The sequence below is a fragment of the Hyperolius riggenbachi genome, chromosome 2, assembly GCF_040937935.1.
Source record: "Hyperolius riggenbachi isolate aHypRig1 chromosome 2, aHypRig1.pri, whole genome shotgun sequence".
In the NCBI taxonomy this organism is placed as follows: domain Eukaryota; kingdom Metazoa; phylum Chordata; class Amphibia; order Anura; family Hyperoliidae; genus Hyperolius; species Hyperolius riggenbachi.
This window is the reverse complement of record NC_090647.1, coordinates 487,538,038-487,682,216: the sequence shown is the minus strand read 5'-3', so window position 1 is coordinate 487,682,216 and position 144,179 is coordinate 487,538,038. Positions and strand designations below refer to the sequence as shown.

The 144,179-nt window shown below is 44.1% G+C and overlaps 1 protein-coding gene across 2 annotated transcripts; it reads left to right on the top strand.

The window, feature by feature from the left end:
• Positions 1 to 29,917: 29,917 nt before the first annotated feature.
• Positions 29,918 to 126,997, top strand: B3GALT5 (beta-1,3-galactosyltransferase 5). Of its 2 annotated transcripts, none has more exons than XM_068270367.1 (3): positions 29,918 to 30,214; positions 117,189 to 117,336; positions 123,554 to 126,997. In XM_068270367.1, the coding sequence occupies exons 2-3, from the start codon at positions 117,262 to 117,264 to the stop codon at positions 124,514 to 124,516; spliced, it is 1,038 nt and encodes a 345-aa protein (XP_068126468.1). In that variant the 5' UTR covers positions 29,918 to 30,214; positions 117,189 to 117,261; the 3' UTR covers positions 124,517 to 126,997. The 2 variants fall into 2 exon arrangements, with proteins under 2 accessions (XP_068126468.1, XP_068126469.1); XM_068270368.1 differs by lacking the exon at positions 29,918 to 30,214 and adding an exon at positions 30,258 to 30,690.
• Positions 126,998 to 144,179: the final 17,182 nt, after the last annotated feature.

Genomic DNA, 144,179 nt, shown 5'->3' with positions numbered 1-144,179 from the left:
GGGTTGTTGTGTCTCAAAGCGTGGCCTTCTCCTCCTGCGCCGCCCTCCTCCTGTTCCATCACGTGTGCTGCTGCTGGGTTAGCGTTACCGGTCCCTTTTCCTGGAACCTCTTATCTGTATTACATTTAAAAGACAGTTTTCCCTTTGAAACTTTAAAATCGATTTTCTCAAAAACTATAAGCTCTTTTTGCTAAAAATTTTTTCCTCTTGTACCCACTCCCAAGGTGCACATACCCTGTAAATTTGGGGTATGTAGCATGTAAGGAGGCTTTACAAAGCACGAAAGTTCGGGTCCCCATTGACTACCATTATGTTTGGAGTTCGGCTCGAACACACGAACATCGCGACCATGTTCGGCCCGAACCCGAACATCTAGATGTTCGCCCAACACTACACGTGACCCGTTCGGCCAATCACAGCGCTAGCCGAACGTTCGGGGAACGTTCGGCCATGCGCTCTTAGTTCGGCCATATGGCCGAACAGTTTGGCCGAACACCATCAGGTGTTCGGCCGAACTCGAACATCACCCGAACAGGGTGATGTTCTGCAGAACCCGAACAGTGGCGAACACTGTTCGCCCAACACTATGTAAGATGTTTTGAGGTGGGAACTAAGGAAGTGGCGGTGCCTAAAGAAATGTTGCACCGATTCCATTTGTTCACCCAAACATCTCGAAGCTTCCATGCAAAAGATCCTTCTCCAGGAACATCGATATACCTCCCCTTGTCCAATCTCCATTGTACAGGATCTTTTAGCCTCTCCCTGACAAAATATGTCCCCAACTGTCCTGATTGGACCTCTTCCCCCCTTATGTCCTGAGGCACAATATGTACCTGAGGTCGGGAAGACTGTACTCTCTGCAATCTTTCAATTAAGAGTACCTCTTCACTTATCCAACTAGCATGAGGATAAATGGCTGCATATGGGCTGTGTAATATCGTCCCCTGTTGTGACCCGTGTAGTGTGAATGGGGTTTCCTGTGTTGGCTCTCCCTCCCCCGGGATTGCTCTCCCCACCCTCTTTGTCACGTGGAAATGTGGCTTGATCTCGATTTTTACTTCTTGTTTCGAGAACCACCACCCCTCGGCTTTCCAGCCTTTACGTGTCTATAGTTGTTTCAGAGACACCCTCTGTTGGCAACCCCAGAGTGTGATGTTGTCCCCTGCGTCTCTCCGGCAGGAGAATTGACGCCTCCTGCTCGTTCCTCTCCAATCTGGAACCATCTCACTCTGGATAACCAAGACAAGGTACCCCCGAATCACACACTCCACCTTTTGCATGTACCCATTGTACTGCAATGTACCTTTTAACAAAACTTTTGATCGGTGCATCGATTCTGGGAGTGTGGCATTCAATAGCAGATTTACACTGCCATTCAATTCATACTGCCCGCACACCTGACCCTTCAGACCTTCCACCCACATTGTGCCATGAAATTTGTTTGCACCTGGCACTTGTGTTCTCATTAACCCCTTATTATACATGAGAATGTCCTCTCTTCGTTCTCCTAGGACGAAATGGCAGCCTAGGATCACCATCAGCACGGTACTCTTCATTATAAAAGCACCTCCTTGGGAAAGAAAAACATTAGCAATTTGCATTATGCTTTGCTCAGTCAGTTTTTTTAGTCGTTTTCCGATCTCAGGAACCTCGTTTTTTAGTCTCTTTCCAATTTCAGGAATCTCGCTGTTCTCCAAACTCAGATTGGCATCTGGAACCTTTCGCTTATCCGACTGACATCTCCATCTTTGCTGCCAGCACTGCAGCTGTCTTGAGTCCATATTGCCAAACTCCTGAAATCGAAATACAAACAAATCAATTCTTATTAATGATTTGGGATTCGCCCTGCGGCTTGTACTCTGTACACTTTAAATTGATCAATATATACCGTAATTGATCTCGTTGCTTTATGGTTCTCATGAACTCTGTTTACTCTTTTTGGTAGATTGGAGTTAAACTTCTCTCCCCTACCTAAGTACTATCCTAAATACTTACCCGTGTAAAATATGCTCCCGCGGACTTCACCTTTGGAAGCTCTCACCTCATTGCAGGCTCCCTCCACATCCCCCCCTTTCTGTACATACGCGGCCGTCGCATGCACAGATTACGGATGCCACACACCTGTTGTTGCTTTGCAGGTGAGCCTGCAATGCTCTTACTCATTTTCACATTTACTTATCTAGAACCTCATTGCGATACCAGCTCTGCTAGAAGTTCTGTGTGTTGTACCCTCTGCCCAATGTTTGCCGTGCTACTACCCCCATACTACCAAAAAAATGGCTGCCTCCCTGTAGGAAGGAGCACTTTGCACTTAAACTACACAGGGTGCAGGGCTAAGCATTCCAGCGTCAAATGCCTGTATGCAGATCCCTGAATGCCCACTTGGTAGGTAGTCATATGGCAAACCTGTACTGATACACTGTCACTCTGTAAATGGCAATTCTTTCATCTTTATAATTGCCCCATGAACTGCTGCCAGTTCTTGTTCTTTGTGCTACACTTGATAGGAGCTGGAAAAAACATATTTGACCAATCAGTGGACGAGAAAAACGCACAAACAGTTCCAGCCCAGCATTGACCTCTTAGTCAAGTTCTGGCCCAGTCCACGACAAAAAACGGAAAAAATGTTACCGCTCTGCAGCCGCGGCGACGGTTACCTGGATTGGTCAACTCCCTTTTCTCCAACTCCGGCACCCCCTGATGCACTGTCCCCCCTTTACTCTATTGGGAACTCATGCTGCACCACCCGTTAAGATGCCTCACTTAAAGGAATAATCCCATAAGCCACTCACTACAGATACTTTCCTGATCTGCACTGCGCTTGCAAATCCCACCCTGGGAAATATCTGACTTGTACGTGTCTCCCTGCCCCTAACTGGGAAACACTTCCTATCCGTGACCATGCTAGTCTCGCAGCAACTGCTTGGTGCACGTATTCTGGCATTCCTTTCCCTGGACCCAGGCTCTGGGGAAATACTCCGGGATCCGAGATACTCAGTAGAATGTCTCATTATCTCTACCCTCCCTTCCTTTTAGCTGCTCTGCCCGGAGCCGCGAGCACAGCCTGACGTGACGTGGATCCCCCAGCCCCTCCCCCCCCTGCCATGACGTGTGGGGGCCATGACTCTTGGGGGCGGGCCCTTCCCAATGCTGCCATTTTGAGTCCTGGACTGCCAGCTAAGATGGCTGCTATCAATCTCCCACAGCAACCTCTTAATCCTATACACATTAGGAGAAAAAACAAAATCAAACAGAACAAACATTTTATGCCTAGTAACATATTGCATTAATACACATTGCAGAGAAGCAGCATTCCGCTACAAACACTCTTGGATACCTGCGTGAAAAACTTAGAAAGAACCGGTCCTAGCTGTAATCCTAAATGCTATCAGACATAAGAATCCCCAGTGATGTACGACTTTCTCCAGCCTGCAGAACATCTCACAAACACCCCTACAGACAGAAAAAAACATGCTGACCGAGAAAAACGCCAGAGTACAGTAGCACTTCACCCACCATCTCAGCTGTGGCTATAAACTGTTTCATACCTTCAAAGCGACCCAGAGACGTGGGCTGTTCATTCCTGTCTATCCAGCTCACCTGAAAAGAAAAAAACACATGCTGCCAACAATTAACACGTGCTTTAAACCCTACACACTTCTAAAACTCACAGCTTACAACCTGGACTGTCTCTCACTCGCTTTCCTCTCTACCAGTCTCCTCTCTCCCCCCTCCACTACTCGTAGAATGCCCCCCCCCTTATCTCTCCTGCGGGGGGGGGGGGGGGGGGGGACAGTTCACACACAGCTAGCATCACTCCCAGACTATCCGTACACTGGTCAGACCGTAACATATTATTGCTAACAAACCAAAGGGAAGAGAGAGAGAGAGAATGAAAAAAAAAAAAACAGTTAACATCTGTCCAGCTATAAAAAAAAAATCCTGCCTGTGAACAGACAAACATATATATATACATTAAAGCCAGTACTATGTACGCTTTACACCGAAGCTGCACATTAAAGCACAAAACTCTGAAAACAGCACTATAAAAAAGAAGAAGTACGCAGCCTCCAGCAGCTGCACCTAACACAGAACACATTATCACTTCCTTGTACATTAAAGATAGTGCAATATAACAACGTAAACTATACTTGCCTGATCCTGGACTTTGTACGCCTGTCAATTCATCAGCTTTGGCAACTTCTCCACGAAACACAATTGGACCTCTGGAACTCCTGAGCGGGGCCACCCCCCTCCGCTCAGTGGATCGGATTTCTCCCGCGGCAGCTGCCAGCCGGCCTCGGAGCGTTCCAGCAACCTGCAATCCTGTTTTAGGCTTTTAATTGCTGTGCACCTGCAGCTAAAGTTTAACGTCCAAGAGTTTCGCCGCTGATTTCCTCGAATTGCAGCCCGTGTGCTGGCTCACGCACACCACTTATCAGCTTGATAAGCGTTCCAGTCCGCGTCTACTCCGCTTGTTTCGCTGTGGAATACCTTGAAAACTTCGGCCCCTGGCCCCTGTCTGCCTGTTTTGCTAGACAGTGAAGGGTTTATCGGCACCATTGTTATAAACTGTTATAAATCACCTTTAGATCCGGCACCAGCAACTTCTTACAGTTGCGTCTCACAGACTGTGAGATAACTTGACTCTCAACACAGCAAGCAGGAGATAGACTTTTCTCAGGCTTCTTCAGTATTTAAGGAGTTTATTCACTACACAAATATACAGATATAGTTCATCATATCCTAGCAAAGCAGATCCGCATGTTTAAGGTCTTGGCGTTACAGCTCTTGACTAACCTTCCTCCTGAATATTAGTCAGTTATCTTCTTTCTAGACTACGTTACTCTAGACTACCTATTTACAACATACATTAGATCAGATTACATATAGAATGGAAATACTTAGAGGTCCCAGTCAGCATCTAGGTAGCATGAAGTAGGAAGCAGAGCAGGAATCAGAGAGTCCTCTGTCCGCCCGTCCCGGGTCTTTAATACTGAATAGGAAAGAGTTAAATGTGACCTCATCTTCGCCATCCCCCAGACCCGACTATTGGCTGAGCCCCCTCGTGGTGTCATAATACCCACCTACTCGATTACTATTTAATGAGGCTTTTACCTTACTTACAAGAATTTGGTATTTAGAAAACATGGCCTATGTTTACTGTTCTTGTGGTGTACATGTTGAGGTCAGTGTAGGCCTGTGGCCTTCTTTCAGGAACATGTTCTCGGTATCTGTGTGCATCATCTGCTATACGCAGACACCGAGATGCTTCTGCCTGCATCACAAGAAACTCTATTTATTTTAAAGGCATACTCTGCGGACAAGCCTTTTACATAAAACTCAGGCCAAATAACTGAGGCCTACTTAAAATATAACAGTTCTTAGGTGGGTGTTGGACTTCCCACGGCTCGTGGCACAGGTTACAAATGGCTTTGTAACCTAGCTAAAAACTGGAGTCACTACATGTGCATAAAATTCCAAATGTATTCAAGACTTACACATAACAGTATACTGTGTCATACTGACCATGTCACCATTAAAAACAATAAACCGGCACAAGGAGCAACACAGTTGATTTCTACACTGTCACAGTGTTGGTTATAGCCCGCTCAGATTGCCTGGCTCTTACCTGTGCAAATCTGCCTGACCATCCAACCACTATCTGACATTTGTGGGCCCTCCACTGACGCACACCTGGGGCCTCAATCACACTTAAAATCAGGGCAGCCATCAGGGGGGTACAAAAGGGACAGTAGTATGGGGCCCATGAAGGTTCTGGGGCCCAAACAGTGGCAGTGCCACTCTAACCTCTGCTGGCAATTCTACCGTGGCATAACAGGAGTTGTGTGGTCATCTCCCTCTTCCCTGCTGCGTGATTGGTGAACACGCATCAATGCAGGGGGGAGGGCGTTATGGGCGACCGGCAAGTTGCTTTGACTCTACCCCACATACAGTGGCTCAGCCCCCACACAATCTACCTATCAGATTGTTATTTGGCGTGAGGGGGGCCCTGTAGCTTTGCCAAGTATGAGCCCCAGAAAGTTCTGATGGCAGCCCTGTTTAAAACACACTATGAGCTAGCTCTGAGGTAACTTGGAATCATGCAGTCCTGCATAGCTATGATTAGCCTGCAATTTAAAACTATTCAAGTTTGGATCTTTGCATGTAGTTCCATATACTCACAACCTTTTTTTTCTGGCAATTCAGAGGGAACAGCTACAGTAGCAATGGTTTCTCCCTTGCATCACCTCATCTGTCGGCTGTGCTACTTGATTTTTCGTTTTAGGACAGGCTAGAGACAATTACCCGGTGTCTGTGTGAGCTCACTTGTGCTGGTGCTGTCCCCGCCCGCTGACGCGTTTTGCCTCGCCCACAGGGCTTTCTCAAAGCGTGATGCGGTATTACTGGGCTTCCCATTTCACATCTCTTATAAGCAATTATACAGCAGGAACCGCTGCTACTGAAGCTGCTCCCTCTGAATTGCATAAAAGGTCGTGAGTATATGGATATATGCTGGTTAAACCCATGAGCCATGTTGTTTAAAGTGAACCTCCAGACTAAAAATCTACTCAGCAGCACTGAAAAGGCTTGGTGTTTCTTCTTTTTTTTTTAGATAAAGAAGAGGAAAAGAGAAACGGACCAAAGAAGAAGAAAAGTACCGTATCCTCCAGCGTACAAGATGCACCCCCCCAACCCGCGTAATCCTGAATTTCCGATAAAATTCCGTAATTGCCATCGCCCTCGCAGCAAAAATGGCTTGGTGTTTCTTTAACAGTTTCACAGCATCAGAACTTTGTTTTTCTTATCTAAGCTCCTCCCCATCAAATAAAACTATAGGGGCATTTTTCCCCTGATGCTGTGCAAAGCATGATAGGATTTTTGATGTTGTTGTTGTTCTTGTTGCCTAGCAACTGGGTGGGGTGATCAGCACACAGGACAGTTGGAACTGTGTCTCATGCTCCCTGTCACCTCCTTTTAACCAAAAAGATGTCTGCCCTCATTAAATCACAAACATTTGCCTGTTCTTACAGGGTGGGTAAGAGATTATATTACCTATCTGTCATAGAAGAGCCATGAGAAAAGAGAACGCAATCACAATCGGTTTGCTGCACTGATTGTCGTTGACGTGCCAGATCAGAATCTTATGTGTAGGTCCTTGCAGTCAGCTAGTGGGGTCTCTTTTTTCTTCATAGATGTTAGCAGAGTTCTTTTCACGAGAGCCAAGTATGCTCTCTGATAAGACCTGTTTATTTAAATTAACTTGATTAAAAGAAGTTCCTTCCTGGGCCAGTGACACCTAGGTGTGAAAGCATCTCAGCAGTAAGCCCCAAATGGCAAAGTGTTGCTGCCCTTTTGAAGAGACAGGATAAAACTAGCAGGAGATCAGACTTCTTGATTCCGTTAGAGACAGAGGAAACATAAATGTAGTATATGATTTTAGTCTATTTAAGGAATACCGTGCCTAGGACGGTTATGGGAGTTATATCATTGGATTCGTGGTGTTTTGATGGACATTTTGATACCAGCCTTGGGGGACCAGGGATAAGCCACAACAAAGTATTAAACCTCTCAGGAACTAAACATAATATGGTAGCCAAGACTGAGGTCATAGCAATTGTCATGTTCTGAAGAATATGGCATTTCTCGTTTTTGAATTACAGCATTTTACAGGTAAATCTAAAATCTTTCTCTGAGGGAATGAACTGTGATTGGTTTGTGAACTGGAGGGGGCTGGCTTTGTTCCACCCCCAAAACTAGCTTCTATAAAACCAGGGTGCATACAGGGAGGGGCAGTCCTCCAAATTCCATCTTCACAAAGACTCTGAGGACGAGCAGCGGCTATTTCCTGAACGGAAACAAAGGACATTTTCCATGTGCTCAGATTTCCCAAAAAGGACATACTTTCACCTGAGCTTAAGTATACGTATTTTTATTTTCATACTGCACTATTATTGTCTCTATAATAGTTGATTTTAATGATTTTCTGTATATATTCATTATTTATAATAAAAGACTAAAAGTCGTTTATTTGTTCAGCTACCCCTGCTATTCAGCCGCACAAACCGAATCTTAGCTTCTGAAGATCGCTACTGAGAATTGCTGTTATTAGCCAGAATAGAGTTTGGTTTTAACCGTTTTATTTGCAGGTATGAGTGTCAGTGCGGTTAGGTCTCCTACCCTTCCCTGGTGGCAGTTATACCCTGAACATAGTATACTGTTATGTGTAGGTCTTGAATACATTTGGAATTTTATGCACATGTCGCGACAGTTTTTGGCTAGGTTACATGTGAGTAGGTGACTGGTGTCGCTCCTCATATTTGGATAGTGCAATTCATAACCAGTTGGCCACCCACAATACATTGGTTGGTGACTATCACAAATTGCTTTGTTGTTGTCAGAGGCAGACACACAAAAGAATATCCACACTGGTGAGCTTTGTGATTTTGGCATTCTGGTGGTGGTGGTGGTGGTAGTTACAGCAGAAATTGGTGGGCGTGTTGGCTGGCTGACCCCAGGTGCTGATATATGCTGTGCGGCAGTGTCACTAGCTCCTTGCGACGATCTCCCCTTGCTTACAGCAACTTGTCTCCTCCTCCTTTCTGTCTCCCCATCAGAACTCTCCCCCTCTTCTTCATCTCTGCTTGAAGGCACCCACATCACGTCCATGGATAAATCACATCGTCGTCATCTTCAGCTGCTACATTTGTTTCTGACACCTCTAAAAAGGCACCACCAGCACTGGGTACTACATCATCATCATCATCATGACACCTTATGTCATGTGTGTACTGCGGCATGACTGAGACATATCAGGTGGTGTAACATTTGTATCTCCTGCATGTTCTGGCAATAATGCTTGCGCATCATTTATTTCCTCAAATGGATGAAGCGGCTTTGGTGCTAGTGGTGGTGGTGGTAGTGGGGCGAGTAGTAACTGCTGGGGTGCCCGAACCAAAGCAAGAGGAGGATGGTGCGTCCAGGTCCCGAGAGGAAGTGGCAGGAGATGAGGTTTGCTATGTAAGCCAGTCAACTACTTCCTCAGCATTTTGGGAGTTCGGCGTACGTGGACCCTGAACACTGGGCATCATTCTAGGACCACAGAAAATGGTACATGGCCCCTGATCACTGGGCATCATTCTAGGACTAGCACCACTGGAAATCTCACTGGCACGACCCCTACGACGACCACTGCGGTGTGGCCTGCCTCTGCCATATATATTTTTTTTCACAATATTAAACAATACAACGAAAAGACCTCTGCCAGTGAGGAGGAACTGAATCACTTCACAGAGGTCTAAAATATATGACACAATCAAAATGCAAAAACCAGAATAGCACTTATGATGTTGGGGTGTATTCTGTACATGGACTCAATAGGAGTGTGCACCCATCTGACTGTCACATGCACCTCAATATACACTACACAGTGGCTGGATGCAAAGGTCTGCAATATATGACACAATCAAAATGCAAAAATCAAAATAGCATTTATGATCTTGGGGTGTATTCTGTACTCAGCTTCAGTCACTAGGAGTGTGTGCCCATGTGTGACATGCAGCTCAATAGACACTGAACACTGGATGCACTGGGTGCTCAGTCAGCGAACACAGTGCATGCAGTGCAGGAGACTTGGGTGCAGCTGGCACCACCATAGGCCATAATAGGAATTACGGCTATAGAAGCGCACAGGGAGTAACTTCGGCGCCATCAGAAGACAGAGCTGAAGTTACTTTTAAAACACAATAATTGCTGGAAGCCGAATTATTTCATTCCCCACCATCCATGGCGGTCTTCAGGGGGAATAGTATTTAACATGGCCGGGCCTTGTGCAGCAGCAGGATCAGCCACATAACGGCTGTATCCTGCGCCCAAGTCTCCCGCGCCGATTCCTCTCGTACGCTCAGTCGGGAGGACACTGTACAAACACAACATAGGCCCTTTGATGCTCCGAATTCAGAAGTCTGTATAAATACAACTTATAGCAGCCCTGAGAAGGGCCTTTAATTCTCACTCAGGACTCAGGAGGAGTCAGGAGGACACTATACAAACACAACCTATACCAATAACAGTCCCCTGCACAGGACACTGTATAAACAGCTAGCAAGACAGTGGTGACCGAGAATAGATTCCTAGCTAATGCTTTCCCTATGTGCAGCACTGCAGCTCAGTCTCTCCCTGCTCTCACTATCATTGCAGCCAGAGAATGAATCCAATATGGCCACCGCAACTGCGTTTTTAAAGGGGCGTGGGGGTTCAGGGAGGGGGTGTTAGCTGATTGGCTGCCATGTGTCTGCTGACTGCGATGTAAGGGGTCAAAGTTTAGCCCAAGATGATGTATTGGGGACGGACCGAATCCACTATGTATTCGCCTGAGCAGGTGAATGTGAATACCCCATCTTGGCTGTAAAGTATTCGCCTGGCGAATACTTCGGCCCATCTCTATAGACTATGTGAACATTGTGAGCAGAAGACCCTCAAGGGCGAGAATCACTTCCTGCTGCGCTGCCCCAAAAATACTGCAACCAGGGACACTTACTTTAAGAAATTGATGGAACTATCTCCAGATTTTCACACATTAGAGAATGAGAGAAAACTTTACATGATTCTACTAGGATAAGAGGAATTCACAGTGACAATCGCTGCACACTATGTCACAAATCACAGCATGCCACAGACTAAGAGGAGCATAAATGAACTGTAAACCTGAAAATGTCCACAGACTGTTTACCCATTGAACCCCTACCCTACCCCTTCTGTGTCCCCATTTCCCCTTGCTTTGGCAATTCCTGTATGAAATTTGGTAATGCTAATAAAGCTATTTTTGATTTCATTGATTAGACTGTGTCACAGGAGCCCTGGTGGTCAGACCGCAAAATGGCCTTCCAAACGGTGCCAGCGCACGGATCGTGCGAACTCTGGTCGCAGTCAATGCGCAGGAACTGTTGGGAATTAGCCGCAGACAAACCAGAAGGGAGCCTGTGAGATACGGGTAATTACAACTCACACACGATTCAGGGTATAACTGCCACCACCACGGGTAGGGGCCCGTGGACCCGACTGCCTGACTGATCCTGCGAATAAAAAAAGGTTAAAACACGCTGTATTCTGTCTAGCCAAAAACAAACAATAGTAACGTCTCTTCAGAGGTCTGGTTCAGTTGTGTGCGTACTGAATTGTAGGGTAGCTAGAACAACAACTGACGATAGCGTCGGTTTATTGAAAGCAATATAAATAATTAATATATACAGACAATTATTAAAATCAACAATGATTAAAACAGTAATAGCCAGTATGAAAAATAAAAGGGAGAAAATACTTAGGGTTTGTGGAAATATGTCCTTTTGTGGGAAAATCATCAAGTCCAAGCAAAATGGTTTCAAGTTCACAAAGTTCTTTGTTCCAGAGATGAACTCAAAGTTCAGCAAGATTTAAAATCCACACAACATGGAGGATGCCCTTTGTTCAGTTCCGGCAAGATGGCCACCACTCGTTCCTCACAGTGGCCGTGTGTTCAGGAAGATGGGAAATGGAGGAATAATTTGCCCGGGCGGCTCATTCACTTTTAATGGAGCTGAGTTCAGAGGCGGGCTTCCAGAGTCGGCCCCCAGGCCGGACTATGGTAATCACATCTGGGGCAGGGGCCTCCACAAGCCCTCATAACCCTGACACTTCTCTAGACAGTGCAAAAGGTGGATCAGCGCAACACCAGGCCGCCTCCGAATGGCCTCCAATTAGAGGTGCGCTGAGCCCCCCCAGAAACTACAAACGCACCTTGAACCCAAACAGAAGCTCTGCATATACACCAAAAGCATGGCTGTTAAGTGGGAGCAGCTGACCAAAAACAAAATAAATTAGTACATAGCAAGGAAATGAACAGCGCTACTTAAAAACAGGCAAGTGCCTACCTGCAAAAGAGTGCAAGCCCCACTTGTGGGATATAATACACACCGAGCATACACATGACCTGTCTACCACTGGAGGAGGATGTTAGTTTCCTGTAACAGCTTGCATGCAACCTATTAAGTCCTCGTCCCTCCCACTGCGAAGAAGTTGATCCTCCATGGGAGGGGCCTAACACTAACTAAATCCTAACCTATGTATATGCATAGCCTGGGTGCGGCTAATCAAATAAAATCGAAAATTGAAAATTGTGCAAAAGGTGGATCAGCGCAACACCAGGCCGCCTCCGAATGGCCTCCAATTAGAGGTGCGCTGAGCCCCCCCAGAAACTACAAACGCACCTTGAACCCAAACAGAAGCTCTGCATATACACCAAAAGCATGGCTGTTAAGTGGGAGCAGCTGACCAAAAACAAAATAAATTAGTACATAGCAAGGAAATGAACAGCGCTACTTAAAAACAGGCAAGTGCCTACCTGCAAAAGAGTGCAAGCCCCACTTGTGGGATATAATACACACCGAGCATACACATGACCTGTCTACCACTGGAGGAGGATGTTAGTTTCCTGTAACAGCTTGCATGCAACCTATTAAGTACTCGTCCCTCCCACTGCGAAGAAGTCGATCCTCCATGGGAGGGGCCTAACACTAACTAAATCCTAACCTATGTATATGCATAGCCTGGGTGCGGCTAATCAAATAAAATCGAAAATTGAAAATTGTGCAAAAGGTGGATCAGCGCAACACCAGGCCGCCTCCGAATGGCCTCCAATTAGAGGTGCGCTGAGCCCCCCCAGAAACTACAAACGCACCTTGAACCCAAACAGAAGCTCTGCATATACACCAAAAGCATGGCTGTTAAGTGGGAGCAGCTGACCAAAAACAAAATAAATTAGTACATAGCAAGGAAATGAACAGCGCTACTTAAAAACAGGCAAGTGCCTACCTGCAAAAGAGTGCAAGCCCCACTTGTGGGATATAATACACACCAAGCATACACATGACCTGTCTACCACTGGAGGAGGATGTTAGTTTCCTGTAACAGCTTGCATGCAACCTATTAAGTACTCGTCCCTCCCACTGCGAAGAAGTCGATCCTCCATGCAAGCAAGCTGTTACAGGAAACTAACATCCTCCTCCAGTGGTAGACAGGTCATGTGTATGCTCGGTGTGTATTATATCCCACAAGTGGGGCTTGCACTCTTTTGCAGGTAGGCACTTGCCTGTTTTTAAGTAGCGCTGTTCATTTCCTTGCTATGTACTAATTTATTTTGTTTTTGGTCAGCTGCTCCCACTTAACAGCCATGCTTTTGGTGTATATGCAGAGCTTCTGTTTGGGTTCAAGGTGCGTTTGTAGTTTCTGGGGGGGCTCAGCGCACCTCTAATTGGAGGCCATTCGGAGGCGGCCTGGTGTTGCGCTGATCCACCTTTTGCACAATTTTCAATTTTCGATTTTATTTGATTAGCCGCACCCAGGCTATGCATATACATAGGTTAGGATTTAGTTAGTGTTAGGCCCCTCCCATGGAGGATCAACTTCTTCGCAGTGGGAGGGACGAGGACTTAATAGGTTGCATGCAAGCTGTTACAGGAAACTAACATCCTCCTCCAGTGGTAGACAGGTCATGTGTATGCTCGGTGTGTATTATATCCCACAAGTGGGGCTTGCACTCTTTTGCAGGTAGGCACTTGCCTGTTTTTAAGTAGTGCTGTTCATTTCCTTGCTATGTACTAATTTATTTTGTTTTTGGTCAGCTGCTCCCACTTAACAGCCATGCTTTTGGTGTATATGCAGAGCTTCTGTTTGGGTTCAAGGTGCGTTTGTAGTTTCTGGGGGGGCTCAGCGCACCTCTAATTGGAGGCCATTCGGAGGCGGCCTGGTGTTGCGCTGATCGACCTTTTGCACAATACTCACAAGATCCGGACCAGCAGAATGATATAACTTTCACATTTCTCACCTGAACGGTAGTGCTTAGAGGGACACTTAAGTCAAACAAAAAAAATGAGTTTTACTCACCTAGGGCTTCCAATAGCCCCTTGCAGCTGTCCGGTGCCCACGTTGTCTCCCTCCGATCCTCCTGGCCCCGCCGGCAGCCACTTCCTGTTTCGGTGACAGGAGCTGACAGGCTGGGGACGCGAGTGATACTTCGCGTTCCCAGACACATTAGCACCCTCTATGCTGCTATATGGTATATGATATATGCTATAGCAGCATAGATGGCGCTATTGTAGCCAGGAACACGAAGAATCACTCGCGTCCCCAGCCTGTCAGCTCCTGTCACCGAAACAGGAAGTGGCTGCCGGCGGGGCCAGGAGGATCGGAGGGAGACGGCGAGGGCACCGGACAGCTGCAGGGGGCTATTGGAAGCCCTGGGTGAGTAAAACTCATTTTTTTTTTGTTTGACTTAAGTGTCCCTTTAAACATGCTCAAAATCCTAAACTCCATGCTTTCTTATTCTGCCTATATGGCTCCGGCCAGTCTAGGGCAAAGCAGGTTTTTTGAATAGCCCCCTGCTGTGAGCTCATCCTGTCTTTTCCCAAAAGGCAGAGTGGGCTCTTTGCTGGCTAATTAACATCTAGGTGTCACCTGGTTCCCAGAACAGAAAGGGGAGTTAATGCCTCCAGGTTATTCTGCCTTCCACAGGGAATATGTCCAAGCTAATTAACACCTCCCCCCAGGCTTTCACTCAGCCAAGACAAATCCCCCAGCTGTTCCTAGGCAGAGGGATACTACACATCAAATCTTGGTTTAACGATCTGCGTCGCTAACCGACCGCAATCGCGTTTTTTGCCGACTGGGCGTCGCCCGGCGTCACAGACTGTCAACCTTCTTTTTAGGATCTAAAGTTAGATTGTGATGACAAGCTTCATAATGTCCCAGTATGTTCAGCTATATGTCTTACACAACCTCTGCACCCTCTTTAATCTACTGACTGCTCCACTTGGCAGATTTAGTTTTTTTTAATTAATTCCTATTGTGCTCCATGACTTGTATACCTCGTACAGGGGAAATGTTATGTGTATAGAAAGGAAATGACTTCTGTGTTCAGTGCCCATTAAACAGGTTTACTTTTTGCTTGACTGCTTGGATTTAATATTAACCAATAATTAGCTTGTGTTTCACAAAACGTTTCTCATACAAACCAAGGGCACAAGCGTGACCACAAAAAAACCTTTCACTCTTCATGTGCTTATACCAAAAATTATTTATTTAGCTGCATACAAAAAATCCCAGCAAGTGTGATGCTGAACCCTCCCCTTAAACCACTAAAAACAACTGATCGGTACATAGACATATGTGGTAACTCATATATATTTCTCCCCACTGTCGCCGTGACGGTTACTGCCCAATAATGATCGCCCAGCGTAGCCTATGCAATCACATTGGTCCACCGATCACAGTTTGACATTTGTGGGCCCACCACCGACGCACACCATGAGGCCTCCTCTCACACTCTCCTAGATGGCCATCCACCCTGTAACCCGCCGCCCCGCTGATATCGGTAGTTCCTCAGCAACCACAACTGTTTTCTTATGGCTTGTATGCTATCAAAACAAAGTCCCAGCTATCCACAATGGGTGATATTTCAAGTAAATCTTCACCGGTTATAACAACCTTCATGCTGGATACTCAATTCAGACCTGCACAATCAATGGGGGCTAAGTCCCACCGCTAACAGCAAAGCGGCAATCCAGTTATGCAGCCTATGGAGTGTGCGGCTGTATGGGGAACAGTCTCTCACTTACGCTACCGCTACCGGGATTTACCACTCATCTTCGCGGGGGAGCACCGCTCAGGGCACATCCTTTCAATCACCCGACGTCTCCGTCACCCCGCAGCTTGAAGCCGGTGCACCGCGTATTGTTTCCCCAGGAGGTCCACGGACATGCGGCGGAGGTTCGAATTCGTTAGTACTCACATGGTCTAGACCAGGGCCCGCCCGCTGATGCGTTTTGCCCCGCCCACGGGGCTTTTTCAAAGCGTGATGGGTAAAGCAGTCAGGTAGGCTCTTCCCTTTATTTGGTATACGGCTCCTCCTTTGATTTAACCCCATCGCAGCTGGCTTGCTGTGATCAAATAATACAGCATATTGCATGGATGACTCTTTCTCATTTCCACACTTTCCTTTACTATTTCAGCCACGAATAGTCCCTTCATACACTGGCATCTGCCTTTTCCAGAGCAAATAATACTCTTAATCCAAGAAATAAATCATATTAATATCTGTATTTAATCCCTGAGGAATCTTCGTTCCTAACCATTTACCGCCATCCTAACGTATTAAAACGTCATGCTTACCGCTATTAACAGCAACATGACGTTTTAATACGTCACGCATTCCCGCCGCTGCTACCGCCGTGTGTCCGCCGCTACCGCCGCCATTACCGTCGGGATCCCGTGCTGGGCGATTGGGGAAGAGGACTGAACAGTCCTCTACCCAATCGCAGTGCCTGGAGTGAATGGACGTGACCGCGAACAGCGGCTACGTCCATTCACATAAACAGGAAATGTAACAGTTTAATAAAGTGTGTAAAAAAAAAAAAAAAAGTGAACACGTCCTATGAGTGTTCACTAGCGCCATCTTGTGGCCAAAAAGTATATTACATCTACAAAATACATACATTTTCAAGTATATACACATCATTAATAAAATTACACTTCCAACCCTCCCCCCCCCCCCCCCCCCCAAAAAAAAAACACTTGTAAAAAAAAAAATCAGCTTAAAAAAAAAAATAGTTGCCTTAGGGACTCAGCTTTTTTTATTCTATATTTTATGGGGGAAAATTAATTTTAATTTATTACATAGGGGCTTGTAATTATGGCCAGAACAAACAGAAAAATAACCACTTATATTTCAAAATAATATACTGTCGCCATACATTGTGGTAGGGACATAATCTAAACGGTTTAATTATCGGGACCACTGGGCAAATAAAACGTGTTTGTTTTATCCACAGGAGAATGTTTAATTTTAAAACTATAAAGGCTGAACACTGAGAAATAATGATTTTTTTTATTTTTTTTCTGTTTTTCTCATTAAAATGCATTTAGAATAAAAAAATTCTTAGCAAAATGTACTATCCACAGAAAGCCTAATTGGTGGCGAAAAAAACGAGGTATAGATCATTTTCTTGTGATAAGTAGTAATAAAGTTATTAGAGAATAAAAGGGAGGAGCGCTGACAACTGAAAATTGCTCTGGTCCGTTAAGATAAAAACCCTTGGGGGTGAACTGGCTAATCGATAAATCCAGCTGGTTTCAATTTTGTATAGTTCTTTCTCGATATCACCCCCTCTCTTTGGTACTTTCTGCTTTACGATCCCCTTAAAACGAAGACCCGAAGGGTCCTTATTTTGATATTTTTCAAAATGTAGACCTAGGGGGCTGCCCTAGGTTTTTTTGTGGTCACTTGAGTACGGTTTTCACCTTGATCTCTCCTCAGTCTTGAGTGGTGCTTCAAACAATCGTTGGCCACCCGATTCCTATGTGTGTATATGGGCATTTATACTTACCTGGGTTTTCCTCCAGCCGCATCAGGTGCATGGGCTCCGTCGTCATCCTCTGTGGCCCCTCCGTTACACGTAATATACCTCCAGGTAATCTGGCCAGTTTTTCGCTTCTGTGCAGATTACTGGGGGCCATAGCAAGCGAATGGAGCGGCCGGAGAGGACGGCGAGGGAGCCCACGCACCTCATGGGGCTGGAGGAAGCCCCAGGTAAGTATAAATGCCCCCAGTAGTTGCATCGCAGGTTTCCTTTAATAATTGAGTACTGAATTATTGCTCAAACCATTTTATGGTTTTTATGCACCGAATGTTGTGTGTGAGATTCCTAAGGGACAGTTCTTCTCATGCCAGGAGAATTGCTTTTACAGATTAATCTTAAGGCCCATACCCACAATGCAAGTTTTCAGGTGACGGTCTCTTGACATATTAACTACGTTCATATTGAATGGCTGTCGTGACAGACCATTGAATCCTGCGCATGTTACCATTACATGTTACTGTTTGGAAGATTGTTTATGGTGCTCGTCATTTACGTGATTGGTAAAGATGCATCAGGGGATGGTCATTTATCGCCACTGTATTCCCAATGCATCTTCATGTGGGTACTTAGCAGAGGATCTGACTGGCATATATGTAGAGAAAAGTTATCTGAGTAATGAAATGATCCGTATTAGCAATGAGGTATACAGGTTGAGTCAGACCCTCTGTGAACCCTAAAGGTGCCCATACATCGCTCGACTCGGCAGCCAATCGAGAATCCCATCTGATAATTACTATTGAATTGGATGCATATCAGTGCTGCCACAAGCATGCCTGATCAATGATTTGACCAATTTCAGCCCAAAAGTGGTCGAACGTATCGACTGGTTATGCTGCAAGATAACAGGAAAACGTGGTCGATCAGGTGTGCAGCGGAAACGTCGCGTGATTTCGGGATGAGTGATGAACATGACAGAACCCCCGTCTCTGTTTCCCCTAATGTGCATTTAATACTTTGGGCTTCAGTAAAGCAGGTGACATCACACAGATGCTAATAATTTCAGTTTGCATGCATTCGGAATTGTCCAGCACTGCGCAATATGTTGGCGCTTTATAAATACAATAAATAAATAAATTGGCATTACTCCAAACTGCACACAATTTGCATTAAATTTGTATGCAAAATAAATGATTAGCATCCCCTTGATCAACATTATTGATGTTTTTTGGACTTTATTGGTGTTGATTTTTCCAAATGTTTCATCAATTTTTGCTTGAATGTGGACAAAACTCAAAGACGTGAATAAACACTACAGCTTGTTAACAGCCAGGTTTAGAGAAAATGATTTCGTACATCCAGCTTACTTATTATTATTATTACTAGCTTATTGCCCGAAGCTGCCCGGGTACGTATTTGGCTGGTGTTGGCTCTGCCCACTTTTCTAACCCTAACACACAATGACTCAATGACCTAGTTTGTGAGCTTTGCATTGTTTGGCATCAATAATTTGCATTGAAATGAAACAAATCTGATTGGCTGTGGCTCCACTCTCTTTTCTGAATTTGAACCCCAGTCACCCAATGACCAACTGTACCAAGTTTTAAAGAGACTCCGTAACAAAAATGGCATCCTGTTTTTTATCATCCTACAAGTTCCAAAAGCTATTCTAAGGTGTTCTGGCTTACTGCAGCACGTTCTACTATCACCATCTCTGTAATAAATCAACTTATCTCTCTCTTGTCAGACTTGTCAGCCTGTGTCTGGAAGGCTGCCAAGTTCTTCAGTGTTGTGGTTCTGTGATGCATCTCCCCCCTCCAGGCCCCTCTCTGCACACTGCCTGTGTATTATTTAGATTAGAGCAGCTTCTCTCTTCTATCTTATCTTTTACAAGCTGGATAAATCCTCCTCTGAGCTGGCTGGGCTTTCACATACTGAGGAATTACATACAGGCAGAGCTGTCTGCACTCTGCAGGAAGAAACAGCCTGACACTTCAGTGGAAGATAGCTGCAGGGGGAAAGAAACACACAAATGATCTCTTGAGATTCAAAAGGAAGGCTGTATACAGCCTGCTTGTATATGAATGTATTTTCTATGTGTGGACATACTGTACATCAACCTACTTCCTGTTTTGGTGGCCATTTTGTTTGTTTATAAACAAACTTTTTAAAACTGTTTTTAACCACTTTTAATGCGACGAGGAGCGGCAAAATTGTGACAGAGGGTAATAGGAGATGTCCCCTAACGCACTGGTATGTTTACTTTTGTGCAATTTTAACAATACAGATTCTCTTTAAAGAGTAACTGTCAGGCTGCAGAAGCTAATTTAAACCTCTATTCTCCTGTGTTAAACAGTTTAGAAGGAAGCCCAAAAGCAATTAGTGAAGATAAAAATCTCAGTTACCTTTGATGTGTGCTTATCAGCAAGGCTGTTATTCTTAAGAAGACGCAAGCCACATACCATACTGCAAAGCATTCTGGGGCTCTCCCCTCGGCTGCTAATGAGACGTTACAGCAGCTTGTAATCGCGTAGCACTGATAAATCTCGGGCAGAGTACACTGCAGGAGTCAGCTATTGTTCCTAGCCACATGGCTCATTAATATTCACTGCACACTGTGTTGTTCAAGTACAAGCTTATCTGTGATCAGGAAGCAGGCAGGACATGACGACACATTTGACAGAAAAACATGGAGCCTGCCATGAGCTGTCAGGAGCATCTATCTCTGCATATACTATATACAAATTCTGTGAAATCCAAACGTGGACAGTGAAATGCATATGTAATGTAAGTACAGCCAATCTTTAGCTACTGATATATGTGTTTATTTTCTCTGAGACCTTATACCTAACAGCTCCTCTTTAAGCTTGTGTCCTTAACAGTGCAAGAATGGCAGCAATTGAATATTCCCCTTGAAAAGCAATACATGCATTTGGATTGGCTTTTGTAGGCTCCACCCTCTTTTATGAATATTAACCCCAGTAACCAAGTGACCAACTGTGCAAAGTTTGAGAACCATACCGTTAACAGTGTAAGAATGGCTGCAGTTTACATTCTCCCAGTGAAATTTGTATTTGTCTCCGCCCACTGATGACCCAGAATTGCCTGGGTATGTATTTGGCTGGTGTTGGCTATGCCCACTTTTTGTAACAGTAACAGACAATTACTTAATTACTCAGTGACCAAATTTGTGAGCTTTGCAGTCTTTGGCATCAATAATTTGCATTGAAATGAAACAAATCTGATGGGCTGTTTGTGTCTCCACCCCTTTTCTGAATTTGAACCCCAGTCACCCAATAAATAACTGTACCCAGTTTGGGGCTTGTGCCATTAACAGTGCAAGAATGGCAGTAATGAAATACTTCCCTTGAAAATCAATAGATGAATTTTGATTGGCTTTTGTAAGCTCCATCCACTTATGAGTAATAGCTGATGAATCGACGTTGCCCGGGTATGTATTTGGCTGGTGTTAGCTCCGGCCACTTTTTCTAACCCTAACACACAAATACTCAATGACCAAGTTTGTGAGATTTGGGGTCTTTGTCATCAATAATTTGTATATTCCCATAGAAATTAAACAAATCAGATTGTCTGTTTGTGGCTCTGCCCCTCTCTGGCATTTGAACCCCAGTCACCCAATGACAGGTTTGAGGCATCTGCTATTAACAGAGAAAAAATGGAAGCAATTTCAATATTCCCCTTGAAAATCAACAGGTGAATTTTGATTGGCTATTATAGGCTCCACCCACTTCCCATAATATTAATCTCAGTCACCCAGTGACCATCTGGGCAAAGTTTGAGAACCCTTGAAATTAACAGTGTGCTGCAGTTTATATTTTCCTAATGAAATTTGTTTTTGGCTCCGCCCACTTTTTATAACCTTGACCAGTTTGTGAGCTCTGGGGTCCTTGGCATCAATAATTTGTAATTTACCAGTGAGATGAAACAAATCTGATTGGCTGTTTGTACCTCCACCCCCTTTTCTGAATTTGAACCCCAGTGACCCAATGACCAACCGTACCAGGTTTGAGACTTGTGCCATTAACAGTGTAAGAATGGCAGCAATTTAAATATTCCCCTTGAAAATCAACAGGTGAATTTTGATGTTCTTTTTAGCCTCCACCCACTTTTCTGAATATTAATCCCAGTCACCCAGTGACCAAGTTTTAAGCTTTTGGGTTTCTGCCATCAAACTTGTGTGACTGGAAGCAGTTTATCCAGTAAAGTAATCTGATTGGCTGTTTGTGGCTCCACCTTTTTAGTGGATTTGAACCCCAGCCACTTCTTGACCGACTGTAGCTGGTTTGAGGCTTCTGCCATTATTAGTGTAAGAGTGGCAGCAGTTTCAATATTTCCCTTAAAAATCAATAGGTGAAGTTTGATTGGCTGTTGTAGGTTCCACCCACTTTCCTGAATATTAATCCCAGTCATCCATTGACCAACTGTGTCACGTTTGTGAACCCTGCCCATAACAGAATGGCTGAAATCAATCTAACAAATCTGATTAGCTGTTTGTGGCTCCGCCCCCTTTAGTGAATTTAGACCCTAGTCACCTATCAGGTAAGAGGCCTCTGCCATTAACAGTGTAAGAATGGTAGCAATGTAAATATTCCCCTTGAAAATCAATAGGTGAAATTTGATTGGCTGTTGTTGGCTCCACCCACATTTCTGAATATTAATCCCAGTCACCCAGTGGCCCACTGTGTCAAGTTTGGGAACCCTGCCATTAACAGTGTAAGAATGGCTGCAGTTTATATTTTCCCCTGGAATAAAATGTAGTTGTTGGCTCCGCCTACTTTTTCTAACCTTAACATACAGTCACTCAATGACCAAGTTTATGAGCTTTGAGCTTTTGGTATCAATAATTTGTATATTCCCATTGAAATTAAAGGATACCCGAACTGACATCTGACATAATGAGATAGACATGTGTATGTGCAGTGCCTAGCACACAAATAACTACGCTGTGTAACTTTTTTTTCTTTCTCTGCCTGAAAGAGGTAAATATCAGGTATGTAAGTGGCTGACTCAGTCCTGACTCAGACAGGAAGTGACAACAGTGTGACCCTCACTGATAACAAATTCCCCTTTTTTACCTCTTTCTTGCTTTTAGAAGCCATTTTCTGCTAGGAAAGTGTTTTATAGTTGGAATTTCTTATTAGTGAGGGTCACGCTGTAGTCACTTCCTGTCTGAGTCAGGACTGAGTCAGCCACTTGCATACCTGATTTTTAACGCCTTCAGACAGAGAAAGAAAAAAAGGAACACAGCATAGTTATTTGTGTGCTAGGGACTGTACATACACATGTCTATCTCATCATGTCACATGTCAGTTTAAGTATTCTTTAAACAAATCTGATTGGCTGTCTGTGGCTCTGTCCCCTTTCTGAATTTGGACCCCAGTCTCCCAGTGACTGACTGTACCAGGTTTGAAGCATCTGCTATTAACAGTGTAAGAATGGCAGCAATGTAAATATTCCCTTTGAAAATCAACAGGTGAATTTTAATTCTCTGTTGTAGGCTCCACCCACTCTCTTGAATATTCATTCCATTCACCCAGTGACCAGCTGTGCAAAGTTTGAGAACCCTGCCAGTAACAGTGTAAGAATGGCTGCAGTTTATATTTTCCTAGTGAACTTTATTTTTGGCTCCACCTACTTTTTGTAACCTTGACCCACAGTTACTCAATGAACAAGTTTGTGAGCTTTCCAGTTCCTGGCATCAAAAATGTGTGAATGGAAGCAGTTTATCCACCAAGAAAGTCTGATTAGCTGTTTGTGGCTCCACCCCTTTAGTGAATTTGGACCCCAGTCACCCAATGACCGACTGTAGCAAGTTTGAAGCCTCTGCCATTAACAGTGTAAGAATGGCATGAAGAAGTGGAGATCGGCACCATCTAATGTATTCAGCTCAAGTAGTTTATTATAAAGACATCTTGACAATAAAACGACGTTTCGGAGGTGAACCTCCTTTATCAAGTTCATGTCAGTGTCTAGTTAACATTGAATCAAACTCTCTCTTTATATACACCACCATGGAAAATGAACCAATCACGCTAGTGGGGTCGCCTCTGGCGACCAATCCCCTACTGTCACGCTCGGCGGACCTGATGGGGAACTATATGTGCGCATACAGCGTGCGCACAGTCTAGGAAGAACTCTCCAGGCGGCGGGGCGGAAGCGGCGCAGCCCGAGCCCACAGAGCGCACCGCCGACCAATAGGGAGACACTCAGCGTTGACATCACCATCAGGTCACGCCCCCAACTGAGGCGGACCTGATGGGGAACTGAGCGCTCCCTCGGCAGTCAAAGAACCGCCCATTGCTCGGTGACACCATCATGGAGAGCGTGAATCGCTCCCCATGCGCGTCAAGGTACGCCTGCGTGGGTGAAGGTACGCCTTCCGCCCCGCCGTCTGGCCAAAGAACCAATGGCATGCCTGAGCCAGCGGCACAGTAAACAAAAAGAAAAACATGACATCTAGTGTTACAAAGATGAACTACATATAACATCTAATGTTAAGGGAAATAGGCTATGTTATTCAATATTCTCTCCTTTGGCTAAGTATCTGGATTATATCCTGAGACCATTTGTCGTGGCAGGAAAGTCATACTTAAGAGATACTTCAATGTTCTTAGAGGAACTTAGGAAGTTACCAGATATCCCTGAGGGGGCGCTTTTGGTTACGCTAGATGTTGAAAGCCTCTACACCTCCATCCCACATGATGGGGGTGTAGAGGCTGTAGAGAACATGTTGTTCTGCGCATCTGATTTTTCACAGGTACAGATTACCTTTCTATGTTTGTTATTGAAAATGCTTCTGACTAACAACTATTTTTTGGTTGAGGATCAGTTCTATCTGCAGCTGAGGGGCACTGCGATGGGTTCGAACGTGGCCCCGTCCTACGCAAACATCTTCATGAATGCATATGAGGAATCTTTTGTCTATACTAATCATATTTTTACCAAATTTGCATTTTGTTGGATGCGCTATATAGATGATGTGTTTTGCGTGTGGGCGGGGCCGCGTTCGGACCTGGATGAGCTGGTTAGCCAGCTACAGTCGCAGTGTCCAGCGATCAGACTTACTATTAATTGTGATCAAGGGGAGGTTCGTTTTCTAGACACGATGGTGAACTTTCTAATGGTAGACTATATACGGATCTTTATATTAAACCCACTGATACTTATTCTACTTTACTGTATGATAGTTTCCATCCCCCCAATACTATATTATCCATCCCTGGTAGCCAGTTCGAGAGAGTTAAACGTATAATCGACGATGACTACCTTAGAGACATGAGGCTGGACGAGATGACTGATAGATTTCAACGTAGACATTATCCCAAATCATTATTAGAGAGGGCAAGACAGAGTTTAAGTGAAGATAGATCAGACAGAACAAATAGAAGACGTGAACACAACAAAAGAATTCCTTTTGTTTCCCAATATAATGTATAAAGTGACCGTATAGCTAAAATCATACGCACCAATTGGCCTTTACTTAAAGAGAATTTTCCTGATATACCAGAATTTCAGGCCCCACCCTTATTGTCCTATAAACGAGCACCTACACTCCGTGACAAATTAGTACATGCCGACTTAGGATCCCAGATAAGATCTATCCCCTCTAGCAGACCTTGTGGCACATACCCATGTTTGGGATGTGTGCACTGTAATAGTGTTATTAAAGGTAATAACTTTATACATCCCCATAATGGTACAAAATTCAGTGTTAAAGGTCAATTTGACTGCAATTCTAGATTTGTGATTTATCTATTAAAATGCCCGTGCGGCCTTCTATATATAGGTCAGACCACCCAGAGAATTAAGGATAGACTAACTGCACATAAAAGTACTATCAGAACAAAAAAAGTAGAGTTACCAGTACCATCACACTTTGTCAGTGCTGGACATACCACTAGCCAGCTGAGATTTCAAGTTATTGAACAGGTCAAATGTGGAAGAAGGGGTGGTAATAGAGTTAAAAAATTGCTTTATCGTGAGGCATATTGGATACGTAGACTAGATACAATTGAACCCAGGGGTATGAATAGAGAATATGATATGGTCCCTCTTTTGTGATATTGAAGATTGTTGCCCCCACCTTTTTTCTGGTGTTTTTCTCTGATTTTTTCTGATATTTACTTATAATATCTAGTTTCCTCCTTATGAAGGGTCTTAATAAGAATATAGTATGTTGCTTATTTTTCGCTATTTCTTATGCATTACAAAATATGTGAAATATGATAGGTTTCCTTGATGTAGACACATATTTGTAGCCTATTTCCCTTAACATTAGATGTTATATGTAGTTCATCTTTGTAACACTAGATGTCATGTTTTTCTTTTTGTTTACTGTGCCGCTGGCTCACGCATGCCATTGGTTCTTTGGCCAGACGGCGGGGCGGAAGGCGTACCTTCACCCACGCAGGCGTACCTTGACGCGCATGGGGAGCGATTCACGCTCTCCGTGATGGTGTCACCGAGCAATGGGCAGTTCTTTGACTGCCGAGGGAGCGCTCAGTTCCCCATCAGGTCCGCCTCAGTTGGGGGCGTGACCTGATGGTGATGTCAACGCTAAGTGTCTCCCTATTGGTCGGCGGTGCGCTCTGTGGGCTCGGGCTGCGCCGCTTCCACCCCGCCGCCTGGAGAGTTCTTCCTAGACTGTGCGCACGCTGTATGCGCACATATAGTTCCCCATCAGGTCCGCCGAGCGTGACAGTAGGGGATTGGTCGCCAGAGGCGACCCCACTAGCGTGATTGGTTGATTTTCCATGGTGGTGTATATAAAGAGAGAGTTTGATTCAATGTTAACTAGACACTGACAGGAGCTTGATAAAGGAGGTTCATCTCCAAAACGTCGTTTTATTGTCAAGATGTCTTTATAATAAACTACTTGAGCTGAATACATTAGATGGTGCCGATCTCCACTTCTTCATGACAAGTTGATCCTGAGTGCTGCAGGACCTTAGATCTGGCACATCGATTGATACCATTGGGGAGTGCTGTCTACTACAAAGTTCCAGTGTAAGAATGGCAGCAGTTTTAAATTCCCCTTGAAAATTAATAGGTGACTTTTGATTGGCTGTTGTAGGCTCCACCCACTTTCCTGAATATTAATCTCATTCACCCAGTGACCAAGTTTGCTAAGTTTGAAAACCTTGCGCGTAACAGTGTAAGAATGGCTGCAGTTTACATTTTTCCATTTAAAATGAATGTCTGAAAGTTCATTGGCTGTTTTATGCTCCGCCCACTTTTCCTGGATTTGTAACCTCGGTCACCAAGTGACCAACTGTGCCAACAGTATGTGAATTGTGATACCAAGTACGTTATTTATGTTATTTCCTGCACTATGTGCCACCTACAATATGTGGGGTGCACCACCCGCAACTTGAGAGCCCGCATTGCCGAACATTATTGCGGTACAAATTGGAACACCTTCAAAAAGTTAGTGGTTTCAAAACATTTTCAAAACGTACATAAAGGTGATCTTTCCTCTTTTGTTTTTCAGGGGGTTGAACGGGTGGTGAGTCCCAAGAGAGGTGGTGATATCTATAAGTTGCTTTTAAGGCGAGAGGCATATTGGATCTATAAGATGGACACTCGCATCCCAAAGGGTCTTAACACACGTTGGGATCTGAGTTTAGTCTATGATCACTAATCTTTTCCCTCCTTTTCACCCTCTCTTGGGACTCAGGTGCTCTCTCCCCTCCTTTATTTAGAAACCTTTTTTGTGGGCAATTTGAGGCACATTGTCTTTTCCAGAGATTATTTTTTTATACAGATAACCTTTTAATCCGCTTTATAATCTTAGATATTTTGAATATTTTCTTATGTATCTATGTACAATGTATATTTGTATATGTCTCCTTTAAGGTGAAGGCTAGTTGAGGTATAGGGTGGAGCTTGTTCTTCTCCCACCTACATAAAGCCTTCCCCTTGCAGGTTCACTTTTAACTATGACTAAGGGCAGATTGTAATCCCGACACGCGTCAGTTGAACCTTGTGGTTTTATTGCCATGTCATGTGGAATCTTTTGAATAAAAAACAACAGCATTTTTCTACCAGCACTTGGTCTGCGGATCCTTCTATGCATATGTGGGGACTCTGGCTCAATTACTGTGAGAATGGCAGCCTTTACCGTTTTTTCCATTCACTTGAATGGGTGGAATCTGATTGGCTGTTTGTAGCTCCGCCCAGGTGTGCAGGGGGGACACGAGACCCCCAGAATACATCATCCCAGGTAGAAAGGGATCTGTATACCAAATTTCGCTCAAATCGGTCAAGGCGTTTTCGAGTGATCGCGGCACATACATACACACACACATACATACGATTTTATATATATAGATTTAGTACAAGCTGAAGACTTGGCGTTGCCTGGGTATGTATTTGATTGTCATAGGGTTTAACTTCTTTTTCTAACCGTGAGTTTGTGAGCTTTGCAGTCCTTGGTATCAATAATATGAGAATGGAAGCAGTTTAAATGTTCCCATTAAAATCAAGCAAACAAATTGATTGGCTGCTTGTGGCTTCACCCCTTTGTCTGAATTTGAATTGCAGTCACCCAATGAACAATTGTAGCAGGTGTGAGGCCTCTGCCATGAACAGTGTAATAATGTAGCCATGTAAGCAATGTAAGCAGTGTAAGAATGGCATCAATTTAAATATTCCCCTTGAAAATCAATAGGTGAATTTTGATTGGCTTTTGTAGGCTCCACCCATTTTACAGAAAATTAATCCCAGACACCCAGTGAGCAACTATGCGAAGTTTGAGGACTCTACGATTAACAGTTTAAGAATGACTGCAGTTGCTATTTGCTCTGCCAACTTTTCGTAATCTTGACACACAGTCACTCAATGACCAAGTTTGTGAGCTGTGGGGTCCTTGGCATCAATAACCTGAGAATGGAAGCAGTTTGTCACTCAAATGATTGGCTGTTTGTGGCTCCACCCTTTTTTGAAGTTGAACCCCCAGTCACCCAATGACCGACTATACTCAAGGTTCCTTGAGTTTTTAACCTCAGTCACCAAGTGACCAGCAGTGCCAAGTTTGAGGACTTTGGCTTTATTACTGTAAGAATTGCGACCTTTTCCATTTTTCCCATTGATGTAAATGGGTGAAATCTGATTGGCTGTTTGTGGTTCCACTCAGGTGTGCAGGGGGGACGCGAGGTAGTATCCCAGAAAGTAAAGGATCCGTATACCAAGTTTCATTGAAATTGGTCAAGGCATTTTCGAGTGATTGAGGCACACACACACATATTATATATTTATATATATGTATATATATATATATATATATATATATAGAGAGAGAGAGAGAGAGAGAGAGAGAGAGAGAGAGAGAGAGAGAGAGAGAGAGAGAGAGAGAGAGAGAGAGAGAGAGAGAGAGAGAGAGAGACGACCTCTTCTGCAGTGCTGTACACATTGTACAGGCTTGACTCTAAGGGCTCATTTACGCTTGTTAGTGAGATAAAATGCATCAACGCGGTATAAAACTCTGACATAATACTCAATAAAAGCATGTTTTCCTACTTTTTATATGCCATACGGTTATCATATTTGCATACAGTAAGTATTATTATTCATTTAGAAATTACAAGTTTCCAAAGTACACTTATTTGCTCTGAGAGCTGACTTTGCATTTTATTCATAACTGTTTTTTTTTTCATCTTGAAATACAGTATAAGCAGAAAAGCTTTCTGACTGTCTGCCTGTGTTCAGGAGAGTCTGCAGTGTCATAAAAGTGTTTGTTTACATTCATCACTTGATACAATTAAACACAAGATAACATTACCTCCAGTTTGGATGCGTCCTGCTTTCCCGGCATTGAACTTTTCTGTCCTGTGTTTAACCCTTTGAATGCTGTTCTAGTAAAAAAATGCAGGTAGTATATAATGTGCTGTAAATAATGTTTTAGAGCAACGAAGAATTGCTGGGTTTCATTACGCTTTAAAATGCATGGGTTTGTGAGTTTTTGTGCATTTCCATGAGTTTTAACTCCCGTCGAGTTGAAATGCACTGCACTGCAATTCACTGTTGTAGTGTGAATGATAATATGAAAGTCTATGGACTTTCCTGTTCCCATGCAAAATGCACACTATGTGCAGTGATTGAAAAACTCACTGAAACTCACATAGTGTGAATGAGCCCCAACTGTCCCTCAGAGGACTATAGTCATATGTCCATTGTAGTCTAGGGCCAATTTTAAGGAGACGCCAGTTAATTTATCTGTATGTTTTTTGGTGTGTGGGAGGAAACTGGAGTGCCCAGAGGAAACCCACACTGACACAGGGAGAGCATACAAACTCTGTGCAGATAGAGCATCCTGGCTGGGATATGATCCAGGGACCCAGCGCTGCTAGGTGAAAGTGCTATCTACTACGCCACTGTGCTGCTCACATGGTAAAATTTAAATACAGGCTGCTTCGTCATAAACAAAAATATTTATTACAGCTCAGTTGCAGCAGCTTAGCCTCAGATTTCCTGTAACTTACTTACAAATGGTTCAGTATTACAGAACGTGTTTCAGAGGTGTCTGGGTAACCACAATTATACGACAGGAACTTCATCTATTGTGTTCATGACACAAGCAGCCTCTCACTCCCTCCCTTACAAGAACCTTTCTACTGCCTGTACTTTACACACACTCCCTTAACTGGCTTCCCCAGATAGCAGAGCAGCTGCACAAGGACCATCCCCAGCCTCTGGAGGGACAGAGCGTCTGCACAATTCAACTGCTTGTTTCCAATCCTAATTTTCTTCTGATGGCAGACACAGGAGGATGAGCTGGACTGCAAATAAACCTGCTGGAGGGCTGGGAGGTAGGTGATGCTGTATCATTCACTTCTGTGCTGGTTTTTGCTGTATTCAACAGGAGCTCACAATAGCACACATTTGCCATCTGTATAGTGCTATTCAAGAGACTGAACATCTAAAACTGTTTCAAGCATGTGCCAGACACACATTAAGCTTGTGTTACGAGCTAACCTATCCCACTGGGTGACAATTAAGTTGTATCTGGTGCCTGTTTCAAAGGAGCTTACAATCCTACGACTATGCCCCAGTCCTACAGGTGCGTGTTCTTGTACCAATGTTGAAGGAAAGCCAAGCAGCTTCCAGGTGAGTTTGTGAGGTGAGGCTTCTTAGAAAGTGGAGTACACAGAAGACACTGGCAGACAAGCAGAATGGGCGCAAACTCCTTCCAGATGGGATCGCCGCTAACAACTGCGCAACTACATCCATAGAAGTCACAGAGCTTCTAAAGTTCAGAGAACTCAAAGGATAGACTTGGAGACTGGTTAGTGTTATTTCTGTTTAAAGAATTAGACTTAGAGCTTGCTAGGACTATTTTGCAATATTGCTTTATTTTTTTTTACATTTAGAGGTATTGGATATTTGCTCCTTTCATGCCATAGCAAATATTCTGCTTTTTGCAAAAATTGCCTTATCCAGATATACCTGAGGTGAAGGTCGTATTGGAGGCTGACATATTTATTTCCCTCTAAACAATGCACATTGCCTGGCTGTTCTGCTGGTCCTCTGCCTCTAATACTTTTAGGTACAGACTAACCAGCAAGCTCATGGTGACCCAGAACTCATTGGAGTGTGTAAGGGACTACAATGGTCCTAAAAGCCCCCTTACTAAGATGTTAAGAAAAACAAAAGTTTGCTTTCCTAAAACAGAAAGAATTTGCGATAATTCAGGTTGGAGTGAGCTTGAGATGTCTCCCAGTGCATCACTGCTGAATATATGCAAATTAACCATTGTACCCTTACAAGCTAAACACACCTCCAGAACCGCTGGAAAGCAGTGTTGCTCTGGAAGACATCTCAAGCTCACTCCAACCTGAATTATCACAAATTCTTTCTGTTTTAGGAAAGCAAACTTTTGTTTTTCTAATACTTTTAGCCCTAGACCCTGAACAAGCATGCAGATCAGATGTTTCTAACAAAAATCTGACAAGATTAGTGAATGCTTGTCTAATGTGTGTGACTTAGACACTACTGACAAGAAAGATCAGCAGGACTGTAAGGCAACTTGTATTGTTTGAAAGGAAATAAATATGGCAGCCTTCATATGTCACTCACCTCAAATTCCTTTTAAGCTCCAATTTTGCTTTTGAACAGGCATTTACAGTGGCATCTGTCAATCAGGGACCTTTCCTTAAAGGAAATCTGAAGTGAAAATAAACTTATGATATAATGATTTGTATGTATAGTACTGCAAAGAAATAAAACAATATCAGCACAGATATGAGTCTCATATTGTTTCCAGTAAAGGAAAGATTTAAGAAACTTCAGGTGTTATCTAAGCAAAAGAGCTTCTCTGAGCTCTGCGACTTTATAAAGTAGTGGACAGCACTGTCTTTTGCAGCATTTATCTCAACTGTCTCTCATTGGACTCAATTCACTAAGCTTTATCAAACACTTTATCAAACCTTTGATAATTTACCTCATGGGTAAAATCTAATTTTGAATTCACTAAGGTGGTATATATTTATTGAATGTTTTATTGATAAAACGTTCAATAAATCTATAACACCTTAGTGCATTCAAAATTAGATTTTACCCATGAGGTAAATTATCAAACGTTTGATAAAGTGTTTGATAAAGCTTAGTGAATTGAGGCCATTGTCTCTTCTTTGTTTATGTTTTTTTCTACAGAGAAAAGATCAAGGGTCATTAGCCTGCTCTGTGAAATCATTTAAAATGCTGCGTATATTGTGGAAACTGCAATTATTAGAGAATGATGCAATGTTATAAAAAAAGCTATATACCTGAAAATAAAAATATGACACTATTTTCTTTGCTACTAATGTTCTATTGATTATCCGTATTACACAATCAATTCATTATATCATCAGTTTTTTTTTCCGCTTCAGTGTCACTTTAAAAAATGGGAGAATGGCAACTGGGGTTGGACTGGTTAAAGAGCCATATCAAGAGTAAATAGGGGTTAAATGAGGCGCATTACAATTTCATTTTAAATATGCCTGGAAAGGGAGATATGAACCTGTTGTTTGGATTAGTGTTATCACGGCTTATGATGAAGGACTAGGGTCCTCCTGCTGTGGTATAACTTTTACAATTTTCTTGGTTTTCTCATATCCTTACTTTTTTGAATTCCCTGTGGCAATATGTTCTGCAACCAGTCAACTTACTTGTCAAGAATGAATTGCTATTATTATTGTTATCACTGATACACTGGAAACTGTCTTTCTATTGTTTCTCTATCAAAGAATACATTGTAACATTATTTGCTCTCAATAAAAAGTATTGTTCAAAAAATAAATAAATCAGCCAGTGTTTCGTATTTGGATGGTAAAGGTTTGAAGTTAGGGTTATTAGCAAGGGTGTAACTAGAAATCATGGGCCCCCCTGTGAAACTTTGGATTCCGCCAGGGACAGTCTACAAATCTTTGTCTACAAAACTTTGTATGATTCCTTATCACTGGCTGAGCAGATGCAGTCATTAAAACAATTGTGCAGAGAGCAGAACGTTTTTTCTCTCCTTGCCCTTAGTTGTCAGTCTCTCAGGATGGGGCCCCATGTGGCTTCTGGGCCCCCCTGTGACTGCATCCCTTGCAGGGTCTATTGCTACGCCCCTGGCCCCAAATGTTCACATTCTTTTCCTTTGCTTAACCCTGGTGGCCCTCACAGCCTGGGGGCCCATCTTGTGGGGGTAATGAAATAAATGCAGATATTGTAATCTTCACACCCATAGCAAGTGTAGCCACAAAAACACCTGATCTGAGGTATGGATTCCTTTATTGGAGGGAGTAATGTAGGAATTGGGGCCCCCTTACTGCTCTGGGCCCCCCTGCGGTCGCAGGGGTGGCTCTCCTGCAGTTATGCCCCTGGTTATTAGGGAGAGGCAGGTCTATTGGGTGACTGTGGTGCTTTGGTAAAATGGGCGCTGGATAGGCCGCAATGTCAATTGTGGCTATAGCAGCAGTTGGGATAATTTGGGTTCCTGCAGTGCCGGTGGAGAGTGTCTTTAGTGACGAAGGTGGCGCAGGTATAGGCGGAGACTGCGGTGGGGTACGGAACCATTGGGGTTAGTCATCGATAAAGGGAGGATTCATGTAAAAATAGGTCTTGGTTTCGCAATAGTAAAATATGGGTAAAAATTACAAATAGTCTACTATCACAGTACCTATTACCCAGTAGTAGAATATCTATAATTTTACATATATTCTACTAGCAGCTTTCCCCCGGCGCCTAAATTACAGCTGCGCCCTTTTTCATGTATGCTATTAGGGATAGTAGTTAGAAAGAGTAGTGTTCTCCCCTAGAATTTTTTTCCAGCCAGGTGGCATGAAAAAGTAGCCGGGTGGGGTGAGAGGGGAATGCAGGGCTGGTGCAACTCTGCCTACAGTATAGGAGAAGGATGAGGAGGTGAGCTGATGACAGCCGGGTGCTCACCAAAATTAGCTGTTGCGCATATTTTAGAGCAGAGAGGTAGTTCTGACTGAGTTCATTTCCGCTTTAAAGTCTGAATCAACAGCCCTGCAGGCAATGAGGAGTTGTCTGAAAGGCATTGTTGAGCGATTTTTTTTTTTTTTTAATATTCCACTGCTGTTTCCTTCTTCACTACAGGGCTAGCAGAATGTACAAATGTTAGCTCTAGTGGTTCTTCTTTTAGGGTGTGTGTACAGGTTATTAGCTTTTCATTGCCTGAAGTCTTCTTGCTGATGCTGGCAGCACACAAACACCTTGTGATGCTCTGCAGTACATGTGTGCAGGTGGTGGTGGTAGCACTCGGCGGGTAATTTTCCTTCACCTCTCTGTAATCAAACTGTAAATTGTACTGCAGTGTGTTGTTTCAGCTTCACCACAGAACATTTGTAGGTGGAGTCTTATCGCATCACATGTGCTGCCTGGAACACTAAGATATAATCTTGCCTTCCTAAAACAGAAGTTATTTGTAATTATTCACCTCGATTTGTGGAAGACGGATCACCCATGATGCATCACTTCTAAATATGCCAATCATCTCTTTATTTCCCTAAAAGCCAGACACACATCCTGATCTGCTGGTGCACAGTGAATTTTAGAGAGCTTTACTAATCCAACATGCATTCAGTGGTTTCAGAACAGTTGCTCCTCATCTGTACGAAGCATGGCTTATAGAAACAGAAGGCAAGATTATATTTAGCAGATCTTTTAAAGTGAACCCGAGGTGAAAATAAACCGATGAGATAAACAATTGTTTCTATACTCCTACTCCTAAAAATGGCTTTTTTTAGGCATCTCACGGTTTTATTTTATGTTTAAAAACTGGAAATGCAGATTAAGGGCCGGTGCACACCAAAAACCTCTAGCAGATCAGCAAAACGGTAGAGATTTTTGAAACAGATTTCAGAGCGATTCTAGGCATGTTCTCTAAACATGCCTAGCGTTTTTTGGAGCGTTTTTGTGTAGCAGATTGCAAATATTGTTACAGTGAAGCTGTTACTTAACAGCTTCTGTAACAAAAACGCTTGGAAAAAGTCTCTGATCTAGCGTTTTTCAGAGCAGTTTTCCACTTTCCTATACTTTAACACTAAGGCAGAAATGCCTCAGAAATAAAAAAAAAATGCTACAGCCCCTGAGTTTGTGTTTGTGGAAAAAACGACCTGCTCTGGTGTGCACCATCCCATTCACTTTCATTAGCCAAGCGGTTTTCCCCCTGCAAGGCTTTTAAAAAACGCTCCAGAACCGCTCCGGTGTGCACCAGCCCTTAGTGTTTTATTGCCTCTGCTCGTTGAAACAGTCTTTCAAGTGTCCCAGAGATAAAATTTATGAACTACCCTGTTTTCCTGTAATTAAGACATCCTCTGAAAGTAAGCCCAAGCAGGAATTTCAAATATGCTCGAAATATAAGCCCTACCCCGAAGTTAAGCCCTAGCCAGACGTGTATCTGGAAGGGTGCAGGCATGGCACGTGCCCTAGGCGACTTCCCTCTTCAAACAACAGGGAAGGGGGGGGCACAGTGCTGCTGACAGCATTCCTGAGTCTAAGGGAGTAACAATCATCCAGCAGCCTGGCCGTCTCAGCCTTTGCCATATATCTGCATTAGAAGCTAATGAGAGGTGAGCTCCAAACTTTTCCCTCACTCCCTACCACAGATCATGTCTCAGTCCCTCTGAGATAGCAGCAGATGCTTCTGGTCTGGAGGTTACAAGGTCTCCTATTCATTCCTGTCTCTGGCATTCACACATTCCTCAGTCTTATCTCAATGTGCTGTTTACTTACTTTTATTTAAGCAAGGCCTGGAATAAGCGAGGGAAGGATAAGGAAGGCCAACATGATAGTGCTGGACATAGTCTGGCAGGGTGAGGGTTAAGGCAGTTGAGGAAAGGCAGGCGGCAGCAGGAAGAGGAGGAGCAGGCTGAGCTGGGGAGAAGGCACAGGAAGGAAGGGAGGAGTCAGAGGCAGAAGCGTGGGGACTCAGGAGGAAAATTCGGTCGCTGCTGCCTTGCCTGTAATGGAGGACGTGGAGAACTTGCTGAAGATGGTCCGGTTGGAGGCTGCTGCCCGCGGACCAGCATGGGTGGCGGCACAGATATCCAGGATGGCGGGTGAAGCGGACGGTGAGACGGGAGGCCGCACTAGTACGCGGATCTCGCGGCCGCCGGAGCGGCTGAGCCCCAGCCCATCACCCAAAGGGACGAGGTGGAGCGGAAGTCCGACCCAGGAATCGCCTGCTCCCCCCAGGAAGAAAGGTAAAGCGGCGGGCGGGAGCGCGGCAGACCAGCAGGAGACATGCGGGGAGGAAGAACATCCCGGCCCCAGCAATGGCGGAGATAGGAGGTCGGGCCAGGGAGACGCTGGGCCTATGGAGGAGCAGCAGCTTGAAAAACATGGGGCACAGCACACGCCAGCACCCCCGGCTGGGCGGGCACAAAAAGGGGGAAAGCAGAAGAAGGGAGGCTGCAGCATCAGGGCGCAGCAGGCGAGCAGAGGTACGGGCAAGGCGAAGCAGGCGGGGAAGACCGCCATGCAGGAGACAGCCTCAAGGTCACAGAGGAAGGGGTCCAGAGGCCAGGCACGTGGACATGGGGGCGTTGTGGCCACCCGAAGCAGACATAGTTTGCCATCCCCACCACGCAGGGCAGGAAGGGGTGAGACGTCCAGAGGCCGTGAATCGGAGGCTCATAGGAGAAGGGACAACAGCGTCTCAGACAGGGGCCACAGGAGAAGTGACAGTCGGCACAGGAATGTCAGTGGACCGGCCCACCCGGGCGGTGCCGCTTCTGAAGGGTCCGGGGAGGACGATGGACCGGGCATGGAAAGTCCGAGGGTCCCAGCTGATCGTGGGGACCATCCGGGGCAGCGAGGTGAGCCGATGCATAGTTCCAATGTTTCCTTAAATGCTGGTGTGAACAGGGTTGGGGATAGTAGAAGCGAAGGGTTTAGCTCGGCAGAAGGGGGCACTTCTGCAAATTTAAGCGAAGGTTCAGGTGCGGCGTTGTCAATTATGACGTCGTTACTGTTGAGTATTCGGGATTACAGGGCCAGGCGGCTACGAAGTCCACACCTGTAGCAGCCTGGTCAGGGCCTGCAGAACAAAGGGCGATAATCACAACGTCGTCGGAGGTGACGCAAGGTAGGCAGGCTAGTGTCCAGACGACTACGGGGTCGACTCAGACGCAGGAGACGACTGGGGACAAGGACACTGAGATGATTCGCTTGTCAGATAAGGCACAAGGTGATGTTTATTTGTGTATGAGGGGGCCGATGGGAAAGCATCTGAAGCCAGAAGTGCGTGAGAAAATCTGGAAAGGGGAGTACATCGAGATTTTTTCATTGCTCCCATTGGGTAAGTTCAATCTGGACAGGGGTAGAGTTGACGAGTCCAAGAAGGAGGAAGAAGAGCGCCGGAGGTATCGTTTGATACCAAGGACGTTCCAAAATTGGTATCAGGCTTTTGCGATATATGCAAGTGTGTTGGGGGTGAAGCAACCGGAGTGCTGTCCGGCACTCTTTTGCTACTTTGATATGATTGGGGAGGCTCACAGGATGTATAGGGGAAACGCCTGGCTGAGGTATGATAAACAATTCAGGCAAGAGAAGGCATTTCATCCAGGGATTAGATGGAATCACAAGGACATTGATTTTTGGATGAGCCTGATGATTCCAGGTACAAAAGCAAATCAGCCCTTTCAGGGGACGGCCAGCAGCCCTGGAGCAGCGGGTCAGCTGGTCAATAGAAAGCCGGGTGTCTGCTGGAAGTTCAATGAAGGGGCATGCAAATTCGGGAGCGCATGTCGTTCTAAGCACGAATGCTCATCCTGCAGCAGAAGTCACATGGTCACAAAATGCTTCAGGAAAGGAAAGAGACAATACACGGATTCCTCTGGAAAAAGGGAGGAGCCCGGTGAAGGTAGCAAGGATGGAACCTTACCTAAATAGATTCCCGAATCCAGAGGTAGCTGAATTTCTGTGAAAAGGGTTCAATGAGGGTTTTATAATCCCCAGTTTTGGGGTGCCGAATCACAACCCCCATTTCGCAATCCTAAATCAGTTAATGCGCATCCGGAGGTGGTGTCTAAGAAATTGGAGAAGGAGGTAAGTTTAGGTAGAATGTCCGGTAAAGGACGAGTCGGGACTCCGGACGGTTATTTACTACCTGGATGATTTCGTATTCGTGGGCTCGGCCACGTCGGAGGAGTGTGCATATCTATTGCACACAATGAGGTGGGTATGCGACAAATAGAGTATACCATTAGCAGAGGAAAAAACGGAGGGCCCCCAGACCATCATTAAGTTTCTTGGGATTACTATAGATTCCATTGCTTTGGAATGCAGGTTGCCTGAGGATAAAGTGACCGACTTACAGGGTACCATAAAAAGAGTTCTTGGCTGTAAGAAGATCACCCTCCAAGAACTACAGTCTCTCTTAGGGAAGCTAAATTTTGCTTGCAGGATTATGCCCATGGGGCGGATCTTTTGCAGGCGATTGGCAAGGGCTACTGCGGGCGTGCAGCTTCCTCATCACAGGGTTCGTCTGGTAACAGCACATAAGCAAGATTTGCTCATGTGGCTGGCTTTTCTGGAAGAATTCAATGGGCGGTCCCTTTGGATGGATGAGAGTACAGGCAATCATGATTTGGAATTGTTCACAGACGCAGCAGGTTTGTGTGGTTTCGGGGTCTTTTTCGCAGGTAAGTGGTGCGCGGAAGCCTGGCCAGTTTGCTGGGAGCAGTTAGGTTTTACAAAAAACCTGCTGCTCCTGGAATTGTTTCCCATTTTGGTAGCTGTAGAATTGTGGGGTACATTGCTTCGGAACAAGAGGATTCGGTTTAACTGCGATAACCTAGGTGTGGTGACAGCAGTCAACAGCTTGTCAGCATCATCACCTCCGGTCGTGAAGGTTTTGAGACAGTTGGTTCTCAGTTGTTTGAGATATAACCTGTTCATTTTTGCCGTTCACTTGCCGGGGGTTGAAAATGATGTGGCTGATGCTCTTTCTCGGTTCCAATAGCAGAGATTCCGGGACGTCGCACCGGGAGCGGATCGGCAAGGGGTGGCTTGTCCCTCGGCCTTTGTGGGAGATACCCCTGGGTCCGTAGGAGAGTGAATTTCAAACTCATTGTCAAATGCCACCTGGTCAGCATACACGGCAGTGTGGGGACAATGGAGTGCATTACGACGTCAGTTGGAGGAGGTGAAACGGAACAAGATCAAGTTTATCTGCTGTTGCAATTCATGGCAATGAAAGGGGCAGAGGGGATATCAGCATCTGCGCTATCAAAAAATTTGTCAGCGCTTTCATTTGCCTTCAAGCTACAGGGTTTACCGGGCGTGACCAAGAATTTCAGGGTGCATATGGCATTAAGGGGTTTCAGGGCGCAGCAACAGGTACCGAAAGATTCCAGGCGCCCAGTTACGTTCCAGCTGCTGGAGTCGCTGGTGAACAGTTTGGGATTACTGTGTACTTCACGGTATAAGGAATTGCTGTTCGGGGTGGCGTTTTCGCTAGCATTCTTTGGGGCATTTAGGATTAGCGAGCTGGTGAGTAAAGGAAGACATTGCCCCGAAGGTCTGCGATGAGAGGAGTTAAAGCTTTTTACGGGGTCCGTGAAGATTTTCCTCCGCAGATCAAAGACGGATCGATTAGGTACAGGCAGGACAGTTCATTTATTTAAGATTAATGGGTCCGTAGTGTGCCCGGTCTACAGGGTGGATGAGTTTTTAAGGGTACGGAGCAGAAACGGTCTGTCATTTCTGTGTCACCAAGATGGATCCTCCCTCTCTAATGTACCAGTTTATTGCGGTCTTTAGGAGAGCCTTAGCCAGCTTGGGCCTCACTGAAAAGGAATATGCATCTCATTCGTTCAGAATAGGTGCAGCAACAGAAGCGGCCAGGTGGGGTCTTGCGGATGAGCACATAAAGCGTATAGGAAGGTGGGAGTAATCACGGTTCTTGCTCTACGTTCGGCTCAATTTGATTTAACTTTGTAGCATGTTTCAGTTGTTATAGTTGGTCAGTGGTTGGTTCTCCCTCTTTTTTCTTTTTTCTTTCTTTCAGTGATTGGCATTTCCCCTCGGCTGGTCTGGATTGTGGGTCACTCCTATGTGTCAAGGGGTGTCCAGCGAGCTGTTGTAAGACCGGACGGTCGGCAGCTGGGTATTCCAAGAGCAACGGCGAGGCTGAGATGGATAGGTTTCCCAGGTTTGATGTGGGAGAAGGTGCTGCCGCAAATACGGCACTTGGTGGCACGGGACAGAGCACCGGACATCCTAGTTATACACGCGGGTGGCAATGACTTGGCTACAAGGACAACGCGTATAATAACTAGGGACATTAAAAATGATTTGTTGGATCTACGCGCTTCGTTACCCGACACTGTGGTCGTGTGGTCGGAGATGGTGAGTAGGAGCAAATGGAGGTTTGCGCGATCCGTTGAAAAGGTTAATCGAGCTCGGAAGAAGCTGAACAGAGACGTGTCATGTTTCATGATACAACACGGGGGTGTGGCAGTTAGACATCTAGAGCTAGAGGAGGATACGGAGTTGTTTCTGGCAGCCGACGGGGTTCATCTTAACCCCATCGGGATAGATTTTTGTGGGCGCTAGCTTTAGAGGAGGGAATTCAAAGGGCCCTAGCGGTGCAGGTGGCGCAAGGGTGAGGTTTCCCCCTTGCTTGCTGTGGCGGGGCAAGGTGTCTGGAGTATGGTGAAGGAATGAGGACATGGAGGATTTCATTTATGTGACTTCCTCCCTTAACAAGCTCATGGAGCGACATGAAGAAACAATTGATAAGGGGCATGCCGCTGTTCCCGAGTCTGTTGGTGCGGCTGGGGGCCGGATTTAGCCGCATGCCCAGAAAGAGAATGTGTTGTTGTGTATCTGCGTTTGTTTAACTGCAAATAAGTCAATGTTCTTGTTTTACAAGTTACCGTTTTATATTAAAATGTTATTAAGGTTAAATAAATGGGCTGCATTGGCCTTAAAATTCCAAAGTCAAAATACAGTCCGAGTATTCTTTAATAAGTATAGTGTTTATGATATCATGGGTGGGTGAGAGTGAAATAAGGATTGCGTTGTCCTTAGGACGACAATTGGTCATGCACATATCATGACACTCTGCACTTTAACCATTATCCTGCTGGCATCTCTGTGGCCAGTTTTAACAACTTCTCTATTGTACAGTGTACCTCAATAGTTAAAATGCTTTATATTTCTAGCTCAGTACTATCTACTGATATTTAATAGGTTGTCAGGCTTTTATTATGTTATAATCATTGCTGCAAATGTTTCATTGCTTTCATTCATATGATAGTGGTGGCTACCATATTTATTTCCTTTTAAACAATACCAGTTGCCCGGAAGTCCTGCTGATCTTTCTGATCACTAGTGTCTTATGCTGGGCATACATGGAGCGTTTGTCCCTTATCAATCGAGCCGCTGATGGCTCGATTGATAGTATCCGACAGGTCCGATGACCCGCCGGATAAATACCCCGCTCGATCCCCACGAGCGGGGATCGATCTGGCCGCCCGCAGGGACGAGTGGGGACACGGCGGGAGTCGATCCGGCGGCTAATCGAGCCGCCGGGTCGACTCATCTATGCCCAGCATAAATCACACACCTGAAACAAGCATGCAGCTAATCTTGTCAAATGTGTCATAGACATTTGATCTGCATACTTGTTCAGGGTCTATGGCTTAGGCAGGGATCACACTTGTCTTTCAGTTTTCAGCTTGTGTTTTTCTGTGTACGTTTTCTGCACACCTAGTTTCTATGCAGAAAAACACGTGCGTTTTTTACAGCAGCTAATTTAATTGATACAAAAAACTGACAAAATGAGCAGAATTATCATGCAGAATGACAGTTTTTTTCTGTGCAAGAAAAACACATTAAGTGTGAACTAGTCCGCCCACAAAGCAGGAGATGCGCGCGCACCCTGCGCGCGATCTCCTGCAAATGCAAGCCCAATTCTGTGCAAAAAACACGTCTGAAAACAGTCAAGTATGTTCCTTGCCTTAAAGTATTAGAGGCAGAGGATCAGAAGGATAGCCTCATTTATTTCACAGTGACTGTTACATTCTGGTATTTATGTGTTCTGAATGCATGAAGGGGTTACCCTGTCCAAAAAGATTTGACAGCATGCTGTTGATTGTAGGTGTGTGTGTATGTGTCTATGTGTGTGTCTATGTGTGTGTGTGTGTGTGTGCGTGGGGGGGGGCACAATTTTAGTATTTGCCATGGGCGCTGTCTTACCTAGATACGCCACTGGCCCTAGCGGCTGTAAGAGGAAAATGTATGACAACTTGTGTAATTAATGGAGCCATTTGTCTCACTGGCGGGACCATGGCTCCGTCACTAAGCCAATCACTGCATTCTCTGCTACTCAGTGAGTGTAGTGGTTGGCCCAATAACAAAGCCATAGTCCTGCATGCGAGACCATCAGCTCCAGTAGAAACACAAGTTGCTGTACTTCTTCCCCATAAAGCTCGGGAACATTGCGACATGGAGCTGAGGGAAAGAAGTGGATGCAGGGGGGCATCGGGGGACACAGAGGACAGCATAGAATGGAGCTGGGGTAAGAGAATGCAGGGGGACATTGGAGGAAATGGGGGACAGCAGAAGACACAATAAAGGACATGGGGCGAAACTGGACACAGGAGGACATGAGGAGAGAGGGGGAAACCAGGGGGACTCTAAAGGTACAAGAGGGACACAGGGGCACACAAGAGGTAGATCAGGCAGAGAAAGAGGCAGCACAGTGGGGAAGACAGGAGGACACACAGCACAGGAACTTGTGTATTCATAAAAATATAAGACCTCCCCTGAAAATAAGTCCTAGCATATCTTTTGGAGAAAAAATTAATACAAGACACTGTTATTTTAGGGATAACACAATATTGACCTTTTTTATTTTTTATCTATCTCCTTCACTTAGTAGCTGTTCTCTGCCATGAGTTTTATGGTTGTAATTCCTTATCAGACAGGGTTACGCTATAGTCCGACTAGGTCCCAACTGGAGAGAAACTGTTACTTGTATAACAGAATATTAACTCTTTAAGGCAGAAAAAAAATAACACAACTGTAATGCCTGGCAGATCTCCTGTGCCGTAGCTCTTTGCTCGGCCCACGTTTTCACCTATAGCCAAGCCCCCGCTTGAACAGGACACTGAATATGTCTCCTGACTTCGGTTACCCCCAGGTCTTAACGTGCAAGGTATAGCGGCTGAGGCCGAGAAAGCCAGAGTTCCACCAGAGCAAACAAGACTATGCAACTGGGTGATATTAGGTAGTAGAGCAGAATTCTTTTGTGGAGGAGGTTACACAGATCACACTAGGAGCTATGAACAAGGGAGCAAGATTGCTCAGAGCAACCACAGCTCTGAGCTTCCGATAACCGCCACAAATTAACAAGACACAATGGTTGCTCAGTGCGACCGCAGCACTGAGCATCTGATGTTCACAACACTGAGTAACAAAGACAGACAACAGACAGACAGATGAATGTTTGCCAGCTCCCGATAATCATCACAATAGAAAAGACACAATGGTTGCTCAGTACGACAGCAGCACTGAGCCTCTGATGTCCAGCACACTGAGTAACAAAGACAGACAACAGACAGACAGACGGAATGCTTGCCAACTAACAAGACACAATGGTTGCTCAGTGCAACTGCAGCACTGAGCCTCTGATGTCCACCACACTGAGTAACAAGACAGACAACAGACAGACAGACAAAATGCTTGCCAATCTAATCGCTGCCCCAGCGATAGCAAACATCAACACTGACACGGACAAGACAAACAAGTAGGAGCCTAACCAATAGCAACCACTGCTATAGTTACATCCACATCCACAGTGAAGGCAGTTTCAAAACTGTCAGGATAGGAAAAGGCTTCACTGTACCCCCCGCGGGTGCAGTGAACGTCCAGGCAGGCAAGGCTGCAATACAATAATACAACTTTTACACAAGGAACCCAGCAATCAACTCTGGCTAAGCTGAACGCTATGTCGGGCAAGGTATGAGAGGGGAAGCAGGCTTTTCTATGGACATCAGCCAATGAGAGCAGACATGCAAATTCCCACGCAGCTGAATGCTAATCACGCAATCCTGTGTTAGGCTGATCGAAGGCTGCAAGCTGCCTGTGAATGGAAAGAACTCTCATTACAAATGCATGCCAAATTATGCAACAACTTGCATGTAAGAAATCCACAGCTGTATGGCTGCAGTTCAACTGCAGCAAGCCTTAGGTGGATTCATGACAACATCCTGAGCTACTCTGAACTGCAGAGTGATTGCAGATAGCAATGAGAATCATTGCGAATGCAATCAAAACTAAGCACCCAAATACAGGCAGAGAAATCAGAACTGCTCGGTTGCAGCTCCACTGCAACTGACAGGAGGCCTCCTTATACAGAGGAGGCGTAGGGAGGTGGGGGCAGGGGGTACATCTGCCCCCCTGCACAGCATCTGGAGGGGCGCCAGGGGGGACGCATAAGATAAACATAATCCTTGTTCTCCTTCCCTTCTTACTTCCCTTCTTACTTCTCCTTCTTACGTCCGGCACCTCCCTCCAACCAATAGAATGAGAGAGGCAGCCGAGCTCGCCCCCACAAGAAGCTGCAGCCCCAACTCTCCACAGCACACGCGGCAGGCAGGGGCACTCTGACAGCACAGGAGGACACAACAGTGTCAGCTAAGCCAGGACTCAGACATCAGTCACTCCAGCCTGCCCCGTGCTGCAGAGGCTGTGAGTGTGTAACTTTGGACCTGGGAGGAAATGCCTGCCTGTAGTGTAATGTAGGGCAGAAGAGGTTTACTTTATGTACATGAATAATGAAACAAGTTTGTCCCCATGATCTTTCTTATACCAATATAGTATTATTTCTGTTAAATAAATAGTATGCAATTTATAAATAAGGAACACGCGCTAGTGATAATGATTTAATCTATAAAATTCTCATGTACATAGATAAAATGCTAAAAAAACCACACCTATAACAAAACACTCATGCCTTTCATACTATTCACAATCATACCATAAATTCATCCGGTGTATCAAAAACTTCTTCCTAACAACCTGAGCTAATTAAGATCTACACCTAGACTCTAGATTGCTTGTTGGCAGTCCTTAATAGCATATGATTCCTGGAGCATAGAAAAAAGGCTTTTTTCTTTTCTTTCTTTCTTTCCAGCAACTATTCCAAAAATAGATTGTATATTAAGATCCTATTCATGAGAAGAGTTGATCAATTTTGTGCAATAAACAGGTGTCAGTTCCAACAGTGCATCACTCAGCCTCAGTGGATTCAGCCCGTTTGATATGTGCTGTCAGTTTTTCACACAGGCATCTTTTAAGACTTTATAAGTCACACTGCATAGATCAGCCTCAGTGGATTCAGCCCGTTTCATATGTGCTAACAGTCTCGTTTACAAGCGCTTTTTCAAGCGTGACTTTACAGCAAACTATGTTCAATCAGAGTACCTCTATGTCTTAGAAGCTCCTCTCCCCGATCTTCAAGCTATAGACTCAGCCGGGTACTTCAGAGCTCCCTTTTCCGTTCAGCTCTCGGCGATGCTTGGTCGCATACGTCACTTCCTGCTGACAAGTTCAGTGTGACGCCCGCTGTCTGTTCCAGCAAGCCGTAAGCTGCTCTTTCTGGTGACGTCACCTTAAAGCAATAGGATCCTTTGATGTGCAAATGGTCGCTAAGCGCTATTGCGGCCAGTTTAGTTCCTAAATGCTCCAGAAACGGTTTATTCAGTTACGAGAGAACCTCTACGCGTTTCAGCTATAATACGTTAGCCTTCTTCAGGAGGATTGATTTTACTCGACATAGTTCATCCACTTAAATAGGTTTTTGCCTGCTCCACCACCCATGTGCAGGTTTATCTCCGCCCACCTCATCATTATGCAAAGTGTGGGTTTATGCAAGTACTTAGCTCATTTTGGCACCTCACAGCTTTTCTTATGCAGATTTATCAACACCCACCTCATCATTATGCACATGTGGATTTATGCAAATCCTTATACTACCTCTATGACATCTCACAGCTTATCATGTGCATATTTATCTTCACCCTTCTCATCAATATGCAAATGTGGGTTTATGCAGATATTTTACTCATAACTTATCATACCACCATCACAGCAATCCATGCATAATTCTACTCCTTTCATCAATCATGCCTATTGTTTGAATGTATAGTCATTCATTAAAAAAAGCGAATGTTTCCATCTCGCTATTTAATCCTTTTGGCATCAATGTGTCCAGCTGAAAGATCCATCTGGATTCATTCCTAGACATTTTCCTAATAAAATCACCCCCCCTCGGACTCCTCTTTATCACTTCTAAACCAAAAAAGATTGTACCTTTCAAACTTCCATTATGTCTCTCTTTATAATGGTTAGAAAGTGGGTGTTTCTCATTTTTCTTAAGTATATTTTTAAAATGTTCCCCTATACGTGTATGCAATACTCTCTTTGTTCTTCCAACATATCTTTTATGACAGGGACATTGGATACAATATATGACCACCTTCGTATTGCATGTTATGGAGTCTTTAATTTTAAAGGACACCCCAGCCGGTGTGATGACTTCAGTGACTTTTCCAGGATTATGTGTCATTCTGCAGTTATTGCAGAATCCACATCTTTTAAAACCCTGTTGTCCTTTTAATATCATTGACATATCTCCTTTATTAATTTCATTAGCAGCTGTGGCAATAGAAAGGCCCACATTAGGGGCTCTTTTAAAAATTAGTTTTGGGTTCTCTGGTAATATTTCCCCCAGAATTTTATCCTCCTTCAATACGTTCCAGTGTTTCCGGACAATTCCAGATATCACCCTGGATTGTGATGTGTATTGAAGGACCATGGAAAAGTCACTCCCGTCCCACTCTGTTTTAGTTTTTGGGGCTAATAAGTCTTCTCTTTTCTTACATGCAATCACCCTTCTAGATTCCTCTATCTGTCTTTTGGGGTAACCTTTTTCAAGGAGGCAGTTCTCGAGATTCTCCGCTTCTTCATTATATTCAGCAATTTCTGTACAATTGCGTCGCAATCTCGTGAACTGCCCCCTGGGAACACCATTCAACCAGCGTGGTAAATGACAGCTGGTATGAAGGATGTAGCTGTTCACATCCACTGCCTTCTGGAAAGTTTTTGTCTTTAAAACTCCAGAATCGATGTATATTTCTAGGTCTAGAAAGCTTACCCTGGTATCACTTATATTCGCAGTAAACTTAATATTCCAGTCATTGTTGTTAGCACTAACAATGAACTGTTCCAATGAATGTCGGTCACCCCTCCAGACCAATAGTACATCATCTATAAAACGGCGCCATAGGACCCGGCTCGCGCCGGAGCCACCATCTCCATAAATGTGGTGGTCTTCCCAATGGGACATAAATAAATTTGCATAAGCCGGTGCGAACCGGGTCCCCATCGCCGTTCCACTGGCCTGTAGGTACCAATCTTCCCCAAATTGGAAATAATTGTGTTCCAGTATGAATTGGATCGCTTCTAATATGAATTCCGCCTGCAATGGGTCCATTGTGATGTCTTTATTCAAATACAACTTTACTGCTTCCAGCCCCCTCTGGTGGTCAATAATTGTATATAATGAAGTCCATCTGACTCATCACTAATTTCTTCATCACTGATGTCCAGATACTCTTGTAAAAGTGAATACTTACCGGTCGATTTTTCCATCTCCTCTCCAGTCTCATCTATTGTCTCGAGGGTTCCTATTTCACTTTTTGTATTATCTCCCATATTTTCCTCCACTGTTAGTATTCGTTGCTCGTCTCTAACGGGTACGGAATCCCTTATAAATTTCTTGATCTTTTTACTAATAATTTCTTTTTCTAATGATTCCAATCTGGCCTGTATACTTACCTCCAGACTACGATATTCCTTCTGGGCTTTGAATGGAACCAGAGTCCTCTGAATATCTTTAATATCACCTCCCAATCTTTTTGATTGGGCTTTCCTAGCATCTAAAACAAATTGTACCGTTTCCATTGAGAACACGTGAAACATATATTCCCATTTTTCCAAGGTTTCAACATCTGCCAAGTCCTCCGATAGAATCTTAGTTACCGCTAGACCCACCGGGGCTATTTCCCACTGCAAATATTTTTCCAGAGAGGCAACCTCCCATATGTTCTTTGTCTCCCTCATCATCAATCGTTCCAACTCCTTCATTTGATAAACCATATCAATATGTTCATTTTCCACCACTAATCCACTATCATTATTAAAAAATTCTCTGACTCTACTCCCCTGATTATTTCTAAATTCCCATAAGTTTCCTCCTGCTGCCATACTTCAAGGGATTTACCCAAAGAGGAGGGAGAGTCTACAAACTTTGTTAGCAGAAGTTGGCGCTAAGAAGACTAGAACACCTAAGCTGCAAGTTCCAAAGAGGGAATCCCAAGACCCTCAAAAATCAAATATAAACAATTTATAAATAAGGAACACGCGCTAGTGATAATGATTTAATCTATAAAATTCTCATGTACATAGATAAAATGCTAAAAAAACCACACCTATAACAAAACACTCATGCCTTTCATACTATTCACAATCATACCATAAATTCATCAGGTGTATCAAAAACCTCTTCCTAACAACCTGAGCTAATTAAGATCTACACCTAGACTCTAGATTGCTTGTTGGCAGTCCTTAATAGCATATGATTCCTGGAGCATAGAAAAAAGGCTTTTTTCTTTTCTTTCTTTCTTTCCAGCAACTATTCCAAAAATAGATCGTATATTAAGATCCTATTCATGAGAAGAGTTGATCAATTTTGTGCAATAAACAGGTGTCAGTTCCAACAGTGCATCACTCAGCCTCAGTGGATTCAGCCCGTTTGATATGTGCTGTCAGTTTTTCACACAGGCATCTTTTAAGACTTTATAAGTCACACTGCATAGATCAGCCTCAGTGGATTCAGCCCGTTTCATATGTGCTAACAGTCTCGTTTACAAGCGCTTTTTCAAGCGTGACTTTACAGCAAACTATGTTCAATCAGAGTACCTCTATGTCTTAGAAGCTCCTCTCCCCGATCTTCAAGCTATAGACTCAGCCGGGTACTTCAGAGCTCCCTTTTCCGTTCAGCTCTCGGCGATGCTTGGTCGCATACGTCACGCCATTGTTTTACCATCTGCCGAAAGTCCATAAATGTATCAATACCCCCCCAGGTAGGCCAATTGTGTCAGGGGTGGGGTCTCTAACCTCTAATCTCTCTAGATATGTCGACTCCTTCCTACAGAAGTATACTAGGGAGACATTGGCATATCTGGAGGACACCAAACATATTTTAAACATATTGGAGGATTTGAAATGGGAGGAAGGATGGCTGTTATGCACTTTGGATGTGACTTCATTATATACAATTATTGACCACCAGAGGGGGCTGGAAGCAGTAAAGTTTTATTTGAATAAAGACATCACAATGGACCCATTGCAGGCGGAATTCATATTAGAAGCGATCCAATTCATACTGGAACACAATTATTTCCAATTTGGGGAAGATTGGTACCTACAGGCCAGTGGAACGGCGATGGGGACCCGGTTCGCACCGGCTTATGCAAATTTATTTATGTCCCATTGGGAAGACCACCACATTTATGGAGATGGTGGCCCCGGCGCGAGCCGGGTCCTATGGCGCCATTTTATAGATGATGTACTATTGGTCTGGAGGGGTGACCGACATTCATTGGAACAGTTCATTGTTAGTGCTAACAACAATGACTGGAATATTAAGTTTACTGCGAATATAAGTGATACCAGGGTAAGCTTTCTAGACCTAGAAATATACATCGATTCTGGAGTTTTAAAGACAAAAACTTTCCAGAAGGCAGTGGATGTGAACAGCTACATCCTTCATACCAGCTGTCATTTACCACGCTGGTTGAATGGTGTTCCCAGGGGGCAGTTCACGAGATTGCGACGCAATTGTACAGAAATTGCTGAATATAATGAAGAAGCGGAGAATCTCGAGAACTGCCTCCTTGAAAAAGGTTACCCCAAAAGACAGATAGAGGAATCTAGAAGGGTGATTGCATGTAAGAAAAGAGAAGACTTATTAGCCCCAAAAACTAAAACAGAGTGGGACGGGAGTGACTTTTCCATGGTCCTTCAATACACATCACAATCCAGGGTGATATCTGGAATTGTCCGGAAACACTGGAACGTATTGAAGGAGGATAAAATTCTGGGGGAAATATTACCAGAGAACCCAAAACTAATTTTTAAAAGAGCCCCTAATGTGGGCCTTTCTATTGCCACAGCTGCTAATGAAATTAATAAAGGAGATATGTCAATGATATTAAAAGGACAACAGGGTTTTAAAAGATGTGGATTCTGCAATAACTGCAGAATGACACATAATCCTGGAAAAGTCACTGAAGTCATCACACCGGCTGGGGTGTCCTTTAAAATTAAAGACTCCATAACATGCAATACGAAGGTGGTCATATATTGTATCCAATGTCCCTGTCATAAAAGATATGTTGGAAGAACAAAGAGAGTATTGCATACACGTATAGGGGAACATTTTAAAAATATACTTAAGAAAAATGAGAAACACCCACTTTCTAACCATTATAAAGAGAGACATAATGGAAGTTTGAAAGGTACAATCTTTTTTGGTTTAGAAGTGATAAAGAGGAGTCCGAGGGGGGGGGATATTTTTTTAGGAAAATGTCTAGGAATGAATCCAGATGGATCTTTCAGCTGGACACATTGATGCCAAAAGGATTAAATAGCGAGATGGAAACATTCGCTTTTTTTAATGAATGACTATACATTCAAACAATAGGCATGATTGATGAAAGGAGTAGAATTATGCATGGATTGCTGTGATGGTGGTATGATAAGTTATGAGTAAAATATCTGCATAAACCCACATTTGCATATTGATGAGAAGGGTGAAGATAAATATGCACATGATAAGCTGTGAGATGTCATAGAGGTAGTATAAGGATTTGCATAAACCCACATGTGCATAATGATGAGGTGGGTGTTGATAAATCTGCATAAGAAAAGCTGTGAGGTGCCAAAATGAGCTAAGTACTTGCATAAACCCACACTTTGCATAATGATGAGGTGGGCGGAGATAAACCTGCACATGGGTGGTGGAGCAGGCAAAAACCTATTTAAGTGGATGAACTATGTCGAGTAAAATCAATCCTCCTGAAGAAGGCTAACGTATTATAGCTGAAACGCGTAGAGGTTCTCTCGTAACTGAATAAACCGTTTCTGGAGCATTTAGGAACTAAACTGGCCGCAATAGCGCTTAGCGACCATTTGCACATCAAAGGATCCTATTGCTTTAAGGTGACGTCACCAGAAAGAGCAGCTTACGGCTTGCTGGAACAGACAGCGGGCGCCACACTGAACTTGTCAGCAGGAAGTGACGTATGCGACCAAGCATCGCCGAGAGCTGAACGGAAAAGGGAGCTCTGAAGTACCCGGCTGAGTCTATAGCTTGAAGATCGGGGAGAGGAGCTTCTAAGACATAGAGGTACTCTGATTGAACATAGTTTGCTGTAAAGTCACGCTTGAAAAAGCGCTTGTAAACGAGACTGTTAGCACATATGAAACGGGCTGAATCCACTGAGGCTGATCTATGCAGTGTGACTTATAAAGTCTTAAAAGATGCCTGTGTGAAAAACTGACAGCACATATCAAACGGGCTGAATCCACTGAGGCTGAGTGATGCACTGTTGGAACTGACACCTGTTTATTGCACAAAATTGATCAACTCTTCTCATGAATAGGATCTTAATATACGATCTATTTTTGGAATAGTTGCTGGAAAGAAAGAAAGAAAAGAAAAAAGCCTTTTTTCTATGCTCCAGGAATCATATGCTATTAAGGACTGCCAACAAGCAATCTAGAGTCTAGGTGTAGATCTTAATTAGCTCAGGTTGTTAGGAAGAAGTTTTTGATACACCGGATGAATTTATGGTATGATTGTGAATAGTATGAAAGGCATGAGTGTTTTGTTATAGGTGTGGTTTTTTTAGCATTTTATCTATGTACATGAGAATTTTATAGATTAAATCATTATCACTAGCGCGTGTTCCTTATTTATAAATTGTTTATATTTGATTTTTGAGTATCTTGGGATTCCCTCTTTGGAACTTGCAGCTTAGGTGTTCTAGTCTCCTTAGCGCCAACTTCTGCTAACAAAATAAATAGTATGCTTTTAAAGAGAACCCGAGGTGGCTTTGTATAACGTTAGTGGGGCACAGAGGCTGGTTGGGCACACTAACACCAGCCTCTGTTGCCCCATGGTGTGTGTCAAAGACCCCCCTGCTCGCCGCTATACCCCCGCAATGCTGGCGACACGCAGCGTGTCGCCAGCACAATGTTTACCCTAGCGCTGTCTGTCAGCGCCGCTCCGCCGCCTCCTCCGCATCGCCGCTACCCGCCCTCGTCCCTTCCCTCACGCTGATTGGAGGGAAGGGACGAGGGCGGGTAGCGGCGATGCGGAGGAGGCGGGGGAGCGGCGCTGACAGACAGCGCTAGAGTAAACATTGTGCTGGCGACGCGCTGCGTGTCGCCAGCACTGCGGGAAGGATAGCGGCGAGCAGGGGGGTCTTTGACACACACCATGGGGCAACAGAGGCTGGTGTTAGTGTGCCCAACCAGCCTCTGTGCCCCACTAACGTTATACAAAGCCACCTCGGGTTCTCTTTAAAGCAGAAGTGAACTCAGAACTTCCTCTCTGTTTTAAAAGATAGGCAGCATCATAGCTCCTAGTGTGATCTGTGTAACCTCCTTGTGTTATCAACTCAGTCAGCTCTGCCAGAGGTAAATAAGTGCAGCAGATAATAAAACATTAACAGTAAAAATCAGTCAAGCTGCAAACACTACTACTATTTCATGATGCCTGACAGAGCTTAGGCTATTTCCTGAATTTTAGCATATATGGCCTGGTGCACACCAAAAACTGCTAGCAGATCCGCAAAATGCTAGCAGATTTTGAAACGCTTTTTCTTCTTTTTCTGTAGCGTTTCAGCTAGCGTTTTGCGGTTTTGGGAAGCGTTTTTGGTGTAGTAGATTTCATGTATTGTTACAGTAAAGCTGTTACTGAACAGCTACTGTAACAAAAAACGCCTGGCAAACCGCTCTGAAGTGCCGTTTTTCAGAGCGGTTTGCGTTTTTCCTATACTTAACATTGAGGCAGAAACGCATCCGCAATCCAAAATCTGCAGCAGCCCGGGAGTATGCGTTTCTGCAAAACGCCTCTCGCTCTGGTGTGCACTAGCCCATTGAAATACATTACCCTAGCGGATCCTCACCCGCAAGTGAATCGCAAACCGCAGCGGAAACGCTCCGGTGTGCACTAGGCCTTTATGTGTAAATGCCTTTTCCATTATAAGTGCCCTGAAGTATCCCCCTGAAATGCCTGTCTGTAGTGTAATGTAGGGCAGAAGAGGTTTAATTTATGTACATGATTAATGAAACAAGTTTGTCCCCATGATCTTTCTTATACCAATACAGTATTATTTCTGTTAAAGAAAAGTATGCTTTTAAAGCAGAAGTGAACTCAGAACTTCCTCTCTGCTCTAAAAGATAGGCATAATAACTTTAAAAAATGTCTTTGTTACAGCTGATACAATAACTCTGCAGTGTCTACTTCCTGCTTTCATGGAAGCAGACATATTGTTAACATCCTGTGCTTACCAATTAGCTCTCTGCTGACTTAGAAGCTGACACAGCTCATCAGAGATCAAATTACAACTTGTGATTAGTCACAGATGAGGGGGGGATTAGGCAGGCTAAACACTCTAAATACATACAGGGTACACTTCTCTGTGTTTTCCTTCTGTCCTGTGTGAGAGTTCAGGTCTACTTTAAAGTGTACCTTAGTCTCTTCTCTCCCTCATTTGCCAACAGGACAACCAAAAAGGCTGCAATACTGGTTATATAAATAAGTCTATCCTTTCCCTTTCTCTCTTTCTGCTTTCACTCCCTTTCTCTTCACTTTCCTCCCATCACACACTTTTTCTTTCCACCCTGTCTCCTTACCTTCTCCCTCCCTCTCTCCTCCCTCTCTCCTCCCTCCCCCCTATGCTATGGAGACACCATGCTACCTATACTGACTGGGGAAACCATACTGGGGCCAACTATACTATGTATACTGGGGGGCAACAATGCTTGCTATACTGACTGGGGCCAATTATTCTATCTGTACTGGGGGGCAGCTATACTAGCTATGCTGGGGAAACTACACTAGTTATACTGACTTGGACAACTATACTGGGGGCAACTATACTATATACTCTGCACACTGATCAGATGCAAGGGAGAGAGGAGAGGGGAGTGGAGTTGACAGGCTGAGGGGTGGAGATAAGGAGCAGCTTTGCATGTGAGTGATGGTGACAAGCAAAACATGGCCGCACTCATTGTATCACAGGAAGAAATGATCATATACTGTTGATGCTGTTTGCAGCTGGATATATAATTGTAGAGTGACCCTGCAGTAATTCTGATATACTGTGCAGATGTTGATAAAGTACATAAACAAGAGGTCAAAATGTTCTTTGTTCAGAGTTACACTTTGGTATAGTAAGTTCCTTTTAGAGAGATTGAAAGATTTAGCTGGCACTCAATGCAGACTGGGTAAACTCACATGGAAAGAAATTAACACCGTGCTCAAGGCAAACACAATACCATACTGTTGAAAGAAGAGTTCCAGAGCTGCGCACCGGCCTGACAGCTGTTACAAGAGTTGTCTTGGCTTCTGACAAAATGGTGAGAACCGTGAAACGGCTATCAGGCCACTCAGTCACACTCATGCTGCCTTGCTGTTTGTACCCACTGGAATAAAAAGTTGAAGTTTTGTTAAAGGGGCCCTTAGCAGTACAATAAATCAAGCAAAATAACTTACCTGGAGCTTTCTCCTGCCCCTCGTAGTCAGTGAAGTCCCTCAGCGTCCTCTGGGCTCCCTTCATTCTGCCCCTGGTGGCCCCATTAGAATGGCAACTTTGTCCGAAGTCGTGGGCCACTGCACATGCGCGGCCCCTCTACTGTGCCTGTCTCGCTCTTGTGCCTGATCCCGTAACCATTTTGCGCACACTCGGTTCTTGAAAGAATGAAAGACACTGAGGGACTTCACCGACTTCGAGTGGCTGGAGGAAGCCCCAGGTAAGTTCATTTGCTTGATTTATGGTAATGCTCAGGGTACCTTTGAACTGGTACTCGGCTTTGAAAACTCTTCTTGCAACAGTATTGTATAGTAAGCACATCAATACTGTAGCTATGAGTGTCAGGGGAAAGTCTCTAAGTATAAGGGGGAAATTCTCAAATCTCCCTGTTGGTCCTTAAATGTTGTAGATAGCTTCGCTGAAGCAGCTTGGCCCAACTTACTTTACTCTCTGGTGCACTTTGTCTCACATCTGCTCCAGTTTCTGGAATTTGTAAAAATGCGCACATATTTTTATTGTAGGTGTATTATTTCATTATATGATCTGTTTTAAAATGATTTTTTAAAAACCCTAGTTAAGCCCCCATTTTTTTTATGCATGCAATAGTACATCTGTATTACTTGGTAGTGTACAAAGTTTTGTTTGTTGTACATCTGTATTTTTTTTTTCATAAATAAACTTACAATACCTGACCAGCTGGCTCTTGGAGCTTCAAGCAAAGTATCTCCCCCAGCACAGAGTAGATCACCTGACTCCACCCACCTCCTTCCTCTGCTGCTTAGGGGTTAAAGAGGAGCTGTCAGCCATGCTATCTCAGAAAAAAACACATATATAAGTAGATGAATACTTGTTCTACTTATATAACATATGTATTGCATTGTCCACATTTTGATGTTACTGATTTTTCTAAAGTAAAAAAAGAGAAAATCCTTCTTAGGATTCTGCATTTTAACTGTGTCTATCTTGAAAACAATCCTGATGTAATTTCTTCCCTTACTCTACTCTGCCTGATTGTGTATGCATTGCCCGCCCTCCTCCCAGTCTTCAGGCATACCCACCCAGCTCTGCAATAGAAAGTGCATCGTCTCAGCATGAGAAATACTGGCCAATCAGAGAGGAACAGAGGTGTGGGATGGAAAAACAGGAGGGAAAGAGGCTTCAGACAATCAGGCTGCATTAGTTAAGTCTGAGAAGAAATTAAAGAAGCAAAAAAACCCAACCCAACTTCCTTTGTGCAGCAAAGTACCAAATAAGAGTCACGTAAACTGGGGAATGATCATTTATCAACAATAAAAGTAATAGTGATTTTTAACTGTTGGATTGCCTGGTTAGCATCCGTATTACTTGTTTACCAGATACAAATAAACAATTGATTTTTTATTTTATGCCCGACAGTTACACTTTAATGTTTTTCAGTTCCTGATCCTTTCTGTTCAGAGTAAAAAAAAGCTCCTACCACTCCTTCCCTGTGTTTTTTTTTGTAAACATATACCTCTCATCACCCTGCCCTGCCTACAATAAATTATTATATCTGACTGTTCTTTTTATGAAGACACAGGGAAGGTGTAGGTAGGATCAAATTTGTTTTTGCCAAATATTTTAAATGCATTTGTTGCAAAAATTATAGATGTGCAAAACACACAACTTTGTGCATTGCTGATAATTAATGAACATGATGGAATATGGACATTTTTGTCCAGTTAAGTATAATTAAACCCAGAAGTTTGTTTGTTGCTTTGATCAAATCTGATTTTAAATGACATTCCATAGTCACAATTACATTATTCTGGGATAAAGAAGACACATGGCGTTCATGGCTTATGTCATTTGTCAGCACAGAATAAATAGTGCACTAAAACAGATTATTTTCATATTAATCTTCTTAGTCATTATTTGCCCTGGTAAGACATCAGTCTGGCATATCAGAGCCTTAGATAAAATGCAAATGACAGTAATGGGCCTGGCCTGCTGGAACTTAATGATTTTTAACAGAGATGTTATCTTTACATACTGTCTAAAGATGTACATACTGTATTGCTTAAATGCCAATGCATTAAATGTATCTATATGGAATAGCAAAATATTAACTTTTAAAGAGAAATTGTCATACAATTTCATCTGTAGTCTAAAGCATTAAAGCAGGATAACATTAACATAACATCAACATAAAATTAACAGCGAAAACCATCAGACTTGTTTTCAAGGGTGAAAACGTGTGCTTTAGCCTTCATTTAGCTGCTAACTGATAAGTGTCCTATTGCGGGGCAGAATTATCAGATGGGGGGGGCGGACCTTAAATCCTTTATTTGCTCACCAATTACTGCTCTAGGAATTTGTCCTGCAGCAGTCAGTGATATCAGTCAGTTTCAGTAGGTGCAAATTGCAATCAGTCAGTTTCAGTAGGTGCAAATTGCATTCAAAAGGCATCAAAGCAGTTTCATAGTTATTCATAGTAATTTTTTTACTGTGTTTAATATTGTTGAGAAACATTTTTTTATGACAATACCACTTCAAAGGGATTTAATTAAATCATTATATCAACATATTTAATTACAGTACTACTGTCAGCACACCCACCTCTTAGTGGTAGGTGTACTTGGCATTTTTCACATTTAGTGCTGGGATGATTTCTCTAATCATAGCTTTTTAACTACTTTAGCCTTTTGGACGTTGCTACTACGTCCAAAAGGCTGCTGCTGCACTGCTGCTTGCTCCCGTGCCGCCGCCCGTTAGCCTGGAGATCCACGAATGGGAATATAGTTCCCATTCATTGATCTATATCCCCAGTAGAAAGACCGACGGCTTCTTTGAGAAGCCTCAATCTTTCTAAAGAAAAAAAAAGTTTCACATCCTCCCTATACTTCCTGTAAACGAGAGTGCTTGCTTACAAGACTAAAAAAAAAAAATTGACTGTGGCCATCTTGTGGCCAAATAGTAAAATTACATCTACATAAATTATTTAATTAACTAAACACAATTTATTTCATTTAAAATTCACTGTTTACTTCCCACACCAAAAATTACCCAAATACATTTTTGTAATAAAAAAAAATAATTACTAAAAAAAACAAAACACATAAATAGTTACCTAAACTTTTTTAATATGCATGTGAAGAGCGTATATTACTATTATTTTTTAAATGATAAGCTTGTAAATAGTGATGGACAAAAAACTGAAAAAAATGCACCTTTATTTCCAAATAAAATATTGGCGCCATACATTGTGATAGGAACATAATTTAAATGGCGTAATAACCAGAACAATGGGCAAATAAAATACGTGGGTTTTAATTATGGTAGCGTGTATTATTTTAAAGCTATAATGGCCAAAAAACTGACAAATAATTAATTTTTTTCATTTTTTTCTTAATATTTCTGTAAAAATGCATTTAGAAAAAAATAATTGTTAGCAAATTGTACCACCTAATTGGTGGTGGAATGAGTAAGTGATAAAGTTATTGGCGAATGAATGGGAGGTGAAAATTGCTTGGATGCATAAGGTGAAAAAACACTGAAGGCTGAATTGGTTAAACAGTAATCCTAAGCTTGGATGTGAGGTCCGTGGTCTCAACACCCCGGAACTGGTCTAAAGTATAACACAGCAATGACACAGTAATCCTAAGCTTGGGTGTGAGGTCCGTGGTCTCTACACCCCGGAACTGGTCTAAAGTATACACAGTAATAACAATAGCGTAATCTGGCTAAGTGTGAATTCCCAGGTCCACCTGGTTCTAACACACTGGGATCTGACTGAGGTCTGAGCGCTCACACGTAAGTATTTGCAACGGCAGACAACCAGCTGACAACAACTGACAAGCAAGATCTATATATACTTGCAGTGCTGTGCAGCTCCGCACGAGCCACTCAGCTAATCCAGAGTCCAGCTGGGATCAGCTGATCGACCTGATCAGCTGATTCCCCTTCTGCTGGTATAAATGTCCTGTCGCCTGGCGCGCGCATGCGTAGCTCTCCATCTGTGTGCACTAGAAGGTCCAGACAAACCAGACACATGTTGCTGTGCGGGAACCGCCGGCCTGAACGCGGAGACAGCCGCCCCGCCGCCAGACCGCACGGCGGCATCTCCGCTATTCATTACAATCACTAATTATCACAATGAATTGATCTATATCTTGTTTTTTCCGCCACTAATTAGTCTTTCTTTGGGTGTACATTTTGCTAAGAATTATTTTTTTCTAAATGCATTTTTACAGGAATATTAAGAAAAAATTTTAAAAAATTCATTATTTCTCATTTTTCGGCCTTATAGCTTTAAAAAAATTGCATGCTACCATAATTAAAACCTATGTATTTTATTTGCCCATTTGTCTCAGTTATTACACCATTTAAATTATGTCCCAATCACAATGTATGGCGCCTCCATCACTATTTACAAGCTTGTAATTTAAAAAAAAATTTTTGTAATATACTTTCTTCACATGCATATTTAAAAAGTTCAGACCCTTAGGTAACTATTTATGTTTGTTTGTTTTTTAAGTGTATTTTTTTTCCCATTAAAATTTTTTGGGGGTCATTTTTGGTGTGGGAAATAAACAGTTAATTTTAAATGTAATAAAATGTGTTTTATGTATTATGAAAAATGTATGTAGATGTAGTTTTACTATTTGGCCATAAGATGAGAATTTTTTTTCAGGAAGCGAGAAGAGGACGGGAAACTTTTTTTTCCAGAAAGACCGCGGCCTCTGAAAAGAGGCCGTCTGTTTTCCTGCCGGGGACATAGATCGATGAACGGGAAACATGTTCCCATTCATTGATCACCGGGCTACCGGGGGCGGCACAGGGGCGTGTGGGCTTGCCTAAGATCGCCAGTAGGAGCGTGCAGAAGCGCGCATCATCAGTGCAGCATCCGCCTGGGGGCCTGGGGGGGTACTTACCTCAGGTAGGGGGAAGCCCGTGGAGTCTTATGAGGCTTCCCCTATCCTCCTATGTAGCCCTGATGCAGCACTGGCTCTACCCAAAAATCAGTAGCGCCTGCAGCATGCGGTGGTATTTACCTTTGGGATACAGCACAAGTGCAGTACCGTCTTCCCCCCCTTGCTCTACTGGTCAGGCGCGAGACACCTGCACAGTAGTGTGGACGCGATCAGGCTCGGTTATTTCTGCTGAAGCCGAGGGGGAAAATTGTGCTGCGCGTGCGCTAAATCGCTGAGGTAAACATTGTAGTCTGCTGCTGTCCGAGGGTCCCAACACTGGATCAGTGCTGCAGAAGTAAGTACCCTCTAGGAACTGTTTTTTATTATTACAGATTCTCTTTATACTTCGAAATAGTGTGTAATTTGGAATTACTGTAACTCACTGGCTCCCTTCTAGTCGGTCTGCTGCCAAAATCCCAGCGGTTTATGCGCACCGATTGCGACCACAGATTGCATGGTCTGTGTGCTGAAACCGATTGGAAAGCATTGTGCGGTCCGGCCACTAGGGTCCCCTGTGACAGTGGACAGATTCTCTTTAATAATAATAACAACAGTGTGTTTGGTGCATCTTCCGTTTATGGGATAGTTGGATTTCATATACCTGTGTAAAGGTGGCCGATTTTACAGTAATTCGATAAAAACGATCGTATCTCTCAAAAAAAATCAAAAGCTTTTTTTTCATTCGACTGAAAAATCCGATCGTATTTCCCATTTTTTTTTATTTAAATCGATCCGGAATGCCAGATATTTCTCTGCAATTTCTACTAAAGATTGTATGGTGTGTGTTGGATTGTTAATTTATTAATATACATACCTTAGCAATTTTCTCTGAGTTTCCAATCATTTTTATCATAATTGAGGAAAAAATTTAACATAGGTGTGTGGTACATTGGTCATATTTTTGAAATGTTACAATCAGTCAGAAAAATGTATTGCAATTCTTAAATTGGACAGATATTTTAAAAATTGTATGGTGTGTGGCCACCTTAAGTGTCACATTTTTATAGAAAATATGTTTGGGATGGTGCTCATTTTTAATGGTACAATAATGAGAGCTCTTAAACATTACTAATACTGCATTATGGATGATGTCTTGCAATTCAGCTAGAATGCCTTCTCTTTTAAACCTCATTAATCTGAGCTGATGGCATCACTTTCTTCCAATTTTGGTTAATAACATGCAGTATTATACTAGCTGAATACACAATGATGGTAATATTGTGTGTGAACTAGAAAAACCGGTACATTATGTAAAGCAAGCTGAAGTGCATATTATACTTTTGTGAAGAACTTTAATGGTGAATGGTTGTTGATTTTTTTTTTGGGACAAATAGTAGAGTGTAGTAAATTATTCTGGATACCCACTTTTACATTAATTATTGTGGTTTCAGCATCTGAAATGCTTCTTATATCTATCTATAGCAGTGGTGGGCAGATCATTTCCATGATCACGGAATAGCCCTGATTCATGAGCACTTTTTCTCTACTCGACTTCCAAATCCGAATCCGTGATCGATTCTGGATCACGGAAATTGGCCATGGAAATTCCGTGATTGAAAGTATTCGTAACGCAATCACGGGTCGTGATTTTTCCGTGATTATCCCTCGCCGACTTTAGCGGTTAATAGCAAAGTCCGCTTACATTGTAGAAACACCAAATTTGCCAGATAAGTTAAGAAGAACAGTGGGAACAAGAGGACATTTTTTTTTTTTAAAGACCTTGTACTTTTTGAGAAAATCGATTTTAAAATTTCAAAGGAAAAAAGTATACATTTAAATGCGGTAATGACAGTTCTTAGGGAAACAATTCCTGATGACTTTAGCAGTTAATAGCAAAGGCCCCTTACATCCTAGCAACACCAAATTTGCAGGATATGTTAAAAAGATAACGGAAAATAATATGTAAAAAAATTTTTTGTTCAGTTAGTAGGAAATTAAAAACAAAATGATGTGGGGTCCCCCCTACCCAGCATATTTTACCCCGCATCACCCATGCAGGCTGGGATAGCCAGAATGCAGAGCCCCTGCCGACTGGGGCTTCACACCCTGAGCTATACCAGCCCACATGGTCCATGGTATGGAGGGGCTACGGGGGAGAGGGGCGGCCAAGCCTTCCCCTCTCCCCCGGAGCCCTTGTCCAATCCATGGACAAGGGGCTCTTCCCCACCTCCGGTGCCCCAGGAGAAGATGGGGCAATGACTCCCGGGGGGGGTTCATGGTGGCATCTGGGAGTCCCCTTTAAGAAGAGGACCTCAGATGCCCACCCCACTCCCAGGAGAAAGGAGTATAGGGGTAAATGAATATAGTATAGGGTGAAGGGTTAAATGAAATGAGTATAGGGTTAAATGAAATGAAAACACAACCACAAAAAAGGTCCTTTATTAGTCTTAATTAACCACAAATACTTACTTGTACCTTTAAAAAAATGTTACCACGCCAATATCCTCGGAAAGGTCCCACGCCAATATCCTCTATCTTGCGACCATCTGTATCAACTTGATTGAAGATCTCCGTTGCTGCTCTCAGCTATACTAAGTATAGCTGAGAGCGCATCCGCCTATGCGGATGCACTGGCGTAACAATATGGCCTGCAGCCCCTGCCCCTTGGGGCCCACTTGGGGCCATTTTGGGGGGCTGGAGGGGTCACAGCTTGAGGGGAGAGAGAATTCCTCCAGCCCCCCAAAACGGCCCCGAGAGGGCCCGGGGGGTGCGCTCAGAATTTCTGCAGGGGGGCCTCTGAAATAGCCAAGCTCATTAGGGTCCACTCTACTGCGCAGGTGCGAAATTGCGTGCGCAGTAGAGCGGACCCAATTGGGTTTTGCAATTTCTGCCAGAGCCCATTGGAAAGCCACGACTGCATCTGCGCTGGATTTCTGAATGTAAATCCTGCCGTGCCAAGCAGTGCTTGATTGTGTAAGGTGCATTATAATACAAGTAAAGAAACAGCAGCATTACTACATAACACATGGACCCCACCAAAACTTTTAGTGGGGCTCCCTATATTCAAATGTTCTCTGGCCAACATGACTCCCCAACCATAACAAGTGAAACCACAACAACATCTGATCTGGTCAGGAGCCCTGTTTCAGAGGCAGGAAAAGCCTGCAAGGGCTGCTCCACCTGTAGTTATGCTGCTGCAAAGGAAGCAGTGATCCTTCTGTACTGAGCTTAGGCTATAACAGTATCAGATGATGGAGCTTGGCACATATCACTTTGTGGCACCCGAGCATGTCATAGTACAAGCTCAGTATTTAGGAATCAGGACTATATAGTCCTGCATTAGGACCATTGAGTGCACAGATGTTCTGCCATGGGTAAAACAAACTAGTGATACCACTGCTGCTGGCTACTAATTTTAAAATGTATTTCCACTTTCCAAAGTAAAAGCAAGGCTTATCAAACCATGTCTTTTGTATATAGTTCAAGTATTTTCATAGCCTGCATAATACAGATATACTGTAACTACCTCAAATTGAGGTTTTATTAAGTCACTAAATAGTACTGGATGTTTCATTGTGAAAGTTGCCTTGCTTTACCCTCAGCTGTTAGTGAGATGGGAGTGATGACTCCAGACACCATATAAGTAGCCCTAGAGAAAGAAGCCGGACACTAGGTTCCAGTACGTAAGTAAAACCTCCTGAAAGCGAAATTTAAAAATGAAAAATAAGTAAAACACAAAGTCAAAACGGATTTGTAAACAATATTTGTAATAAGCAATAATACAGAGGCGCTAGAAGTATAAAACAGGATAAAATGTTTAAAAGGCAGGGAGGCAAAGGTGGACTTACCTCCCTGGTGCAGACACAAGAAATTGTCGGGTTTTTGACAAAAAATGACGTTTTATTAATATACTCCAATATTCTGCAACGCGTTTCGTGGGTATAACCCACTTCATCAGGCTATAAATAGGAGCAATGGAACACTGTGGGACAGAAGAGATAAAGCCACTAAAAGTTCTGTTGCAATACAACCATGTGGTAGTTTTCTTGTCTTTTCATACATATATATATATATATACACATATACATCTATATGCAGACCATTAGTGATTATCAGCACACATATAGGCATCTCTAAAAATGTGTGTATACAGTAGGGGGTGGGTCTATGGCCATCTTCCATTAGGTGGAGTGGAATTTCGTGATTATATCATTTACCATATAGATTAGAGGTCAAAATGTTAGGTAGGAAGTAATATACATTCTTTCGCAGCCTGGCGCTGCCATAAAGAGTGATAAAGAGTGATGGCCAGTATTAAATAGTGAGGGAAAAAGATTGATCAATATTATTATTATTATTATTATTAGTATTTATATAGCGCCGACATATTACGCAGCGCTGTACAGTGTATATATATATATATATATATATCTTGTCACTAACTGTCCCTCAAAGGAGCTCACAATCTAATCCCTACCATTGCCATATGTCTATATTATGTAGTGTAAGTACTATAGTCTAGGGCCAATTTTTAGGAGGAGCCAATTAACTTATCCGTATGTTTTTGGAATGTGGGAGGAAACCGGAGTGCCCGGAGGAAACCCACGCAGACACGGAGAGAACATACAAACTCTTTGCAGATAGTGTCCTGGCTGGGATTCGAACCAGGGACCCAGCGCTGCAAGGCGAGAGTGCTAACCACTACGCCACCGTGCTGCCCAATCAATCAATAATAAACATCTGTGCAGGGTTAAAAGACGATGTGAGGTAGAATAGGGTGATGAGAATCTTACCTTGCGAACAGCTTCAGTCAGCTTAGCGCCTCTGTGCCTTGCTGCCAATCTGCTGCTCATAATATAGTATGGCTGATGGGTTAATAGGGGCCAATTAGCCAATGGAGAGAGCGCTCTAGCTATGCGTAATGGGAGAGCGCCTATGAGTTCATTGTGCAGAGGGGCGTCGCGTCTTGTGACGTCATACGCCTGCGTGTTGTTAGGGCAAGAGTCTAAAAAAGATGTGGGCAGTGTCCGCTAGGCGGATGTGTATTGCGAGGTTCGCGCCTGCGCATATGAAGGCGGAAATGGCGTCGCCGCCATGTTTGTTTAGGGAAAGAAAGGCGGCGGTGCCGATCCATTGTGTTATTAACACGTATAAAAATATAAAACAATAAAACAATCCAGTTATAGGGGGGTGGATGCTGGATGCTGGGGTGAGGATAGATGAATGATATATTATCAAGTGCAGATTATTTTTTGGGTATGATACAATATGCGCCAGCTGGTAAGGGGATGTATGACAGCGCGTTGTCCTGGTGACGCCTGTGCTAAACAGTCGGTTTGTATTAAAGTATTGTAGTATGATAATAAAGCTTAAGGAAGGAGGGCAAAAGCCCCAACTATGTCATTTCTTGCCCTTGTGGATTACAATATGTGGGCCGCACCACACAGCTAGTACGTGATAGGGTCGGACAGCACAAAAGAAATATTCTCAAAAACTATCCACTACACAGTGTGTCACGACACTTCTCCAAACACCATCACAGTAATCCGGCATTAATTCCCTAAACAAACATGGCGGCGACGCCATGCGCAGGCGCGAACCTCGCAATACACATCCGCCTAGCGGACACTGCCCACATCTTTTTTAGACTCTTGCCCTAACAACACGCAGGCGTATGACGTCACAAGACGCGACGCCCCTCTGCACAATGAACTCATAGGCGCTCTCCCATTACGCATAGCTAGAGCGCTCTCTCCATTGGCTAATTGGCCCCTATTAACCCATCAGCCATACTATATTATGAGCAGCAGATTGGCAGCAAGGCACAGAGGCGCTAAGCTGACCGAAGCTGTTCGCAAGGTAAGATTCTCATCACCCTATTCTACCTCACATCGTCTTTTAACCCTGCACAGATGTTTATTATTGATCAATCTTTTTCCATCACTATTTAATACTGGCCATCACTCTTTATCACTCTTTATGGCAGTGCCAGGCTGCGAGAGAATGTATATTACTTCCTACCTAACATTTTGACCTCTAATCTATATGGTAAATGATATAATCACGAAATTCCACTCCACCTAATGGAAGATGGCCATAGACCCACCCCCTACTGTATACACACATTTTTAGAGATGCCTATATGTGTGCTGATAATCACTAATGGTCTGCATATAGATTTATATGTGTATATATATATGTATGAAAAGACTAGAAAACTACCACATGGTTGTATTGCAACAGAACTTTTAGTGGCTTTATCTCTTCTGTCCCACAGTGTTCCATTGCTCCTATTTATAGCCTGATGAAGTGGGTTATACCCATGAAACGCGTTGCAGAATATTGGAGTATATTAATAAAACGTCATTTTTTGTCAAAAACCCGACAATTTCTTGTGTCTGCACCAGGGAGGTAAGTCCACCTTTGCCTCCCTGCCTTTTAAACATTTTATCCTGTTTTATACTTCTGGCGCCTCTGTATTATTGCTTACATTACTGTGTCCACCCCTGGTGGAGGGGAATTGGCCCCTTTCTCTTCAAATCTACAGAGAGCGACTTCTTAATCCTGAGTGGGGACAGGTCTAATCTCCCCACCTGCCTATACGGTGGTTACCTGGAAGGTAACCCAGATTTGTGAGTACCACTCTTACAATTACACATCTTCACTTAACGACCAGTACATACTACACCATATTGGGCTCTCGGTGTCTCCCTCCCTTTAATATTTGTAATAAACCTTATTCTGTAAATGAAAACTTTTGTTAACACAGCCCCTGCAACCGTTATTCTCGGGCGCCCTATTTTCCTGTCGGGCGCCCATTAGCCGATATTTTGCATTGCAGTCTATGGCAGCGCCCTTTTTGTCCATTAGCCATATGCCCTTTTTTACTGCTTCCTCCTATCCCCCCATTGCCTTGTCTGTCTGCCATGTGTTAACCCTATGTGGGAAATAAAGCTGTGAACCTAGTGCCCGGCTTCTTTCTCTAGGACTAATTGGATACTTATCCTTACCGAGAGCACAGGTTAGTGAACAACCAGCTTTTCTAGTTTCCTTTGTTATTTGAACACCATATACGTAGCACCAGCAACTCTGTGGATGTGTAGGCTAGCTCGTCCCTGAGGAATAAATGTATCATTGCATTAAAGCCAAAATCTTACTTCTTGCTTTGTGAAGAGTTATGAACCAATGAGCTGATTTCTCGGTAACTTTATGGTAAGCCGTTGCCATAGTTTCAATAAAAGTTGTCCAGATAAAACGTCATGGCTTACAAAATGGCTTTTTTAGGCTTTTATTGCTGTCATTGTACAATATGTGAAACTTTTCCTTCCTAGTGTACTACACAATACCTAGGTCGTGTGCCAGACAGTGGGTGACAATTAAAGTCGGTCACACATGGTCGGAGGCAATCAATCAATAGGGTCGGGCAGATGACAGTCACAGGTCACAAGTTCGGATGCTGGCCTGTGATGTAACTATTATTTATTACACAGTACAGAAGCTAATAAACTCACAAACTAACAGTAGAAATTAACTGAACGGGTAGTAGTAGTACGCAACTAACTATAAATCGCTAGTGTACTGCACAATAACTAAGTCGTGTGCCAGACAGTGGGTGACAAATAAAGTCGGTCACACATGGTCAGAGGCAATCAATCAATAGGGTCGGGCAGATGACAGTCACAGGTCACAATGGATGCTGGCCTGTGATGTAACTATTATTTATTACACAATAAACTCACAAACTAACAGTAGAAATTAACTGAACGGGTAGTAGTAGTATGCAACTAACTATAAATCGCTAGTGTACTACACAATAACTAAGTAGTGTGCCAGACAATCGGTGACAAATAAAGTTGGTCACACACGGTCGGAGGCAATCAATCAATAGGGTTGGGCAGATGACAGTCACAGGTCACAATGGATGCTGGCCTGTGATGTAACTATTATTTATTACACAGTACAGAAGCTAATAAACTCACAAACTAACAGTAGAAATTAACTGAACGGGTAGTAGTAGTATGCAACTAACTATAAATCGCTAGTGTACTAGTACCCAATAACTAAGTAGTGTGCCAGATAGTGGGTGACAATTAAAGTCTGTCACACACGGTCGGACGCAATCAATCAATAGGGTCGGGCAGATGACTGATCTGTCACAGATCACAACAGATGCTGGCCTGTACCCAGTCAGTAACTAACTATTAACTAACACAGTACTGAAGCTATAAACTAACAGACTGCAGCAGTACAAATTAATTAAACTAGTACTAGTAAAAAACTAACTATAATCCCTAACCTACCTAAGCTAGTAGTAGGCTAAGGCTGCCCTAGGCTAGCAGGCCTATCCTGCACACAGACTAACACTAGCCTAGCACAGTACAGTATACACTAGCTGACTACAAACAATCAAATTACTATCTATCTATATATGAGTACAATCAATGTGGAGGTGATCAGGATGCAAAACGCTGGGTGTAACACAAAAAAAATGCACTTGCTCAGACGCAGCAGCACTGGAGATGCTCTCAGTACCACACAAGTCACAAAGCAAGGAAAGGGCTCCGCAAGATGGCCGCCACCTTATATAGAGCCTGGCCCTCCCCTCCTCTGATTGGTTGCTAGCGTTGCCAGGGCCTCGGCTGGAGGACTTCTGATTGGCCCAATGACGTCATCCCCGAATACCGATGCCAAACAAGCCGAACCCACGCGTCATCCGGCCGAATTTGAGTGCAACATTCGGGAACCTTCGCATTTGAATTCGGTAACTTTGGGTTCGGCTTCGACTTCGGCAACGCAGAATTTTTGGGTAGATTCACATTCAAGAGTCCTGATGAGCACCCCTGATAGGAACCCACAAGTGACCCCATTTTAGAAAGAAGACACCCCAAGGTATCCCGTTAGGAGTATGGTAAGTTTATAGAAGATTTTATTTTTTGTCACAAGTTAGTGGAAAATGACACTTTGTGAAAAAAAACAATAAAAATCAATTTCCGCTAACTTGTGACAAAAAATACAATCTTCTATGAACTCACCATACTCCTAACGGAATACCTTGGGGTGTCTTCTTTCTAAAATGGGGTCACTTGTGGGGTTCCTATACTGGGCATTTTAGGGGCCCTAAACCGCGAGGAGTAGTCTAGAAACCAAATGCCTCAAAATGACCTGTGAAATCCTAAAGGTACTCATAGGATGTTGGGTCCCTTAGCGCACTTAGGCTGCAAAAAAGTGTCACACATGTGGTATCGCCATACTCAGGTGAAGTAGTATAATGTGTTTTGGGATGTATTTTTACACATACCCATGCTGGGTGGGAGAAATATCTCTGTAAATGGACAATTGTGTGTAAAAAAATATAAATACACCACAAAACACATTATACTATTTCTCCTGAGTATGGCGATACCACATGTGTGACACTTTTTTGCAGCTTAGGTGCGCTAAGGGGCCCAAAGTCCTATGAGCACCTTAAGGCTTTACAGGGGTGCTTACAATTTAGCACCCCCCAAAATGCCAGGACAGTAAACACACCCCACAAATGACCCCATTTTGGAAAGTAGACATCCCAAAGTATTCAGAGAGGGGCATGGTGAGTCCGTGGCCGATTTCATTTTTTTTGTCACAAGTTAGCAGAAATGGAAACTTTTTTTTATTTTATTTTTTTGTCACAAAGTGTCATTTTCCACTAACTTGTGACAAAAAATAAAATCTTCTATGAACTCACCATGCCTCTTAGTGAATACTTTGGGATGTCTTCTTTTCAAAATGGGGTAATTTGGGGGGTATTTATACTATCCTGGAATTCTAGCACCTCATGAAACCTGACAGGTGCTCAGAAAACTCAGAGATGCTTCAAAATGTGAAAATTAACTTTTTGCACCATAGTTTGTAAACGCTATAACTTTTACCCAAACTAATAAATATACACTTATTGGATTTTTTTTTATCAAAGACATGTAGCACAATAAATTTGGACAAAAATGTATATAGAAATTTTACTTTATTTGAAAAATGTCAGCACAGAAAGTTAAAAAAAATCATTTTTTTTGACAAAATTCATGTCTTTTTTGATGAATATAATAAAAACTAAAAATCACAGCAGCAATCAAATAGCACCAAGAGAAAGCTGTATTAGTGACAAGAAAAGGAGGTAAAATTCATTTAGATAGCAGGTTGTATGACCGAGCAATAAACCGTTAAAGATGCAGTGGTCTGAATGGAAAAAAAGTGTCTGGTCCTTAAGGGGTTTTATGACTACAGTCCTTAAGATAAACTCCGAGCAAAAATTGAACTTTATCCCAATCAGTAGATGATACCCCCTTTTACATGAGAAATATATTCCTTTTCACAAACAGATCATCAGTGGGCGCTGTATGAAACTGAAGTGAGAGTTATATGGTGGCTGCCATATTTATCTCTTTTTAAACAACCAGTTGCCCGGCTGTCCTGCTGATCTATTTGGCTACAACAGTGTCTGAATCACACCAGAAACAAGCATGCAGCTAATCATCACAGATCTGACAATAATGTCAGAAACACTCGATCTGCTGCATGCTTGTTCGAGGTCTATGGCTCAAAGTATTAGAGGCAGAGGATCAGCAGGACAGCCAGGCAACTGGTATTGCTTAAAAGGAAATAAATATGGCAGCCTCCACATCTCTCTCACTTCAGTTGCCCTTGAAGTGAATAAAAAAACAGATACTTATCTATGGTGAAGGAAGGCCTTCCATGGCTTCAAACTGGGGTGACTGCACTGGAATGAGGGGACTGTAAGAGGAACGAGAAGGCTCTATAGGTCCCAGAGCCTTCCCTCACCATAGGTAAGTATCTGTTTTTTTATTTTAAAACTCACTTCAGTCTTGCAACATTACACTATGCACGCGCGCACGGACGCACGAACACACGCACCCCCCCCCCCCGCCTTCTCCTCACACAGTTATTTACACTCTTCCCTCTTCTTCACACACACAGCAAGATAAAAAAAACACACAAACCGACTTTCCCCTACACCATGTACGCAATGCCAGGGAGTTGGAGGCCATTTGAATATTGTTCCCTCCGGGGGGGTTATTAGTTGAGCAAGTGGGGAGGGTTGGTTGGGTTGCAGTTTCTGATTCAGATAGGTTGAAGTCAATGGTTAGGTTGCACTTTCTGATAGCTATACATATAAATAAGTGCAACTGGTTGCAAAATCTGATAAAGTTGCAAACATTTTCACTACTTTTCACTACCTCGGAACTATAAAGTAAGTGTCGGCAGTCGGAGGGATATGCAGAGAAGCGGCAGGTGGAAAATAGTCCCATTTCACCTGCCAGCCTCTTTGCAATGCTGCAATGAGGGGGGCGGGCGAGGGTGGTCACTCCAGCAATCCTGAATGGGCCCTGGGCCCATGATTAACCACTTCACCCCAAGGAGGTTTTTACCCTAACGGACAAGAGCGATTTTCACCTTTCAGTGCTCATCCCTTTCATTTGCCAATAGCTTAATCACTACTAATCACAATGAAATGATCTATATCTTGTTTTTTTCACCACCAATTGGGATTTTTGGGGTTGATATTGGTTTTCAGTAACTACTTTATTTTCTATGCATTTTAAAGGGGAAAACAAGGAAAAATCACAAAATACACAATTTCTCCAATTTCATCCCCTATATTTTAATATAAACACTGCTACTGTACATAAAACCCACACATTTTATCTGCCTATTTGTCCTGGTTATAACAAGATTTTAATTATGTCCCTAGTACAAAGTATGGTGACAATATAGTATTTGGAAATAAAGGTATATATTTTTTGGGTGGGTTTTTTCACTATTTTCACGTGCACGTGCACAGGACTGCACGTGCATGCGCAGGAGTGCACGGGAGCGCGCACAGCAGCAGCAACATCGCATGACGTTTTAAAACGTCCTGGAGCCATTAAGAGGCTCCAGCAGGATGTTTTAATACGTCTGCATGTCACTAAGTGGTAATAAACAAAAAAAAGCACTAAACAAAAATAGGCTACAGGACAGGTTGGCCCCCCTGTTGAGGTGAAGGGATCCGGTCCCCATAGTAATTGCTCTGGATGCTATAGTCATCCCTACGCCACTGCCACACAGGTACTGTCTCACTCTGCACCTAATTGTGTTGAACAGATATACAGATTAGTGCAGCAGGCACTGACAAACCCTGTTATTTTTCTTTATTTGGTGGTGTGGGAGGGGGTTGATGTACCTGGAAGAGAGCCACATAAATGTGTTGGGAATTAAATGTGATGTTGCACGTGCCCTGCAGGAATTTGACAATGCACAAAGAATGATGTTGTAGAGACAGTTCCAATAATCTGGGTGTGATGCCTGATGTTCAGTATGGTTAATGATGCTCATAAACTTTGCTAAAGGTTATGTTCTCTCTCAAGCTCCTGGCAGTCTCATGTATTTTAACTTCGTAGTGTCAACTCCTTGCTCCTGAAAATATTCTGTCCTACAAATTCTCAAGAGTCTTTTCCCTGCAGAGTAAACACGCAATCATACTTGGTAACCAGAGATACATTTATTATTCATCCTGTTTTATACAGCACCGGCACATGGCACAGCAGTAAGTGAGAGGGATATGGAGGCTGCCAAATGTATTTCCCTTTAAACGATATCAGTTGCCTGGCATCCTGCTGATCTTTCATACAGCAATAGTGTCTGAATCACACACCGGAAAAAAGCATGTGGTAAATGCAGTCAAACTTAAAGGACAACTAAAGTGAGAGGGATAATGGAGGCGGCCATATTTATTCAAAAAGCTATTAGCATTGAGTGCTGGACAATGGGGTTTTAACCTCCTTAGCGGTAATCCCGAGTAAGGCCTGGGATGGAAATCCTCAACTCAGAGCGGTAATCCAGTGCCTGAGCGAATTATATGCAGGAGCTGCTGCAGATCTCTCTGTGTAATGTTTTTTTCTTGTTTTTAGGGTCTAAAAGCTTGTGAAAAAATTGCATGGCATTTAGACCCTATGGGCCCGTTTCCACTTGCGAAAGGGAGCCGAAGGGATACGATGCGGCTACGCATCATTTCCGCTCCTATTCGCGCCACTTCCGCATCCCGCAATGCGGACGTGTATAGGAGGAGACGGCAGGTGGATGCGGCCATGAGAAAATGTGCAGCATGCTGCCGATTCTCAGATCGCTCCACACCGCTCCGCACAATCAGCATGCAATGGAAACTGTTCCATTGTCATGCATTGGTTTAAGTTCGCCCGCGGTGTGATGCATCTATGTAGCCGCATCGCACCGTGTACTGTGGAAACAGGCCCTAAATCTGGAAATAAACATAACATCAGGGAGGTTAAATAAGGACCTGCTGTTGTTTGAGCATGAACCCTTCATGTCAGGGGCGCCTCTAGCCAATTTGTCACTCCAGGCGAGAAAACCTGTGGCGCCCCCCCTCCCCATGAAAATAACTATATTATATAGATACTGGAAAGTGGGAGTCACAGGAGGGAGAATTAATGGGAGAAATATTTCACAATGGAGGTCCTGTTTGACAGGTGCACACTGGGAAAGGAAAAAGCAGGAAGAGAGGAGAGAGGAGTATGGAGCACATGGGAAGAAGGAACTGAAGCAGAGCAATCAGGAGGGCATCCAGAGACACGGGGACTTTCTATGGCAAGTCAGATTATCATGTAAATAGTGCTATACAGTGCTTCCCTACCTCTGCTTCTGTTACTGCAGCTGCCATCATTATCCCAACCTGGACAGTATGACAGAAGGCTTTTTTATAAGTCGAAAGCTCACTGTTTATCCATCTCTAAGTTAGCCAATAAATGGTATCATCCTGATTCAAAACTTCTTGCTTGGACAGTATGACAACCGTCTGTTCTGCTGAATAATCAGTATACGCTGTGAGTGACAACATATATGCTGATAATCAGAATGATTAATCATTAATGCTGGGCAGCCAGCAGTGGCGTAACTAATGAGCTGTGGGCCCCGATGCAAGTTTTACAATGGGGCCCCCTAAGCACTCTATACATAACAATTGATACGACGCACCAAAACCTGCCAATGGCAACTACAGTGTCAGAGGAGCAAGAAGGGAATGGGGAACAGCTTGTTAGTGATCACTACTATTCAAAGTATCTATAGAAGTTATTATTACTAGCAGAGCACCAATATAGAGCTAATACTGTAGTTGAGGGAGGGCCCTTCGGGGCCCCTTTAGTCCACGGGCCCCGATGCGGTGGCCACCTCTGCACCCCCTATTGCTACACCCCTGGCAGCCAGGGTTTGTACATGACTATGTACTCTGTAAAGTGCTGCAGAGGATGCCAGTGCTATATAAATACATAATAAGAATATGGTAGGACATTAAACTATGATGACTGTGGTAGGATTAGAGTGTGAGCTCCTCTGAGGACAGTCAGTGACATGACTATGTACTCTGTAAAGTGCTGCAGAATATGTCAGTGCTATATAAATACATAATAATAATATGGTAGGACATTAGACTATGACTATGGTAGGATTAGAGTGTGAGCTCCTCTGAGGGCAGTCAGTGACATGACTATGTACTCTGTAAAGTGCTGCAGGAGATGTCTGTGCTATATAAATACATGATAATAATATGGTAGGACATTAGACTATGGCTATGGTAGGATTGGAGTGTGAGCTCCTCTGAGGACAGTCAGTGACATGACTATGTACGGACAGTGGAGAAACCAGCTAAGCTAAGCCAGCTAAGGTTTTCATCCCACCTGATGACAATCCAAGGTTGCGGAGGACAGCAAGGGAGCGATCAGCCAGAAGGGGACTGGAGAAATCCCCAAGTATGTATATTTTTTGTTTTTAGAGTTTTTTCTAATTAATTGTTCAAACATGATGGTGAGTCAAAAAAAATATACATACTTATTGGTGAGGTCCCTTTAAATCCAGTGTGTTGTGATACTCATGATTATAACTATAGAAGGGGGAAAAGGATGAGGACTGCACTGGTCTTAAAATGAATAGTATCAGACTGCAAAAAAAAAAAAAAAAAGACAACACATACCGTGCTTCTACAGTCTGTCACGTCTCTGATCGTGCACAGGCTAGCTACTCTGTTCTGCTTGACTACTTGCTGGGTTTCCCTGAAATGAAAAAGTGCAGTGTCCGCAGGGAAATTGCATTTGTTCTCACCCCAGCTGGATCTGGATATTTTACTAGGGAATGTAAAAGTTATGTCGCATGTTACAGGGGAATGTAAAAGTTACGTCACATTTACAGTTTGATGAATACCTGGGAAGCAGGAGATTTGGGCGCATGAGACAAGTGGACAAAAAGGGCGCCCCATTCACTCCCATTATAAATATCGTTTAATGGGCGCCGAACAGGGAAAAAAAGGCGCTGGAGATTATTAACGTTTACAAACGGCGCCCGGAGATTTTTAAGGTTTTATAACTGTGCTTGTGATGATTTAACTTTACAAAATGAGCCCGTGACGAATAACGTTTATAAAGATACTAAATCACTATTTCTAAAACATTTCTAAAACATTATTATCCACCCCAAAAAATTATTTACATTTTTTTATTTACATTTTTTATTTAATAATGTTTGTAAAACATTATTATCCATAGGGGGTCTTAGGTTTAGGCACCACCAGGGGGGTCTTAGGTTTAGGCACCACCAGGGGGGTCTTAGGTTTAGGCACCAACAGGGGGGTCTTAGGTTTAGGCACCACCAGGGGGGTCTTAGGTTTAGGCACCACCAGGGGGTCTTAGGTTTAGGCACCAACAGGGGGGTCTTAGGTTTAGGCACCAACAGGGGGTCTTAGGTTTAGGCACCAACAGGGGGTCTTAGGTTTAGGCACCAACAGGGGGGTCTTAGGTTTAGGCACCAACAGGGGGGTCTTAGGTTTAGGCACCACCAGGGGGATCTTAGGTTTAGGCACCAACAGGGGGGTCTTAGGTTTAGGCACCAACAGGGGGGTCTTAGGTTTAGGCACAAACAGGGGGGTCTTAGGTTTAGGCACCAACAGGGGGGTCTTAGGTTTAGGCACCAACAGGGGGTCTAGGGGTTAGGGATAGGTACAGGGAGGGTTTTTAACAAACGTAAATATAAGTTTCAGTTTAGAAACAGGGAAGATTAACGTTTTAAGAATTGCCGATCTCATACACATTATTTAATGATTTATAAATTCTTAAAACACTATTTGTAAACGAAATTCTACACAATAATTCTATAAACGATAATACTGCTTATCGTTTACACCACGCACCCTTTTTTCCCGACGCCCTTTTTTGATGTACGCCAGTCTGCTGGCGACATTACAAGAATGAACCCATAAAAACATCCTCTGCCACATGTGCCTCTCTCTCTCTCAAGTTGCTGCTCCCGCAAATGGACGGAACAGACTTGTGGGGGAGGGCTTGTCGGCTTCCTCTATCTTTTCCATTGGCAGGAGAGAGGAGCCATAGCGAAAAAGAGTATTATTGATTGGAGGAAGGGAGGGATCGAGGGCAGGTTTGGAGAAAAAAGCCTACTTCTGGCTCTGAAGTCGGGGATTAGCTTGCTTGAATACCTGTATCACGAAGTGCACATGCGCATTAACAATTTCGGCAAATGAGCATCTATTTGGACGGACGCCTGTCCCAAAAGGACGGGCAAAATGGACAGCAACAATTTAGGGTCATTTTTAACGGATTGTTGGCAACACAGAGCGGCAGACTGAAGACACCGGTCACGGATCATCTCCTCTCCCCCTCTTCCTGTGCCAGTGTCACTATTCTGTCCCTCATGGCTGCTGTGCGTGTGTGTGTGAAGGCTTCCTGCTGCCTCACACACACAACTCCGGCGTGTCCACCCCCTGCAGTGCAGTGTGACTAGCAGCTGGAGTCTCAGGGGTCACAGGGGACATGGCAAAGTTCAGCCTGTGTGAGTAACCAGCACGTCACCCTAACTCTTCTGGCAAGGGGGCGGAATTAGAGGCGGGGCCGCAACTCAGTAAACACCGTGGCCACTGATGTGAAGAGAGCCTTAGAGGTGAAGGCGTGGAGCAGAGCTCTGTTTCTCCCTCTAGTGGCTGGGGGAGGAGGGGGAGTGTATGTAAGTGGGGCTGTGATCTCCCTCATCGCTGGAGTCTGTTCTCTTGGCACGCAATAAATCATGGTGGAAAATGTGTTTACATAGCGGCCAGCAAGTGGCCACAGCTGCGCCTGGTGACATGTCCAGCTCCTCAAGCGGCCGCTTGTAGTGCCTGCTGGTTCAGGCGCCCCTGCTTCATGTGCATGTCACACTGCTCATATACACATGCAAAGTATTGAGTTGGAGTGCATGCATTCATGGATCCGCCTGGAAGATATGTCAGCAGACGGAACACGTAAGGATGACAGCAGTTGAGGAAAAAAGCAATCTCTTCTGTTAATCTCTACCAAGTGCTAGCATTAAGCCACATGGTATTTCAAATTACTTGCCTTGTATATTTGAGTTCAAAAGCTCAGCTAACAGCCACTGGAACACATTCAGACCCGGTTCACACTTGCGTTAAGTGGCAAATGGATCTGTGAAAATGGATCTGTTTACTGGTCCATCGGATCCGTTTTGACTCCATTGCTTCCGTTCCGTTAACCCCCCCCACACACACACACACACCCCGCTCCCTCCCGCCAGACCCCTATCAGCAAAGTGAATTTTCCTGGCTTGAAAGGTCCGTTTCTTCACTAGTGTGAAGAAACATTCCGTTTTCTCAATGCCCCCAGTGCAGTGCTTCAGCTTCCGTTTCCGTTCCGCTGGACTCAGCAGTCCAGTGAAATTGCTGCAGCAGGAAACTTGCAGTCTGTTCAGCGGATCATGCAGAACGGTTCCGTTGAAACGGACGGATATGAATGGATCTATAGGTTAACATTGGATCCATTCGCATTCATTCCGAGCCGTTCACTTCTGATCCGCCAACGGACGATTTTTTAATGCAAGTGTGAACCGGGCTTCAATCAAAGCTAGGAGCATCAGAGCTTCTGCCAGTCACTCAGCTCATGCAGCTGCAGAAAGCAAACAGCCTTGCTCGATACCACCACAATGTTCACCCCTGCACTGTTGGTAGGCGAAGGCTCTTCCAGGGCATGGAGTCTTAGTGGCCGTGGGCCTTCACCAGAGCACCCCACAAGGGATGATGGCCTGCCACCCTTATAATGAAGCTGTGCAAGAGTGAAGTCACATGCTGTACAGGGTGAAAGGGAAGAACTATGCTGTTAGCCGGTGCCAGGCGAATCCATAGCCAAAATGTCTGGGGGCCGGATTTCTGGAAAGGCCACAAAGGCTTGGGCATTGGACAGCTGCTTCCTAAAGGGAAGAACCAGACATGGAAAAGTGGCTGCTGGATGTTATAGAGAAGCCTAAAAATAGAAAAGGGATCCTGCAAATGGGGAACATATGTAAGTCTCTGTTCCCACTAGAGCAGAGAACCAACTTATTTTTGTACGTTCTCCGCTCATTCCTAATCGAAAACTGAACGGTTCTTATGCTATAGGAAATGTTCACACATGTCAGTCTGCAATGGATCCGCAGACCCCGTGGCAGCAAGCGGACCACACTTCTGTGCAGTCCACGATAATTTCTGGCCAGGCAGATGCATTCCCCTATATAGCCTATGGGGGAGAGCATCTGCCCCAGTCTCCAGCCGCATCACTGCGGACCATCAGGGGGCAGACATTGTACTGTCCACTCCCACTGGCTGCACATGATGCGGAAGTTGAGTGGAAACACAGCCTAAGAGAGCACTGCCGTCCCACCCATGAGGCAGGGTGAGTCAGCTTCCTCAGGTGGCGGAAGTGTGGGGCTGTTCCCACCTGCCTGTGTGTGTGTGGGGGGGGGGGGCAGCTGAAGGGAGCACAGCGGTGGGGAGGGGAGTCAGACGCCCCTCACCTCACTTGAGGCTGCCCCGTCCGCGCTCCCCCTACAGCTAATTGCACAGAATTTCTATCATGCAGCGGGCGGGGAAAGCAATGACTTTCTGCAATGCCACCTACTGTACTTCAGCAGGGTGACTTCCCCTTCCTGGTTGCTACCTCCTAGGCTACCTGTACTGGGGACAATGATTAACCTATGGGGGAGAGGGGGAGGTGGCATCCTCTCAAGTTTGCCTCAGGCGGCAAAAAGTCTAGAATTGGCCCTGTAAGAGAGGAGATGCTGCTGGTGGGGGATGGAGCTCTGTTGCATATGAAATTACAGCAACAAGAAAATTGGCCTGGGGGCAGAAAAAGTATAAATCTGGCCTTGCTTAAAACTGCATGAAAGCTTGATAAAATCTCTGCATTGGTATGGTATGGTGATGGCTGTGTTTTGTTTTGTATGGCATTGGTAGCAAAACTCAATGATATCTGGCTCCAGGAAACACCATTGTCTATAGATAATGTAATCACTGAGAACCAGGTGTTGTAAATAGGGTTATGAATGTGAATGTGACTAGAAGCACATGGCACCAGGAGAAGTGTGACCTTTCCCTGTGTGGTTTGTGTGCACCGTGTATATTAATGCAGCGTGTATAATATACAAACCCCATTATTGCTGAGGAAATGTTTATCTTTTTACAGCTCTGCTCTTCACATAGCAGGGGTTTGTAGCAAACCTTATTTCAGTTTGCTTAAATGTATGCAAATAAAATATACATATATGATTATTCCATACGTTTTGTAACAGAGACTGTGATATGGGAGTGATCATGTTATCTGCCAGTTAAAGGATTAGTGCAGATGTGGAACTTGAGTAATGCTGGAAACACACAATACCATTTCCCGTCCGGTTGGTGGGAATCAGACAATTATTTCTGACATGTCCGATCTGTTTCCGATCGAGAAAGGAATCGATTTTGCGAAGTTATCATTGGAAAATCATCCGTGGCCGCAGATTGTCCTCCGATGGCTCCGGGCATCCTCCGTTCTCCATGCATGCGCAACACAGATAATGTGTAGCTTGCACTGGGGACGGGGACATTAAACATTAGAGGGGACAGTGCCGGGGGTTTCGTTGTGTTCGTCGCTCATCCTGAAATAGCTCGCTGTTACCACCGCGCACATGATCAAGCAAGTTAGCTCTACATCTTGCAGCACGTGCGATCGACTAATGTGACAAAATTGGTCGCAGTGTTGGATGGGCATGCACTTGGTGGCACCGATTTCAATATTATTCGATTATAATAATCAAATCGGATGGTCGTTCGGCCACTAAATCGCCTGATGTATGTGTACCTTTACACTTAGCAGCAAGGCTGGCAATGTAATTTCAACTCACTGAGGAAAAAAATCCTCAGATCAACTATATAAAAGTTGAGTGTATGTGACGGATTGCGGAGAAACCGCCGCGCGTTCTGACAGTGAGGCAGCAGAATCCACGCACAGAGCGGCGGTTTCCCCACAGCAACATGCTTCTGGTTTGTCTGGACCTAGTAGTGCACACATATGGAGAGCTACGCGCGCGCGCCCGCAAGACAGGCTCTTTATGCCAATAGGAGAAGGGTCAGCTGATCAAGGCGGGCAGCTGATCCCAGCTCAGCAGGTGATTGGTTGATGGGAGCTGGGCGGGGCTGTGGAGCGCTTTACAATATATATCTCTTGCTGTTCAGTTGCTGGTTGCTTGTCTGGCGTTGCGAATACCTATGTGTTAGCACTCAGACCTTAGTCAGATCCTTCAGTGTGGTGGAACCAGGTGGACCTGGGAATCCACACTTAGCCAGTTTACTGTGTATCATCTGTGTTATTCCTTAGACCAGTTCCAGGGTGTAGAGACCACGGACCTCACACCCCAGACTAGGAATACTGTGTATCATCTGTGTTATTCCTTAGACCAGTTCCAGGGTGTAGAGACCATGGACCTCACACTCCAGACTTGGAATACTGTGTATCATCTGTGTTATTCCTTAGACCAGTTCCAGGGTGTAGAGACCACGGACCTCACACCCAGACTAGGGAACCTGGGTTATCATTCTGTTTTACATCAGACTAGTTCCAGGGTGTAGAGACCACGGACCTCACACCCAGACTAGGGAACTTGTGTTATCATTCTGTTATACATCAGACTAGTTCCAGGGTGTAGAGACCACGAACCTCACACCCAGACTAGGCATTGTTTGATATCTGTTATGACTTATTGCTTTCCTGACTTTCCCTTTGCTTTCTGATTCGGTACCTTGCATTTCTGATTACCTGTTGCCAAACCCTGCTTGCCTTGGATACCGAATCAGCTTCCTGTCTTTGTACTTTATCTGTCTGTGTGTTGCCAACCCGGCCTGCCCGACCTTTCTGGCTGTCACCCACCCCTTGGGTGCTCAGCCTTCCTGCAGGGGCCCCCTGCTCCTCAGAGGGGGCACTGCTGCAAAATCAGTCAGGGTCTCCTTCTCCTGGGGTCCTTGACTGCAGTAGAGTCTGTCTCTACTCATTGGACCACCTGCCACCCCGGTGGTCCAATTACTACTGTTACACCAAACACTAACACGCTTCAGGTGTCCAGAGGTTAGCAATATATCTGTATTATTGGTGATTCTGCAGATCACCAATAATCAGATTCTCTCTGGGTGCTGACACCAATCGTTACAGTGTAATTTGCATTTTCAAAGCAGAAGGTATTTGCGATAATTCAGCTTTAACTGAGCAAGTCTGGTTTCCCCTTATACCCCCTGAGCAACCTCAAAGTGCATTGTTCTCCCAATCAACCCCACTCCCCGCTGCTGTGTGCCATGCATCATGCCTCATAATAACCAATGCATCACTAGCCTCTAGACTACAGAATACCCAGATAGCTCAAGGTGACCCAGAACCACTAGGAAAGTATAGGGGGCTAAAAGAGATCAAAAAGCCCTCCTACTAAAAAGGAATGCTTAGTGTAATTTGCTTTCTTAAAGGATACCCAAGGTTACATGTGACATGATAAGATAGACATGGGTATGTACAGTGGCTAGCACACAAATAACTACTGTATGCTGTGTTCCTTTTTTTTTCTTTCTATGCCTGAAAGAGTTAAATATCAGGTATGTAAGTGGCTGACTCAGACCTGACTCAGACAGGAAGTGACTGCACTGTGACCCTCACTGATAAGAAATTCCAACTATAAAACACTTTCCTAGCAGAACATGGCTTCTGAGAGCAGGAAAGCAATAAAAAAGTTCAATAGTTCATAGATTTTAGCTTTGGCATACTTCAATGAATGTGTCATTGAGCAAAAACAATAAAACAGTTACCGCTTAAAAAGTAGATTGAAACATAAAATTAAACTGTGGAATATCTTAAAAAGTCATTTTTAAGAGACAGAAGATAGATACAATCGTTTATTTCATTAATTTATTTTCTCCTTGGATGTCCTTTGAATCAGAAGGTGTTTGTGGTAATTCAGCTTTAAGTGAGTAACTGTTGTTTCCCATGATGCATCACTCCTTAATTTTCTATTTATGCCCCTGAAGCCAGGCTTACATCCAAAACCGCTGGTATATAGCAAGTCTATAGCTTATAAACTTTACAGAGCTATATCAACCCAACATGCAAACAGACTGTTTCAGACTTTTTGTATCTCATCAAGGATAAATACAGATCTATGAAATAGGGCTTGAACAAGTACAACAGAATACTCAGGTAGCTCATGGTGACTCAGCACCATTAGGAAAATATAGGGGGCTAAAAGAGAGCGAAATGCCCTCCTACTAAAAAGCAACAACACTGAGTGTTATTTGCCTTCTTAAAACAGAACAGAGGTATGTGCGATAATTCAGCTTTAAGTGAACAAGTGTGGTTTCCCATGATGCATCACTACTGAATAAGCAAAGTATCTCTTTATGCCCCAGGCTATATGCATAGCAAATACATTTTATAGAGCCATATTAACCCAACATGCAGACAGCCTGTTGTATAAAATGCAGTGATCCTGAAGTTGCTAAAATCCTGAATCCAAAACGTGCTGAAATGTAGCTTAACGGCAATGGAGAAAAGCAACACTTATGACTGCTTCCTGGCTTGCCAAAAGCTCTACCAGACTTCAGGAACGCCTATCTGTCATATCATTAAATCTCTCTTCCTTTATATCTTCTCCCACCCCCTGCTGAATATTACATAACATAATTCTCCCATAGGGTTAGGGAAGTCATTTATGATAAATGTCCCCTCTGCGAGTTGGAAAACCAACTCCCTCAATGCCTTTACAGGAAAAAGTTTGCATATCTCCCACATGTGTATGAAAGAAGTGTTGCCAAACATTTGACATATTGTTATCACGTTTAAGTGGCCTTCTATAGTGCTCGGACGTCCCTGAGGGGTTTTGTTGTGCAAGCCACATACTGCACATGACATGCTGAGCAAGACACAAGATACACAGCAAATTGAGAGCTGCAGTTAATGTTCTGCCATATATGAAAAGAGTTTTCTTTTCCACTCATAAGACCGATAAAATACAGAGTGACTTCACCACAACCTTCACCACATCCTCTCTCCATACCCTTCCTCTCAGGTTCTAGACTTTTTGCTGCCTGAGGCAAACTTGTGAGGCAAACTTGTGAGGATGCACCTCCCTCCGCCGATTTGGAATGATCGCACAACACCCATTGCCCCGCTATAGGTAGCTAGTATACAGTAGTTGCCCCCAGTATAGGTAGTATAGTTGCCCCCAGTATAGGTAGCTAGTATAGTTGCCCCAGTACAGGTAGTATAGTTGCTCCCTGTATAGGTAGTATAATTGCCCCAGTAGAGGTAGCTAAAATAGTTGCCCCAGTACAGGCAGTATAGTTGCTCCCTGTATAGGTAGTATAATTGCCCCAGTAGAGGTAGCTAGAATAGTTGCCCCAGTACAGGTAGTATAGGTGCCCCCTGTATAGGTAGTATAATTGCATCCCGTATAGGTATAATTGCCCCAAGTATAGGTAGTATAGTTGCCCCAGTATAGGTAGCCTGGAGGGTGTAGCAGCCAGAAAGGGGGAGCAGCGGGCACAGCGGTGGGGAGAGGGATCAGACCCCCCTCCCTCACTTGGGTCCACCCGTCTGCGCTTCCCCTCCAGCTATTAGCACAGCGTGTGTGTTTGTCAGGCAGTAAATGGGGGAAGAAATGGGCCTGCTTCCTCTTGACTGCTCTAAAAGTTTGAAGAAGGGGATGGTCCTGTTCCTTGCGCTGCAAACTCTATTCACCAGGGAGTCAACCAGTCCACACCCAGATCCACCAAAGGTGTGTAACTTCAGAAATCCAAAGTAAGAGGTGATTGGGTCTCTACCTGGACTTAAAGACATTGGGAATTGTAATATAAAAAAATAACCAGATACTTAACTAAGGAAAGGGAATGCTCTGGGTCCAGTAGAGCATTCCCCCTCCTCTGCCGATGCCCTCTTTGCAGCGGCTGCTCCTCCATTTGAATCCCCCGCCACGGAAGACTTCGGAAGTCTTCGGGAGCTGAGTCCTTCCGAAGACAGGTGCTCCATACTGCGCACTAGTGACAGAGAGGGCACTCACGCATGCACAGTATGGAGCGGAGCGGCACTCGGGTTCCTGAAGACTTCCGAAGCCTCCCTTGGGCAGCAGAGAGAGCAGTATTTGAGCAAATTTGACCAAATTGGTTGAATACTACTCCCGGGGAGCCAGCACTCAAACAGGGACCGAGAGAGGAGCAGGGAGGATCTATAGGACATAGAGCCTTCCCTCTCCTTAGGTAACCTCACTTTAAGCAATAATTGCAAATTTATACCATAATAAGTACCATAACCACAAATCACAATAATAACGTTTTGGCCAGTGAACCTCTGTTAAGTGCTCAGAGGCAAAGGCCTACTGGCCGAAACATGTGATTTGTGATTATGGTACTTTAATAAAATTTGCAATTATGAATAAAGTAGTGGCTGGATGGTGTAATGGTTAAGGGCTCTACCTCTGACGCAGGAGACCAGGGTTCGAATCTCGGCTCTGCCTGTTCAGTAAGCCAGCACCTATTCAGTAGGAGACCTTTGGCAAGTCTCCCTAACACTGCTACTGCCTATAGAGCGCCCCCTAGTGGCTGCAGCTCTGGCGCTTTGAGTCCACCAGGAGAAAAGCGCAATATAAATGTTATTTGTCTTGTCTTTGTCTAAAGTCCAAATGGGGACCCAGTCACTTCTTACTTTGGTGCTCTATTAACTCTGCTCAGTCTGACTCTCCCCTCTGATTTTTCAAATCTCACTTTCAGTATTTGTGCCTTGTTCCACAACCACTCCATACCCAAGAGAGTTAACCACCCTACGACCGCCTAACGCTAATCGGCAGCTGCAGAGTGGCTCCCCAAGGACCACCTAATGCTGATTGGTGTCAAGTCCTGGGGGCGGAGATTAACAGGGATCGCACATCCCCGCTGAGTTACAGAGCCCAACTCCGTAAACAGCATGCCAGCCGCGAGATGGCAGGCTATAAAAAAAAGAAAACAGCCGCAATTGCTTGTACAGCGCTGCAATCTAATGCAGCGCTGTACGAGGCACAGCTCTGTCACTGAGCTGTCCCAGGAGAGGCTCAAAATCTGATCCCTCTCATAGGCTGATGCCTATGAGAGGAGATCACAATGATTGGATCTCGAGGGGGGGGGGGGGGGGGGGTTCTAAATAAAGTAAAAATAAAATAGGCATTTTTATTACAAAAAAAAATACAATTACATTCACTTTTTTAAAAAATTGCAGCAGCAATTAGATGCCACCAACAGAAAGCTCTGTTGGTGGCTAGAAAAGGAGGCAGGATTAATTTGTGTACTAAGTTGTATGGCCCTGCAGCAAACTGTTAAAGCTGCAGTGTGCTGAAAAAAAAATGGCCTGGTCACTAGGGGGTGTAAGCTTGTGGTCCTCAAGCAGTTAAAGTTTACCTGAGGTGAAAACAACACTCAGAAAACAGATACTTACCTCAGAAGAGGGGAGCCTCTCGGATAAAAGCAGGATTATCCACCAGGCAACCTAGGCAGATGCTTGGGGCCCAGTGGGTGTTAAGGGGCCCTTTTTTGGCCTCTCTCCACTTCAACTGGCCAAAAAAACTACAAGGGGACCTCAAATCTACTCCCTTGCCTAGGGCCCCATTACATCTTAATCCATCACTGCTTCCCATGTACTCCTGGCTCCCACCATTGCTGCGCATGGACACCATGAACACATCCAACAAGTGCTTGGTGGATACGGTATATGACCATGCTCCTCTTCATGCACGAGCGCGGCTGTACTGCGCCTGCACAAATAAAGCCACACTTCTGGCTAATTGCGCAGCTGCGGACATACTTGTGCAGGCGCAGTAAAGCCTTCTCAAGTACAGTGATGATCTTCAAGAAAGTCCTGGGCAGCAGTGGTGGTCTGAAGGAGGGCATGGGAAGCCTCTGGAGGATTTAGAGGCTTTCCTTTGCTTAGGGAAGTATCTGTTTTATGTTCGTTTATTGCTAACTTGGGGTTACTTTAAAGAAAACCTGTACTGAATAAAAGTTCCCCTGGGGGGTACTCACCTCAGTAGGGGGACGCCTCTGGACCCCATCAAGGCTTTCCCTGTCCTCCTGTGTCCCGTGGCGGTCTTGCTGCAGCCCCCGGAACGCACAGGCGACAAATCTGACAGCCTGTGCAATATTTACCTTTTCGGGCTCCAGCGGGGGCGCTGTTGCGGCTCTTCTGACGGAGATAGGCAAAAATAGCCGATCTCCGTTGGGTGCACTCTACTGCACTATTTTCGCCTATCTCCGTGGGAAGAGCGGACACTGCGCCTGCGCTGGAGTCAAAAGGTAAATATTTACATCGCCGCCGCTCCGGGAGGATTTTCTCTGCCGCCGTGGGACCGAGGAGGACGGGGAAGCCTCTATAGGATCCGGAGGCTTCCCCCACCCGAGGTGAGTACCCCCCAGGGGAGTTTTTTTAATTCCAGATTTTCTTTAAGGCAGTGCTGGAAAATAATGGTGGGCACACAAAATATTGACACTTTGGGCAGAATTTAGATATTTTTCACTTGAGATTTACTCACTTTTGTTGCCAGTGGTTTAGTCATTGTTGGCTGGTTGTTGAGTTATCTTGATGGCAAATGTACACTGTCATACAAGCTGTACTCTTACTATATTGACTGTTGTCCCATATAAGGATATCAATATTTACAAACATTTTAGAGGTGTACCTGCTTTGGTGCGATACATACAGTAGAGTCTTGTTTAGCTGGAACCAACTAGGATTGGCTGATGCTGGATAAATGTGCTTTCTGGAGACTCAATGTTAAAAATAGATAGATAATACAGTACTTTACCCCACTCTCTCTATAGAAAGGGGTATAGTACTGTATTAGCTACACCTATTTTTAACTATATATATATATATGAATGACTCAGTGGTATAGCAATAGGGGATGCAAAGGTTGCGATCGACCCTGCGCCCTTGAACTAGAAGAGCCCATTAGGGGCCCTCCTTCATCTGTCTTATTAGCCTAATAGCCTTGCATTGGTGCTATGCTGGTAATGACCACCTCTATATGTGCATTGAATTGTAGTAATCTTTAACAAACTGTTTCCTAAAGCCCCGTACACACTCAACAGCGGTCTTTTATGCAGCACAATTATCAAACAACTTTTGTTGTGAGACAAGTTGAAACAACTAAAAAAAGTCTTTTGCTATTGTTCAAAAAGCTGATAAGACTGATAATAAGGTAATCCACCTGTTGCATTGACTTCTTATCAGCTTTTTAAACATTAGCAACAGACTTTTTTTAGTTGTTTCAACTTGTTTCACAACAAAAAAAATTTGACCATTGTGCTGCATGAAAGACCGCTGTTGAGCTTGTGTATGGGGCTTTACTGATTACACCTCTACAACACTGCAGCTGTCCTTGGTAGGTTTTGGGGCACCTTATCAATACATTTCTTGGGGCCCCACATGAAACTCACACTGGGGCCTCAAGCGTCTTAGTTACACCACTTAGTTAATCCTTAGTTACTGCTCTGTTGTAACTGCCTGCTGACATTCAAGGCTCTAAACCACATACATAGGGGATCTATTGGAACTTTATGCCCCTCCACACACCCTCCGCTCTGCCAGTAAGATGAATCTGGTTATTCCCAGGATACACTTAAAAACATTTGGTGCTCGGGCCTTTTCCTATGCAGCCCCTACTCTATGGGACTCACTTTCACAGTCAGTGCGAGAGGCTCCTTCTCTGGACAGCTTTAATAAAAGGCTAAAAACCCACCTCTTTTCCCTAACCTTTGAGACTGCATAATGCAGGGTACAGCACTCTGTGTCCCCAGGGAGAAAAGAGCTATAACAATATTAGTGTTATATTATATACATATATATATATATATATATATATAGAGAGAGAGAGAGAGAGAGAGAGAGAGAGAGAGAGAGAGAGAGAGAGACACAGAAAGCCTATATTTCATTCACGCAGATAAGCTTCCGCACTGTTGTTGTCCTGAGGAATCTGTTAGCAAAGATGATCAGAATGCCAATGAACTTGGAGTTGTTCCAGGCACAGAGTGGAGTAGGATAGAGGGTCTGCTTAGACTCACAATTAGTTTATTTTTAATTGGTTGCTCCTTCATGCCTTGCCAGAGTCTAAGAGCAGTTGGTGGTAGAGTCTGAGTAACCAGAATTTCCGTCTGACAGGAATAAAGAGGAAGGAAATACAATAGAAAGTGTTTTGTGTTTATAACAGTTACCTCTGAATATGAACATTATTATTATTATTATTATTTATTGTATTTATAAAGCACCAACATATTATGCAGCGCTGGACATTAGTTTAGGTTACAGACAATATTAAGGGTGACATACAGCAATATGACAATACAGGAATACAAGAAAAACCAGATCATGCAGCACAGTTTGAGTATAAGGTAATGCTTAGTCAGTCACTAGATGTGAGCATGGAGATTAGGCAATTTGAGTTCACTCAAATGCATAGCATGGGTGCACAGTAATTGAGGTGCATGATCAGGTAGGACACAAAAGGAGGAGGGCCCTGCCCAAATGCTTACTATCTAGAGGGAGAGGCAGGAGCACGAAAGGTAGGGGACCAGAGTTCAGCTGTGGGTTTAGAGCACTTGTGAGGGGGCGTAGGCCAGAGTGAAAAGGTGAGTTTTGAGGGCCTTCCTGAAGATGTTGAAAGAGGGGGATGCCCTAATGGGTGGAGGTAGGGAGTTCTATAGTGTTGGAGCAGCTCTTGAGAAGTCCTGGAGGTGTGCATGGGACTGGGTGATGCGGGGGGGCAGTCAGGCGAAGTTCATTGGAGGAGTGACGTGTGCGGCTAGGTGTGTACCTCTGAGTAAGATTGGAAATGTAGGTTGGACAGGTTTTGTGGACATATTTGTAGGTCAAACACAGTATCTTGAATCTGATTCTGGACTGGATAGGAAGCCAGTGGAGGGATTCACGGAGAGGGAGCTGCCGTGGTGAAGCGATGGGAGGAGTGGATAATTCTGGCTGCCGCATTCATGATGGACTGCAGCGGGGCTGTTTGGGTCATAGGGAGACCAGACAGAAGGGCATTGCAGTAGACGAGGCGGGAAATTATGAGGGAATGGATGAGGAGTTTGGTGGTGGCAGAGGTCAAGAAATGGCTGATCTTGCAGATGTTATGAAGGTGGAAGTTGCATGATTACATGATTAAAGATTTATAGATAAAGAAAATCTGCTCCATGCAATAGCTGAAAGCTACTAATAAACTGGCGTTCCTGAGTGATTGAATCACTTTAGAAAAAATCCTAGCTCAAATAGGAAGACGTGGTCAGGACTTTGTTGGTTTCTGGAGGTGGGTGACTGCATCCTTGCTGTAGCCAAGCCTCCTGTGGTCATATCTAGGATAGGGCGTGTTGGATAGTAGTCACATGAACACAAAGTTAAGGACCCCTTGAAAGAGAGCATGGTGGGTGTTGAGGGGTGAGGGAATAACGTTTTAGGTTAGTTGGGATGAGGTAGGGTTAAGTAATACATTTTTTCCACTAAGGTTGTCCTTTAAATTTGTACTCCAGTCATGAATCGGGGGTCAATGTATAAGTACTAATGGGACATCCTGCCGGAAAATTAAAAAAACGCTGATGCTGGGGTTTCCGCTTCAATCTGAGCCTTCAATCAAGAATCATTGCAGACCTCAGCGGATCATTAAAGTGGACTGCTCATGTGGCCTTCATTGAAATGGGGGACACTTAATAATTTGTTGGGGGCATGCGTAATTTTCTTATGTTTTTTTTTTCACAGCGTAGAGAGTGCATTTAAAAAAAGAATTTGATATTTACTGAAGAAGAGTGAGGGCTCTGAATCCCATAGGGCCTTCCCTCTCCTTTCTCCATTAAAATTATTCGACCAGCTCAGTTGAATTATCCTTTGGAACTCCTCATGCAGGCTTTACAAGTACTTGGGCTTGATTCACTAAACCGTGATAAGTCCTATCACGGCCATTTTCGCGCGCATTTTCACGTTCGCGAATTTGCGCGCGCAAAAACATGCGATTGCTCACGCAAATTTGCTGTGATATGAGTTATCACGGTTTAGTGAATCAAGCCCCTTATGTCCCCGAGTACTTCCAAAGACAAGCACATCCCTATTGCGCAGGTGCGAGTTCAGACGGATGCGCACGTCCTTTGAAGTACCTACATCCCCAACTTGCCGATGAGTCCTGAAGGCACTAAGCCGCGGGCATTCAATATAGGACCCGCACAGATACACCAGCGCCTGTGCACTAATGCCCGACTCGGTTGACTCCAAGACGCTGCCGGGGGCGTTTAGGTAGAAAAGAAGGAGGACGGAGGAGCACGAGGGGAGCGGTCATCATCAGGACAACTCCCCATATATGCCTGCTCCCCCCCCATTTCTCCAACACCCCGCGCCGCTCCAGCTATATCAAAGGTAATATATAGGAGAGAACAGAGGCGCCAAAAGGATAACAAGGGTTTTAAATGAGCTTAAAAGCCAAAAATTTGGTAATTTGAGGAGGCAGTGGTGGACTTACCTCCTCCAAGCAGACACAACACGACTGTACATTCAGTCTATTTATTAACGAACTCCAGATAAAACAAAGCAACACGTTTCACGGGTCAGTGCCCGCTTCCTCAGGCAATAGAAAAAGGAGTTACAGCATCTAGCAAAACAAACAACACTCGGCACCTCTGAGAGTCCACCACTGCCTCCTCTAATTACCAAATTTTTGGCTTTTAAGCTCATTTAAAACCCTTTTTATCCTTTTGGCGCCTCTGTTCTCTCTTATATAATATTGTATCCACCCTGGGTGGAGGGTTGCGACCCTTTTCTACTATCTACAGAGAGCGACTTCTTATTCCTGAGTGGGGTCAGGATAATCTCCCCACCTGCCTTTACAGTGGTTGCCTATTGGTGACCCATGCTTGTGAGTATAACAACTATTACTCTTTGTCATTATCCCCTTTGTCAATACATACTACACTATTGGGGCTCTTGGTGTTCCTCTGTTTATCTCATATCAAAAGTAATGCTGGTGCTTTGTGGTGATCCACCAGAACATCCTCTGGCCCTCCGGTGGCCCATTTCGTTCTTGTGCACATACCGTCGTGGAAATTGCTGTTGGTAGGCAGAAAAGGGGGGGGGGGTCATTTGTGTGCTAATTTGTACTGCCCTGCAGCAAGCTCTTAAAGCTGCAGTGGCCTGAATTGTAAAAAATAGCCTGGTCACTAGGGGGGTGTAAGCCTACGGTCCTCAAGTGGTTAAGGACCACAGGGTTTACCCCCCTTAGTGACCAGGCTATTTTCTTGCAAATTAGGGCTCTGCAGTTTAATGGCTTGCTGCAGAGCCACAGATCTGTGCACACAAATGAATCCCCCTCTTTCTTTCTAAAAGCTCTGTTAAAAAATAAAATGTACTATTTTTTATTTATTTTTTTACCCAGCCCTCCCTCCCCCCACCAGCCAATGACAGCAATCGTCTTACATAGGCATCAGCTTATGAGAGCCGATCGCTCCTGAGCCTCCAGAGGGGACAGCTGAGTGACACGGCTGTCCCCAGTACAGCGCTGCTGTAGATCGCAGCACTGCACAGTGTAAATAGGTATCGCTGTCTAACAGTCTCCTAGCGGCAATTGCTGCTGGGAGACTGATGACGGAGCAGAGTATAGACGCGCGATCCCCAGCAAAACATGCCCCCAGGACTTGACGCCAATTGGCGTTATGCAGTCCTCGGGGAACCACCACGTTCACACGCCAATCGGGGTGACACGGTCGTAAGGCAGTTAATGGTCGCACCGACCGAGTCCATTCCAATGTGTGTATGTAGCTTTAGGTACTTTTCCGTTAGCCGGGCGCATCCGGCAGGTGGTGCTAATTACATTAATAGTGTATTGTGTTTTTACTGGCCATCTCGCTGTGGCCAAATGTATTGTAAAAAGTGCGTTAATCGAATTAAAATAAAGCCGGCGGCAATGTAACAGAAGAAGCCGCCGTCTTCGACTCTCACTCTCCTCCCCCTTGCCCTCTCTCCTGTACAATACTGGCAGCCGGCGGGGACACGTGTGTCCCCCCAGAGTCGTTCATAGCGGCAGGGAATCCTGGTAGTTTTCTTGTGATGAACGACTCTGAGGGGACAGTAGCGTGTGTGTGTCCCCCCCCGGCTGCCAGTGTTCTATAGGCGAGAGGCAGTAAAAACACAATACAATCGGTTACATTAACACTTTTGTTACGTGAACTATTAATGTAATTAGCACCACCTGCCGGATGTGCCCGGCTAACGGAAAAGTACCTAGCTTTATACTGAGTGGGGCATGAGATCAAGGTGTTAATTGATCAATAACAAGTAAGTATCAGTTCAGAATTAAATAATCACAGAGGCGCCAAGCGTGTTTGGACCTAGAGCCGTGTGATACTCAGATTGTTTAAAGCCTGATGAAGCGGGATTTTGCCCGTGAAACGCGTTGCAGTTTGTTCGTGGAGTATGTGATGAAACTGTTTATATTTCAAGTGACAATGTTGTGTCCATTTTTGGAGTGATCGGTCCACCACCGACACCAGAATGTTTAAAACTTTTTAGCTTACTTTTATCCTTTTGGCGCCTCTGTACATCCTTGTCAAAGTTTATCCACCCTGGTGGAAGGGTGACATACCCTCTTTTCCGTCTTCAGAGAGCGACATCTTATTCCTGAGTGGGGACAGGTCTAATCTCCCCACCTGCCTATACAGTGGTTGCCTGTATGGTAACCCGTGTTTGTGAGTATAATACTTACTTGTCATTATTCATCCTGGTTCCAATACGTACTACACTATATCGGGCTCTAGTTTTTTTCTGTTTTATCAGAATTAAATAAAAGCTGAGAATTCCCCCCCCCCCCCCCCCCCCCCCCCACAATAATGCCTCTTGTACATTGTCTTATTATCTTTTGAGAGACACCTATGTCATTTCCCGTCAAAAAATTACTTGCTGGTTGAATAATTTGCCAGGGGTATGAATAATTATGGGCAGCACTGTACATGACAGCATCTTGTGTTTTACGTACTGTTGTAAAACAGGTTTAGCAAAAATAATTAAAAAAAAAACATGAAATGGCTTTATAATTTGCAGATAAGCATAACTAAATGTTTTCAAACAAATAAGGGACACAATATAGCTTCCTTATTTGTTTGAAAAGTTTCTGAGAGCTTACTTTGTTTAAAAAAAAACCACTCCCCAGCAGGTGATGAAGAAATCTGATCTGGATTGGGCAAACCGTCAACATGGGGCATCTGAAAACAGAAACAAAAACAAAACATTTTTCTACGTGGCTAATATTAACTCCTGATCTGCTTAACATCACCTGTGTCGGGCTGTTAAGGCTCAGGAAGATTGATACTGATAGTATACTGGTGGCCTCATACATTCACACCTGTGGCATGGTATGTGTAATGCTGTTATTTGATAGAAGAGTGTCTGGAAACACTTGTCAGTAATTATAGTAATTTAGCCCCAGCTTAATTGCTGCGGGACACCAACTATCATACAAATGACTTGGGGTCACACTTGTCTTTTGGATTCCTTTGTTCCTCACATCCAGAAGGGCTCTAAGACATGGGCAAAAACTCTATAGTATATTTTTGTTAACTCAGGAGGCCACCAAAGTCTTGTTACATGTTCTCTTTATCTACTGTCTTGAAACCTCCTGCAAGACTTATAGGATACCCGAGGCAACTGCCTTTAAAAAAAGTAATGACCTATTTAGATGCATAAACCACGTGGGACTCGCTCTGCGACCTCCTTTTCCTCCAGTTTTCTCCAAGAGCTTGCAAAAGTGTCTGGATTGGGTCATGACCATCCCCAGTTCGCATGGCTATGTGCATGCCAGGTTGGAGGTCCTTTGACACAGTGTCTTCGCTCCCAGACTGTCGGGCGCGAGGACATGGTGGCAGAGGGCTGTTGACCTGCACAGCCGCAGAGTTCTGCTTCTGGGTCAAGGCTGCGACCCAGGGCAGGGTCAGGACCCGGTCCGGACACTTTTGCAAGCTCTTGGAGGAAAACGGTCTTTGATCTTGCCCAAGCTACTTGATGTTGCACAAGGTTATGGGGAGGAGGTTGTGGGGGAGAAAAAGTGATTCTGTGGACAGGTGTGCCTGAGTGTCTGGAATTGAAGAATGGATTGTAATCTGCGTGCCATATGAACACATAGCCAATCTGTGGAAGTCAGAATGCTGGCTTGCTTGAAGTCCATGCAGAAACACAGAATGACGGAGGTACATCCACTGCAATATTACCCAGAAAACATTTCGGAACAGAATGTCCTTTAGCAATGGGATACGAGCTTGGAGGCGACTGGAGCAATAGTATGAAGAGCGGCTCTTCATACTACTGCTCCATTATGTTACATGTTACAGTAGTGTGTTTACCACTTCCAGACCAATGTAGTTCAAATCTATGTCCTGCTGGTGGCTATGTGGCTCTGACAGGACGTAGATTCCAACAATTCACTGCCATGCACTCACGCCATCCTTGTCCTTGGGGCCGCTGTTCCATCATTGCACCCCGTCGCTCTGCTGTCTCAGTGACAGCAGAGCTTCAACATCTCAGTCAGAAGTCAAATTCATTGGTTCCTGACCCCATGATTACTGTGAGCCAATCACTTTAATCACAGAGCACTATAGGGAAAGGGCGGCTCTAGTCCTTAAGGGGCCAGAGCAAATTCAAAGCACTTTGAAAACAACAACAACAAAAAAAGATTTATACTGTATATCCAATTCCAGAGCGGTCTGAAAATAAATTCTTTATCCAAGTTTCACTATGTGTGAAACATGACTCAACTTACTAATGAATCCAACTTTTAACTACTTTAGGACCGAGCTGATTGAAATCTACGCCCTACCAGCCAGGTAACCACCCAAACAGGGCGTAGATTTCAATCAGCAGCCGCTGCGCACATCCGCCGTTTCCGTCGCTCCCGCCGATCTTGCCGCTTATTCCCCGCCTTCTCTCGCCGCAGCTCACGGGCTCTGCCTGTCTCTATGACAGCAGGGCCCTGTGAGCAGGTCAGGAGCCGATTTCATTGGCTCCTGACCCTGTCTATCAACGTAAGCTGCTCCCATAGGCTTACATTGATAGGCAGGGTCAGAAGCCAATGAACAACAGGAACTCTGCCATCATAGAGACAGCAGAGTGGGTGGCTCAGGTGCCCGACGTGCGGCGGTGAGGGCGATTGCGGCAGGTACGTGTGACGATTCGTTGTTTTCCGTCGGGATTCCGCCGTTTCTGTACCAGCGGACTCTGGTCCTTAAGGGGGTAGAGACCACTGGTACTTAAGTGGTTAAACAACCTCCCAGAGCAGAACCAGTTTGTTAGAGGAGGGTAGAAGGAACTAGGTGGTCATTAATGGCATTTGTGTCGCACTGAGGATAACAGGTGGTAGAAAACAACTGCATGCAGTGACTCATGGCTGGTACACACCTGCCTGTCAGTTTTCTTGCATTCTGCAAGAAGGTGCAACGCTCCAGATTCTCCCTATGTGCTTCTGACTGCTGCAAAAAATACAGTGACTGCGGGCCGTATTCACAAAACGTTAGTAAAGTTGCAATGCACACTACACAATTTTACAATTTAGTATGATTATAATTATTTACAAATTTTAGGGTCTAAAAGCAGTGCAACATTTTCACATGATTTTAGACCCTAAAACCAGGAAAAAATATCACACTGCAGTGAGATTTGCGACAGCCTCTGCACTTACTCACCCCCACCCTGGCATGGTATGTGTGATGCTGTTATTTGATAGAAGAGTGTCTGGAAACACTTGTCAGTAATTATAGTAATTTAGCCCCAGCTTAATTGCTGCGGGACACCAACTATCATACAAATGACTTGGGGTCACACTTGTCTTTTGGATTCCTTTGTTCCTCACATCCAGAAGGGCTCTAAGACATGGGCAAAAACTCTATAGTATATTTTTGTTAACTCAGGAGGCCACCAAAGTCTTGTTACATGTTCTCTTTATCTACTGTCTTGAAACCTCCTGCAAGACTTATAGGATACCCGAGGCAACTGCCTTTAAAAAAAGTAATGACCTATTTAGATGCATAAACCACGTGGGACTCGCTCTGCGACCTCCTTTTCCTCCAGTTTTCTCCAAGAGCTTGCAAAAGTGTCTGGATTGGGTCATGACCATCCCCAGTTCGCATGGCTATGTGCATGCCAGGTTGGAGGTCCTTTGACACAGTGTCTTCGCTCCCAGACTGTCGGGCGCGAGGACATGGTGGCAGAGGGCTGTTGACCTGCACAGCCGCAGAGTTCTGCTTCTGGGTCAAGGCTGCGACCCAGGGCAGGGTCAGGACCCGGTCCGGACACTTTTGCAAGCTCTTGGAGGAAAACGGTCTTTGATCTTGCCCAAGCTACTTGATGTTGCACAAGGTTATGGGGAGGAGGTTGTGGGGGAGAAAAAGTGATTCTGTGGACAGGTGTGCCTGAGTGTCTGGAATTGAAGAATGGATTGTAATCTGCGTGCCATATGAACACATAGCCAATCTGTGGAAGTCAGAATGCTGGCTTGCTTGAAGGGGATTGAATACTTATTTATAAAACAAATGGAACATGCACACCTTGTATATCGAAATGCAAATAGGAATTGTATTAGTAAGTATACTGATAGAAAAATACTGTATATACAATCTATATAATGATATATACATGTTAATGTACACAGCACAGCAATAATATGATGGCAGATTATACATATACAAAGATTGGTAGCATACAGATCTATTAGCATACAATGCACTGAATGACATGAACTAGCAGTGAGTGCAAGCAGCTGCTGGGGCTCAAGAAATGCTGACTGATAGACATAAAAGTTTGTAGCTATAAAAGCAAGTCCATGCAGAAACACAGAATGACGGAGGTACATCCACTGCAATATTACCCAGAAAACATTTCGGAACAGAATGTCCTTTAGCAATGGGATACGAGCTTGGAGGCGACTGGAGCAATAGTATGAAGAGCGGCTCTTCATACTACTGCTCCATTATGTTACATGTTACAGTAGTGTGTTTACCACTTCCAGACCAATGTAGTTCAAATCTATGTCCTGCTGGTGGCTATGTGGCTCTGACAGGACGTAGATTCCAACAATTCACTGCCATGCACTCACGCCATCCTTGTCCTTGGGGCCGCTGTTCCATCATTGCACCCCGTCGCTCTGCTGTCTCAGTGACAGCAGAGCTTCAACATCTCAGTCAGAAGTCAAATTCATTGGTTCCTGACCCCATGATTACTGTGAGCCAATCACTTTAATCACAGAGCACTATAGGGAAAGGGCGGCTCTAGTCCTTAAGGGGCCAGAGCAAATTCAAAGCACTTTGAAAACAACAACAACAAAAAAAGATTTATACTGTATATCCAATTCCAGAGCGGTCTGAAAATAAATTCTTTATCCAAGTTTCACTATGTGTGAAACATGACTCAACTTACTAATGAATCCAACTTTTAACTACTTTAGGACCGAGCTGATTGAAATCTACGCCCTACCAGCCAGGTAACCACCCAAACAGGGCGTAGATTTCAATCAGCAGCCGCTGCGCACATCCGCCGTTTCCGTCGCTCCCGCCGATCTTGCCGCTTATTCCCCGCCTTCTCTCGCCGCAGCTCACGGGCTCTGCCTGTCTCTATGACAGCAGGGCCCTGTGAGCAGGTCAGGAGCCGATTTCATTGGCTCCTGACCCTGTCTATCAACGTAAGCTGCTCCCATAGGCTTACATTGATAGGCAGGGTCAGAAGCCAATGAACAACAGGAACTCTGCCATCATAGAGACAGCAGAGTGGGTGGCTCAGGTGCCCGACGTGCGGCGGTGAGGGCGATTGCGGCAGGTACGTGTGACGATTCGTTGTTTTCCGTCGGGATTCCGCCGTTTCTGTACCAGCGGACTCTGGTCCTTAAGGGGGTAGAGACCACTGGTACTTAAGTGGTTAAACAACCTCCCAGAGCAGAACCAGTTTGTTAGAGGAGGGTAGAAGGAACTAGGTGGTCATTAATGGCATTTGTGTCGCACTGAGGATAACAGGTGGTAGAAAACAACTGCATGCAGTGACTCATGGCTGGTACACACCTGCCTGTCAGTTTTCTTGCATTCTGCAAGAAGGTGCAACGCTCCAGATTCTCCCTATGTGCTTCTGACTGCTGCAAAAAATACAGTGACTGCGGGCCGTATTCACAAAACGTTAGTAAAGTTGCAATGCACACTACACAATTTTACAATTTAGTATGATTATAATTATTTACAAATTTTAGGGTCTAAAAGCAGTGCAACATTTTCACATGATTTTAGACCCTAAAACCAGGAAAAAATATCACACTGCAGTGAGATTTGCGACAGCCTCTGCACTTACTCACCCCCACCCTGGATCCATCGCTGCAATTCTCCTTCTGTCTTCTGGGTGGCGCAGTAACGCTATAGTGAGATCACTGTCTTTCGACATGACGACAAAACAGCGATCTCGCCCAAGGGATCCAGAGCCTCCAAGGACCAGAAGAGTAATGGCTGCTGGCGTCTGGATCCCAGGGGAGGTGCGTTGTAACGTCGCCATGCTGTCGCTGTCTCCCTATACCTCCCATCGGCTACCTATACCTCCCATCGGCTACCTATACCTCCCATCGGCTACCCTATACCTCCCATCGGCTACCCTCGGGATTACCGCTCCTGGCTGATTTCTTCCACCCGGAGCCTGACTTGGGGTTACCGCCAGGAAGTTTAATAGGGTAACCCAAGTTATGCTACTTGTATAGTGCGTGTTACCATGGCAAGGTATGCATTACATCGTTAACAAGAGTTGTGCTAATTGTGCAATGCATGCTATATAGTCATCCTAAGTAAGGATAAAATTGTGATGCACTCCATGCGCATGGTAAGGTTACTAAATTTTAGTGAATATGACCTTATTTGTATGAAAATTGTAAGTGGTTATTGACAGCACAGTGTTATCCCCAGAATTTTTTTCCAGCTGGGTGGCATGAAAAAGTAGCGGGGTGGGGTGAGATGAGAGAATGCAGGGCCGGCGCTTCTCTGCTCAAGTCTGCTTACAACAGAGGAGGAGATGAGCCGATGACAGCCGGGTGCTCACCAAAACTAGCCGGGTGGAGCACCCAGCTAAAAGAGCCTGGGGAGAACACTGCAGTAGGTACAGCACAATAAGGTGACAGAGATACACACTGTGGCAATCACTTTCATGACTGGCTTCCTATTGTCTGACATGGCGAAATCCATGCATCATGCTTACATGACTGACATGACTGTAATAAGCCGTGAACCCATTAGCATCTTTTACACATTGTAATGACACGCTCTTTTCTCCAGAGCTGATGCATGTAATTTGCTTATCGGCTTAGTGTCTGTTCTCAGGTGATGCTTGTCACTTCACAGGCTGGGCTTGCTCAAGTTGCATTTTAAAGTGGATCCAAATAATAATCCTCAACTATTTGTGACTGTCGTGTTGTCTTATACATTGTACCACTAAGCCATAAATAGGATGGCTTTTATTTTCATTATTAGTAGTGGTGAATGAAATAGGAGGTTTGCAAATAGGAGGTTAAATATATGTTTGTTTTTTTGGTAAGAGCAAAATACAGTGACGTCAGAAGTGTAATTTCTTTATTTCTTTCGGGACACATACGGAGCTTGACTCACTAAACAGTGATAACTCAAATATCACATCTTATCAAAGATATCACACCTTATGAAAAGATGTAACACCTTATGAAAAGATATCACACCTTAACAAAGATATCACGCCTTATCAAAGTTAACGCGCCTTATCAGAGTAGCATAGCGAGCGCTACGAACCCGCAGGGGCTCAGGGCAGGACGAGTGCCATTGCCAATTAGCAGGCATAAGTTCGTAGTGCTCGCTATGCTACTTTGATAAGGTGTGATATCTTTGATAAAGTGTGATATCTTTTCATAAGGTGTGATATCTTTTCATAAGGTGTGATCTTTTATAAGGTGTGATTTTGAGTTATCATGGTTTAGTGAATCAAGGCCACTGTGTGCAGAGGGTCCATGTTTGGTGCCCCAGAAAGTACACCTCACTATCATGGTCCCTCTCTACCCCACAAACCGGCCATACTTAGAATTTTAAAATGATAAAAACTTAAAGGACATCTGATGTGAAAATAAACTAATGAAATAAAACTATTGTATCTATTCTCCTTCTCCTAAAAATGACTTTTTAAGATATTCCACATTTTTATTTTATATTTAAATCTACTTTTTACTGTTTTATCGTTTTTGCTCAATGACACGTTCATTGAAGTATACCAGAGCTAAAATCTATGAACTATTGACACTTTTTATCTCTTTCCTGCTCTCAGAAGCCATTTTCTGCTAGGAAAGGGTTTTATAGTTGGAATTCCTTATCAGTGAGGGTCACACTGTAGTTTGACCCAGTCCTGACTCAGACAGAAACTGCCACTTACATACCTGATGTTTAACTCTTTCAGGCAGAGAAAGTAAAAAAGGAACACAGCATAGTTGTTTGTGTGCTTGGTACTGTACATATACAAGTCTATCTCACTATGTCACATGTCACTTGGGGTATCCTTTAAAAAAATGATGGCTCCTTCAGAGGCTTCCCACGCTGTCCTCTGGTCTCCCACCACTGCCCAGGACCGTCCTTATGCTGTTATACTTCAGACTAGTTCCCAGGTGTTGAGACCAAGGACCTCACACCTCAGACTATGATTGTGCTATATTGATACCTGTTATGATCCCTGGCTTTGGTGACCACTCTCCTGCTTACTGACTCGGTACCTTGCCTATCTGTCTACCCGTTGCCAACCTTGCCTGTACCCGGATACTGTATCAGTCTTCTGTCTCTGTACTTTATCTGCTCGTGTGTTGCCGACCTGGCCTGTATGACCCTTCTGGCTGTCACTCGTCCCTTGGGTGAGCAGCCTCACTGTACTCCTTGTGACACCAACTCTATAGGTGTCCATTAGCTGTAAAGGCTGCCTGTTCCACAGGAAGTCCTCCTTACAGTCCAGTCAGGGGACTTTACCTATAGGAGTCCACTGGCTGCAGTACAGTCTGATTCCCAGCCCATCAGGGAATCCTTGGCTGCAGTACAGTCTGATTCCCGATCCATCAGGGAATCCCTGGCTGCAGTACAATCTCCATCTCCTCCTCTTAAGGAGGTTAGTGTCTACACAGTCAGAGGCCACCTGCACCTCAGGTGTCCACTGGCTGCAGCGCAGTCCAATTCCCTGCTCTTCAGGGAATCCTTGGCTGCAGTAGTGTCTGTATCTCCCGCTCCTCGGGAGATAACCTTTCTTACTGTTGCACCAAACACTCACATTAGGTGTCCTGTGTCAAGCTATACTTGTATTATTGGTGATTCTGCTGATCACCATATAATCAGGTATAACATCTGTATTATTGGTGATACTGCAGATCATCAATAATCAGATACACTCTGTGTGCTGACACCAATCGTTACAGAACGGCAGACCAAAAAGAATGTGGATGCACTCCACAGCCGAATTGACGGACTAGCCACCTCGGTGGAAAATTTCATCAGGGTGCTTGATGGCCAACAGACTCAGATCACCGCTTTGTCTGGGTCAATACAGGTCCTCCAAACGGCTGTGAATGCAGTGCGATCCCCTCCAGTTACAGACCTTTGAATGTCTGTACCCGAAAAGTTTTCTGGACATAGATCTGACTTTCAGGACTTTAGAAATCGAGTGCTGTCTTATTTTGAGTTAAGACCTAATTTGTCGGGAACTGAAACGCAGAGAATTACTTTTATTAAGACCCTTTTATCAGGGGACTCACAGACATGGGGATATAGCCTTCATGCAGAGCATGAGGCTTTGTCATCAGTTCAGCAATTTTTTAAGGCTATGGCCATTATATATGATGATCCGGATATTGCTTCCACCGCTGAGCGGAAGCTTAAGACTCTGCGTCAGGGTTGAGATCCGGTAGAGGTTTACGCAGCAGAATTCAGGAAGTGGGCTTTGTCAGCTAGGTGGGGAACATATGCACTGTTAGACTGTTTTTTGTCAGATTTATCAGATGCAGTTTCTGATTTAATGTTAGGACATCCTGAACCCAAGTCCATTGATGAGGCAATCTCTTTGGCAGTACGGGTCGATCGCCGTTTACGCTATCAAAAACAGACCCGGGGTAGAAATGCTGTAAGATATGTCTCCTATGCCTCTTCCCCACCTGTGTCGCCTCCACCTGAGCCAATGCAAATTGAACACTCTAGATTGACGCAGGTGGAAAAGAATCGCAGGAAAACAGAAAGACTCTGTTTATACTGTGCAGAGGAGGGTCACAAGGTTCAGAATTGTCCTAAAAATTCGGGAAACGCTGCCGCCTAGGTGTAGTCAGAGGTAATACCCTAGGCGAGCAGTCATTACCTCTAAACGATAATCGTCTGCTCCTTCCCTGTTCTATCACATGGGAGGGTCAGACTGTCTCCACCGAAGCCTTTATAGACTCTGGTTCTGCGGCTAACTTTATAGATTATGATTTTGCAAAAAAATGGGGATCCCCTTGCTCCCTTTAGACCAACAGATTTTGGTCACTGCAGTAGATGACTCTCCTTTGCAAAGTAGACAACCTCTTTCTCAGACCCCTGTGTTGGTGTGTAATGTCGGGGTGCTACACAAAGAGAGTTTACAATTTCTGGTCCTGCATATGACAACCTCCACCGTTATTCTTGGTATGCCATGGTTACAACTTCACTCCCCTCAGATTGACTGGGCTTCAGGTCAGCTAAAGAGCTGGTCGGCCCATTGTCATCATCACTGTTTGGAGAAGGTAACCGTGGGTGCCACCAAGATTCAGGTTAAAGAGAATCTGTATTGTTAAAATCGCACAAAAGTAAACATACCAGTGCGTTAGGGGACATCTCCTATCACCCTCTGACACAATTTCGCCAATCCTCACCACATTAAAAGTGGTTAAAAACAGTTTTAAAAAGTTTGTTTATAAACAAACAAAATGGCCACCAAAACAGGAAGTAGGTTGATGTACAGTATGTCCACACATAGAAAATACATCCATACACAAGCAGGCTGTATACAGCCTTCCTTTTGAATCTCAAGAGATCATTTGTGTGTTTCTTTCCCCCTGTTCTCATGCACTGAAGTTTCAGGCTGCTTGTTTCTTCCTGCAAACAACTTTGCCCTTGTCTGTAATTCTTCAGTATGGGAAAGCCCAGCCAGCTCAGAGGACGATTTATCCAGCTTGTAAAAGATAAGAGAGAAGAGAGAAGCTGCTCTAATCCTAAATAACACACAGGCAGTGTGCATAGAGGGGCCTGGAAGGGGGAGTTCATAGCAGAGCCACAACACTGAAGAACTTGGCAGCCTTCCAGACACAGGCCGACAAGTCTGACAGGGGAAAGATACATTGATTTATTACAGAGACAGTGATAGTATAAAGTGCTGCAGTAAGCCAGAACAGATTAGAATAGCTTTTTGAACTTGTAGGATGATAAAAAACAGGATGCAATTTTTGTTACGGAGTCTCTTTAAAGGTGTGCCAGTACAGTACGCAGAATTTGCTGATGTGTTCTGTCCTAAATCTGCAGATAAACTCCCTCCTCACCGTACTTTCGATTGTCCCATTGATTTAAGATCTGGTTGTATGCCTCCAAGGGGTCACTTTTATAATCTATCAGGACCTGAAAAAGTGGCAATGCAGGAGTACATCAAAGAGAATTTGGCCAAGGGTTTTATCCGCCCTTCTCACTCACCAGCTGGGGCAGGATTCTTTTTCGTACAGAAAAAGGATGGAGGCCTCCTACCCTGCATTGACTACCGAGGTTTAAATAAGATTACAGTGAAAAATCGTTATCCATTGCCCTTGATTGATGATTTGTTTGCTCAGGTGACCAATGCCAAGATCTTCTCTGAACTGGATTTAGGAGGTGCATACAACCTGGTACGAATTAGAGATGGTGACAAATGGAAGATGGCCTTCAGCACACCCGACGGGCACTACGAGTATCTGGTTATGCCCTTCGGGTTGTGTAACGCTCCTGCCGTCTTCCAGGAGTTGATAAATGAGGTATTTAGGGAGGTGCTGGGGAAATTCGTCTTAGTGTATCTAGACGACATACTGATCTTTTCTCCCAATCTTTTGGAACATCGTAAGCATGTCAAATTCGTGTTAAAGAAATTAAGACAGAATTCACTTTATGCTAAGTTGGAAAAATGCCTCTTCGAGGTTACATCCGTTTCCTTCTTGGGGTATATTATCTCTACGTCTGGCCTCTCCATGGATCCAGAAAAGGTCTCTGCTGTTTTGGAGTGGCCTCAGCCTGTAGGTTTGAAGGCACTCCAAAGATTCTTGGGCTTTGCCAATTACTACAGGAGATTCATCAAGGGGTACTGCTCAGTAGTTTCACCCCTCACCAGTCTCACCAAGAAGGGGGCTGATACTTACCATTGGTCAGCAGAGGCGCATTCGGCTTTTTGTACTCTGAAAAAACTGTTCTGTTCTGCACCCATTTTGAGACATGTGGATGTCACCCTCCCCTTTATAGTGGAGGTCGATGCCTCAGAGGTTGGGGTGGGGGCTGTATTGCCCCAATGCTCTGGTTTGCAGGGCAAACTTCACCCGTGTGCTTACTTTTCCCGTAGGTTCTCACCTGCAGAGAAAAACTACGATATTGGCAATCGAGAGCTTTTGGCCATTAAACTAGCTTTTGAAGAGTGGCGACATTGGCTCGAAGGGGCAGAGCATACTATCACAGTTTATACGGATCATAAGAACTTGGAGTACATAGAGGGCACCAAAAGACTTAGTCCTCGCCAGGCCCGGTGGTCTTTGTTCTTTTCAAGATTCAGATTTGTTATAACGTATACTCCAGGTAATAAAAACGTCAAAGCTGACGCCTTGTCTAGGTGTTTCGAGCCCGAGATAGTGCAGCCCTCAACCTCTGAAACTGTCCTAACTCAGAAGGTAGTCCTGGCAGCTACTGAGACCTGGAAAGATTGGATGGCCACTCTGAGTCCTTACCAACAGGATGTTCCAGAGGGGAAGCCTGAGGGAGTTATGTTTGTACACTACCCTTTCGCCTGCAACTCTCACACCTGTTCCATTCCCATAAGAATGCAGGTCATCCAGGGGCCACCAGAACTCAGGATTTGTTGGCTAGATGTGCTTGGTGGCCTACATTAGCAACAGATTGTAAGGAGTTTGTGAGGGAATGTGCAGTTTGTGCTATAAGCAAGCCCTCTCACCAGGCACCTGTGGGTACTTTACAACCCTTACCAGTGCCAAGTGAACCATGGACTCATTTGTCCATGGATTTTGTAGGAGAACTCCCCAGGTCTGAGGGAAAGACGGTCATTTGGGTGGTAGTAGATAGATTCAGTAAGATGGCCCATTTTGTTCCATGGAAAGGACTCCCCTCGACCCAAGAGTTGGCTGATCTCTTCATCCAGCACGTTTTCCACTGCATGGCATTCTGGAGAATGTGGTGTCAGATCGGGGAGTCCAGTTTGTGTCAAAATTTTGGAAAGCCTTTTGTCATCAGCTGGGTATGGACCTTGCATTTTCATCAGGCTACCACCCACAGACCAATGGCCAGACCGAGAGAGTTAACCAGTCCCTTGAGCAATTTCTCAGATGTTATGTGGCAGATGCACAGTCCGATTATGTAAAATTTTTGCCATTTGCGGAATTTGCACATAACAATCTGAAGAGTTCCTCTTCAGGATTTTCCCCATTTCAGGATAGTTTGGGGAGATCACCCAAGTTTGCCCCGTTACCTGTGGCATCTACCCCATTTCCGGCCTTGGAGGATTGGCAGAGAGCATTGAGGGAAATTTGGGAAATGGTTAAGAGGAACTTGGGAAAGCTTTCCAGACTCAGAAGAAACAGGCAGATAAAAGGCGGTCTGTAGAGTGGAAGTTTTCTCCAGAGGACATGGTGTGGGTATCCACTCGGCATTTGGCCTTAAAACAACCGTCACCCAAACTGGGACCTAGATTTATAGGACCATATCCAGTGACCAGAAAGATTAATAATGTCACTTATGCGATTGATCTCCCAGCCAGCATGAGAGGTGTGAGATCATTCGATGTGTCTCTGTTGAAGCCGGCAGTGCACGTGGATTCCTCTCCCCCCCCCCATGATGGTCGATGACCAACCTGAGTATGAGATCGAGAAGATTCTAGACTCTCGCTTAGTGTAAAATTCTGTGCAGTATCTGGTCCACTGGAAAGGGTATGGTCTGGAGGAGAGAACAGGATTGTCGCATGCATGCGGAAGAATTAAAGAAAGAGTTTCATGACTTACACCCTGGGAAGCCGGGTGGGAAGTGTCCGGAGTCTATTCCTCGGGAGGGGGGGTGTACTGTAATGAATAGCAGAGATGCCGCCGCACGGGCAAGCGGCAGGGCGGCTGTCTCCGCGTTCAAGCCGGCGGCCTTTTCCGCACAGCAACATGTCTCTGGTTCGCTTGGTCCTTCTAGTGCACACAGATGGAGAGCTACGCGCTCGCGCGCGCCAGACGACAGGACCTTAATGCCAGCAGAAAGGGAATCAGCTGATCGGGCCGATCAGCTGATCCCAGCTGGACTCTGGATTGGCTGAGTGGCTGGGGCGGCGCTGCGGAGCGCTGTAAGTATATATAGGACTTGCTTGTCAGTTGCAGGTTGTCTGCCGTTGCGAATACTCACATGTGAGCACTCAGACCTCAGTCAGATCTTACAGTGTGTTAGAACCAGTTGGAACTGGGAATTCACACTTAGCCAGATTCTGCTTTAGGCGCTATTGTGTTATTGTACTGTTATACTTCAGACTAGTTCCTGGGTGTTGAGACCAAGGACCTCACACCTCAGACTACGATTGTGCTATATTGATATCTGTTATGATCCCTGGCTTTGCTGACCACTCTCCTGCTTACTGACTCAGTACCTTGCCTATCTGTCTACCCGTTGCCAACCTTGCCTGTACCCGGATACTGTATCAGTCTTCTGTCTCTGTACTTTATCTGCTCGTGTGTTGCCGACCTGGCCTGTATGACCCTTCTCGCTGTCACTCGTCCCTTGGGTGAGCAGCCTCACTGTACTCCTTGTGACACCAACTCTATAGGTGTCCATTAGCTGTAAAGGCTGCCTGCTCCACAGGAAGTCCTCCTTACAGTCCAGTCAGGGGACTTTACCTATAGGAGTCCACTGGCTGCAGTACAGTCTGATTCCCAGCCCATCAGGGAATCCTTGGCTGCAGTACAGTCTGATTCCCGATCCATCAGGGAATCCCTGGCTGCAGTACAATCTCCATCTCCTCCTCTTAAGGAGGTTAGTGTCTACACAGTCAGAGGCCACCTGCACCTCAGGTGTCCACTGGCTGAAGCGCAGTCCAATTCCCTGCTCTTCAGGGAATCCTTGGCTGCAGTAGTGTCTGTATCTCCCGCTCCTTGGGAGATAACCTTTCTTACTGTTGCACCAAACACTCACATTAGGTGTCCTGTGTCAAGCTATACTTGTATTATTGGTGATTCTGCAGATCACCACATAATCAGGTATAACATCTGTATTATTGGTGATACTGCAGATCATCAATAATCACATACACTCTGTGTGCTGACACCAATCGTTACAGGACATCATTTAGACCCCGATCCCAGCTGTGCCCAAAAGGACACCACCGCTCAACTCCACCTTTGAAAATGTCAATACATAAAGCAACTGATCAGGTCAACCATCTGGCAAATAGCCTTTTTTTAAGGAATTCAGAAATGGCTTATTCTCCTTTTAACCATTTCAGCCCGCTGTGATTTTTCACTTTATGCATCAAAGCAATTTTCACCTCTCATTCATTCGATAATAACTTCATGACTACTTATCACAAGTTATTGATCTATATCTTGTTTTTTCCACCACTAATTAGGCTTTCTTTGGGTGGTACATTTGCTAAGAATTATTTTTTTTATAAATGCATTTTAACTGGATTAATAAGAAAAAATGGAAAAAATTCATTATTTCTCCGTTTTTGTCCATTATAGCTTTAAAATAATCCATGCTACCATAATTAAAACCTATGTATTTTATTTGCCCATTTGTCTTCGTTATTACACCATTTAAATTTGGTCCCTATCACAATGTATGGCGCCAATATTTTATTTGGAAATAAAGGTGCATTTTTTTCATTTTGCGTCCTTCACTATTTACAAGCTAATAATTTAAAAAAATGTCCGTAGTATACCCCCTTCACATGCATATTTAAAAAGTTCAGACCCTTAGGTAACTATTTGTTTTTTTTTTAATTGTAATTTTTTTTTTCGTTAAAAATTTTATTTGGGTAATTTTTTGGTGTGGGAAATAAACAGTTAATTTAAAATGTTAAAATGTGTGTGAATTACCTTCAAACATGTTTGCAGATGTAGTTTTACTATTTGGCCACAAGTTTTTTTGTTTTTTTTTAATCTTGTGCTTCTCGCTAACCAGAAGCACAAGGAGGACAGGGAAACTTTTTAATGCAGAAAGACTGCGGCCTCTGGTAAGAGAGCATCGTTTTTTCTGCTGGGGGTTTTGATCGGTGATCGGGAACCATGTTCCTGTTCACTGATCACTGGGCTACTGGGGAACAGCACGGGGGCACGAAGTGCGGCACCGCAGCAGAGCAGCCGCCTGGACGTGAGGATCACGTCTGGCCGGCTGAAATGGTTAATTAAGGGTGCCTTTAAGTACTGTATACATGGCCCAGACAACCTACCTTGTGGCACCACTTGCATTTCTTCTTTGTTATTAAATGTGTCTATTAAATTCATATTCTGTTTTACACACACATACCATCTGCTGTCAAATATATTATACAAGTTTTGTTTTAAATGAGATGTTTTTATACATCAAACTGAATAACCTGTACAGAATTTTATCTGATCATTAATTCATAATAAGTGAACTATTACACAGTTGTGCTCAGAAGTCAAGCAGTGGGTGGTTTAGAATTGGCACATTTGCTAGTGCTCAGCCATGCCTGTGATTAGATCTGTAATTAACCACTTGCCGACCGCGCACTCATACCGCACGTCGGCAAAGTGGCAGCTGCAGGACCAGCGACGCAGATCTGCAGGCTAATTAATCAGGAAGCAGCCGCTCGCGCGAGTGGCTGCTTCCTGTCAATTCACGGCGGGGGGCTCCGTGAATAGCCTGCGGGCCGCCGCGGCTCGCAGGCTAAATGTAAACACAAGCGGAAATAATCTGCTTTGTTTACATTTGTACAACGCTGCTAACAGTAGCAGCATTGTACTGGATCAGCGATCCCCGGCCAATCAGCGGCCGGGGATCGCTGTCACATGACCGGCAGGAGCCTGTTAGAGGCTGCACAGGACAGATCCGTTCCTGTGCAGCCTCGGATCTCCGGAGAAGGGAGGGAGGAGAGGGAGAGGGGGGAATGCTGCGGTGGAGGGGGCTTTGAGGTGCCCCCCCCCCCGCCAGCCACACGCAGGCAGGAGCGATCAGACCCCCCCCCAGCACATCATCCCCCTAGTGGGGAAAAAAGGGGGACGATCTAATCGCTCTGCCTGGTGTTTGATCTGTGCTGGGGGCTGTAGAGCCCACCCAGCACAGATCAGCAAATACAGCGCTGGTCCTTAAGGGGGGGGGGGGTAAAGGCTGGGTCATCAAGTGGTTAATAGTGGGAACATTTTTTATTCTTTTGTAACAAAGTTCAGGAAGAACGGTGAGTTGCTGGAAATTCTTTAAACTTAAAGCCTAACTAAGGTTAACATTCAATATCAAAGCTGCCAAACACACAGGGTGCTCACAGTACATTCTAGCCAAAAACATTTTTAGCAGGCTAAAAACGTAATATATGCCACAGTTACAATGTAAATGTAAAACAGACACAATTTACCAATTATAGTATAATTAAAAATGTAAGTCAATCAAATAAGCAAATTTCTATGACCTGCCAATTAGCCAACACCTCAGATTGACAACCTAGCTCCCCACGCAGAGTGCACATTGGAGTGGGACAATGGAAGAATATCTACCTCTCCCAGAGTAGGATTATCCACCAAGCAACCTAGGCAGGTGCCTAGGGCCCCATTACATCTTAATCCATCTCTGACCTCTCCTACCTCCAGCTCTGATGCTCGCATTTTCTCTGCAGCTTCTGGAACTGGCCACTAGAGCTGCAAGCTCACTGTCATGTGTCCACAGTGAGCCTGGAGCTCTAGTGGCCAGTTCAGAAATTGCGGGTAGATGAATGGATGCAAGGTGAAGCAAGGTGGGGGTGATGTGCATTCAGCAGTATGCTCCAACCCGCGTTCTGTGTAGGGGGCCCAGCTCTTGATATGTCACCCGTGGTTAAGCCGACCCCTTCTCTCTTGACACCCAAAATCTGGGTGTCAAAAAGTCAGCTAATCTGTTGTAATTTATAGTAAGAGTATAAATCACATTAGCTTAATAAAAAACCCTGCAAACTACAGGGCTCCACTGTGAAAATGTTTGCGGATTGTTCATTTACTAAGAGTCCCGAAGCGAAGACAGTACAAAATACACCTGGTCTCAGAGAATGGCAACCCCCTCCCCAAGTTCCAACACCTCTCTCTACCCTTTAGTTACCACTTTAAAAGGGAACTGTAATAAAAATAGCACAATTATTTAGTCACCTTGCCGGTTGTGGTTTAAAGGATACCAGAGTTGACATGTGACTTGATGAGATAGAGACGTACCACTGTACATGCAAATACCTAGGCTGTGATACTTTTTTCTGCCTAAAAGAGTTAACAGTTAGGTATGCAAGTGACAGTTTCTCTCCAGTTAAACCTATTCAGCTATAGCATAACCCTCAAAACCCATAAAACTTTTTCCTTGCTGAGAACAGCTCCTGGGAGCAGAGGATAGATAAAAAAAAAGGTCAGTAGGTCAGCATATGAGACAATACAACATTATACACTTTTTTTTAGCTGATATACAAAAAATAAAACTGCAGGAGTAAAATAATAATAATAATAATAATTATTATTATTATTATTATGTATATAGTGCCAACATATTCTACAGCGCTTTACAAAGCACAATAAGAGAAGGGGAACATAGGTACAACAACAACAACAAAATAATAATTTTTAGGGGTAGGAGGATACACAATTGTTTATTAGAGATGGCCCAAAACTACGATTTTAGTTTCGCGAACGGGGTTCGTGAACTTCCATAAAAGGTTCGGTTCGCGCGAACTTTCGCGAACCGCAATAGGTTTCAATGGGAATGCGAACTTTGAAAACTAGAAACATTTATGCTGGCCACAAAAGTGATGGAAAAGATGTTTCAAGGGGTCTAACACCTGAGTTTTTTCAGTGACTACAAGAAGGGACATTTTTTTTCAAAAAGACCTTATAGTTTTTGAGAAAATTGATTTTAAAGATCTCCTTCTGACCGTGGGAAAATTAAACGCCTGCCGACTTGTGGTTAATAGCAAAGCCCCTTTAAAAGCTAGAAACACCAAAATTGCTGGGAATGTTAAGTAGAGCAGTGGGAATAAGGCCTGGTTCACATTAGCGTTCGCTGTCCGGATCCGCCTGATCGGATCCGGACCGTATACTGTACAAACGGAACGTACGTTCCACATAGCAATGCAAAGTCTATGCGGATGTTCACATGCGTATGTTCCGTACAGAACGGAGCCGGATCGGATCCGGACTCCAGACAGTTTTCCAACATGCGCTATTTTTCGGGTCCGGTCATCCGGCCCACGCAACCGGGCCGGATCCTGACCCGAACATGCGGCCATGCTGTGCAATGAGAAACGGATGTTTCTCATCACACTGGCAATAGGACCGGATGCTTCCATCACCGGTCCTATGCCACTTGGGGGGCCCGGACTACACACCGGTATCCTCCATGCTTGCGGTGCCTTACTGGCACTGCAATGTATCTAGTTCCGGCTACTTTATTGTAGCCGGAACTTATACATTCTGGATCCGCAACTGGTGGCAACTTGTGGCCACCGCAGAGACCCGTACTGTCTCTTTGCGGCCCCCGGACCCCAGACACTTGCGGACTCGAACTGCAAGTGTGAATGGGGCCTTAGAGGAACATTTTTTTTTTCAAAACAACCTTATAGTTTTTGAGAAAATCGATTTTAAATTTCAATGTAAATTCTCCTTTTGACCGTGGGAAAATATACCCCCACCGACTTTAGTGGTTAATAGCAAAGCCCCTTTAAAAACTCGAAACACCAAAAAGTTATAGGTATTGGTGAGTTATAGGGGTGCAAAAGTGCTGAATTCTGCCATTGGCTTTCATTGGGCTCTCTATTTCACATTCAAAAATCCCAAATCTTTTCAAAGGATGATGGCTCAGCAGTGGCACATTTTCTAGCATTGTAGGGACTCTTAGGGGGATCCTGACTGGTGAGTTTCGGGCCCCTAGGCCAAAGAGGTCATAGCCTAGGGTCACAAAAACCTGTTCATTTTCGCAATGTTAATGGTGGCGATTCTGACGAACATAAATCGCAGCCATGGCCGTTAGCAAAGTCTGAATCTCATGACATGTCTCACGCAGGTAGAAGGCATATTGTTGTACTTGAACTCCAATGCTGGCTTTCGTACATCTCTGCAAACCAGAGTTACGGGGGTGTAAAAGTGCTAAATTCCCCCATAGGCTTTCATTGGGCCTCCTATTTCACGTTCCAAAATCTCACATTTTTTCAAAGGGCGATGGCTCAGCAGCGGCACATTTTCTAGCATTGTAGGGACTCTTAGGGGGATCATGACTGGTGAGTTTCAGGCCCCTAGGCCAAAGAGGTCATAAGCCTAGGGTCACAAAAACCTGTTCATTTTGGCAATGTTAATGGTGGCAATTCTGATGAACATAAATCGCAGCCATGGCCGTTAGCAAAGTCTGAATGTCACGACATGTCTCACGCAGGTAGAAGGCATATTGTTGTACTTGCACTCCAATGCTGGGTTCCCTACATCTCTACAAACCCGAGTTACAGGGGTGCAAAAGTCCTAAATTCCCCCATAGGCTTTCATTTGGCCTCCTATTTCACGTTAAAAAATCTCACATTTTTTCAAAGGGCGATGGCTGAGCAGTGGCACATTTTCTAGCATTGTAAGGACTCTTAGGGGGATCATGACTGGTGAGTTTCGGGCCCCTAAGCCAAAGAGGTCATAGCCTAGGATCACAAAAACCTGTTCATTTTGGCAATGTTAATGGTGGCGATTCTGACGAACATAAATCGCAGCCATGGCCGTTAGCAAAGTCTGAATCTCACGACATGTCTCACGCAGGTAGAAGGCATATTGTTGTACTTGCACTCCAATGTTGGGTTCCCTACATCTCTGCAAACAAGAGTTACGGGGGTGCAAAAGTGCTAAATTCCCCCATAGGCTTTCATTGGGGCCTAGGTTTTGAGGGTACAAAAGCGCAGGTTTCTGCTGAACGGTAAGGTAAGGGCCCGAAACTCAAAAGCCCTGAGCCCCCTTAAACTCCCTACAAAGCCTGAAAATTTAGGGCTGCTACTGTTCGGCAGAAACTTGCACTTTTGTACCCTCAAAACCTAAGGTCTTTTTGAAAAAAAAATGTTCCTCTTGTAGTCACTGCCCTCCCCTACATACCCTGCAAATTTGGTGTTTTTACTATGTAAGGGGACTTTGCTATTAAGCGCTAAAGTTGGCGGGCATTAAAATCTATGGGCGAACGAAACTTTTTTGAAAAAAGTTCCTGGTTCACTGCGAACGCGAACCACCCAAAGTTCGCCTGGAACCGTTTGTCGGCAAACCGTTTGGGCCATCTCTATTTTTTATCTCATCAGCTTATTTCCAACTCAGGGTTTCTTATTAAACTGTACCTTCAGACTCAAGATACATGTTAGGACATACATATGTTTAGTTCTACTCTGCTTGCGAAGAACACAACCTTGATTGATTTTATTTATGTGTAAAACTGCTTGTATCTCAGCTATGAGTGCGCCCCACCAAAGCAGTGAGCAAACAAAGAGTAATTTTGAACTTCCATTATGTTCTCCGAAATTGCTGCAATATATCCATCCCAATCTTTTTTTAGGCATTAACCAGGGATAGGTTTTTGGAGGAGATAACAGCCCATCTACATCTACAAAGAATTTAGATGTCAAATTCAACACAGGGACGGATTCTGACAACTGATCTAGTGCGTAGAGTGTAACAGGGATTTTCTTTTCCAAAATTTATAGCTACCCATACAGCATCCCATTTTTTTTCCTGTTCCCAAATGAGTGTGGTCCTCAAAATCCACCAGAGAGTCTTTGGTATCAAATTTAGAGTTGGATAGAGATGGCCTGAACGGTTCGCCCGCGAACGGTTCCAGGCGAACTTTGGATGGTTCGCGCTCGCCGGCGGAGGCGAACTTTTGCATAAGTTCGGTTCGTCCCCATAATGCTCCATTAGGGTCAACTTTGACCCTCTACATCACAGTCAGCAGGCACATTGTCGCCAATCAGACTACACTCACTCCTGGAGCCCCACCCCCCCTCTTAAAAGGCAAGGTTCTCCGGCCGTTTTACTCACTCGTCTGCCTACAGTAATTAGTGAAGGGACAGCTGCTGACAGACTCTGCTAGGGAAAGCTTAGTTAGGCTCTTGTAGGCTTGTTAGCTTGCTCCTGGCTGATTGCTATTCCTTAAATACCACCCCACGACTCCTCCCTTGTCCCCTCCTCCGGAGGAGGAGGAGGATCTTGTCTTCCAGGGATTTGTAGGATGTGAAAAGCACGCTCACATACATTGGCCAGGAATCGAACCCAGGTCAACTGCTTGGAGGGCAGCTATACTCACCACTATACCACCAACATTACAGGCTGAAGCCAGCCTAGCTGGCCTGGGAAGGATGAAAAGGTAGGTGGCCATGCAACCATTCCTGCTAACCTAAAGCTTACTTGTGTCTTACAACACATTGGCTTAACACTTTACCAAATCCAATGCTCCAATATGGTTTGCTGTTTTTTTTTTTTTTAAGTGTGATGTCACAGTTCACTCATCTCTTCACCTACAAGAAAGGTCCAGGAGTAGTCTTAGCTACTGTAATATCTATGTTACGGCAGGGCCCTTATTACACTTTCTCTTGCAGGGCTATGGAAACCGTTTTGCCCATGCGATAAAGCGAGGTGCAAAAATGAAATCATGCCTAGCAGAGGATGGATTCAATCCATCAACCTCTGGGTTATGGGCCCAGCACACTTCCACTGCGCCACTCTGCTTACATTTGTATACAATCTTCAAGTTTAAGAAGGGTACATTAGTTGAAATAGTTACACTACAATCTATGTTACAGCAAGGCCCTAATGACACTCTTGGAAGGTCTCACTTACCAAGAAAGATTAGACAAACTAGATTTATTTAGCAAAGAAATGAACAGCGCTACTTAAAAACAGATGAGTGCTTACCTGCAAAAAAGTGCACACCCCACTCATGGGATTCAAATACACAATGAGCATACACATGACCTGTCTACCACTTGGAGGATGTTAGTTTCCACTAACAATTTGCAATTTGTTAGGTACTCGTCCCTCCCACTGTCGAAGAAGTCTTTCCTCCATGGGAGGGGACCTAACACTAACTAAATTCTACCTATGCATATGCATAGCCTGGGCGCGCTACCAGTAAAATTGAGAATTGCGCAAAAAAAGTGGGATCAGCGCATCACCAGGCCGCCTCTGAATGGCCTCAGCTCAGAGATGCGCTGAGCCCCCCCAGAAACTGCAAACGCACCTTGAACCCAAACAGAGGCTCTGCATATACACCAAAGGAAAACTATTAAGTGGGAGCAGCTGACCAGAAATAAATCAATCAAACATAGCAAAGAAATGAACAGCGCTACTTAAAAACAGATGAGTGCTTACCTGCAAAAAATACAGTTAAGTGGCGATCTCATTAACATGTATTAACCCTCCTGGCGGTTAATTAAAACCGCCTGGGGCAGCACAGCACTATTTTAATTTTTTTTTTATAAACATGTAGCTAGCCTAGCGCTAGCTACATGACAGCCGCTCTGCAGCGGCATCTCCCTACCCTCTTCGATCGCCTCCGGCGATCAAGCCCATCCGGAAATCCCGTTCTGAACGGGATTTCCATTAGGTATTCCCCCGTCGCCATGGCGACGAGCGGGGTGATGTCACTGACGTCATCGACGTCCCGATCCACCCCTCAGCGCTGCCTGGCACTGATTGGCTGGGGGGGGGGGGCGTGGTGAGCGGCGGCTAATCGGCGCGGAGCGACAGCGATCGGAGTGCACACACAGCTAGCAAAGTGCTAGCTGCGTGTTGCAAAAAAAATTATGCAAACCGGCCCAGCAGGGCCTGAGAAACCCTCCTGCGCGGGCTTACCGTCAGGAGGTTAATACATCAGAGGGCAATACAAAAGCTTGTAAGATCAGCTTTTTATCCCTAGGGGTGTACACAGGACCAGGGAGCATGATCTACATATGGAGGAAAAAAAAGTTTTGACATCTATATAGGAATGTTTTTTTTTTTTGTTTTTTTTACAGTAAGGGGCAAGGGCCTATTTCCACTACACGTGGATTCCGGATGCAGAAAACTTACTCCAATGAAAGCCTATGGAAAATCTGCATTTAAAAGAGGAGAGGTTTGGATGGTTTGCTTGCTGTGAAGGACATCTGTGGCTGTTACTACTAGTTAATATTCCCGGCAGAGTTGATTCAGGGATTTTATCTGACTGCTACCTGGAGGCAGGGAGTAATTTTTTCCCTTAAAGGTTAATTGGCCCAAGCTCTGTAAGGGCTGTTTTGCATGTGAGGGTGGAGGAGAGAATGGTTCCTAATGTTTACTTATTTTTTTTTCTGGTTAGACTTGATGTCCAAATGTCTTTTTTCAACCAAACTAACTATGCAACTAATAATGTTGTCCCCTGTTCCCCCTCTCACCTTATGTTGCCCCCAACACTCAAGTCATAGGCAGAAGTGCCCAAAGTCTGGCAGTCTTAGAGAGTACTCAACACTACATCATTACACTTGTGCATGCGTGCTAACTGGGTGACTTGTGGATGCACAGATAGAGAGGAGATATATGAGTGAGAGGAAGCAGCTAGGACAAACCAAAAAGCTGTTTCTCCAGGGGTTATACGTTCTGTTTAAATACAATCTTCTAGTATTTTATGCTGTCTTCATTTTTTTTTCAACTACTCTGAATATATTTTTCTTTTTTTTTAATTACAGAGAAACACAAAGAGCCTGATTGACCTAGGAACAGAAATCTGAAGCGTTATCCCTACCTTTGCCTCGTCAGGCCATGGCATTCCACTGTGTTCGCACCATGAGCAGGACACTAACCACAGAGATGTGCAGTCATCCTCGACTTCCAATGGTGACTTAAATATTTAATTTAATGTAACTATAAAAACTAACTGGAAATATGGACTTCACTCACTGTGGGCACCATGATTAGCAATAGAGATCGCCCAAACGGTTCGCCGGCGAACGGTTCCAGGCGAACTTTGGGTGGTTCGCCTTCGCTGGCGAAGGCGAACTTTCCCGGAAGTTCGTTTCGCCCCATAACGCTCTATGAGGGTTAACTTTGACCCTCTACATCACAGTCAGCAGTCACATTCTAGCCAATCAGGCTACACTCAGCCTTGGAGCCACTCCCCACCTTATATAAGGCAAGCTCCACCGGCCATTACACTCACTCGTGTGCCTGCAAATAGACAGAGTAGGGCGAGCTGCTGCAGACTTTCTCCTAGGGAAAGATTAGTTAGGTTCTTGGCTTGTTAGCTTGCTCCTGGCTGAATCTTATTGCTTTAATAGCTTTTTTTGCTTTAATATCTTTTCAGAGCTAATCCTGTTCTTGTGATCTATTTTTTTTTCTTCTGTGTGTCAAACTGACACTTGTGTTGCATAGACAGCCTTGATAATTCATACTGTGTGTGTGCCACTGCCAGCAGCCCAGCACATTTAGTGACTACCTGTGTGTGTGACAGGAAGCTGCACATTGTAATACCCAGTACTGCATATACCTAGTACCTGTTGTGTTTAGGTAACCCACCTCATCACTGCATATACCTACCTTTGTGTTCAGTGAACCCACCTCACTGCATATACCTAGCTGGTGTGTTGAGTGAACCCACCTCACTGCATCTAACTACCTTTTGTGTTGAGTGAACTCACCTCACTGCATCTAGCTACCTTTACTGTTGAGTGAACCCAGCTCACTGCATATAACTACCTTTACTGTTCAGTGAACTAACCTCACTGCATATAACTACCTTTTGTGTTCAGTGAACCCACCTCACTGCATCGAACTACCTTTTGTGTTGAGTGAACCCACCTCACTGCATATACCTAGCTGTTGTGTTGAGTGAACCCACCTCACTGCATCTAACTACCTTTGTGTTTAGCATTCAATTTGATTTCTGCCCTTAAAACGCTGCTTTGCGTCAAATACAGATTTTTCCCTGGGACTTTTGGCATCTATCCCACTCCGCCATGCCCCCTCCAGGTGTTAGACCCCTTGAAACATGTTTTGCGTCACTTTTCTGGGCAGCATAAGTGTTTTTATTTTTCAAAGTTCGCCTCCCCATTGAAGTCTATTGCGGTTCTCGAACATTCGCGCGAACCGAACCTTCCGCGGAAGTTCGCGAAAGGGGTCGCGAACCGAAAATCGGAGGTTCGCGACATCTCTATTAGCAAAATGGACTCTGGCAATCTAAGATATTCCTGGTGAGGTAATGTCCAAACTAACGTGCATTTACAGTGGCCTCTGACATAGGAGACCTGAGTTCAAATCTCGGCTCTTCCTATTCAGTAAGCTAGCACGTATTCAGAAAGGAGTTCTTGGGCGAGACTCCCCAACACTGCTACTGCCTATTGAGTGCGCTCTAGTGGCTGCCTGGCAAGTGCCTGACTGGAGAAAAAATGCTATGTAGATACTGAAATAATAATAATAATAATTATTATTATTATTATTTATGTATTAGTGTTTATGTACTGTTAGTTAAAAAATTTAACTTAAAATGCTTTTGCAGTAATTTTCTTTGGAAAAAAAAATGCATACAAATAAGTAAGTAATGGGTGGCATGGGGGATAAGTGGTTAACTTTACCTTGCAGAAATATAGTCCAAGGTTTAAAGTGTACCTGAGATGGTACACTTGCCCTTATTTATACTTACCTGTGGATTCATCCAGCCCCATGAGGACTGTGGCCTCCCTTGTTATCCTCTTAGGCCCCTCCATTCTGGTGCTATGATTCCCGGTAATATGGTCAGTCGGCGTCAGTTTTAGGCTTCGGTGCATGCATGGCTATGCAGCGCGAACCCCGCTCCAAACCCCGGGAGTGCAACGAGGGGTGTGTGCACAGCTGAGCCACGTATGTGCAGAAGCCCACGACTACCTGAATTACCAGGAGTCATAGCGGCAGAATGGAGGGGCCGAAGAGGACTATGAGGGAGGCCACGGTCCTCATGGGGCTAAAGGAAGCCCCAAGTAAGTATAAATAAGGGCTAGTGAACCATCTCAAGTTCAATTTAAATCTCAGCTAAGACACTTTATGTGTGGGGTTTCTTTGAACATGAGTAGACTTTCTTCAGATGACCCGGTTTGCTCCCAGATCTCAAAAATGTGCTTGTAAGTTAAGTGGCTTCCCTCAAAATTCTATACATATCAACTTGGTACTGCTGCATTTAACTCAGAGTATCCATAAACAATTTCCAGAACTCTACTCTGAGATTTGACAAACTGATTGCTGATATGGAGAGTAGGGATCTCCAAATCCAGATGGTCCTATTGCTGGTGGCAACACAAATTTGTCAGATTAATTTCCTATACTCAGATCTTTCTGCCTTACAGGACGTCTCCTCCTTCAGGTGCCTGAGGGCCAGTTTGCATTCACTTGGAGCGGCAGCATGTCCATATACTGTAGAATGGATACACTGCCACCTATAGTCTATGGCAGTGTCTGCCACATCGACTGCACTTGAGAGCAGGTGTATGCCATTTTAGGGCAGCACACTTAGCAGGTAAAAAAAATCATGCTGGTCGAGTTTGTGGTTTGTGGGAACACAAGAAGCAAACTCAGCAGGGCTGGTGCTTCCATATGGTCAAACTGGGCAATTGCCCATGGCATCAAGCTCCTTAGTGGCCCCACAAGTCAGGGACTGCAGAGGTCACAAGTTTACTGTCAGAAAGGAATACAAGTATGAATGGGCTATGCAGGAAAACAAGGGACACCTTCTTCATATTGGTTGGTCCATTGTTTTCTGTCCACGTTAAATTCCTGTTGTTGATGATGATGCCAAAAGCTGGCACCTGCTAATAACACAGCACGACATCCATACACCTCACCAATGATATCTTGAAACTCCATGCTGCATTGACCTGCTCTATCATAAACTGACCCTAGACTATGAAAGGAACATAAGACTATGGCCCAGTGCACACCAAAACTGCTAGCAGATCCTCAAAATGCTAGCGGTTTTTGGAGCAGATTTCAGAGCGATTCTAGGCATTTTTAGAGATGTTTTCTAAACATGCCTATCGTTTTTGGGGGCGTTTTTGTGTAGCAGATTACAAATATTGTTACAGTAAAAGCTGTTACTGAACAGCTTCTGTAAAAAAAAAACCTGGAAAACCGCTCTGATGTAGCGTTGTCCAGAGCGGTTTGCGTTTTTCCTATACTTTACATTGAGGCAGAAACGGTTCTGCAAACCACAAACGTGCAGCAGGAGGCAGATTTGCGGTTTGCTAAAAACCTCAAACCGCTGGTGTGCACCATCTCATTGAAATACATTAGCCAAGAGTTTTCACAGGCGGATGCGGTTGGCGGATCACTGCTAAAACCGCTTGGTGTGCACTGGGCCTATGACTATAGTAAGGACATTAGATTGTGAGCCCCACTGAGACACAGTGACTTACTGATAACTTAATTGGTTCTCCCCATAGATCGTCCTTGGGCTATGGTAGGAATTAAATTGTGAGCTCCTGTAAGGGATATTTAATGTCATATACCTTTACTCTTAAAAGCATTGCAGAAGATGTCAGCATTATTTAAATGCATAATAGCAATCCTCTATAATAAAACCCCTGTGTCTCTGCGTCCCATGTCCGTGTGTGTCCCCCTGCGTTTGCGCTACTGTGCATGTGGCGCAGGGACACCCTTTGGACAGGGAGCAGGACAGCCAGGTGGTGGCCGGCCGGGCGGACGTGTGTGTGCACGGCAAGCATGCCCGCGTGACGGACAGACAGGCGGGCACGTGGGGTGGACGGGTGGATGCACACGCGCCAGCAGGTGGCGGCAGTGACAGGCTAAGGTCACTAGTAAGAACAATAAGAGTGAACTGTTCAACAGGCTCTGTACTTTTCTGAAGAAAATGTGACTTCACATTCACTCAAAGTTCCTGAGTATTAACAATATACAGTATCATATTCATAAGTTCTTTGTATGCAATTTCTTTCTGTAAAATTCTTACAGATATATATTATTATTATTATTTCTTATAATTATTATTATTATTGATTTATATAGCGCCAGCATCTTCCATTGGTGCTGTATAACATAATACAAAGTATAACAATACAATATAAACAATACAGTTAACAGTACAATACTAAGGTGGATTACAGCTTATGCAGTGAACAAATCAGTGAGATTTTTACATAATGGTGGAAGATATGCACGCACAGTACACAGCCTTTTGAGACAAAAGGGTAAGAGAGCCAAGGCCAGTTGGCCTTACAGTCCAAAGAGTTAAGGTAAAGGACAATAGGTGAAGGGAAGCTGTGTTTGAGATGGTAAAATAATGGTCAGTGGGCAAAGTGTCCTAGGTAGGAGAGAAAGCTTGCCTGAAGAAGTGTTTTCACTTGTGAGTACCATACATTCACATATACTAAATTGACCTGGTGTATGTAAATACTACACTTGATAGAGCTCCTGGGGCCACTGTGAATTTTTCGTTTTTTCTAGAAGGGCCTGTCAACTCCTCCAGATGCCTTTCTATAACTATATTGGATAGCCTATCTGGCCTGGGTACACTACTGTGCGACACATAGCATGAGTGAGCCATTAAGCAGAAATGGGGGGAATGTGCTAGAAGACATTTTTACTAGATTAGACAGTAGATTTGATAGAAACATCAAATGTAATAACAAACTGTTCATAAAGTACACCTCCATCCCTTAATTATCCAAAAAGTTCAAGGAGAGTCTTTGAAGAGCCCTCATGCCCATCAGCAATAGCCATGGTGCTTTCTGAGAGTGAGACTTCCCACCCCTCTTGCAAGAAAGCCTTCCCCCATTGCTGAAAGGCATAGGTGGCTGGTAAACAGAGTTAGGGGTAACAGCACTCTTAACAGGCCTGTTCCTATATTCCTTCTCTTTACTTACTCCTTTTTATAAGTATAGCTTAGGAAGGTATCCCATGCTGTTTAATCTAAAAAAAAAAACTTGGAAAACGTGTTCTTTATTTTAATTACTTAATGGGCTCAAAAGGCTACACCAGATAATGAGCAATGGGATATGGCATCACACCCTCTCACTCAAGAGATAATTTATTTATGTGAATCAAGCATATAGTAAACATATCCAACTAATACAAAGTATAACACATCCGTACTGGATTTCAGTGTATTAACTCCATAATAACATGAATTCACTTTTGAAACAACACATATCTATTTAGTTTTCTTGTCCAGTCCAATCCAGTCTTTACTTACCCAGGTACAAGTGTTCTAGTTGAGTATTCCAGTAATCCTATCAGTCTGAGCCTGCTAATTAAAAAAACAAACATTCTTTTTTTCTGATTGTAAGTATCCCAGGTGTGCTTCTCTAGTGGTATTGGTGTTCAAACTCAGGATCCTGCATTCATATACTTTAATTATGTCGAACACCACACTTCCACTTTGAAGATATTGGACAGGCTCACAGGAAGGTCACTCACTCCATGTTTCATGCTACCACGATGCTTCCTCCTTCTGGCATGGAAGGAGAAAGCATCAGGGTCATGTGAAGAACGATGAGGACCGCAACATTCCCCTCCTCCGGGTTTCTGAATGCAGGACACCAAATTTGAGCACCAACACTACTCTCTAGTCAATCATCTGAACACCTCCAAGGTGGCAGTTGTATAGTGATGGCCCTCTGGCAAGGTGGTCAGATAGTACACTAGAGGAACACTGAAACTTTATTCCGCTAACAACGTTTGAAGCTCAAACGGTTTTAAACTAGGTATACATTACAAGAATAATTATATAGCAGAGGCGCTGAGTGTCGTTTGTTTTGCTAGATGCTGTAACTCCTTTTTCTATTGCCTGAGGAGGCGGGCGCTGACCCGTGAAACGCGTTGCTTTGTTTTATCTGGAGTTCGTTAATAAATAGACTGAATGTACAGTCGTGTTGTGTCTGCTTGGATGGGGTAAGTCCACCACTGCCTCCTCTAATTACCAAGTTTTGGCTTTTAAGCTCCTTTAAAACCCCTTTTATCCTTTTGGCGCCTCTGTTCTGTCTTATATAAGAATAATTATATGTATAATGTGTAAGTATGTAAAATTCTTCTTGATTCATTTATTGACAGAAATCCATTTTTCATTTTTCAGATATCTCGGAAAAAGATTGCCTTTCTCATCATCCTTTGTTTCCCATGTGCCATCACCGTTTGGTTCTTGGTCAGCAACAATGATGATTTCGACCTGTGTTATTACTGCTTTTTTAAAGACAGGAATTATTTCGCCCTTAACTTGCACTATAAAAAAGGCCACTTCACCAGAGTGCCTGAGGCACACTGCAAAGAAAGCCCTCCATTCCTGGTGCTCTTGGTGACCACAACGCACAAACAAGAGGAGGAACGTATGGTAATCCGTGATACGTGGGGTAAAGAGAGACTTATCCATGGAAAACGTGTGGTGACCTTCTTTCTCCTTGGCAGCCCTGCAGATCCAAGTACTGATGAAGATGTCAGCCTGCCCGAAGAGTTTAACAACTATCATGACATCATCCAAAAAGATTTCATAGACACTTATTACAATCTGACTATTAAAACCTTAATGGGCATCGACTGGGTCATGAATTTTTGCCCTCAGACTACTTACATCATGAAAACAGACACGGACATGTTTGTCAATACTATTTATCTTGTTGAACTACTTCTACGTAAAAACCAGACTACACATTTTTTCACAGGGATCCTGAAGACAAATGATAGCCCAATACGTCATATCTTCAGCAAATGGTACATAAGTAAAAGAGAGTTTGCTGGCACTAAATATCCCCCTTTTTGTTCAGGTACTGGCTACGTGTTCTCAGTAGATGTTGCGCGCAGAATCTACACCATTTCACTTTCTATACCGTTCTTTAAACTGGAGGATGTGTATATAGGGATGTGCTTGAACAAGCTGAAAATCTCACTACAGGAATTGCACACCAGTGAAGTGTTTTTTGCTTCAAAACCCATATTCTCTGTGTGCACCTATCGGAACCTTGTAACGGCCCATGAGTTAAAACCACAGGAAATTGCCCTTTACTGGAAAGCTCTACAGCAAGCACAAAATGAATCTTGTTAAGAAACTTTTCTGTTTACTATAAAACTGCCAAGATGGCTCTAGACATTCTCAGCTTAATGCCAAACTCTCAAGGAAAAAAAAAACTATGCTTGTTTTAGATTGTGTGTAAAGGGGTTATTTTTCCCCTGTCCATTTCCTCATTTAGGGGAATGTCCATCACATCCTGTCCTTTTACCAGCAACAAAAAAAGTTTCACTTTGAAAGAGTAGAGAAGAGTAGGAACCCTCAACTCCTTCTCATATCCTGTTCCAAGAACAACCAGAGTTCAAACTAAAGCCATGGAGGTGTCAGACACAGGAAGTGAAATCTCCCCAGATGGGGGCAAAAGAGTAGTAAAAACCAACAAAGAATTTCTAATCCCTTTTTATAATATCCACAATTAAATTATAGTATTTGAAGGAAAGGGAAAGCTGGCACTGCTGTGAAAGCACTTATTTATTGCAGAGGGCAGCCCTTGGGTCAGAGGGGCCCCGGGGGGGGGGGTGCTCCCTCAACAGCAGTATTAGCTCTCTATTGGTCCTGTGCTGGTAATAATAATTTCTATATGTGCTTTGCATAGTAGTAACCATTACCAAACTGTTCCCCATCCCCTTCTTGCACCTCTGACACTGTGCTTGTCCCTGATTTTAGTGCGTCATATAAATTGTTATGTAAAGAGTGCTTGGGGAGGGCCCCATTGTAAAACTTGCACCGGGGCCCATAGCTCCTTAGCTACGCCACCGGCAGGTCTGAAGAAGCGCAGCAGTGCACGAAATGACCGTCGGGCTTTCATCACCCAGCACCCACCGTCACCCATTGCGTGCCTCTCTCCAGCCTTCTGGGTTATCCACTTTGTATTGATGACTGTTCATGCTACTATGCATCTGTGATGTCGAAGATATTTCAAATAAATGAGTGCTTTCACAGCAGTGCCAGCTTTCCCTTTCCTTCAAATACTATTGATGCAATCTGTTTGCTAGAGCATGCTGTCAGCACTGATTGAGAGGAGGCATGTTCAAGCCATTCATGCACAACTCATTGCTTCAATGTATACTGTGGTGCCAACCTGCTACTGTCTCCTCCACCAAAATTCGCTAAATAAGGTTTAAATAAAAATAGACATGAGCTGTTTTAACTGCTAGGAGAATTGTAATTCTGTCCAGCCAGTTATGAGATTTAGAAAACCCAACAGCACAGAACAGATGGCATAGTCAAGCAAGTTTGCTCTCTCTCCAGCAAGCAAGACTGCTCTCCCCCTGGCTGCTGACTGGACAGTGCAGTAAACTGTAGAGTTAAAGAGAGTCTGAAGCCAGTTTAAAAAATAGTTTTTACCTTTTATTCTGCTGAAGGAGGATGGTGACTGCTAAAATGCCGCATTCTCATAGCCGAATGAGGGTTTTTTACCCCCCAAATCCCTGGGGCAAATACTGGGGAGAGCTTCCTGATTGAGGCAGAATTTAGGGCTGTAGCTCTGCCTCTTGTCGCATCAATCCCCGCTGATCACCGCCTCTCCCCGCCCCTCTCAGTTTTCTCTTACTGAGAGGGGCAGGGAGAGGCGGAGATCCGCAGGCAGATTGACGCAAATGGAGGCAGAGCTATAGTCCTAAACTCTGCCTCCCTGGGCAGCAAAATCCACGACCAAGTAAGTCGTGGATTTTTGCGCTAGGATTTGGAGGGTAAAAAACCTTCGTTCTGCCATGGGATAGCGGCGCTTTAGCAGGAACCATGATGCTTAAGTTACATAAAAGGTAAAAACTAGTTTTTAAGCTGGCTTCAGGGTCTCTTTAAGTAAAAAAAAAAATCTTGAAAGTAAAAATAAAATAAATTTATCAGCTGCCACCTAAAGGGTACCAGAGCTGACAAGACACATGATGATTTAAACATGTGTATGTATGGTGCCAAGCATACAAATAACTAGCCTATGTTCCTTCTTTCCCCTTTCTGCCTGTAAGAGTTAAACATTGAGGTGTGCAAGAGACATTTTCTAGACTATCGGGTAACAATCACTGAAAACTAATTACAGCCATAAAACACTTGTCTAGCAAAGACAAGATTTGAGTGCATAGGATAGATAAAAAAGGTCAATAGTTCATACAGTAGATTTTGGCTTAGAACTTAAAAGCTGCCACAATAAATATTAAACCTTCTTTTTTAGCTTTTAAATATAAAATAAACTGTGAGATTGTAAAACGTTTTTTTGTTTTTTTTTAGAAATAGGAGGGTAGATAAAATAATTTATCTCATTAGTTTATTTTTAGCTCAGGCTTGTTTTAATTTTTTGACATACAAGGTGAATGTTTCCATTTAACCCTAGTCAACCGCTAACTGATGGGGAGGCATCGTTGTTCTCTACTTTCCTGTAATCAAGTTCACACTAATTCAGTTTTGCTGTAAAGTAAAATATATCAGTTATGGACATTGCAAGGACTCGTAGCAAAATGTACTTCTGATTGTATCCCTTGTTTTTATGAGCATACAAAACAGCCATTCTACAATCAAAAACTGCCAGATGAGTGTGTCCGAGCCTGTTGTTAATTATTGGTTTAGTCCACGTGTGCAAAAGACAATAAGAAAGGGTTCTGTACTGTGCTACTAATTATTTATGCAGCAAGATGGGACCTTATGAGCAATCTGTGTTTTTATCATGTCTACAAAGAAGTCTGACTTGAGTTTCCTTCATCTCTTGTAGGGATGGTCACTACAATTCAAATGGTTCCAAGTTCATACAGGGCTATACACATTTTCAATAAAAAATATATGCAGCTTAAAAATGGACCCATTAACTGCTGCCAAGGTGGAATAATCCTGTATGAACTGAACTTGGAATTATTTGTATCTCATTGGTTATCCCTAATCTCTGGCTACAAAAAATTAACTGGAATGATTATATGATTAAAGCGTATCTGAAAAAAAACCCTGAATACTTACCTCAGTAGAGGAAAGCCTCTGGAATTCCAGCACTGGGGCTCGACCCTTTGAACATACTTGACAGGGAGGGGAGAGAGGCAGCCAGTAGGGCTCACGCCTGCGTAGTATCATGAAGCCGCTTGAGCTCAGAGGCAAAACTGTGCATGAGTGGCTTTGTGCTAATGTGCAGGCACGAACCCTACAAAGTGTGGATACGCTTAAACATGGAGGGGATTGCAGCATCAAAGCAGAAGATGGTCCCGGTGAGCAGTGGAAGGGTTAATGAGGATTGGGCAAGTCTCTGGAGCCTCCCGGGGCTTCTCTCTACTTTGGTAAATATTTCAGATTTTCTGGAACTTTCAATGACAAAAACACTTTGTTAGCATTGATTTACATCTAAAGCAATTTTAATTAAAGCACAGTGGGCCACATACAATTCGAGGAGATAAGAAGCTTAAAACATACGAGCTTCTTATCTCCTCACATCACTCAGGATTTACCAGCAAATTCAATTTCCAGTTTCACCTGTGCAATGTCCTTGCGTAAAGGAGCATAACTCAGGCGAGTACTAGGTATTCGCTGAGCGATGCTCTGGTGTGGCCAGCGATATGGAGCGAGGCATTAGTGCCGGGGAGCTGTCCTTCAACACCACAGCACTGCAGCCTCACTCCCCCGGGAAATGTGCGCGCATCGTCGCAAGAGCCAGACTTTGCTCTTGCCCGCCTCCCGTCGCCTCCTGCCGCTCGCCGCTACCGCGGGACCTGCTAGGACCTTCTGAAAAAAACATACCTCCATCGTTCCCGTCTCGCCGTGTCTCACGCAGCTCTTTCACTCATTCTTCCTCCATCTCTGTTTATTCACGGAGCTGGCAAAGCATCTTTGAGTCTCCTGCCGGGGCTCCCCATTCATCCAATAGGTGGCCCAATGAGAATCATCCTGATTCTAATTGGACCAATGAGAATCAGGATGATTCTCATTGGGCCACCTAGTGGATGAATGGGGAGCCCCAGCGGGAGACTCAAAGACGTTTTGCCGGCTCCGAGAATAAACAGAGATGGAGGAAGAATGAGCGGAGGAGCGACGTGGGACATGCGGCGAGAAGGGAACGATAGAGGTATGTTTTTTTGTTACATTTTAAATAGGTAACAAGTCAAAACTGACTCCTTTACCTATTTAAATCCCTGGCATCTGGGATGTCCTTAGTAAAGGTGGCTCCCAGATGCCAAAAACAGCTTGCAGACACCGGCGATAGGTCTTTTCGCTTGCTCAGAGCAGGTGAAAAGTTTACACCTATCTTTGGCGGGAAGCGTCGCTTCTCGGTAGGTGAGAAATGCAATTGCATAGGGGGCAAGGAACTCACTGGGCGATTATATCGCCCAAGCGAGTTCTTTTCCGCCCCGGGGGGTGTTAAATGCAATTGCGTTAGGCGACCTTACTGACGCCTAATTTAAGAACTCACCAACACTTATCACTGGCGAGTTTGGTAATTGTATAGGGTCCAGTGTCTCTTTAAAGCAGGGGTCCTGAAACCCTGATCCACGCACTTGTGTCGGTGTTCTATAGATTTTCAGCTCCCATAGAAAAATTGCTTCCCTGTAGTCCTGCGCATGCACAGTGAGTACTTACTGCTTATATACTATTTCCCCTTATATAACTTTGCTACCCTTAGCAGAGCAACCAAAGTTTTCACACCAAAGTCCAGCAAGCAATGGAAACGGGCTAGGGTCCTGGTGTCCAATAAACGGGCTAGGGTCCTGGTGTCCAATGTTTACTATCTAAGTGGACACACAGTTAGAATGATAAGTTGTGTGAGAGAAGCAAGTGGGCAAAGGGAAAATGATTCCAGGTATCAAAAATGTGGTAGTGTTTTTTTTCAATAGATGCGGACAGTATATATATTTCTAATCTCTATGCTGGTATGATTATTTCCAGATTTTGCGGTAAAAAAGTGGTGCCATTTTTTTGCATGCTTTTAGACCCTAAAACCAGGAAAAAATCATACCGCAGAGAGATCTGCAGCAGCTCTGCACTTATTAACCTCCCTGAGGTCCAGTGCTGCAATTCTCCCTCCCTCCTCCAGTTGGCATTGTAACCCTGTAGTAAGATCATCCATCTGTCATCATGACAACAAATGGCGATCTCACCAGAAGGGATCAAGAGCCTTAGAGGAAGGGAAGGAGAATAGCTGCCAGTGTCTGGATCCTGGGGGAGGTGAGTTGAAACACCCACTGTGCTTAAGGCTCTGCATAGACCTCTCAGTGGCTACCCTGAGTCAAACTTGCGATTACCACTCCTTATTTTCCATCTGACTTGGTTACCGCCAGAGAGGTTAATAGGCTGCAAAAAAAATCTATGGGTAGCTTAATTTACATAAAACACCAGCCTCAGGCCTGGCCTCTCTCTCCATATCAGCCATGCAGAGAAGCTCGCATCAGTGAATATATAACACTGCCCTCTCCTCACTGCTGCTAGCTGTGCTGCTGCATTCTTTGTATGGCTTCCAATGAGTGTCACATGTACAGAGGAAGCAGCTGCACAGTTGTGATGTGTATGCTCTGCTGCATGCTGTTCTACATAGCTGAGGAAGGGCACTCTGCGTTTTACTTATTGGTAAGAGCGTTGAGGTAAAGGGGTTAAATGGGCTACCCTATGTGAAAATGTAATTGACTTAAACCCAGATATCATGCCACAATCTAAAGAAATTTAGGAACATAGTAAATTACATTTAAAAAGCCATTTCTAAAACTTTGGGACTCCAGCGAAACATGGCGAGAGACTTTCCAGAAGTTGCGGCCTAAAAAAATATCATCCAAGAGTTCGCAAAATAACCCAGAACACCATCTAATAAACTGTAGGCTTCACTTGCCCCAGTCAGTGATTCCTACTCAGGGCTTCCTCCAGCTCCATAAGCAAATCTGAGTCCCTCGCCGTCCTTCCGCAGTCTGCCGTTCAGCCTCAATCCACACCGGTAACTGGTTCAGTCGTGATCTTTTGCCCCAGGTAAGTATTGATTTTTTTTAACAGCTCTGGTTTTCGTTAAATATGGTTGTCAACCGTTCAGGAGAAACACTTTTACTAGCAATATGTCCATTACATAAATGCATTGACAATATATAAGTACTTCTAGACACACCAACAATGAAATATTTTAACTTATTGGCAAGATATGACAGTAGTATAGTAACATAGCATTTTAAACATGTAAACATTAGTGTAGAATGCTTTTAATATCTGCCAATATCTGTATTTACAAAAAAAGGTTACTTACAAACGGTTGCAACCTGCAGAGTAAAAATCAGGGGTATATTTAAAATTATTTACAGTGATGCTCGGATACCCCTTTTTATTATTCGAGTTTGGTCGAATTCGAATAGTAAATTATTCGAAATCGGTCGAATATTCGAGTCAAATATTTTTTACTATTCGATTCGACCTCGGACTTCGAGCTCACTATTCGAGTCGGTATTCGAGCTCATTATTCGAGCTGACTATTCGAATTGGCCTTAAATAGCTTCCAACGCTTCTTTTGGGGGTGAATGATGCAAGAAACATCTTTTTTTCCAAGTAACAACAGCAAGTGATTATGTGGGGATGTTCCATAAAAAAAAAAAAAGGTGGAAAGAGAAGTTGTGTCCAAAATTCTGTTCAGTAGTGTATATACTTCTTCTTCTTCTTCTTCTACTTTATCTTCTATATCTTCTTCTTCTTCTTCTTCTATATCTTCTTCTTCTTCTTCTATATCTTCTTCTTCTTCTATATCTTCTTCTTCTTCTATATCTTCTTCTTCTATATCATCATCTTCTTCTTCTTCTTCTATATCTTCTTCTTCTTCTATATCGTCTTCTTCTTCTATATCGTCTTCTTCTTCTTCTTTGTCTTCTTCTTCTTCATTGTCTTCTTCTTCATCGTCTTCTTCTTCTTCTTCTTTGTCTTCTTCTTCTTCATTGTCTTCTTCTTCTTCATTGTCTTCTTCTTCTTCTTCTTCTTCTTCATCTTCTTCTTCTTCATCTTCTTCTTCTTCATCTTCTTCTTCTTCTTCTTCATCTACTTCTTCTTCATCATCTTCTTCTTCTTCTTCATCTTCTTCTTCATCTTCTTCTTCATCTTCTTCTTCATCTTCTTCTTCATCTTCTTCTTCTTCATCTTCTTCTTCATCTTCTTCTTCATCTTCTTCTTCTTCATCTTCTTCTTCATCTTCTTCTTCTTCATCTTCTTCATCTTCATCTTCTTCTTCTTCATCTTCTTCTTCATCTTCTTCTTCATCTTCTTCTTCATCTTCTTCTTCATCTTCTTCTTCTTCATCTTCTTCTTCATCTTCTTCTTCATCTTCTTCTTCATCTTCTTCTTCTTCATCTTCTTCTTCATCTTCTTCTTCATCATCTTCTTCTTCTTCATCTTCTTCTTCTTCATCTTCTTCTTCATCTTCTTCTTCTTCATCTTCTTCTTCTTCATCTTCTTCTTCTTCTTCATCTTCTTCTTCTTCTTCTTCTTCTTCATCCTCTTCTTCATCCTCTTCTTCATCCTCTTCTTCATCCTCTTCTTCATCCTCTTCTTCTTTTTCTTTTCTTCTTCTTTTTCTTTTCTTCTTCTTTTTCTATACCTTCTTTTTCTATACCTTCTTTTTCTTTTTCTATACCTTCTTCTTCTTTTTCTATACCTTCTTCTTCTTTTTCTATACCTTCTTCTTCTTTTTCTATACCTTCTTCTTCTTTTTCTATACCTTCTTCTTCTTTTTCTATATCTTCTTCTTCTTTTTCTATATCTTCTTCTTCTTTTTCTATATCTTCTTCTTCTTCTTCTTCTTCTTCTTCTTCTTCTTCTATATTGTCTTCTTCTTCTTCACTTATTTCTCTTTTATATATTTTTTTTTTAAAGAAATGCAGCTATTTTTGAGCGTAATAAATAGCTGGTGGCGCACGCATGGTGGAAGCGCCATTGTATGTGCTCCCTGGCAGTGGAAACACACAGACAGCAGGAGGTAAATTCAGCAGCAGGAGGAGGAGAAGGATGAGTGTGTGGCAGCAGGCAGTCAATGAGGCAGGCAGCATGACATAATAGCCCTGGTACCTAGCGGTGATACCAGGACTGTAAATAAACACAACAGGAGGTCCCAGACAGCGGTCGTGCAGCCCACATCGTGTCCAATACACAACTGGGACAACACAGTTTTCAACCCGGGCACCTCAGAAAAATTAAACCTTTTTTTTTTAATGGTTTTTTTGTTTTGTTTTTACAACAAATTACACAAATATAGCTATTGTTTGATGTAATAGCTGGTGGCAGAGTGGCAGCAGAAGGTAATTCTGTGTACCCTGGCAGTGGGAAACACAGACAGACAGCAGCAGCAGCAGGAGGAATGGAGGAGTAGTGTGAGTGTGGCAGCAGGTAGGTAGGCAGCGTGACATAATAGCCCTGGTACCTAGCGGTGATACCAGGGCTGTAAATAAACACAGCAGGAGGTCCCAGACAGCGGTCGTGAAGCCCACATCATGTCCAATACACAACTGGGACATCACAGTTTTCAACCCGGGCACCTCAGAAAAATTACACCTTTTTTTTTTTTTTTTTTTTTTAAAAAGGTAAATACAGGCAGCAGGGGCAGCTATTGTTTGACGTAATAGCTGGTGGCAGTGGCAGCAGAAGGTAAATCTGTGTACCCTGGCAGTGGGAAACACAGACAGACAGCAGCAGCAGCAGGAGGAATGGAGTAGTGTGAGTGTGGCAGCAGGTAGGTAGGCAGCGTGACATAATAGCCCTGGTACCTAGCGGTGATACCAGGACTGTAAATAAACACAGTAGGAGGTCCCAGACAGCGGTCATGAAGCCCACATCGTGTCCAATACACAACTGGGTCTGCACCTCTGCTCAACTTCCGCTGACAGTGGTTGCAAGTGGCGTAATTGCTGTACACTGTGGGCATGGTGAAAAATCGCCAGATTGGTGACAAAAACCACCCCCTACGGCCTGGAGCCGCTGCTGCCTGTCTCCCTGTGGTGGTTGGGGTGGGGGCTTGGGTGCGGCTGGTGGTGGTACTGGTGGCAGATGCTGCTGCTGCTGCTGCTGAGCCTGAGACACCAGCAGGCTGTGGGACCTGCCTACTGCTGCCAATGCTTGCAATGATGCGCCTCCTTGCAAGGCCCACAAGCGCATCCTCCTCCTCCTCCTCAGAGCTGCTGATGACGACATCCCCTGGAGCTGGTGGCACCCAGTCTTTGTCTGTCACCGTGTCATCATCATCATCCCCCTCCCGAAACATGTCTTGCTGGGATGATGACCCCCCAAACTCCTCTCCTGATGCATGGATGGGCTGCTTGACTGTCGCCACAGTCTTGCTGTCCAATCCCTCCTCCCCCAAAGTGCCCATCAGCATCTCCTCCTCCAAATCGCCAACAACAGCAGACAATACCCTGATGGTGCCTGGGGTAAAAATACTGCTGAGTGACAGGTCGCCAACTTGTGACGGTGAACTGGCCTCCTCCCCAGGCCCTAATGGGCGGCTGCTGCGAACAGGGGTGGTGGTGGTGGTGGTGAGGGTGGAGGCCTCGGATGCAGAGCTGATGGCGGGCTGCTCATCCTCCGTCATCAGTTGCACCACAGTGTCTGCATCCTTCTCCTCAATGGGACGTTTCCGACCCGGCTGGAGGAAAATCGGAGCAGGTACTACACGCTGCTGCTGCTGCTGCTGTGTCTCTGCAGCGTGAGTTGCTCCTGCTGGGCGGCGCCCAAGGCGTCCACGGCCAGTGGCTATAGGAGGAATGTTAGCCACTGACGCAGCTGCTGCTGCTGCGGAACTGTGCATGGTGGCGCGGCTGCGGCTTGCCACAATGCTGCTCCCTCTCCTCTTGATTCCCTTGCTGCCCTTCCCCTTGCCCAAACCGCGCTGGCTGCCACTTCCAGACATCTTTGATGTTTTGGGCGTAAACAAAAAAGTTTTTTAAAAGGGCGGGTGAAAAAGTGGGGTACTTTAATGGAGTGGGTTGGTGGGTGAGGTGACACTAATCACTAAGTGATTAGATCGCTAAGTGATTACTAGTACAGTACTAATACAAAATACAATAATTCAGTAATCAGTAAGTGTGAACAGTGAACAGTGAGTGTGTCCCCTAGTACACTAACTAGAAAATACAATAATCAGTAGTAATCAATCAGATTAAGTAGAAGGAAATAGAGTGTGTGTGTGTACTGAGTGCACGCACACACACACGCAGGAGCTAGCCTATGAACAGTGACTGAGTGTCCCTAGTAGTAAGCAGTAAGTAAGTGTACAACTAGAAATTACAATAATCAGTAGTAATCAGAAGGAAATAGAGTGTGTGTGTACACTACAGACAGTGAGTGCACGCACACACACACGCAGGAGCTAGCCTATGAACAGTGACTGAGTGTCCCTACTAGTAAGCAGTAAGTAAGTACAACTAGAAATTACAATAATCAATAGTAATCAGAAGGAAATAGAGGAGCTATGAACAAACAGTGACAGTGAGTTTCCTAGTACAGTTACTACAAAATACAATCACTCAGTACTAGTAAAGGACAGCAGAAACACTGGTATAATAAACTAACAGAGGACAGGAGGACAGCTGCCCACACAGGCAAGGCCCTGAGGCCTAAAGCAGTGTAAGCTTGCCTGCAGCAACTGTGTCTGTCTCTATGTAACACACAAGCTACTAACTAAAATACAATGTCTATCTAACTAACAACAATATAGGTGTATATAGGAGGTGTATGTGAGCAAAAACGCTAGGTGATTGACCACAATAAAGCACTTGCTAACCCAAATCACAAAGGAGCAGATCTCTCTCTGTACAAAGTCAGGCAAGGACGGAAAAACGGAACATGGCGGCCGCTATTTATAGGGTAGGGGCTGGCCAGGGTCCCCCTCTGTGATTGGCTGCCGTCAGAGGGACTGGGAGCCCTCTGATTGGCTCTAAGGACATCAATCTGGGCTATGACGCTATTTGAGCTCGGTATTCGAGCTCGAATAGCGCTGCTTGCTCGAATAGCTCGAATAGTGAATGGGCTATTCGAGTTCACTCGAATAGCCCATTCGAATAGCTGCAGCTATTCGAGCTCGAATACCGAGCTCGAATAGCTGAAAAAGAGCTCGAATATTCGAGCTACTCGAATATTCGAGCTCTGTTGAGCACCACTGATTATTTAAACACACCTCTGAGATTTTAGTATGGCCTCCGCCTCCCCTATAGCCAAAACCTATTCTCTCCAAATTGGTACTAAGAAATGTAAAGTGTACCAAAGCTGTTAAAATACAAAGAATAGATTCCTACCAGAGCCTTCCTCCAGATCCAAAAGCACATCTGAGTCCCTCGCCATCCTTCCGCAGTCTGCCGTTCAGCCTCAATCAACACTGGTAACTGGTTCAGTCGTGATCTTTTGCCCCAGGTAAGTATCGAATATTTTTTAACAGCTCTGGTTTTCTTTAAATATGGTTGTCAACCGTTTAGGAAAAACACTTTTACTAGCAATATGTCCGTTACATAAATGCATTGACAATATATAAGTACTTCTAGACACACCAACAATGAAATATTTTAACTTACTGGCAAGATATGACAGTAGTATAGTAACACAGCATTTTAAACATGTAAACATTAGTGTAGAATGCTTCCAATATCTGTATTTACAAAAAAAGGTTACTCAAAAACGGTTGCAACCTGCAGAGTAAAAATCAGGGGTACAGTTAAAATTATTTAAATACACCTCTGAGATTTATGTATGGCCTCCGCCTCCCATATAGCCAAAACCTCTTCTCTCCAAATTGGTACTAAGAAATGTAAAGTGCACCAGAGCTGTTAAAATACAAAGAATAGATACCTACCCGGGGCTTCCTCCAGCTCCATAGGCACGCCTGAGTCCCTCGCCGTCCTTTCCGCGGTCTGTTGTTCAGCCTCAATAAGCACCGGTAACTGCTTCAGTCGGGATCTTTTGCCCCAGGGTAAGTATCGATTCTTTTTTTTTTCTAACAGCTCTGGTTTTCTTTAACTATGGTTGTCAACCGTTCAGGAGAAACCCTTTTATTAGCAATAAGTCTGTTACATAAATGCATTGACAATATATAAATACTTCCAGACACACCAACAATAACATATTTTAACTTATTGGCAAGATATGACAGTAGTGTGGTAACACAGCATTTTAAACATGTAAACATTAGTGTAGAATGCTTCCAATATCTGCCAATATCTGTATTTGCAAAAAAAGGTTACTCACAAACTGTTGCAACCTGCAGAGTAAAAATCAGAGGCATATTTAAAATTATTTAAATACACCTCTGAGCTTTAATTGTGGCCTCCACCTCCCCTATAGCCAGAACCTCTTCTCTCCAAATTGGTACTAAGAAATGTAAAGTGTACCAGAGCTGTTAAAATACAAAGAATACATACCTACCCGGGGATCCTCCAGCTCCAAAGGCACGTCTGAGTCCCTCGCCGTCCTTTCCGCGGTCTGCCGTTCAGCCTCAATAAGCACCGGTAACTGGTTCAGTCGGGATCTTTTGCTCCGGGTAAGTATCGATTCTTATTTTTTTTTCTAACAGCTCTGGTTTTCTTTAACTATGGTTGTCAACCGTTCAGGAGAAACACTTTTACTAGCAATATGTCCATTACATAAATGCATTGACAATATATAAGTACTTCTAGACACACCAACAATGAAATATTTTAACTTACTGGCAAGATATGACAGTAGTATAGTAACATAGCATTTTAAACATATAAACATTAGTGTAGAATGCTTCCAATATCTGCCAATATCTGTATTTGCAAAAAAAGGTTACTCACAAACTGTTGCAACCTGCAGAGTAAAAATCAGAGGCATATTTAAAATTGTTTAAATACACCTCTGAGCTTTAATTGTGGCCTCCACCTCCCCTATAGCCAGAACCTCTTCTCTCCAAATTGGTAGTAAGAAATGTAAAGTGTACCAGAGCTGTTAAAATACAAAGAATAGATACCTACCTGGGGATCCTCCAGCTCCAAAGGCACGTCTGAGTCCCTCGCCGTCCTTTCCGCGGTCTGCCGTTCAGCCTCAATAAGCACCGGTAACTGGTTCAGTCGGGATCTTTTGCCCCGGGTAAGTATCGATTCTTATTTTTTTTCTAACAGCTCTGGTTTTCTTTAACTATGGTTGTCAACCGTTCAGGAGCAGGGGCGTAGCAATAGGCCCTGGGGCCCGCTCGGGGCCGTTTTTGGGGGGCTGGAGGGGTGGCAGCATGAGGGGAAAGCCTTGCCCACAGTCGGCGGGGAGAGGGGAAGTTCCCCCCTCTCCCTCACCTCGGGGCTCTCCCCTCTGCGCCCCGCTCCAGCTAGTGAATGTGTGTGGGCAGCAGCGGCGGCGGGATACATACCTTCTTCCTTGCGTTCCATCGCCGCCTTCTCGCTCTAGCGGCTGACGTCACTTCCGGAAGCGGAAGTGACGTCAGCCGCTAGAGCGAGAAGGCGGCGATGGAACGCAAGGAAGAAGGTATGTATCCCGCCGCCGCTGACATCACTGCAGGGGGATTTTCAGGTGTCTGCTGCCCACATTACGATTTTCAGGTGTCTGCTGCCCACATTACGATTTTCAGGTGTGCTGCCCACATTATGATTTTCAGGTGTCTGCTGCCCACATTACGATTTTCTGGTCACTGCTGCCCACATTATGATTTTCAGGTGTCTGCTGCCCACATTACGATTTTCAGGTGTCTGCTGCCCACATTACGATTTTCAGGTGTCTGCTGCCCACATTACGATTTTCAGGTGTCTGCTGCCCACATTACGATTTTCAGGTGTCTGCTGCCCACTTTATGATTTTCTGGTGTCTGCTGCCCACATTAGGATTTTCTGGTGACAGCTGCCTACATTGCGATTTTCAGGTGTCTGCTGCCCACATTGCGATTTTCTGGTATCTGCTGCCCACATTAGGATTTTCAGGTGTCTGCTGCCCACATTACGATTTTCAGGTGTCTGCTGCCCACATTACGATTTTCAGGTGCCTGCTGCACACATTGCGATTTTCAGGTGTCTGCTGCCCACATTACGATTTTCAGGTGCCTGCTGCCCACATTACGATTTTCAGGTGTCTGCTGCCCACATTACGATTTTCAGGTGTCTGCTGCCCACTTTATGATTTTCTGGTGTATGCTGCCCACATTAGGATTTTCTGGTGACAGCTGCCTACATTGCGATTTTCAGGTGTCTGCTGCCCACATTGCGATTTTCAGGTGTCTGCTGCCCACATTACGATTTTCAGGTGCCTGCTGCCCACATTACGATTTTCAGGTGTCTGCTGCCCACATTACGATTTTCAGGTGTCTGCTGCCCACATTACGATTTTCAGGTGTCTGCTGCCCACATTACGATTTTCAGGTGTCTCCTGCCCACATTACGATTTTCTGGTGTATGCTGCCCTCATTAGGATTTTCTGGTGACTGCTGCCCACATTGCGATTTTCTGGTGACTGTTGCCCACAATGCGATTTTCTGGTGACTGCTGCCCACATTGCGATTTTCTGGTGACTGCTGCCCACATAAGGATTTTCTGGTGACTGCTGCCCACATTAGGATTTTCAGGTGTGTGCTGCCCACATTATGATATTCTGGTGACTGCTGCCCACATTAGGATTTTCTGGTGACTGCTGCCCACATTACGATATTCTGGTGACTGCTGCCCACATTAGGATTTTCTGGTGACTGATGCCCACATTGCGATTTTCTGGTGACTGCTGCCCACATGGCGATTTTCTGGTGACTGCTGCCCACATGGCGATTTTCTGGTGACTGCTGCCCACATGGCGATTTTCTGGTGACTGCTGCCCACCACTGGTGAACTCTGCCCACATTACGATTTTCTGTCCCACATTACGATATTCTGGTGAACGCTGCCCACATTACAATTGTCTGGTGAATGCTGTCCACGTTACAATTTTCTGGTGACTGCTGCTCACGTTCCGATTTTCTGGTGACTGGTGCCCACATTACGATTTTCTGGTGAACTCTGCCCACATTATGATTTTCTGGTGAACTCTGCCCACATTATGATTTTCTAGTGAACGCTGCCCACATTACGATTGTCTGGTGAATGCTGTCCACGTTACAATTTTCTGGTGACTGGTGCCCACATTACGATTTTCTGGTGAACTCTGCCCACATTATGATTTTCTAAAGGCCCACATTACGATTTTCTGGTGAACTCTGCCCACATTACGATTTTCTGGCCCACATTACGATTGTCTGGTAAAATGCTGCCCACTTTACAATTAATTTACAGTGAAACGCTGCCCCATTACGATTATTTGGCACCTATGGGGGGGAGGGGGCCCATCCAAATATTCGCAGGGGGGCCCAGTGATTTCTAGTTACGCCCCTGTTCAGGAGAAACACTTTTACTAGCAATATGTCCATTACATAAATGCATTGACAATATATAAGTACTTCTAGACACACCAACAATGAAATATTTTAACTTACTGGCAAGATATGACAGTAGTATAGTAACATAGCATTTTAAACATATAAACATTAGTGTAGAATGCTTCCAATATCTGCCAATATCTGTATTTACAAAAAAAGGTTACTCACAAACGGTTGCAACCTGCAGAGTAAAAATTAGAGGCATATTTAAAATTATTTAAATACACCTCTGAGCTTTAATTGTGGCCTCCACCTCCCCTATAGCCAAAACCTCTTCTCTCCAAATTGGTACTAAGAAATGTAAAGTGTACCAGAGCTGTTAAAATACAAAGAATAGATACCTACCCGGGGCTTCCTCCAGCTCCATAGGCACGCCTGAGTCCCTCGCCGTCCTTTCCGTGGTCTGTTGTTCAGCCTCAATAAGCACCGGTAACTGCGTCATTCAGGATCTTTTGCCCCAGGGTAAGTATCGATTCTTTTTTTTTTCTAACAGCTCTGGTTTTCTTTTACTATGGTTGTCAACTGTTCAGGAGAAACCCTTTTACTAGCAATAAGTCTGTTACATAAATGCATTGACAATATATAAGTACTTCCAGACACACCAACAATGAAATATTTTAACTTACTGGCAAGATTTGATAGTATAGTAACATAGCATTTTAAACATGTACACATTAGTGTAGAATGCTTCCAATATCTGCCAATATCTGTATTTACAAAAAAAGGTTACTCACAAACGGTTGCAACCTGCAGAGTAAAAATCAGAGGCATATTTAAAGTTATTTAAATACACCTCTGAGCTTTAATTGTGGCCTCCACTTCCCCTATAGCCAGAACCTCTTCTCTCCAAATTGGTACTAAGAAATGTAAAGTGTACCAGAGCTGTTAAAATACAAAGAATAGATACCTACCCGGGGCTTCCTCCAGCTCCATAAGCACGTCTGAGTCCCTCGCCATCCTTTCCGCGGTCTGCCGTTCAGCCTCAATAAGCACCGGTAACTGGTTCAGTCGGGATCTTTTGCCCCGGGTAAGTATCGATTCCTTTTTCTTTCTAACAGCTCTGGTTTTCTTTAACTATGGTTGTCAACCGTTCAGGAGAAACCGTTTTACTAGCAATATGTCCATTACATAAATGCATTGACAATATATAAGTACTTCCAGATACACCAACAATGAAATATTTTAACTTACTGGCAAGATATGACAGTAGTATAGTAACATAGCATTTTAAACATGTAAACATTAGTGTAGAATGCTTCCAATATCTGCCAATATCTGTAATTACAAAAAAAGGTTACTCACAAACGGTTGCAACCTGCAGAGTAAAAATCAGAGGAATAATTAAAATTATTTAAATACACCTCTGAGCTTTAATTGTGGCCTCCACCTCCCCTATAGCCAAAACCTCTTCTCTCCAAATTGGTACTAAGAAATGTAAAGTGTACCAGAGCTGGTAAAATACAAAGAATAGACACCTACCCGGGGCTTCCACCAGCTCCATAAGCACGTCTGAGTCCCTCGCCGTCCTTTCCGCAGTCTGCCGTTCAGCCTCAATAAGCACCGGTAACTGGTTCAGTCGGGATCTTTTGCCCCGGGTAAGTATCGATTTCCTTTTTTTTTCTAACAGCTCTGGTTTTCTTTAACTATGGTGGTCAACCGTTCAGGAGAAATCCTTTTACTAGCACTAAGTCTGTTACATAAATGCATTGACAATATATAAGTACTTCCAGACACACCAACAATGAAATATTTTAACTTACTGGCAAGATATGACAGTAGTATAGTTACATAGTTACATAGTTATTTTGGTTGAAAAAAGACATACGTCCATCGAGTTCAACCAGTATAAAGTACAACACCAGCCTGCTCCCTCACATATCCCTGTTGATCCAGAGGAAGGCGAAAAAACCCTTACAAGGCATGGTCCAATTAGCCCCTAAGGGAAAAATTCCTTCCCGACTCCAGATGGCAATCAGATAAAATCCCTGGATCAACATCATTAGGCATTACCTAGTAATTGTAGCCATGGATGTCTTTCAATGCAAGGAAAGCATCTAAGCCCCCTTTAAATGCCGGTATAGAGTTTGCCATAACGACTTCCTGTGGCAATGCATTCCACATCTTAATCACTCTTACTGTAAAGAACCCTTTCCTAAATAAATGGCTAAAACGTTTTTCCTCCATGCGCAGATCATGTCCTCTAGTCCTTTGAGAAGGCCTAGGGACAAAAAGCTCATCCGCTAAGCTATTATATTGCCCTCTGATGTATTTATATATGTTAATTAGATCCCCTCTAAGGCGTCTTTTCTCTAGACTAGTGGTGCTCAAATACCCCTTTTCAAAATTCGAGTTAGGTCGAATTCGAATAGTAAATTATTCGAGGTCAGTCGAATATTCGAGTCGAATAATTTTTACTATTCGATTCGACCTCGGAATTCGAGCTCACTATTCGAGTCGGTATTCAAGCTCATTATTCGAGCTGACTATTCGAAATGGCCTTAAATAGCTTCCAACACTTGTTTTGAGGGTGAATGATGCAAGAAACCTCTTTTTTTCCAAGTAACAACAGCAAGTGATTATGTGGGGATGTTCCTTTAAAAAAAAAAGTTGAAAAGAGAAGTTGTGTCCAGAAATTTGTTCAGTACTGTATATACTTCTTCTTCTTCTTCTTTATCTTCTATATCTTCTTCTTCTTCTTCTTCTATATCTTCTTCTTCTATATCTTCTTCTTCTATATCTTCTTCTATATCTTCTTCTTCTTTTATATTGTCTTCTTCTTCTTCTTCATCTTCTTCATCTTCTTCATCATCATCTTCTTCTTCTTCATCTTCTTTTTCTTCATCTTCTTCATCTTCTTCATCTTCTTCTTCATCTTCTTCTTCATCTTCTTCATCTTCTTCATCTTCATCTTCTTCATCTTCTTCTTCATCTTCTTCATCTTCTTCATCTTCTTCTTCTTCATCATCTTCTTCTTCTTCATCTTCTTCATCTTCTTCATCTTCTTCTTCATCTTCTTCATCTTCCTCATCTTCTTCTTCTTCTTCATCTTCATCTTCTTCTTCTTCATCATCTTCTTCTTCTTCATCTTCTTCATCTTCTTCATCTTCATCTTCTTCATCTTCTTCATCTTCTTCTTCTTCATCATCTTCATCTTCTTCTTCTTCATCTTCTTCTTCTTCATCTTCTTCTTCTTCATCTTCTTCTTCTTCATCTTCTTCATCTTCTTCATCTTCATCTTCTTCTTCATCTTCATCTTCTTCATCTTCTTCTTCTTCATCTTCATCTTCTTCTCCTTCTTCTTCTTCTTCTTCTTCTTCTTCATCTTCTTCTTCTTCATCTTCTTCATCTTCTTCTATATCGTCTTCTTCTTCACTTATTTCTCTTTTCAAATTTTTTTTTTAAAGAAATGCAGCTATTTTTGAGCGTAACAAATAGCTGGTGGCGCACGCATGTTGGAAGCGCCATTGTATGTGCTCCCTGGCAGTGGAAACACACAGACAGCAGGAGGTAAATTCAGCAGCAGGAGGAGGAGGATGAGTGTGTGGCAGCAGGCAGTCAATGAGGCAGGCAGCGTGACATAATAGCCCTGGTACCTAGCGGTGATACCAGGGCTGTAAATAAACACAGCAGGCAGGAGGTCCCAGACAGCGGTCGTGCAGCCCACATTGTGTCCAATACACAACTGGGACAACACAGTTTTTAACCCGGGCACCTCAGAAAAATTAAACCTTTTTTTTTGTTTGTTTTTTTTTGTTTTGTTTTTACAACTAATTACACAGATATAGCTATTTTTTGACGTAATAGCTGGTGGCAGAGTGGCAGCAGAAGGTAAATCTGTGTACCCTGGCAGTGGGAAACACAGACAGACAGCAGCAGCAGCAGGAGGAATGGAGGAGTAATTATGTGTGCAGCTATTGTTTGACGTAATAGCTGGTGGCAGAGTGGCAGCAGAAGGGAAATCTGTGTACCCTGGCAGTGGGAAACACAGACAGACAGCAGCAGCAGCAGGAGGAATGGAGGAGTAATGTGAGCAGCTATTGTTTGACGTAATAGCTGTGTGGCAGCAGGTAGGCAGCGTGACATAATAGCCCTGGTACCTAGCGGTGATACCAGGCCGTAAATGAACACAACAGGAGGTCCCAGACAGCGGTCGTGCAGCCCACATCGTGTCCAATACACAACTGGGACAACACAGTTTTCAACCCGGGCACCTCAGAAAAATTAAACCTTTTTTTTTGTAATGGTTTTGTAGTTTTGGTTTTACAACCAATTACACAGATATAGCTATTTTTTGACGTGATAGCTGGTGGCAGAGTGGCAGCAGAAGGTAAATCTGTGTACCCTGGCGTTGGGAAACACAGACAGACAGAC

Bases quoted from the DNA above. Each gene is read 5' to 3' on its own strand.
- B3GALT5 (XM_068270367.1), top strand. From the start codon at position 117,262: ATGGCATTCCACTGTGTTCGCACCATGAGCAGGACACTAACCACAGAG. The intron at 117,337-123,553 runs GTGACTTAAATA...TTCATTTTTCAG, and splicing joins GTCATCCTCGACTTCCAATG to ATATCTCGGAAAAAGATTGC.